Here is a 144,179-nt window from a genome sequence, read left to right on the forward strand (position 1 = left end):
AATGCTGAAACTTTAGACACTTCATACTGATGACCATGCTGTTGTGTACTCCATATCAGATACCACCATTCTGAGTTTTGTTACTGCCCTACCAAAACAATTGTGTGTGTGTGTGAAATAAATAAATAAATAAGTAAATAAATATTGCACAATAAGGTTTCTAGCTATCAGTTTTCTCTGCTCATTAATCACAGAAGAAAGAAGCCCACAAGTTATGGAAATAGCTTTCATGGCTACTATTTGTTCTGTTTTTCCTTTAGTTGTGAAATCCTTGGGTCAGAATCAGCAGGAGTGGGGAGTATTCGGACAAACCACATATGAGTTTTGGCTTTTGTCAACATCTTTGAACAACATGGAATGACACAGAAGCAGCATTAGTGTCATTATTGATGAACGTTTTCTGTCATTCAAAAGTGTTGTGTTCTGTAGGAAACAGATGTTGCAGAAGCCTGTGTCCTTCTGCATATTAGTTCACAGGGATAAAAATATCATAGTCAAATTATGAATATTTTTTCCATACACTGTGTGTGTGTGTGTGTGTGTGTGTGTGTGTGTGTGTGTGTGTGTGTTTTCATCCATATTGATCTGAACTTCGGTCCTGCATTAACAAAGTAAAAAGCAGGAAATTGTTTCTGCTTTATGTATTATGATGGTTACTTTTATGGGTTCTACATTGGAAAACATATTATGTAGTGACTCTCCTGTTGTATCAGACATTTTAATGAATGCTGAGTGCCAGACATTTGAAGGCAAACCTACAGTGATGATATTTTACAGTTGGGAAAGAATTACATAAAGGAAAATGGAACCATCTACAGTAAAACAAATAAGATGCAGTATTAATTTGTGTTTCCGCTGAAACAGGAAAACTGAATTACACTGAAGAGCCAAAGAAACTGGTATAGCTGCCTAATATTGTGTAGGGCCCATGCGAGCACGCAGAAGTGCCACAACACAATGTGGCATGGACTCGACTAATATCTAAAGTAGTGCTGGATGGAATTGACACCATGAATCCTACAGGGCTGTCTATAAATTCTTAAGAGTATGAAGGGGTCGAGATCTCTTCTGAACAGCACTTTGCAAGGCATCCCAGATATGCTCACTAATGTTCGTGTCTGGGGAGTTTGGTGGCCAGCAAAAGTGTTTAAACTCAGAAGAGTGTTCCTGGAACCACTCTGTAGCAATTCTGGATGTTAGAGGTTCGCATTGCCCTGCTGGAATTGCCCAAGTCCATCGAAATGCACAATGGACACAAATGGATGCAGGTGATCAGACAGGATTCTTATGTACGTGTCACTGGTCAGATCATATCTAGATGTATCAGGGGTCCCATATCACTCCAACTGCACATGCCCCACGCCATTACAAAGCCTCCGCCAGCTTGAACAGTCCCCTGCTGACATGCAGGGTACATGGATTCATGAGGTTGTCTCCATACCCATACATGTCCATCCGCTCGATACAATTTGAAATGAGACTTGTCCAAGCAGGCAATGAAATCTGCAGCAATTTGTGGAAGGGTTGCACTTCTGTCACTTTGAACAATTCTCTTCAGTCGTCGTTGGTCCCGTTCCTGCAAGATCTTTTTCCAGCTGCAGCGATGTCAGAGATTTGATGTTTTACTGGATACATGATATTCACGGTACACTTGTGTAATGGTTCTATGGGAAAACCCTCACTTCATTGCTGAGAGATTTCAGATTTTCAAATCTCATCTGATGCACTCCCCAACAAACAGTCTCCCCTTCTCATCCCTTACGTAAGTCTCCCCTGACCCGCAGTTTTGGGTGACTTTCCAAAAATCTACCACTTTTTGAAGAAGGAGCCACTGGCTCTAAAAGCTTGCCCACAACAGTCTTTTATGTGTGTGTTCTGCCGCCACACGGTGAGTAGATTTTTTTAACTATCCGGTTATATAACTTTATCAAGAATTGATTGTTTTCATGATTATTAAATTTTGTACTTCTTGTAATGTGAAATCTCCAAGATCCTTATAGCTCACAAAACATGTAATTGTTCTGTCATGAGCTCAGTTGTTGTACATTAAGGAAGCCAAAGGTCACTTTATAGCAATATTTTGCCATGTTATATTCGACTTAAGCCTCAATTCTGATGTAGTACTGTTTTGAGAACTATTTCTTTAGTAGATAATTATCAAATATTTAAGATAAAAGGTCTTCAGTAATAATTCAATATAAAACCAAAGAATAGCGTTTAACACTTCCAGTGGTTTTTTCCTTCATTCACTATTTATATACCACAACCACATAATTTAATATTATGTCAGTTCACATAGATGTACAATCAGAAATGGTTAATTCGAGCTGAACAGAGCTGATAAAATATTTTTTAGATCTATCATTATTATTTCTTAATCCTAATCAATGGGGTCTTGACACAGCTGGAAGCATCTTTTTGCTGGCAAAGGCTGTCATGTTGATTAGATTAGATTAGATTAGATTTACTTTCATTCCAATTGATCCGTAGTGAGGAGGTCCTCCAGGATGTGGAACAGGTCAGAAAAACAACAATACATGACAAATATTTACAACTAAAACAAATAAGCTAATGTACCATTCCACAGGTCCCAAGTGGAACGATCGTCATTTTTTAATGAACACTAAAAGTCATTTTACAAATACTAATGCACTGAATTTAAAATAAAAAAGTTTTTTATTTATTTATAAGGTAATAAACATGTAATACAACTACTGTAATACTTATTTACAATGAACACATTACTGCACTGAAATGGTGCAGAAGTTAGATTATACTTACACACACACACACACACACACACACACACACACACACAAAAACACACACACACACACACACACACAAATTTTCAATGAACACATTACTGCACTGAAATTGTGCAGAAGTTATGTTGTACTTATATACAAATCAGTTGGTTTTACTAAGAAATTCATCAATTGAGTAGGAGGAGTTGGCCACCAATAAATCCTTTAGGCTTCTCTTGGCAAAAAGTTGGTCGACTACACTGATGTCTGTAAATCGCACCGGAAGATCTCTCCACTGATGCAAAGGCTCCATGTCGTACATGAAAGTGACACCAAACATACACAATTCGTAACAATTTACTTAATACACTAACAGTAACAAAATCTATTAAACATTCATTGAAGTAAATGGTGTAATGTAGTGTACCATATATTATGACAGCAGTGTAATTCATAATGGAACAGCGTCAAAAGCTGAAACATTACAGGCTTCATCAATGTGTTCTCTAATTTAGTTGTGGCATCTTGGATTTAGACAGAAATTACATCAGGGAGAACTTAAGAACTGTTGAAACTTCCTGGCAGGTTAAAACTGTGTACGGGACTAAAACATGGAGCCAAAATCCTGCTTTTCATGGGTGACACACTTAGGGAGTTGGCTGTCTAGGGATTACTCATGGCCTGCCCTCACAGCTAGCATTGCTCTCCAACTAGTACAACTGAAGCTTTGAGGACAGGTTGCAAGTAGTGTCTAGTTTGCTCAATCTGTAAAAGCATCACCCATGAAAGAAATGTTACTGTAGCCAGAGTAGACACAGTTACATGTGCTATTCAGGATCCTGTGTCCTAGCCACTTGGTTATGGCGAAACTATTGAAAGTGTAATTTGTGAGAAACCTGAGTGAAAAAACAGTTTCTCATTCACTCTCAGTGAAGTCAGCAACTGCAGTACTCCAGCTGTCCCACTGTGTCCTCTTACAGGGAGGGGCAGCCCCATGGCAGCAACAGCAGAGCAGAGCAAAGCATCCCAACACTGTGTGGTCTGGTGTGGCCGAGTCTGGTCCGACATGACACTCCCACCATCTTGTACACTTTCAGATGCATTCTCCCCTCCAGAGTTACAGTAGATGTTTCTGTATCTTCCTTGGTCCTTTACTGTGTCAGTTTACAATAATTTCTACATTGAAGTTTGTTATGAATAACAATACGTGCAACATCTGTTTCTAGTGGTTGGAATCTTTTAAACCGCCAAGCAATATTTCATTTTACAAGGCAATAAAACAAAACAAAACAAGCAGCCCTATTTCTGGACATAGGGTGATATCATCCCTTCCAGGGAGGTGTTGTGCCAGAGAAATTGTGCAGTATTTTTCTCACCAACTTGTATCATCTGCCTGGGGGCTTCAGAAAAGATTGCAGCAAGCTGAACTTGTCCTCAAATTGGCTGTTTTAGCCCTTTGTTTTCTTGATCTGTTCTACCATACTGCAAAAAGAGGATCAGTTGATATAATTTATGGACAGTTTTCCCTCTACCACACGGTGCCCTGCTCATCACTATTGATGCCACCTCCCTGTACACTAACATTCCTAATGCCCATGGCCTTACTGCTGTCAAACACTACTTTTCCAGATGCCCTATAGATTCCAAACCACCAACCTCCTTCCTAGTCTCCATGATCAACTATATCCTCACCCACAATTACTTCTCCTTTGAAGGCATTACCTACAAACAAATCCACAGTAGGGCTATGGCACCCGCATGGCACCATCCTATGCTAACCTATTCATGGACCATCTAGAGGAATCCTTCCTAAAAACCCAGAATCCTAAACCCCTCACCTGGTTGATTCATTGATGACACATTTGCTATCTGAATTGAAGGTGAGGACACCTTATTCATATTCCTCCAGAACCTCAACAACTTCTCCCCCATTTGCTTCACCTGGTCTTACTCAAACCAACAAACCACCTTCCTAGATGTTGACCTTCACCTCAGAGATGGCTACATCAGTACCTCCGTCCAGTCCATATCAAACCTACTAACCACCAGCAATACCTCCACTTCGACAGCTGCTACCCATTCCATACCGAGAAGTCCCTTTTGTACAGCCTAGCCACCCGTGGTCGTCGCATCTGCAGTGATGAGCAGTCCCTCTCAAAATACACCGAGGGTCTCACTGAAGCCTTCACTGACCGTAATTATCCTCCCATCCTTGTACAAAAACAAATCTCCCGTGCCTTATATTTCCAGTCTCCCACCAACTCCCAAAGTGCCACAGTCCAGCACAGAGGAGCATTCCCCTCGTAACTCAGTACCATCCAGGGCTGGAGCAACTGAATTACATTCTCCACCAGGGTTTTGATTACCTCTCATCATGTCCTGAAATGAGAAATGTTCTGCCCACTATCCAGCCCACCCCTCCTACCGTGGTATTCCGCCATCCACCGAACCTACACAGTATACTCGTCCATCCTTACATAACCCCTGCTCCCAATCCCTTACCTCATGGCTCATATCCCTGTAATAGACCTAGATGCAAGACCTGTCCCATACATCCTCCTACCACCACCTACTCCAGTCCGGTCACTAACATCACCTATCACATCAAAGGCAGGGCTACCTGTGAAACCAGTCATGTGATCTACAAGCTAAGCTGCAGCCGCTGTGCTGCATTCTATGTAGGCATGACAACCAACAAGCTGTCTGTCTGCATGAACAGCCACCGACAAACTGTGGTCAAGAAACAAGTGGACCACCCTGTTGCTGAACACGCTGCCAAGCATGATATCCCTCATCTTAAAGACTGCTTCACAGCCTGTGCCATATGGATCCTTCCCACCAACACCAGTTTTTCTGAATTGTGCAGGTGGGAACTTTCCCTGCAATACATCCTGCATTCCCGTAACCCTCCTGGCCTCAACCTTCGTTAGTCACTGTCCTCCCACATCCATCCCCCTCCCTGTTCCCACTCCAGCACTACACAGCCTTCACTACACTCCACACCCAGTCTTTTATTTTCTCTCCTTTCCGTTACTTGCCCCCTCCCCCCACCGCACCTTCTCTCCTGGCCTCTGTCTAAACTGCAACACTTGACTGTCCGCCACTCCCACCATACTATCCTTCCCCCTCCCTGCCACAGCCGCCCAGTCACCCCACCCAGTCGCCACTCCCATCATGCACTGGTGCTGCTGTTTGCAGTCTGGTCTCAGCTCTCTGAGACTGCAGATGTGTGTGCAAGTTGCATTTATGTGAGTGCATGTGTGTGTGTGTGTGTGTGTGTGTGTGTGTGTGTGTGTGTGTGTGTGTGTGTGTGTACTGCTGACAAAGGCATTAATGGCCAAAAGCTTTAATTGTGTGAATCTTTTTATTGTGCCTATCGCGACTCAGCATCTCCACTATATGGTGGGTAGCAACTTCCCTTCTCTGGTATTGTCACATTCAATCCTGGATTTTCCATTGTTTAATTAATTCATTAATTTTATTTCTCAGTCCTCGAATATTTTGATGCAAAAAAGATAGATGACATTTCACATTGACTGAGTTAAAATTGGGTAGAGTTGAAATTTCTGCTGATTGTTGAAAATTCTTAACCAATAGCTGTTTATGCTGATGTAATAAGCTAGAATTATGTTCTTTGGTTTCTTTCTCAAACTGAAGGTTTGTCTCAGTTCTAACCTCTCTTAAAATTTTGTTTCTTTCTGTCCTCCCTACCCTAAAAAAGGGTTTTTTCTGGACCCTATAACCACTGGTATTTTATCACTCATGACAGTGCCTCCCCCTTTAACTTTTGTGCTATTTTCCCAGCCAGTTTACCCTTCCCTTTCCTGTTGAGGTGAAGGCCATGCCTAGTATAATCCCACCTATTGAGAGAATCACCAGGAACCACACCAACATGTGACCCTGCACCGACATAAGCAGCTGTTCCAACTACAAATTAACTCTCTTGATAGAAGAGTTCAAATAAGGATGGTCGTGGCGCCCAAGAACAGATACAAACTCAAAATTAGTATGCTTCGATGCTGATGCAATCTTTTCCCTGGTCATACTTTATACTGTACCCAGGATCTCTGTCAATACTATTACCTGGCCCACCCACTATAACCACGGTGTCTTCCTTAGCGAAATCTTTGCAAAGTGATCCTAAGTCCTCTGTCACGTGCTCCAGACCACCACTAGGTTTAAAAAAATCGGTGACCTTGTATTCTGATCCTAGTTCATCCTGCAAAAGTTGGCCAACACCTCTTCCATGGGAACTACCTAACAACAACTCTTTCTTTCTCTTTACTGATTTCCCTACAATATTACTTTTCAATTTTCTGCTGAAAGTTTGTTGTGCCCTGTCTACACTTGCAACTGCTTGAGGCTCACCAGCTTCTAACTGAAGCAACAGGTCAAATCTATTTTTCACATTAACCACGAAGCTGTCAGACAAAGTTCTAGGCCTGTTCCTCCTGTTGCCTGTTGCCACTTCCCACCTCTCGTTACCCTTCTCCCTCCTTAACCTGTCAAGATCTCCCCTGGCCTTGTCTAACTCAGCCTGAAGGGCGGCAATTTTCCCCTCCTGTTCTAGTATCTTCCTATCTCTACTACAAATCCTACAAAACCACTGATGAGTCTCATTTACTTCCCCTATTCCCACGCCACTACAGTCACCCACATGGAAAAAACGACAACACCCATCACACCAAAGCCCCAACCTAACAATTCTATGGCAAGTCGAGCACTTTTCACTCATGATAAACGTAACAGTTTATTAAGAATAAGTCAGTTAAATTACAGATAAACACGAAAATATGCCTCCACAAATTTGGCCTATACACTACTGTATGTAAACAAAATCAACAGTGCAAAGTTTCTGAAACAACAACTTAAACTTTACGCTACTTTCCAGAAATGTGAGTTAAATAATGAAGAGGTATGCTACAGTTAAATTGCCGGAGAGGGCAAAGAACAATTAAATGAAATTCTATAGATTTGCTGCTGCAAAACATAAAAAGAAAATGCGACTGTAACCCGACTGTACGATCTTTTTCACGTTTTCTGCTATATTACATACATAAAAATCGAACCTTTAATGGTATGCTTAAAAAGCACACTAATACACCTATTTACCGTGTAATCAGTACTAAACTAAATGTTTTTATAATCTAAAATGGCCTACCTTTACGAGAACACCAAAACTCGCGCTAGTCGCCTGGCTGCAGGGCTGCTGTCCAAGAATTCTTAGAGGTTTTGTTATACTTTGTCAAATTTAGAAAAGACTGAGGTCTTTTCTTACTAGGGAGGCTATTTGCTCCAAACGCCATGTGACCTTATTTAAAGTGTCATACGAGGATCAGTGGGAGCCAAATGATCTAGTAATTTCTTCTATGGACCTGCAATTATGATTTCTGAAATAAATTTTTTCACAGTTTTATATTTAAGTTGTCTTCTGGTGGTAATCATTGTAATCTTGGCCAATGGGACAATTTATCAGTGTTAAAAATGAGGAAAGGAAAAGCAAATGGTGCGTTGGGATACATAATGTGTCAAAATAAAAAAAAAAGCAGAACTTACTACAATGAATCTGCTTCTGTACAGCTTATTTCACAGTTAGTTGTATTCACGATCCATGGTACATAATTTCAATCTTTTCTATGATGTGGAGCGTGTTAGTTAGTTTATAAATGTATAAAATTGTTGAGGCTTTCATGACAAGTTATTGACAAATAGTCTTTTGGCTTCTCTGGTTCTTTGGCCAACATTTGAAGATTTTTCTGACATTCACCAGCACAAGTGGCTGGCATTGTCAAAGCTTCACAGTCCATTGCTGGTGATGGACTGGAGTCGAGCTTGTGGTGACAGATTGTATGTACCAGGTGCGCCAATGTCCGAGGCCATTTCTGTCTTTCACCCATTGCTCCCTGCAATGGTCATTCACTGGAGCATGAAAATCCACGATCTGTTCACCATGAGGCTTTCATCTTTCTTGTTGAGGGGAGAACTGCAGCGAAAATGACCACAGAAAAGCCACTGGATGTTGGCGTGCCAGGTACATATAATTTGCAGCTGCAAGCTCAACTCCAGTCCACCACCAAGCAATGGAGAGTGAAGTTAGACGATGCCAGCCACTCTTGCTGGTGAAACGTTGGAAAAATCATCAAACAAATGTCAGCCAAATAACCCAAGACAGAAGCCAACATTCTGTTTGTCAGTTTGTAAATGTATTAATCTTTATAAGTAAAGAATATAGTAACATGCTCATGGTTCCAGAATGAGATTTTCACTCTGCAGCGGAGTGTGCGCTGATATGAAAATTCCTGGCAGATTAAAACTGTGTGCCAGGCCGAGACTCGAACTCGGGACCTTTGCCTGTCGCGGGCAAGTGCTCTACCAACTGAGCTACCCAAGCACGACTCATGCCCCATCCTCACAGCTTTACTTCTGACAGTACCTCGCCTCCTACCTTCCAAACTTTACAGAAGCTCTCCTGCGAACCTTGCAGAGCACTTGCCTGCCAAAGGCAAAGGTCCCGAGTTCAAGTCTCGGCCTGGCACACAGTTTTAATCTGCCAGGAAGTTTCATGCTCATGGTTGTCTTTAACATTACCCTTAAGCTATTTTTATTTTTTATTTTTTTCTGATCAGAAGTACCCAAACATATATTAGTGGCCATTAATGTGGGGAATGTCCACTGTGTAGTGTATGAAGTCTGTGATTTGGAGTGATGAATTGTGCTGTACTCTGTGACAATCTAATGGAATCCTCAAGACCCAAAACAAGGGAAGGTGGTGATAGTGGACACTGGAGTCTGGAACAAAGTTAGTGTTCTGACTCATCCCAAAGGTCTTTCATTGATTTCAGGTCCAGTCTCTTGGCAGGCCAGTCTGTTTCAGGGATGTTATTATCCACAAACCATTGCCTCACAGATGGTTGGTTGGTTGGTTGTTTGGGGAAGGAGACCAGACAGCGTGGTCATCGGTCTCATCGAATTAGGGAAGGATGGGGAAGGAAGTCGGCCGTGCCCTTTCAGAGGAACCATCCCGGCATTTGCCTGGAGTGATTTAGGGAAATCACGGAAAACCTAAATCAGGATGGCCGGACGCGGGATTGAACCGTCGCCCTCCCGAATGCGAGTCCAGTGTCTAACCACTGCGCCACCTCGCTCGGTGCCTCACAGATGCTGCTTTATGAGAGGATGCATCATCATGCTGATACAGTCATCATCTCTGAACTGTTCTTCTGTTGTACACAGTGCACAATGGTGTAAAATACGTTCATGTCCTTCCCCATTTATTATTGTGTTACGCACAGTCGGCCGGAGTGGCCGAGTGGTTCTAGGCGCTACAGCCTGGAACCGCGTGACCGCTACGGTCGCAGGTTTGAATCCTGCCTCGGGCGTGGATGTGTGTGTTGTCCTTAGGTTAGTTAGATTTAAGTAGTTCTAAGTTCTAGGGGACTGATGACCTCAGAAGTTAAGTCCCATAGTGCTCAGAACCATTTGAACCATTTGTTAAGCACAATAAGGAGACCACACCCTAACAACAAAAGACAGCCCCATACCATAACACTACCTCCTCTGCACTTCACTGTGGGCACAATACATGATGGCAGCTAATGTTCTACTCACATTCGCAAAACTCATTCCCTTCCATTGGATTGCTACAGGGAACAGCATGATTCATCACTGCATGTCACTCATTTACAGTGACCCACTGTCCAGTGGTGTCACTCTTTACACAACCTCAATTGTCACTTAGCATTGACTACAGAAGTGTGTATTGTACCTCATTCTTTTTAACTCCCTACACATAGTCACTGTGCTCGCTGTACTGCTAATAGCACTTTCGAACTCATAACTAATTCCTTATACTGATTTCATGAGATTTTTTGCAACCACACTCCACAATGCACAACTGTCCCTGTCCGTCAGTATACAACTTCTGTCTGGTCTTTCAACTGTGGATGTTTTTTTTTCAAATTTCCACTTCACAATCACATCACAGTCGCTTCACCAACAATCATCTTGGGCAGTTTTAGAAGGGTTGAACTGTCCCTGATGGATTTGTTACTCAGGCGACAACCAACAACCAGCCCACATTTGAAGTCACTGAGCTCTTCTGACCAACTCTGCTCTGCTGTAATGAGTTATGAATATTGTGGTTGTTTTTGAACTGTGGTTGATTGTTCACAGTTTTTTTTTTATTTTTGTGTAATAGTGTTTAGTACAGTTTCATAACAAGTTATTGAAATTAGAATAGTGCAACATACGGCCCGTCTTCACGCAATCAGTCTTTTGGACAATGACATGGCCTGACGTACGTACAGACTGAATGGATTCTTTCGTATGTTTATCTCACTGATATTGGAAGTTCTTCTGTATCTTATCTGTGTTAAGTGGCTAGTGATAAACACGTGACACTTTATCGTGGCACAGTCAACAGAAAAAGGTTTCAGGTATGAGATACAACTATTTACTTAGTATACTTCTTTATGACAGCCAAGAATTTCTTTCATAATGGTCATGTTGCACATATAGTGATGTACAAGTTTTATTGCAAGGCCCAAGAAAAGAATAGCCTGACTCATAATTGTCTTCATAAACTTATTAAGTTTCATTAGATGTGATCTGTCACTTTTTCTTCTCTTCTGTATACTTTATCTTGTAGTTCATAGCTTTATTTTTTAAAATTCATGTACATAATACAAAAACTGTGCATTTCCCCACAACATATATTATGCCCCATTTCTGTAGGACTATTCAGGTCATGTGTTACTTCTGTAAATATGCTTCCAATGAAAATAACTATGTGAATCTTAGTCACAGAATGAATTATTAATGAGATTAACAAATTTCGATTTCTTGTAACTTGTCTAATCACTATGGTTACTTTAATTTTGCTTTTCCAACCATTGCCTTTTATAATGCTTTGAACTGCAGTTACAGCTGTTGTCCAGAACCGTTTTATTTAATTCAGTTGTTTTTTGATGTTAATTTTGGTGTGCTGTGGTTACTTAATTGCTGTTGCTTGTTGCTTGCTTTTTTTTCATTTCCTTGCTGTGACAAGACAACTGCCAGAACATGCACTCTTCACATATGTCACAAATAATATCATTAGCTTATTTTAGGCAGGTGGAAAGCATACACTTCCCATTCAGTGAAACAGCTGGATCATGCCAACAGTAATACAATTGATGAGGCTCACATGTAAATAACAATCCATATACACCACCCTACCATTCTTTCATGCAAAATGTCACACATAGTCTTTCCTTGCATGCTTAACAAAGACTAAATGATCAGTTTAAAGATGGATACAGTTAACATATGCATATTCTTTACTGTTACATGAAATACACCTAAAATATAGCATACATGTTGCTTACTGTTAAAATATAAATCTTAATTTATAAATAATAATTGAATAATTATGAACTTTGCACAAATGGAGGATTTTCCATAGCCCTAAATACTCAAATTGTATTACATTAGCAATGTTATGCATACAATTGAGGTTTTACAAAGAGAATTCTATGGGATTGGCCCATTACTGAGCCTGCATTTATTGCGATTCTCTCATCCAATGCAAAGTCCCAAGCAACTGGAAAAAAAGTGTAGGTGACTCTTGTATATAAGAAGGGTAAAAGAACACGCCTGCAAAATTACAGGCCAATGTCCCTAACACTGGTTTGTTGCAGAATTCTTGAACATATATCGGTTTCAGTGTAATAAAATTTTCTTGAGACCAAGAAGCTTATGTCCACGAATCAGCACAGTTTCAGAAAAAATTAATTATGTGAAACTCAGATTTCCCTTTCCTCACGTGATATGCTGTAAATGATTTATGAAGGGCAACAGGCAGATTCCATATTTCTAGTTTTTGAGAAAGCATTTGACACAGTGCCCCACTGCAGACTGTTAATGAATATACAAGTGAACTGAGGTGCTAAAATATTATGAGCACTGCCCATCGCAAGATTGGGTGCCTTCTGGTGGTGTTGTGGGCACATGAGACAGTAAGGAAAGAATGTAAGCAGAAGAGAGACGAATGGATGGTCTTTATATCGTAGATATGGGCTGCAAATGTGGAAATCCACTGGTATAAGCTGTTCTGACAAAGGACCCATTGCTGTGGCACTGTGGCTGAAAATGAGAATCTGTAAAACAGTGAAGCCTGTCGCCTGTTGGTGTACTACTGTTGTGAGCACCTATGGAAAGTGGTTGAAGGATGGTGGAATAATGAGTAGGCCATATGGTGTTGGATGGCCACGTCTCATCACAAAACGTAGTGGTTGGAGGATCTCCCTCAGTGTAATCCAGAATTAGCAGTAATCTGTGGCGAATCTGTTGACAGAGAATACAGCTGGTACAGGCATAGGTGTTTTGGAACTCATGGGCTCAGCATCACTGAATTTTCACTGTGGACCAATAGATATGTGTTGCTTGTCGAATGAATTGCATTTCTTGCTACACAAGGTCGATGGTTGCAACCATATAATCTGTCATCTAGACAAATGGCTGCACAAAACATGCACTGCACCACAGATGCAAGCTAATGAGGGCAGAATTATATTATGGAGTACATAGAGTTGGGATTCCATGGTATCTATGGTGGTAATCAAAGACATCATGACAACAGTAAACTACGTGAGCGTTACTGTGGACCACCTGCCTCAATTCATGCTTGAAGTCTCCCCCTACAGTGATGAATGTTCCAGCAGGATAGCTGTCCATGCTGCAATGACATAATCATGCTACAGTGGTTCGAGATGCATTATAATGCACACTATTAAACAGGTAGTCATAATGTTTTGGCTCATTGGTGTATATGGAATAGGTTCTCAGATATGTGAGTGTCTCAAAGATTTCTTAAGTAATAATACTCATTATGCTGACCTTGATGGCAAGTTTTCATCAGAGATAAGGGTATCTTCAGGACTACCCCAGGGAAGTGTGATAGGACCGCTATTGTTTTCTAGATACATAACCTATGTGGCAAACATGGTGGGTAGCATTCTGCAGTTGTTTGCTGGTGATGCTGTGGTGTACAGAAAGGTGTTGAAGTTGAGTAACTTAGGAGGTTACAAGATAAGTTACACCAAGATGAATGACAGCTAGCTCTAATGTAGAAAAAGGTAAGATAATGCGGATGAGTAGGAACAATGAACCATAATGTTCCGGATATAGAATTAGTATGTCCTGCTTGACACAGTCATGTCATTTAAAGATCTGGGCATAATGGTGCAAAGTGATATGAAATGGAATGAACATGTGGGGATTGTGGTAGGGAAGGTGAATGGTCAACTTCGGTTTGTTGGGAGAATTTTAGGAAAGTGTGATTCATCTGTAAAGGAGATTATATAGAAGACACTAGTGCAACTTATCCTTGGTGCTGCTTGACTGTTTAGGATCTGTACCGAGTCAGATTAAAGGATGGCATTGAAGCAGTTCAGAGGCAGGCTGCCAGATTTGTTACTGGTACATTTGAACAACACACAAGTTGATGGAGATGCTTCAGGAACTGAAATGGGAAACCATGCGGAGAAGGCAATATTTTCTTTGACTAACACTACTGAGAAAATTTAGAGAAGTGGCATCTGAAGCTGAATGCAGAATTATTCTACTGCCACCGACAGCCATTTCATGTAAGGCAACAAAAATAAGACGTAGGGCTGATACGGAGGTGTGTAGACAGTCATTTTTCCTGTGCTCTATTTGCAAGTGGAACATGAAAGGAAATGACTAGTAGTGCTAAGGGGTACCCTCTGCCAACCACCGCATGGTGACTTCTGGAAGCAGACGTATATATAGATGCAGATGTGATTTGCAAAGTCATGAGCACATCAGATATAAATCAAAGTTAGTAAACTGGTTATATTAATGAAATATTATTGATATTTATAGTTGAGAATTTCATTTATGTTAAATTCTATATTTTTAAAATTTATTTTTTGTAAATGATTTCAGAAATACATAAAAGCTCCCCACAACAGTATAAAATGCGCACATTTGTAAATATTACTACTGGTACTCTGCTGTTCATTGTACTGGCAGTTCTGCTTTGTATCTGTGAGGGACAGACGAATATTGAATCTAGAACAGTCAAGCTAATGGCTGGTTCAGATACGACAGTCACTACAATTGAAACAACTTCTGAGCCGACTACCGTCGACAGCACAACAAGTGATGTGACTACCATAGACAGCACAACAAGTGACACAACTACAGCTTCAGGGACATCTGGATCAACACCACGGTCAGAGAATACCTTACTCATTCATTTCATTAGCGATCTGCAGTACAATATACTTCCTGTTGATAGTGAAATGGACCTATGCCAGGTTACAACAGGAGTTATATCTGAAGGTAAGCACTAATTTACACTTATATGAATAACATGTGTGTTGGTTGGTTGTTATTACTTCTCTTTATAATCATTCAACATGCACTGTATATATATATATATATATATATATATATATATATATATATACAATAGAGGGAAACATTCCACGTAACGTGGAATGTTTCCCTCTATTATATTCATATCATTAATTTGAAGCCAACAATCACGTTTGTTATTGTTATCGTTATTGTTATTGTCACTGTTACATTTCGAAGTCTTTTCTGTCGTCTTATTTCCTCCTTCTGTTTTTGCCATCACTTTCTATTCACCTTCTCCTTTTTTACCGTAATCCAGTATACAATTTTATCCCGTCGATATACACTCAATAATACGTAATAATACGTAAATCACTTCCAAACCATAACCAAAAAAAATTTTTTTTCCGCTTTGCTGCTATAAAATCCACCGTTTCCAGTCCACAAACAGTTCCTTTCAGCTATTAAACAACCCTTTCGGCAGTTTTAATAACTTTTGCTTTATTTCCATTTCCGTTTTTCTCACATCACCGATCATTTTTAGCCGCTTCCCACAGGTTTTAACGTCATTATTTCTTCATCAAACAATTGTTAGCTTCATTTCCATAATCTGCCACCACCAAACCACTCCTTTTAATACATTCTCACGTAGTTTTTTCGAAATTTTCCCGAATTTCTCCACCCTTTAACGTGTTTTGGCGGCAACACAACCACCTAACCTTTATGCACATCATTATCTACCTACACAAGTTCACCACAGGATCAACATAGCCCAGCCCTAACCAACCCTTTTTCGCCTTTTTTCACACCAGATCTCCATTTGCTTTCTAATTTTACCTTTATCTCTCCCCATATATTTTTTCATATTTATTCTCATTTTCATTTCAGCCTCGTGTTCCACTTTCCACCTTCTAGTACCATGTCACCCTCACAACACCTTCACAACGACCCCATTAAGTTTTATTTACATTCCCTCCGCAAACATGCCTTCGCCCTAGCCAGATTACACTCCCATATTTTATTTTCTCAGGCTTGTCTGACATTTGGCATCACCCCCAAAGGCCTCACACTTAAAGTTCCCATCTCTGGCTGCAACCCTTCTTTCCATCAGTCCCTATACCAGTTCCAAACCAAACAATCCATTGCCCTCACCCACCTAATCCTTCACCTACACATCCACTCAGCCAATCAACACGCCCATCAACTCCTATCCTTTATAAAAATCCTCAATCTTTCCTCTCCCACATCCACACCTGTTGTTCAGAGCATCCTCCTACAGGCCAACCGCAAATTAGAGCAGCATGCCACCCTCCACCTTAAAAAACTATCCAATCTCCTGGTTTCCCACCTCCGGAAAGGCAACTCACTCACCCTTCACAACCTTTCCAGCAAACCTCAACCTCCTCTCATTGCACACAAACCCAGTCTCTCCCATCTACTCAATCTCCCACTTCCAGCTCCACTCCCTCCAAAACCTCAAAATTCCAATCAACGCAATCTGGAACCACAACACCCCAATTCAGTAGTTAACCTTTCCTCCAAACCTCTCTCCCAATCCGAAACCTCTGTCCTATCCAAAGGCCTCACCTTCAGCCCCACTCCCAGATTTAACCAAACAGCCCTCGTCAAAGATTTACTGTCCTACACCCGTACTCTCTGCTGGAAATATCACTTTGCCACAAAGAAAAATGATCCTAATCCTACTCCTAAGGATCCAACTCCCCAAGACACTATCCAAATTGAACCATGCCTGGAACAGTTCCGTCCTCCGTCACAGCGGGACCCACCTCCTCTTCCTCAAAATCACCCTCTCCTAACCTTCCAGGAATTTCTGACTTCCAGCCTTGCCTCTCAATCCTTTTTAAAAAACCTTAATCCTACTCCCAACATCACCACTGCTGAAGCCCAGGCTATCCGTGATCTGAAGGCTGACTGATCCATCGTCATTCTTCCGGCGGACAAGGGTTCCACAACTGTGGTACTTGATCGTCGGGAGTATGTGGCTGAGGGACTGCGTCAGCTTTCAGACAACACTACTTACAAAGTTTGCCAAGGCAATCCCATTCCTGATGTCCAGGCGGAGCTTCAAGGAATCCTCAGAACCGTAGGCCCCCTACAAAACCTTTCACCCGACTCCATCAACCTCCTGACCCCACCAACACCCCGCACCCCTACCTTCTACCTTCTTCCCAAAATTCACAAACCCAATCATCCCGGCCGTCCCATTGTAGCTGGTTACCAAGCCCCCACCGAACGCATCTCTGCCTACGTAGATCAACACCTTCAACCCATTACATGCAGTCTCCCATCCTTCATCAAAGACACCAACCACTTTCTCAAACGCCTGGAATCCCTACCCAGTCTGTTACCCCCGGAAACCATCCTTGTAACCATTGATGCCACTTCCTTATACACAAATATTCCGCATGTCCAGGGCCTCGCTGCGATGGAGCACTTCCTTTCACGCCGATCACCTGCCGCCCTACCTAAAACCTCTTTCCTCATTACCTTAGCCAGCTTCATCCTGACCCACAACTTCTTCACTTTTGAAGGCCAGACATACCAACAATTAAAGGGAACAGCCATGGGTACCAGGATGGCCCCCTCGTATGCCAACCTATTCGTGGGTCGCTTAGAGGAAGCCTTCCTGGTTACCCAGGCCTGCCAACCCGAAGTTTGGTACAGATTTATTGATGACATTTTCGTGATCTGGACTCACAGTGAAGAAGAACTCCAGAATTTCCTCTCCAACCTCAACTCCTTTGGTTCCATCAGATTCACCTGGTCCTACTCCAAATCCCATGCCACTTTCCTTGACGTTGACCTCCACCTGTCCAATGGCCAGCTTCACACGTCCGTCCACATTAAACCCACCAACAAGCAACAGTACCTCCATTATGACAGCTGCCACCCATTCCACATCAAACGGTCCCTTCCCTACAGCCTAGGTCTTCGTGGCAAACGAATCTGCTCCAGTCCGGAATCCTTGAACCATTACACCAACAACCTGAAAACAGCTTTTGCATCCCGTAACTACCCTCCCGACCTGGTACAGAAGCAAATAACCAGAGCCACATCCTCATCTCCTCAAACCCGGAACCTTCCACAGAAGAACCCCAAAAGTGCCCCACTTGTGACAGGATACTTTCCGGGACTGGATCAGATTCTGAATGTGGCTCTCCAGCAGGGATACGACTTCCTCAAATCCTGCCCTGAAATGAGATCCATCCTTCATGAAATCCTCCCCACTCCACCAAGAGTGTCTTTCCGCTGTCCACCTAACCTTCGCAACCTCTTAGTTCATCCCTATGAAATCCCCAAACCACCTTCCCTACCCTCTGGCTCCTACCCCTGTAACCGCCCCCTGTGTAAAACCTGTCCCATGCACCCTCCCACCACCACCTATTCCAGTCCTGTAACCCGGAAGGTGTACACGATCAAAGGCAGAGCCACGTGTGAAAGCACCCACGTGATTTACCAACTGACCTGCCTACACTGTGAAGCGTTCTATGTGGGAATGACCAGCAACAAACTGTCCATTCGCATGAATGGACACAGGCAGACAGTGTTTGTTGGTAATGAGGATCACCCTGTGGCTAAACATGCCTTGGTGCACGGCCAGCACATCTTGGCACAGTGTTACACCATCCGGGTTATCTGGATACTTCCCACTAACACCAACCTGTCAGAACTCCGGAGATGGGAACTTGCCCTTCAGCATATCCTTTCTTCTCGCTATCTGCCAGGCCTCAATCTCCGCTAATTTCTAATTTCAATTTGCCGCCGCTCATACCTCACCTGTCTTTCAACTTCATCTTTGCCTCTGTACATCCGCCCCGACTGACATCTCTGCCCAAAAAATGCCCTACTCTTTGCCTTTACAAATGTCTGCTTGTGTCTGTGTATGTGTGGATGGATATGTGTGTGTGTGCGAGTGTATACCTGTCCTTTTTTCCCCCTAAGGTAAGTCTTTCCGCTCCCGGGATTGGAATGACTCCTTACCCTCTCCCTTAAAACCCATATCCTTTTGTCTTTCCTTCTCCTTCCCTCTTTCCTGACGAGGCAACCATTGGTTGCGAAAGCTAGAATTTTGTGTGTATGTTTGTGTTTGTTTGTGTGTCTATCGTTCAAATTAATTGGTTTGGTTCTCCAGTTTTCATACCCTGCACTGATTTCTTCACCTTTGAATTTACAATACCCTCAGAATTATCAATACATGATGTTAAATGTAATGATCTGTCTTACACTTCACCCCCTGGTGTTTTGGATTTCTTTGCATCTGTACCACCGCTTGCTTGTTTTTTAATCCCTCATTCTTTTTACAACTCATTTTCTTCTCATTGAGTGATGTTTAACATCTTTAACACCACATTTCAAACATTTTTTTCTTTCATACACTGTCCTCTTTAGGTCTCATTATCAAAAATGACCTTCAGAGATACGGAATGAGAACTTTCACAGGACACCAACAGTACTCAATAGTGCAAAAAAGAGAACTCAACAGAGAATGGATAAAATGTACAATGTTAATAAATTCACTGACAATATAATAAAATTTATAAAATATAAACTAGAAAATGGCTTTATCTGTTTGGATATCTTCATGAAACAGGAGCACGTTCATTATTAAAGAAAAATCTGCAGTTAGCTTTTTTGCAGTATTTCAAAGAAACTGTAGGAAAAACGCTGAGATATGTACATTTCTTTCTCTTCTGACATCCACAGAGAGGATTAAATTTGATGTCTATTCATTGTAACTGGAAAAAAAGGTGAACAATCATTGGTATGCACAGTAGTTACTAGCTTTTTGCTGGACTAAATCTTCTAATTGTAGGTTGGATACAACTTAGTATTGTGTCAACACATGGATCCTTATCATCCTGTGGTATGAGTAAACTAGCACTCCTTTCTAACTTCCCCCAAGCTATCCATCTTTTTTGTTCAGAGAAGGGAACTAAGAGCTCTGAAAACCAGGAATAGCATTTTCCTTAGTTTTCTTCCTATTTGTTGGTGGCACACGAAATTTCACATCCTGAAGGCAAATACTAGCCAGCCATTCTGCATGTCTGTAATTTTACAGTTTTCTCATGTGAAGTCTCTTTTTGATACAATCAGTCCATTAAAGAAAGGGATCACTTGATGGAAAATACATCCACGGTAGAGGCAGGCGACCATTCAGATTTGACACAACTCTGAAATATAGAAAGATCTTGATTGCACAATTCTTTATATGACTTGTTTGATCAAGACCTTTCTATATTTTAAAGTTGTGCCAAAGAAAGTAGTAATGCTGGAGTAGGTCTAACAATGAATTAAAAAAAATTAAGTATGTGAGTGAGCTATTACAAACAGGTAACTCCTACATCAAAAGTGGAAGTTTATATTCCTCCTAGCCTGACAGATCATGAAGAGACTGAAAGTATGTATAATTATATGAAAGAAATTATTCAGATCGCAAAGAGAGGTGAAAATTTAATTGTGATGAGGGGCTGAAATTTGACAATACGTAATGGAAGAGAAGGTGAAATAGTAGAACACGAGCTGGGGGAAAGAATGAAAGGAGAAGCCAGCCGGCAGAATTTTGAACTGTACATACTTTAATCATTGTTAACAGTCGGTTTAAGAATCATGAAAGAAGGTTGTATACATGGAAGAGGCCTGTTGGCACAGATTTTAAACTGTAAAATTTCTTGGGGAGCAGATGTGGACTTGGACCATAATTTATTGTTTACAAACTGCGGATTAAATGTGAAGAAATTGTAGAAAGGCAGGCAATTGTGTGTTTACATGGAAACTAGATAAACTGAAAGAACCAAAGGTCACTGAGAGGTTTTTGTTTCTCTCTCTCTCTCTCTCTCTCTCTCTCTCTCTCTCTCTCTCTCTCTCTCTTTCTCTCTCCTTTTTTTATAGTGAAGGCAGCAGGTGATAAAATAGGTGAAACGATGAGGTCTAGTAGAAATCCTTGATTAACACACCAAGAACTGAATTTAACAACAATGTCCAGCTGATTCCAAACTTATGACATCCTTCCTACTCACCTTAATCAACTTTATACTTACCAACAACTACTTCATCTTTGAGGAGCAGACATACAGGCACAAACAGAGCAGAGGCACAGCCATGGGAACGAGGATGGCTCCTTCCTATGCTAACCTTTTCATGGGTTGTTTAGAGGGGACATTTCTGGGATGCATAAGTCTTCAGTCCCTGGTTTGATTTAGATACATTGATGACATCTTTATCATATGGACTCATGGTGAGGCTGACTTTCTCCCAATTAAATTTCACATGGCCCTCTTCTGAATCCCTTGCCACTTTCCTAGATGTTGATCTCATCCTCATCAAAGGCCAGCTACACACTTCTGTCCACATTAAACCTACTAACAAACAACAGTACTTACATTCTGATGGTTGCCATCCTTTCCATGTCAAACGTTCCCTCCCATATAGCCTTTGCATTTGAGGCAAACGTATTTGGATGCAGACTCTTTACAGCAAAACACCACCACTCTCACGCCAGCCCTTGCATTGGACGTAACTATCCCAACTGCCTGGTTCAAAAGCAGATTTCCTGGGCCATCACAGCCAATCCTGGTACTGCTGATCCCTCCAAAAAACAACTTCAGGGCACACCACTTGTCACTCAGTATTATCCTGGTCTTGAATGTTTTAATCAGCTACTTTGATAAGGCCATGGCTTCCTAAAACCATGCTCTGAAATGATACCCATTCTGTCTGAGATTTTGCCCACAATACGTAGAATAGCTTTTTGTTGCCCTCCCAATCTCTGCAATATTCTTGTCAGACCCTATGCTCCTCCTGCACCTACACTATGTGATCAAAAGTATCCGGACAACCCCAAAAATATAAGTTTTTCATATTAGGTGCATTATGCTGCCACCTACTGCCAGGTGCTCCATATCAGTGACATCAGTAGTCAGACATCGTGAGAGAGCAGAGTGGGGTGCTCCGTGGAACTTACGGACTTCAAACGTGGCCAGGTGATTGGATGTCACTTGTGTCATATGTCTGTACGCAAGATTTCCACATTCCTAAACATCACTAGGTCCACTGTTTCTGACGTGGTAGTGAAGTGGAAACATGAAGGGACACATACAGCATAAGTGTACAGGCCGACCTTGTCTGTTGACTGACAGAGACCGTGGACAGTTGAAGAGGGTCATAATGTGTAATGGGCAGACATCTATCCAGACAATCACACAGGAATTCCAAACTGTATCAGGATACACTGCAAGTACTATGACAGTTAGGTGTGAGTTGAGAAAACTGGGATTTCATGGTCGAGCGGCTCTGTTAAGCCACACATCACACCAGTAAATGGCAAACGTTGCCTTGCTTGGTGTAAGGAGCGTAAACATTGGATTATTGAACAGTGGAAAAACATTGTGTGGAGTGACAAATCATGGTACACAATGTGGTGATCCGATGGCAGGGTGTGGGAATGGTGACTGCCTGGTGAACGTCATCTGCCAGCATGTGTAGTGCCAACAATAAAATTTTGCATGGCACTATCACAGCACAGGCCTAAATTGATGTTTTAAGCACCTTCTTGCTTCCCACTGTTGAAGAGCAATTCGGGGATGGTGATTGCATTTTTCAACAGGATCGAGCACCTGTTCTTAATGCACAGCCTGAGTTGGGGTGGTTACATGACAATAACATCCCTGTAATGGACTGGCCTGCACAAAGTGATAACCTGCATCCTATAGAACACCTTTGGGATGTTTTGGAATGCCATCGATACCTCTCCTCAGTGCAGCACTCTGTGAAGAATGGGCTGCCATTCCCCAAGAAACCTTCCAGCACCTGATTGAATGTATGCCTTTGAGAGTGGAAGGTGCCATCAAAGCTAAGGGTGGGCCAACACCATGTTGAATTCCAGCATTACCAATGGAGGGAGCCTCAAACTTGTAAGTCATTTTCAGCCAGGTGTCCGGAAACTTTTGATCACATAGTGTATGACCCTCCCCTAAGGCTGCTATCCCTGTAACCATCCCCACTGCACGACTTGCACTATGCACCCTCCTACCACCACCTATTTCAGCCCTGTAACTGGTAAAACATCTACTATGGAAGGGAGAGCTACCTGTGAAATGGCACATGTTGTACACCAGTTATGTAAACACTGTTACGGCCTTTTACATAGCATGACTACCATCCAGTTATGAGTCAGGATGAATGGGCATAGGCAGAGGGTGTATGCGGGCAAAACACAATATCCTGTTGCAGAGCATCCTCTACAACATGACAGTCATGACATACAACATTACCTGGGTGCCTGTTTCACCACATGCACCTTCTGGATCCTTCCCCCAGACACCAGTTTCTCAGAACTCTGCTGGTGGGAACTAGCCCTACAACTTTTTGGTGGCTCTCACCACTCACTTGGCCTTAATTTACATTAATTCCTTCTGTCTCATCATTTCGTCACAGTATCTACTACTTCCTTCACTCAGTTTTAGTTTTGTATGTGTTTCAGTTTCTTATCTGTCTATTTTTTGATGTCTCGCTCCCACCTCTGTTATGTACAATGCATTTAGCTTTTCGCTTTTATTAACTAGTACATGATGTTTTAGCAGTAATCTCTGTCTTGTATATTACCCTGTCTTCCACCTTCAAGCTCTCAGGTTTTCAAATCTCGTCTGGTGCAGTCTCTGACAATCGGTCTTTCCTTCTCATCCTGTCCAGTAAGTCTCCCATGAACCATAGTCCTGGGTGCTTTTCAACTCCACTCTCTTTTCTAGATCTCTGCAGTTCTTTTCCTTCACCCCTCTTCCTTCCACTTCAACTCGTCTGCCTGAAGAAGGAGCCACTGGCTCCAAAAGCTTGCCTAATTACGAGGGTTGGAACTTAAATAGTGGCAAAAAAGAGGTACATGTTTGCACCTGTTACTGTCCTTCAAAGTAGTCACCAGCGTTGTGTAGAACCCATTGCCAGTGATATGGAAGGTGTAGTATACCATTAGCAGAGGCTGTTCTGTTGATAGTGCGAATGGAGTGGTCTATTGCCTGTCGAATCTCTGGAACAGTTCTGAAGTGAGTGCCACGAAGTGGTTCCTTCATCTTCAGAATCAAATCAAAGTCACAAGGACTTAAGTCTGGGGAGTATGGTGGATGGTACAGTACTTCCCAGTCCCATCGACCAAACAGAGCAGCAACAGCTTGTGCTGTATGCACCCGCGCATTGTCGTGCAAAATGATGGGTGGATTGTGCAGAAAGTGTCGCTACTTCTTTCGCAAAGCTGGTCACAAGTGATGCTCCAGAAATGAACAGTAATACTATGCAGATGGTCTGCCAGGGAGGAACTTAATGCATTAGGATAACACCATCACAGTCGTACACGAGAATCACTATAACTTTAGACCGCTCCATTCGCACCATCAACAGAACAGGCTCTGCTAACGGTATACTATGCCTTCGACATCACTGGCAACGGGTTCTACACAACACTGGTGACTACTTTGAAGAACAGTAACAGGTGCAAATATGTAACTCTTTTGTATCGGATGTGAATAAATAGTTGCCACTATTTAACTTCCAACCCTCGTATAATTTTCTTTTATGTGTGTGTTTTGCCACCACTTGGTGAGAGATTTTTTATCAACCCCATTACAAATATCGAAATTAATTGAGAAAAGGAGAAAATATAGCAATGCAGCAAATGAAGCATGCAAAAGGGAATACAGACATCTAAAAAATTGGACTGACATAAACCTCAAAATGGTGAAACAGCAATGGCTAGAGTTAAAATATAAAGATGCAGAAGTGTGCATAGCTATGGAAAAGGTACATGCTGTGTACAGAAAAATTAAAGAAACCATCCGAGAAAAGAGAAGGGACTGCATGAATGTTGAACACCCAGATGGCAAGCTAGTATTAAGGAAAGAAGGGAAGGCTGAAAAGTGGAAGGAATATTCAGGGTTATTTGTATGTACCTTAGGGGCTTCAGGTGACAGCTGTGCAAAGACTACAGAAAGTAGGCACATGTCAGTGGGCAGAGCATCTCTCTAAGTTTGTTACTCACATTACAGCTGCTCAATATGGCCACTGCTTGTGACTTGGTAAATGTCAATATGTTATAAGTCTTTCCATATACACCCCAACACACCATAATTGATATTAGCGATCGTGTGACAATTTACCTTCGCAGACACATGAGATGTGTCTTCATCACTGGAAACCAGCTTCTGTGGAAAACTATCTTCCTCCAGTAGCCATTGCAAGTCATTTGGAAGGTCAGAACAGTCCATCACCAGAAGTAGCCAGCACATATGATCTTTACTACAATTCTTGATGGAAGTTAGTATGTACCGTCATCCCTGATGTGATTTCAGTACTACCAACTCCACAGTGATTAATAAAAAAATTGCACAATTTACTTATCTTTGTTCTTGATGCTCTTGTAGAATCGAATCTGGGTAGTTGTTACCTTTAGGTTTGTTGTCTCAGTTTGCGGAAAATGTTATAATGTATTCAGTTTCCACTAATAAAAAGCTAGCCAATAGTCTCAATGATCTTCATAATTTATTCAGGTTCTTTGTTCCAAATGTAACTCAAAACCATGAACATTGCAACATAAGTGCTAAAGTTGTGGAGTATCATAAGGAGTGTGTACATGGAAGTTTGTTCCTAACAGATCTTGTCAGTATCTGTCTCACCTGGATTTCAATCCTAAATATAGCGCACTTGATCCAGAATCAACACAATATTTACATCCTAACCTCTTACTGAAGGCCACTAATAATCATTCGAAGTTATGTTTAACTTTAAATAGATATTGCCAATTTTGATTTAATATCTCTACTTCTCAGACATGATCATATTGTATAAAATTATAATTTAACATTACTGTTTTAAATGGATCACAAAACTTTATCTTCTTAGTTGTGATACTTATAAAACCAAAATTGTGATTTAATGTTGACTTTTCTCTGAATGTAGCTTTTCAGGTTTTATATATTCTTTCATTGTTACAGTATTGGTAGTTGTGAGGATTAAGTATATTTTAGAACTTCACTTAGATAGACGATTTATGTTTTTAATACTTGGATTTTACCCCAACACAATGGTTTTGACATAATTTAAATGCATTGTGTTTACTCCTTTGTCCAAGCTTTCCAGTGAGCTATAAGTTGTTAAGAGGTATTGAGTTTTTTACAAATATGTAAATTTTGAAGCTAACTCTTTCATTAGATGATGTATCAATTTCTGTACTTTAATAGTTTGGCTGGTTTTTCATTTTGTTTAGCCAAGATGTGGTCATTGTCAAAGTAAATCAAGTATTATCCACAGTTAAATTGTTCTTCAAGATACTATCTTTAGATACTTAATTGTCACAAATATCATTATAACTATTGTTCATCAGAAACCTTCCTTTTCTTTATTAATCCATGGGAATATAAACTGAACATTATAAAATTATGTAAGCATAAATGTCTAAAATTGTATTCTGATGTGCATTCCTTCATCTACAGGAGTTACTCACTGATATTTGAGCATGCAAACTTCTAGTGTAGTACCCAACACATGGCAACTGGTACAGTAGTATCCATACATGGTCTAAAATATTATAACATGTAACAACTTAAGCTGATATAGTTTACATGTTTGTGTAGAATGCAGCAGACTACTGACTGTGGTTCCTGCAGCTCCTGAGACTATAGATACTATCTGTGGTCTAAATACAGTTCTGTGCTCACACTTCTCTTCAATTTCTTGAGATTCCTGGTGAATGATTCCCACACATGCTTCACCTTCTCAGTTAATGGTCCTGGGCAACCTGTTTTCTTTGCACCACATAAGCAGCTGGTCTCACAATATATGTTGTATTGTACCACCCATGAATTGTTTTGTCTGTTGGAGCTTTCACTTCACATTTAGTATGAATTCATCACCAAACCATCACAACTGACGTTTAACAAATTCAAGAAAATAAAATGTACACATCACTGCATTATATGTCATGTTCTGATATGTCGGTCCCATAGTGTTGTGTTCTGCAACTATCCCATAGCACATATTACAAACAGATGCTCTGTCCACTGATCATGTCACTTTTCTGTATGTCTTGTAGTTTTCACACAGTTGCCTCCTGAAATCGTTGAGGTACTGATGAATAATGCTATTTAGAAGGACAATCCAGCATTGAATAATGACACTGTTATGAAAAGGAGTTACAGACAAGGATATCCTTTTTATAATATTATAAATCATAATAATTAAAATATAGTAAATTACAATAATGATTTCAAAAAGGTACTCACAATATTATGAAAAGGAATAGGTTGCTACTCTATCAATAGAGGAGATGTTGCAGATAGACATATCCTTTTTGTAACACTGCCTGTGTATACAGCATCTGCCATCAAGATCCCACCTCTGTGATTCAAACTGATCTGCAGTCCCTTCTAAAAACCTCAGGCTCCTCAGAAGGACTTACACCTCAATCCATAGAACTTGTTACCCCTCCAAAGCCATGTACCCCCACCTTTTACCTTCTTCCTGAGATCCACAAACCCAATCATCCTGACCGTCCTATAGTTGCTGGCTTCAAAGCATCTACCAAATGTATATCTGCCTTACTTGATCAACACCTGCAACCCATAGTATAAGGACTTCCCTACTATATTAAAGATATCAACCATTTCCTAGGTCGACTGAAATCCGTCCCTGTGCCACTCCCGCCACACACTTTGCTTGCCACCATTGATGCCATCTCCCTCTATACCAATTTCCCCCACATACATGGTCTGTCTATTGCTGAACATTTCCTCAATCAACAGCCACCTGATTCGAAACCTGTCACATCCTTCTTGCTCACCTTAATCAACTTTATACTTACCAAAGATTACTTCACCTGTGAGGGGCACACATACAAACAGATCAGGGGTACGCCCATGGGAACTAGGATGGCTCCTTCTTATACCAGCCTTTTCATGGGTCACTTAGAGGGGGCTTTCCTGGGATCCATAAGCCTTCAGGCCCTGGTTTGGTTTAGATACGTTGATAACATCTTTGACATATTGTGAGGCTGAGATCCTGGGATCTCTAAATACCTTCTCCCAACTAAATTTCACATGGTCCCCTTCTGAATCTCATACCACTTTCCTTGATGTTGATCTCATCCTCACTGAAGACCAGCTACACACTTCTGGCCACATTAAACCTACTAACAAACAACAGTACTTACATTTTGACAGTTGCCATCCTTTCCATGTCAAACGTTCCCTGCCATATGGCCTTGGCATTTGAGGCAAACATATTTGTTTGAATGCAGACTCTATACAGCAATACACCACCACTCTCACCTCAGCCTTCACTGGATGTAATTATCCCAGCAGCTTAGTTCAAAAGCAGATTTCCCAGGCCATCGCAGCCAATCTTGGTACTGCTGATTCCTCCAAAAAACTACTACGGAGCACACTACTTGTCTTTCAGTACTATTCTAGTCTTGAATGAATGAATCAGCTACTTTGACAAGACCATCACTTCCTAAAAGCATGCCCTGAAATGAGATCCATTCTGTCTGAGTTTTTGCTCACCACACCTAGAATAGTTTCTCATAGCCCTCGCAATCTCCTCGGTATCCTTGTTAGACCCTATGCTCCTTCTGCACTCATCTCCCTACCCTACGGCTTCTACCCCTGTGACTGTTCCCACCGCAAGACTTGCCCTATGCACCATCCTGCCACCACCTATTCCAGCCCTGTAACTGGCAACGGGAGAGCCACCCGTGAAGTGACACATGTCATATATCTGCTGTTAATAAACACTGTTCGGCCTTTTACATTGGCATGACTACACACCGGTTATCAGTCAGGTGAATGGGTAGAGGCAGAGGGTGTAATACAAGCGACACACAATATCCTGCTGCCAAGCATGCGCTACTACGTGACAGTCATGACCTACAACATTACCTTGGTGCCTGTTTCACCTCATACACCATTTGGATTCTTCCCCCAGACACCAGTTTCTCAGAACACCACAGGTGGGAACTAGCGATACAACAAGTCCTTGGTTCTCGCCAGCCACGTGGCCTTAATTTACATTAATTCCTTCCATCTCAGCATTTCTTCACAGTAACTATTCCTTTCTAACCTCCATTTTAGTTTTCTTCATCTTTAATTTCCTGACCTGTCTATTTTTTGTTGTCTCCTCCTCGAACCTCTGTTATATATGATGACTTAGTTTTCCTTTCTTGTTAACTTATGCATGACGTTTTAGTAGTAATCTCTGTCTTGCATATTACTCTGTCTTCCACCTTTAAGCTCCCAGGTTTACGAATCTCATCCAGTGCACTCCCCAACAATCAGTCTTTCCTTCTTATCCCATCCAGTAAGTCTCCCCTGACCTGGGCTTCTGGGTGACTTTTCTGAACTGTACCCCTTTCCCTAAATCTCTCCAGTCCTTTTCCTTCGCCCCTCTTTCTTCCCCTTCAGCTCTTCTGCCAGAAGAAGGAACCACTGGCTCTGAAAGTTTTAAAAGTTAAATCTTTTTCTGTGTGTATTCTCCTGTCATCACTTGGTGAGCAGATTTTTTATCTGTCCACTTACATTATATTGCCTATGTATAGGACTAGACAAATGAATTAACTTGAAGGCAATGTTATGGTAATAGAAGGAGGAAGTAGATGTAGATTAAATGAAAAATGTATCACATTAAGTCGAAAGAAGGCACATTCTCTCAGAATTATTAAGATCTTAGGCACATACTCTGATAAAATTAATTCACCTGGTATGCAAGATACATGAGAAATACCTACAGACTTCAAGAAAAATATAACAATTCCAGTTCCAAAGGAGACAGCTGCTAAAGGTGTGAAAACTTCAGAACCAGCAGCTTGACAAATATTGGTTGCAAAATGCTGTCACAAACTTTTACAGAAAAGTGGAAAGACTTGCAGAAGTTGCCCTCAGCAAAATGCTGTCACAAACTTTTACAGGAAAGTGGAAAGACTTGCAGAAGTTGCCCTCAGCAAAGACCAGTTTAGCTTCTGGATAAATGTAGGAATATATGAGCCAATACTGACCCTGCAAGTTATCTTAAAAGATGGGCTAAAGAAAAGCAAACCTATTGTACCACACTCTATGTGGGCACAACAACTAATGAGCTGTCTGTCCGTACATGTTGCCACTGCCAAAATGTGGCTCATTCATGCCTGCGGTCACCCTGGCCAGTACCCTGAGCCTTTGTTAGACCCTGTCCTCCTGCTGCCTATCACCATCCCTGCTCCCACTCCAGCCCTCCATATTCATTATAACCCACCAAAGCCCCTGCATAATCCTTTTCCCTTGTCTATCCCACCACCCAGCACAGCCTCCCAATGCTGCACAAGGCAGCCCTATCCTCTCCTCATCACATCCCTGAACACTCCCCACATGGCCCCGCCATAACCATACTATTTCAACCTCTCCCCACACCTCTACCTTACCCCCACTACATACCGCAGTTAGACTGTTGGCCAAGTTAGACACAGTTACAGTTGCACCTCAGTGCCTTGAGACAGTGGCAATGAATGTGAGAGTTGTCCTTGTGTGAATGTATGTGCGTTTTCTGCTTTCGAAGAATGAGTTTGTTAGAAAGCTGAAATATTTCTGGTATTCATTTTCATTGTGCCTATCTCTGACTCAGTGCCTCGTCTGTATAGGGAGTAGCAATCTGTCTCTCCCATGGTGTTGTTAAATCTATATTTATAGCATCTGTGGATTCAAGAAAGCTTTTGACAATGTTAACTTGAATATTCTCTTCGAATTTCTGAAATTAGCAGCAGGTTGAAGTGGCAGTAGGTTATGCAAAGGTGAAGAGACTTGCAGAAGATAGACTAGGACGGAGAACTGTATCATACCACAACAGGAGCAGCAGCAGAAGCAGCAGCAACAACAACAACAACAACATATTTTACAGTTATGAGAAGCATACAGTAGAACTGCTGCAACACTTAGACATATCTTTGTTTGCAATGTAGATGTTGTCATTTCTTTTGTTGTTACACTTTATTTATTCCTTATCCATGAACATCTAAAATTTAATATAGTTACAGGCCTTTTCTTATTATTACAAAGTTATGAGCAAGTAACTAGTTTCTGTTCCTAATTGTTAATTTAAATTTTGATGTGCACCACTGAAGATTGCTTTGGAGGCTATGGCCGGCTCGCTACATACATGAGTGACAAGAAAGCGGACACAGACATCTGGTTGAATGCTGGCAATATGTTGCAAGGCAGCCTGTTCAGTATACTGAAGTTTGACCCCATAGTTGAAGCTATGAATAGTCTTCAATTTGATGCTGTGGTAAGTAAAAACTCTGTTTTGTAACTTCTCCCATGAGGAGTATGAACTAAGAAAACATTGCATGTAATGAGGAACTGATATTTTTGTGGTTATTTGCTGCATAAGAAAGTGCAGCTTGTACAAAAACCTGAAAATTAAAGGAGAGCTAAGCACACTCATTTGAAGAATAAAAGCTGTGACCTCTGTAGGAGACACTGTAATAAATTTTCTTAGACACCTCAGACACCATAGACAGCTTAGACAGCTCAGCAGCATTGCACTTACATAATTTAATTTCTATCACAAATTAAAGCTTTATTGATTCTTAAGACATGATATTGATTTGCAAGACTTGTCCTGATTAAACTTACTACCATGAGTTGGTGAACTTACAAAATATTATACTGAGAAACACAGATATGATGGTCACATTAAATTTGCCACTATGTCCTGAAAATCACAGCCGATTCTGAACATGACCTATGAAACATTTATAGAAACTTTCCCTGAAAATTACCTAGATCAGCTGTTTCATCATCCTACCTATAATGAAAAAACAATAGACTTGTTGGTGAAAAAAGACCTGGCCTCCTTGAGGATATTCACATATAAACCGGCATCAGTGACCACAGGGCAATTCTAGCAAGCAGTGAGCACTAACACACAAACAGTTAGGACAGTAAGCACATGTAAGTCTACATTTTGAGTACAATTGATAAGCAGAAACATGTAAGACATGGGGAAGGCTGCTGTGTCAAATGGCAGGGAGGAGCAAGTACAGATTAGATTAGATTCAGTTTTCATTCCATAGACCCAAAAAATGAGATAATTCTCATGGGTGTGGAACATGTCAGAAAGTATGACACAAAAACATAAAACATTTGAATATAATACTTACTACCCTGACCATTTGTGAGGAGATAGACAAAAATAAGCTAATACAATGCAGTAAACTGGGACAGCTAATATTAAAGAACTAACACACTGTCAGAATGAAACACTGTTTTCCACTATTAATGAATTTATCATACACAAAATACCTAATCTTGACTGTTGTGACCAAGTGTTGTCAAAACTGAAATCCAACAGATATTTTTATTAAGCTGACTTAACAGTCTCTGTTAAGATAATCATCTATGAAGTAGGAGGAGTTGCCTATCAAAAAGTCTTTCAAACTCTGTTTAAACTGTGCTTTATCTAAAACCAAGTTTTTAATGGTTGCTGGCAATTTATTAAAAATGTGTGTTCCTGAATATTGGACCCCTTTTTGGACCAAGGCAAGTGATTTTAGGCCTTTGTGTAGATTCTTCTTATTCCTAGTATTGATACTGTGTACTGAGCTATTGGTTGTAAATAGAGATGTATTACTTGCAACAAATTTCATTAAGGAGTAAATATACTGAGCAGCAGTGGTTAGCATACAAAGTTTCTTGAAAAGGTTTCTACAAGATGTTCTTGAATTTACACCACAAACGATTCTTATCACACACTTTTGCACCCAAAAAACTTTTGCTCGGTTTGATGAGTTGCACCAGAAAATGATCCCATACAATGAAATAGAATGAAAGTAAGCAAAGTATGCAAGTTTTTTTATATTTATATCTCCTACATCTGACATCATTCTCACGGCAAATACAGACTTGTTTAGGCGCTTAAGCAATTGTGTGGTATACACTTCCCAACTGAATTTATTATCGAGTTGTAATCCCAGAAATTTAACACTGTCAACCTCTTTGATCTGCATGTCTTCATATGTTATACTCATGCTGGAAGGAAATCTCTAAAAGGTTCTGAACTGCATATAGTGGGTTTTCTCAAAGTTTAATGACAAAGAATTAGCTTTAAACCACTTATTAATGTCAGTGAAAATTTGATTAGCAGCTATTTCTAAATCTGTACTTGACTTGCTACTCATCGCAATGTTTGTATCATCTGCAAGCAAACTTAGCATCTGGCAATGTAACAGATGAGAGGTCATTAATATAAACAAGAAAAATGGATCCAAAATGGAACCCTGAGGAACACCACATGTAGTTAATTCCCAGTCAGATGAAGACTGACTGCTTACTGCACAGGTATTTCGCAATGGCACCCTTTGTTTCCTGTTAAATTGATAAGACTCAAGCCATTTCGCAGCATTGCCAGTGACACCATAATACTCTAATTTACTTAGGAGAATGCTGTGGTTCACAGAGTCAAAGGCTTTTGATAGGTCACAGAAAATGCCAGTAGCCCCTAATTTAGTATATAATGAATTAAGTACATTCCCACTGTAAGTGTAAATAGCTTTCTCTATATCAGAACCCTACAGAAATCCAAAGTGTGACTTGGACAATGCATAACTTGCAGTCAGATGCTTAAGGAGACGCTTGAACACAACCTTTTCAAATATTTTTGAGAAAGCCAGCAAAAGTAAAATCAGTCAATAGTTTGATGGTATCTCTTTATCCCCCTTCTTGTAATGAGGTTAGGTTCAGCATATTTTAGCCAGTCTGGAAATGTTCCGCTGACAAGAGATGAATACACAATTAACTTAAAATAGAACTTAACTCGCATGAGCACTCTTTGATTAACTTTGTTGATATGTTATCATACCCACTGGAATACTTGGATTTTAAGGATTTTATGATGGATCCCACTTCTTTGGGAGAAGTGAGTGTCATTTCCATTTTACTGAAGTTATTTTTAAAGATTGGTCTCAGATACTCCATTGTACTGTTCACCGAACCTGGTAACCCCAAGCTGTCAGTAACAGAAATGAAGTAGTTGTTTAAGAGGTTTGCAACACTAACTGTCCTTGTTACCAAAGTTTCATTTATTTTTACAGCTACCTGTTCCTCTTCCTTTTTGATCCCACCTATCTCCGTCTTCACAATATCCCACACAATTTTTATTTTGTTACCTGATGTAATTATCTTTTTCTCATAATAAAGTTGCTTTGATTTCTGGATTACTTGCTTCAATATTTTGCAGTATTCTTTGTAATGCGTTACAGTTCTAACCTCACAGCTGTTCCTAGATAGTAGATATCTTTATTCCTTGTGTAATCCACGGTTTATTTTTTGACTTGTGTGTGAGTTGAGTTACCTTTAGGGGAAAACAATTCTCAAAAGTGGAGGCAACTTTATTAATGAATGCTTTGTATTTTCCATTTGAGTCAGATGTATTGATTCAAATTGCCCAGTTGGCTGTGCAGTCTAATGCACAGCTTTCCTGGCGATGCGACGGATTTTTTTTTTTTTTTTTTTTTTTTTTTATACATGCGTGCGTGCGTGCAATGCACCAATTGCTACGGATTATACATCACTGCTGCAATGCAATTTCTTTTATAATTTTTGTTCACCTACCTCTTTACAGCGGTAGATCTTCGCATGTAAACTCCTGACTGCAGCTACTTACGAGATCACAGAAAAGCAGTGTTGAGGAAACTGTAACCTCATAGCTACACGCCGGAGGCCACTATAAGTAAAATTTGCTGAAAATTGTCTATGTACTTTAAAGAAATTATTCGGAAAGGGGATGTCACTTATGCTTTAAACATGAAGTTCAAATTTAAACCTGCAATAGATCTTTATTGCCATTAAGCAAGATCATCAGCCCACATTTATGAAAATTACTAAAGTTTCTGCTCACAGTTATCACCATACCTAAAACAGCCAGAACTTTTACCTTCCCAAGTTCCGAAACCAATTACTTGTAACACAGTCAATGATTGGCCAATTACTTCTGCACATGATATTCAGTGGTTGTCTTTAGTAAAAGTTTATGCTCGCCATAAAATACTCAGTAAGAATATACTCAATATCACCACGCTATATAATTCAAAGTTCACTTGCGATTTTCGTCAGAACGAATTATCATAACACTCTAAAGTTTTCATAAACAGTTTCTGGTCACTACCAGATACCATTAACACTGGACGATAATGCGGAAGTCATTCCAAGACTTCATCTTACACATAATGCGAAAAGTCACATCCAGCATAACCGCCTCCAATCAAAGCTAGCTCGTGACTCCTCTCTCACTCTCCCACCACTCAAAACTATATTTTCTCACTAGGTGGCCAACCGTCTCACTTCTCATTGGCTGTCAACACTTACGACCAATGAGAACTCACTTCTAGGGCGCGGCTCGCGCCAAAATCTAACAAGCACCAACCACTTCTCTAGGCTCATTGACGTCATCAAATTAAGTAACACAAAACTCTCTAATTAAATAAACAAACCAAAATGAACTATAAGCTTTGCTCTATATCTGGAAATTTATTATGTAGTCGCGAATGTTCTGGCTGTCTTATACATAAGCATACATACTTGGACATCCGACATTCACTAGTAGGGGAACCACTAGTGGACTCGTTTCCACATTACAGAGTTGGAACACTTGCCAGTTCCTGTAGAGAATTACATGAATGATTTTTAATGATGCCGAATGTCTCACATACTCTCATGCACGCATTCTCATTCACACGCACCCTAACACACAATACACATATTTACTTAGAATTCTTGAAACTATTATTATAGAAAAGTCACAGAGGTTTTCTGAAACTAAAAACATTCCAAATTTATATATGAACACTGAAAGTGTCATCAGATCATTGTACATAGTCACTGAAGGTGAACTATTACATCACTGTATTTATTTAAATTCTTGACTGTTGGAAAATTACATTTTTTTATGGAATTTTACTAATTTCCAAAATACAACTATTTTGGATCTCAGACTTTGAAATATTGTTTGTTTTCACGACAGAAGGATGTACATCAAATATGATGTTCCTCAGGTTATTCCTTTATTAGTTATTAATATTTTTAGTTTCGTATATTGTAAGTGGCCTGCCAGCACTACTCCACTGCTTCCACACGCGCTGCTGCAACAGATGGTCATGACGTCAATCTGCAGGACACAACTCGTCCATTACTGACCGTATAATACTCTACCGGCTTACATTGCAGCCCACATACATTCTGAAGTAAAGCTTTTAATAGACAAATGGGTGATCACGCACTAGTTGCAACACCACAGCGGGAAGGAGCGTTGGTCCCCAGCACGAATCCACCCAGCGGATTTGTGTTGAGGTCCGGTGAGCCAACCAGTCTGTGGATGGTTATTAGGCGGTTTTCCATCTGCCTCGGCAAATGCAGGCTGGTTTCCCTTATTCCGCCTCAGCTACAATATGTTGGCAATTTCTGCACAAACAAGTTCTCCACGTATGCATATGGGGGTGGGTGGGGGTGGAAGTTCAACAATGGCTACTGTAAATGATGTAACCGACAGTTCCACAGTTGCGTTTCACAGTTCTTTACTTTCACTGTTCACAGCCCCCCAATATTACACAATTATATGGCCAGTTCACTAATGGTATTTATTTGGTTCTATTCGAAAATGTATTAGCAAAGCCGGCTCTTAACTTATTCCAAAATAATTACCAGGTTAGTCAAAAGTATTGCTGAAGGAACTGTTGAAAAGAAGGAATTTTTTTATGTATTTAGTTAATTGAATGAGTTATGTTTTAATTGTAATTTCTGTAACTTAATCATTGAACTATGTATAGTTTCAGTGCCTATTATTGTGAGGATACACAAAGGACTGATTTTTGGTCTTGAGACAGTCAGTCCATGGCCGATTTTCAGACATGAAACATGTATCCGTTAGATTAACAACACTGTGTCAACTTAACACTGGAATAAGTGTAACACAAATAGGCCATGTGTTAGAACAATTAATGGCAATGTCTGTTTAATTCATTTGAAAAATAGTGTCACACATACCGTATTATTCTGCAAGAACTGTGAACTGTGTGGTTAGGTTTTTACTGCTCATAGATGTTCAACAGCAAACTGTTGTAGCAGTATGCTGATGTTTTCTGCAACCTATTAATGAGGCTTATCAACAATTACCAGTAGTGAACTGGCCATATAATTGTGTAATATTGGGAGGTTGTGAACAGTGAAAGTAAATAACTGTGAAACGCAACTGTGCAACTGTCGGCTACATCATTTACAGTAGCCATTGTTGAACTTCCATCCCCACCCACCCCCGTATTTCAGCCAGTATAACAGTGCAGTACATCAACACTGCTGAGGACTATCAACAAAGAAATAAATCAGGCAAATGTCACAATTTCACTTCACGATACAAATCAATATAACACAAATAGCTTGTACTGTGTCCTCGCACTTCAAAACTTGTCCAGCCAACTCACTGCACAAAAAACAAAGATTTACCTCTAACATGTATCATATATTGATCTATTTAGGCAAAATCATCTTTGAAACAAGCATTACATAAATAAAATAAAATAATTGCCTATCAATTTTGAGAAGTCCATAATCATCATTGTAATTACATTAAGGGTTTATAAAAGTTGACATTTAAACGTTTTCACTTAGCTATTTAGTGGTGGGTATTTGGTTTTTATGTTTTCGATATGGTATTGGTCATTTTATATGATCCAAGATCGATTAGTACATTTATCTCACCATAACCTGTTTTAATCTGCAACGGGAAACATAGTTCAACATAGTATTCACATTTCCCTTTCAGAAAATCCCAGATGGTTACACCATATTCTGACCATCAACACCCTCTTGTTTCCCAAAGTTGATTCATTAATTTTTGAAGTAAGTTACTAATGTGGGTGGCTGGTCACATTTTCACAGCACTTGCCATGCTGAGATAGTGACAGACTGCAGCGAAAGATAGTGACAGCAAGGGAAAACTACAGCTGTAATTTTTCCCAAGGGCATGCAGCTCTACTGTATGGTTAAATGATGACGACATCCTCTTGGGTAAAATATTTTGGAGGTAAAATAGTCTCCCATTCATATCTCCAGTCAGGGACTACGTAGGAGGATATTATTATCGGGAGAAACAAAACTAGCTTTCTATGGATCAGAGCATGGAATGTCAGATCCCTTAACTGGTCAGGTAGATTAGAAAATTTAAAAAGGGAAATGGACAGGTTAAAACTAGCTAAAGTGTGAATTAGTGATGTTCGGTGACAGGAGGAACAAGGCTTCTGGTCAGGTGAATACAGGGTTATAAATACAAAATCAAATAGTGATAATGCAGGAGTACTTTTAATGATGAATAACAAAACAGGAACACGGGTAATCTACTGTGAACAGCATAGTGAACCTATTATTGTAGCCAAGATAGACACGAAGCTTGCATGCATCACAGTAGTACAAGTCAGTAAGCCAGCTAATTGCACAGATGAGGAGGAGATTGAGGAAACATATGATGAGATAAATGAAATTACTCAGATAGTTAAGGGGGACAAAAATTTAATAGTTGTGGGGGACTGGAATTCAATAGTAGAAAAAGGAAGAGAGGGAAAAGTAGTAGATGAATATGGAATGGGGTAAGGAATGAAAGAGAAAGCTGTCTGGTAGAATTTTGTACAGAGCATAATTTAATCATAGGTAACACTTGGTTTAAGAATCATGAAAAAGGGTTGTATAAGTGGAAGAGACCTGGACACTTGGAAGATTTCAGGTTGATTATATAATGGTAAGACAGAGATTTTGGAACCAGGTTTTAAATTGTAAGACATTTCCTAGGGAAAATGTCGACACAAACCACAATTTATTGGTCATTAACTGTAGATTAAAACTGAAGAAACTGAAAAAAGGCAGTAATTTAAGGAGATAGGACCTCAATAAACTGAAAGAACCAGAGTTATAGAAAGTTTCAGTGGGAGCATTAGGGAATAACTGACAACAAAAGGGGAAAGGAATACAGTTGAGGAAGAATAGGTAGCTTTGAGAGACAAAATAGGGAAGGCAACAGACAACCAAGTATGTAAAAAGATGAGGGCTAGTAGAAATCCTTGGCTAACACAAGAGATATTGAATTTAATCAATGAAAGGAGAAAATATAAAAATGAAATAATTGAGGTATGTGAAAGGGAATACAAACATCTAAAAATTGAGATTGACAGGAAGTGCAAAATTGCTAAGCAGAAATGGCTAGAGGAGCATACATCACTAGTGGTAAGATAGATGCTGCATACAAGAAAATTAAAGAGATTTTTGAAGGAAAGAGAACTACCTGTATGAACATCAAGAGTTGAGATGGAAAATCAGTCCTAAGCAAAGAATGGAAAGCAGAAAGGTGGAAGAAATACGTAGAAGTCTAAACAAAGGAGATGTACTTAAGTACAGTATTATGGAAATGGAAGAGGGCATAGATGAAGATGAGAAGGAATATACAATACTGCGTGAAGAATGTGACAAAGCACTGAAAGACTTAAGTCAAAACTAGGACCAGGAATAGACAGAATTCTGTTATAGCTACTGATAGCATTGGGAGAGCAAGCCATGACAAAACTCTTCCATATGGTGAGCAAGATGTATGACACATGTGAAATACCCACAGACTTCAAGAAGGATTACGAAGAAAGCAGGTGCTGACACGTGTGAAAATTACTGAACTATCAGTTTAATATGTCACAGGTGCAAAATACTAACACAAATCCTTTGCAAAAGAATGGAACAACTGGTAGATGCTCACTTCAGGAAAGATCAGTTTGGATTCTGAAGAAATGTAGGCAATACTGACCGTATGATTTATCTTAGAAGATATATTAAGGAAAGATAAACCTACATCTATCGCACTTGAAGACTTAGAGAAAGCTTTTGACAATTTATTTATTTATTTGTTTATTTATTTATTTACTCATTCATCTGTGGAACAATAAATATTGTGTGGATGTCATCAGTTTACAACACATGAGCACACATTTACATTTACAGTGAAACAGGTTTCTCATATTTTGTGTAGTTTTTATAACTAGTCATAATAGAGGGAAACATTCCACGTAGGAAAAATATATCTAAAAACAAAGATGATGTGACTTACCAAATGAAAGTGCTGGCAGGTCGACAGACACACAAACAAACACAAACATACACACAAAATTCAAGCTTTCACAACAAACTGTTGCCTCATCAGGAAAGAGGGAAGGAGAGGGAAAGACGAAAGGAAGTGGGTTTTAAGGGAGAGGGTAAGGAGTCATTCAAATCCCGGGAGCGGAAAGACTTACCTTAGGGGGAAAAAAGGACGGGTATACACTCGCGCGCGCACACACACACGTATCCATCCACACATATACAGACACAAGCAGACATCTATTATAACCATCTTTGTTTTTAGATATATTTTATAACTAGTCATACGCACATTTATAATTACATAATATTTTGGTGATAATGTCATATGTTGCTAATAATCTACATCTATGTTAAATATTCTTTTACAGTATAACAACTTTTACTTACTAAGAAAGTTTTAAGCTTTTGTCTGAAAGTGAGGGGCTCATTTATTTCTGTAATTTCCTGTGGTTATTTGTTATACAGTTTTATCCCATTATAAAATATACTTTTTTGCATTTTTGCCTTGTTCTTTCTATCTAGATGGAGGTGGTGACAAGCTCTTGTTTCATGGTCATGTATTAGGCTGTTTGTGTTGTACATGTTGAGATTTTTCTTAATGAACATAATGTTCTGAAAGATATACGCACAAGAAACAGTTAGAATGCCTAGCTTTCTAAATAATTCTAGACAGTGGGCCCTGTTGTTGCTGTTTGTTATTATCCTTATGTATCTTTTTTGTACTTTGAACACAGTTTGTATGTTGCTGGCACTTGTTCCCCAAAACATGATCCCATAGCTGAGGACTGAGTGTAGATATCCGTAATATGTTATTTTAAGACAGGTATTATTGCATACCGGTGCGAGGATTCTAAGAGCATAGCATGCTGTGGATAATTTCTTTGCCAAAATGTTGACATGGTTTGTCCATTTCAATTGGCTGTCTACATTCATCCCTAAGAATTTGGCACTTGTTACACACTCTAATTCATTATTATTAACTTTTATTCTAGTGGCATTGTGTTTTTTGGTCAATTGGAAGTTAATATAGTTAGTTTTCTTTACATTTAGGGTTACTTTATTTTTTAATGACCAGTTGTGGACATCATTGAGAGCCTCGTTTGCTCTTTCTGACAGTTGGATTTTCACCTGTTATTACTATGTTGCTGTCATCAGCCAAAAGTATTTTTTCTCCATGTCTGATACTTTGTGGGAAGTCATTAATGTATATAAGAAACAATATTGGGCCTAATAAACTTCCCTGTGGGACGCCTATATTCACATTTTTCTGTGTCAGACAGGTGTTTTATAATGGAATTGTTGACTGGAATACTCTCTTTCAAATTCTAAAGGTGGCAGAGGAAAAATATCGGGAGCAAAAGGCTATTTACAATTTATACAGAAACTAGATGGATTATAAGAGTTGAGGGGCATGAAAGGGAAGCAGTGGTTGAGAAGGGAGTGAGACAGGGTTATAGCCTATCCCCAATATTATTCAATTGCTGTATTGAGCAAGCAGTAATAGAAACAAAACAAAATTGGAGTAGGAAATAAAGTCCAGGGAGAAGAAATAAAAACTTTAAGGTTTGCTGATGACATTGTAATTCTTTCAGAGATAGAAAAGATCTTGGCAGAGCTGTTAAATGGAATGGGCAGTGTCTTGAAAGGTGGATATGAGATTAACATCAACAAAAGCAAAATGAAAATAATGGAATGCAGTCAAATCAAATCAGGTGGTGCTTATGGAATTAGCTTAGGAAATGAGACACTTAAAGTAGTAGATGAGTTTTGCTATTTGGGACAAAAATTAACTGATGATGGCTGAAGTACAGAGGATATAAAATGCATACTGGCAATGACAAGAAAAGTATTTTTGAAGAAGAGAAATTTGTTAACATCAAGCATAGATTTAAGTGTCAGGAAGTCTTTTCTGAAAGTATTTGTATGGAGTGTAGCCATGTATGGAAATGAAACATGAATGATAAACAGTTTAGACAAGAAGAGAATATAAGCTATTGAGATGTGATGCTACAGAAGAATGCTGAAGATTAAATGGGTAGATCATGTAACTAATGAGGAGGTACTGAATAGAATTGAGGAGAAGAAAAAATTTGTGCTACAACCTGACTAGAAGAAGGGATAAGGCATCAAGGGATCATCAATTCAGTGCTAGAGGGAAGTGTGAAGGGTAAAAATTGCACAGGGAGACCGAGAGATTAAAATAGTAAGCAGATTTAGAAGGATGTAGGTTGCAATAGTTACTTGGAGATGAAGAGGTTTGCACAGGATAGAGTAGCATGGAGAGCTCCAGCAAACCAGTCTTTGGACTGAACAAGTAGTTTTATTACACTGTCCAGTCAACACCTGAAACCCCTTGTCTGGTTCAAATTCACTGAAAGAATTTTTATGATCTGGTTGCATGGCAGGGACAACATTTGCTCTTTCCTCCATCCTCAACATCTACTCTCAAATCCACTTCACCTAGTCCTTCTGAAGTCAATAAGCCAGCTTCCTATATGTTGTACCTTTATGTCCATCTTCTGAGTGGCTTGACCTCTTGAAACTATAGCATGCATGTCATCCTTTAAACCTGAGTTTCAGAAATCCATTGTGGCAGCTGCAGGTACTCATATCTCTGGGTTCTTTGCTGGGAGGCTACAAAGTTTGAATTAACTTCTTGTAACTGACTCAGGATCATAATCGATGATGTGGGGTCCAAAACATCTTGAGACAATGTTCAATGAAAGTGGTATTATAGGGTGTTCCTTGAGAGCTAATCAAAACGCCTGGATTCAATGATTTGCCCGCTGAAACTGCTATTGGGATTCATTAAATCCTTTGTCAGGAGAATTTTGATAGATTGTTTCCCACTTGAGTCTGCAAAAGACGAGGTTGATGCAACAGTTTTGACACTGTCATACCACGCAGAATGTCCTGTATCAATGCACTGCTGTGCTACAGCCAATTTATCAGGCTCTAAGAGCCATGTGTATCATCAATGTTTGATGACTCTCATGAGTTGTTCACATCGTCTGCCCATTGTAAGGCAGCCAACAACTGCAGAGGAACTTCCTGGCAGATTAAAACTGTGTACCGGATCAAGACTCAAACTCGGGACCTTTACCTTTGACGGATCCTGTTATTTCCAGCCTTATGAAGTATCAATTCATTTTTTATGGAAGCACAAAGTTATCATGAACGGAGGTGGAAATTCTCTCTGATTTTATGCTTTGTGAGGATCTGGCATACTGTTGATTAAAGAGTTCCTGTTTCATCTTCCTCATTCTATAGCTCCACCCTAGGTTGTATCCTTAATGTCCTGTGAATCAATTTTGACTGTTATTCAGCTATTGAAAGTAGTCAATTTCGTACATGGGGAAAACTACTTTTTTCAAGATAATTGTAGCAGCTGTGAAGCAAAGAATAAGAAAGACTGTTGGTATTCATTTGCCTCACAAACTCTTTTTAAGTGTGCATGCATATCTTACAGGTTTTCCTTGAGAGCAGTTCTGTACAGCCTATGCACTAGAGTACTATGGACATCCACAGACTTTTATCTTTTTTGGTATGTTTCCTTATCTCTGTATATTAGAAGTAATTTTTTTTACAGGCAGCTGAACCTGGTATGTTCAGATATGGTACAGATGCAGCAGAGCAGATTTATAAGGAAGGTCTAAAAGATGTACTGGTCCCCTTTAATTACAAAGAGCAATCTACAAAACAGATACAAAAAAGTGGATGCAAAATTGCATTTGTTGGATTTATTGATAAGGAAAAGGCAGTAAGTAAAAATCAATCTAATGATATTTATGAAGTAGTGTTTTGCTTAAAGATTATCCTACACATGTGTGGTCAGGAGGAAACTGGATGGGTGAGGGTGGGGGATGGGGTCAAAGCCATTTGCTTGTTGTCACTGCCACTGGCAGACTGTTGAAAAAAAATCTACTTGCCAAAGCTAATCAGATATGACATGACTCTAGCCCCCCTTATAATGGATACAAACTCGCTATAAATTTTAAATAAATCTGGTAGAACTGCAAAATTAAATGCATGAGCTCACTGTTCCAAAATCCCAAAATATTATATCTCCAGGCCAGCACTAATTGTGATAAACACAAGGCCATCCAACACTCGACAAAATTATGCTAAGTGCCAAGTGCTGTGAAAATTCAAAGTCCACATTGAAGCGTGAAAATTTTCTAAGTTTTTGAATAGAAAAACTTCTAAGTTCATGAAATTGTACAGCTAAATTGGTACTCAGAGTAGCATCTTATCAGAGCGATGATGGTGCCCAACTTTTATAAGATTGGTTCCACTAACCTTGCGATTTCCACAAATTTACGTCAGTCAGTGAGTGAGAAAAACCACCAGTCTGAATTACAACTTTTGATACAGAAATGTGATCTTAAAGCTAGAGGTGTCAGTTGAAGAGCACTGAAATGCTGATTAAAATGATGTATTACAATGAAATATATATTTAGTGGTTCACCCACAGTCTTAATTAGAATGATTTCACATTTCAAATGATGAGATTATATTCAGTTCTTGTTGACTGTGCCTTCAATAGTTGCAACACATACATAAATAGCCGTTAAGTTTTGTAGGAAATGAGCCTGCTGTTTCCATTGATGCTATACAAATTTATGTATCTGTAATAGAATTTAAATTATGGGCAACACTATGGAAAATTTTGATTAATTAATTAAAATCAGTACTTAAACACAGAAGAATTATTATTTAAGTGATTTTATAATGTGTGACTGCATTTACCAACACATACAGCTATGATGTTCATTTAGCTGTCTTGTGTAATTTAATTAAACATCTGATTCAGTCACTTCTCACTGCCTAATTAAATTGGTAAATAAATGTGTAGTTAGCTCACTCGGTGCATTTTGATGAGCATTTTTATAAGGCAGATCAAACTATTTTGTAGTTACATTACTGCAGTTGTTAATAAAGTTGTTGTGAGAGTTCATTACAAATGAATGAATCAGTGAATGCTCTAACCACAACAACTGTCAGCATTAATTCTGTGAAGCACATCAGTAATATTAAATTAAAGATTACAATAGATATTACAAGAACTTTTGTCTTTTTAAAGGATGCAATGGGCGTCAATGATGTAACATTACAAGATGAAATGGAGTACATTAAAAAAGAAGTGGCAGCACTGGTGACAGGAGACAATGACATTATAATTTTAATGGGCAAGTATAGTGACTTTTTGTAACTAACTATTATGATGTAGTTTTCTGTAAGATCAAGCAAGTTGACTCCTACAATTGCATATGGAAATAATAAACGTAAGAGCAGATGTGAACAGTTTAAACTGACTGTAATGGTTAAATACTGGGGATGGATGAGAGAGTGAGGGAGGGATTGAGGGGGGGGGGGAGGGAGAGAGAGGGAGGGAGAGAGAGAGAGAGAGAGAGAGAGAGAGAGAGAGAGAGAGAGAGAGAGCAAGAGCGAAAGAGAGAGAGAGAGAGAGAGAGAGAGAAAGAGAGCAAGAGTGAGAGAGAGAGAGAGAGAGAGAGAGAGAGAGAGAGAGAGAGAGAGAGAGAGAGAGAGAGAGATCAAACTTCTGTGTGGGATTTAATGCTTGTGACAGCTTCTAGTATGGAGAAAAGTTTGAAAAATAACAGTTTATATTGAAAGAAGAATCAATCAAGAAAACTAATAAATATGAGACACCTGCTGGCAACCACTTACCTTTAGGAGTCAAAATGTGTAGGACTGCCAAAAGACACATGTAAAAGTGAGACTATTAGTTCCTTTGTTAGGAACAAGAGAAAGAGAAATAAGAGTGAGGAAGGTTGAAAAAGAAAGTCATATCACTGAGACCCCAGAATTGTAAGAAACATGCTATTGGGAATGAGGGTACACAAGGATGACAGTGAAGGATGTAGTGCCTCCTGCTCCATCATTGTCTGTTGTCTACCCGTGTCCTTGCTACAGCCTGATTCCTCTCATTCTGGGGTCTCAGTGGCATATTTTTCTTATTCAACCTTTACCACTCTCTCTCCCTCTCTCTCTCTCTCTCTCTCTCTCTCTCTCTTCCTCTTCCTCTTCCTCTTCCTCTCTCTCTATGTCTCTTCCTCCACCCTCCTTAAGGAAGGAACTGAGATAAAGTCATCACAAAAATAACAACATATTGAGCATCTTTGGTCAGAATTTAAAGGTATTGTCCACTGTGTGCTAGAGAAGTATGTGCCTAGCTAAAGTATAGGGGAGGGAAAGGATGCACCTTGGTACAAAAAACATATTAGGAAGTTGCTGAGAAAGCAGAGAATTTTGCACAGTCATTTTAAGCATAGTTACTGCCCTGCTGACAAACAGAAATTATGCAAAATGAAAGCAGCTGTCAGAAAGACAATGTGAGAGATTCTTTTAACGAATTTGAAAGCAATATTTTATATGCAGATTCTAAAAATAGCCCCAAAAAATTTTGGTTGTACGTAAAATCTATGAATGCTGCAAATAATTCAGTGTGGGTAATATAACTGATGTAGATAAGCAGAAGGCTGAAATTCTAAACCTAGCTTTCAAAAACTTGTTTACAATAGAGGACTGCAGCACCATTCCCCCTTTCAATTATCAAACAAACGAAAGGATGGCTGACACAGTGTTTAGTGTATCTGGGATTGTATAACAGTTAAGATCCTTAGACGCCAGGAAGGCATCTGGCCCAGACGGTATCCCCGTAAGATTTTATGTTGACCATGCTACAAATGTAGCACCATTCTTATCCGTCATCTATCAGAGGAATGGCAGAAAGTTCCATGGGCCTGGGAGAAGGCCCAGGTCATAGCAATCTATAAAAAGGGTAGAAAATCAGATGCACATAATTACCGGCCAATTTCACTGACATCGATTTGTTGTAGAATCATGGGACATATTTTGTGTTCAAACATAATGACCTTTCTAGACTCTGAGAAGCTCATTTGGAGAAACCAGCATGGTTTTAGGAAAAGTGGTCATGCGAGACACAGCTGGCCCTCTTTGTTGATGCCATATTTCTCAACTTTCGAAAGACGTTCGTCTCAGTTCCACACTGTCGCTTGCTACAGAAAGTGCGCGCTTATGGTCTGTCCAATGATATATGTGGTTGGATAGAAAGTTTTCTAACAGACTGGGACCAGTATGTCATCCTGAATGGGATGACTTCAACAGAAACAAGCTTAACTTCAGGCGTGCCCCAGGGCAGCGTAATAGGTCCTGTGCTTTTTACGATTTACATAAACGATCTGGTTGATGGTATTGACAGCGACCTTAGACAGGAAAGTAGTATGACTTTGATGCGAATTGTGCCCTTCGCCACACACCGCTTGGTGGCTAACGAAGTATATATGTAGATGTAGATGTAGAACAATTTTTGTGCTGTACTTGTAAGTCCCCATAAAACTGGGTTGTGGTGCACTCTATAACTGCTGATTTTTTATTCTAGATTTCCACTATAATTATCTTACTTAGTTGAATATATAATAATCTTTCTAGCTTTCAGACTCTATATCTTGGATAGTTGTATCCAGGAGAGATTTCCACATCCCTTTTCCATAGGCCAATCTGGAAAGTCTTGGGTTCAATTTAAATAATGCAAGGAGCAAAGGTAGTTAATAATCACTCATACTATAGTAGAGTTGTTGATAGATTGAGAGACACATAAACAAGATTGAAAACACCGCTGAACTTTCAAAAAATGTCTTTCTTTGGAGATAATTAATGCTAAAAAACACACACACACATGGATATATATTTATGTTATAATTCATTTTCCACTGGACAGCCTTAGATTTTTTTTTTGGAAAGCTAGTATTATATAGGCCAATGGCTATGCTGCAGTGGTAACACCCGTACCCGTCAGATCACTGAAATTAAGTGCTGTTGGGCTGGGCTAGCACTTGGATGGGTGACCATCTGGTCTGCCAGGCACTGTTGGCAAGTGGGGTGCACTAAGCCCTTGTGAGGCAAACTGAGGAGATACTTGATTGAGAAGTAACAGCTCCGGTCTCGGAAACTGACATATGACTGGGAGAGTGGTGTGCTGACCACATGCTCCTCCATATCCACGTCCAGTGATACCTGTGGGCTGAGGATGACACAGCAGCCGGTTGGGCCTTCATGGCCTGTTCGGGAGGAGTTTAGTTTAGTTTTAGTATTATACAGACAATCATGCAGGTTTTTGGGTTTTTAGACAAACTTCTTAGTAACTCCATATCTAGATACTGAGGTACATTTTCAGATACTGTCAGTTGGTGTGGTATGCTTCACTTCTCATTCTGCCTCTGTGTATTGTAGATGTGTACACTAGCATTTGTAATCCGCTCTGGACTATCTTGTGTCAAATGTATTACTGTTTGATATGTGTACAAAGATATAAAAGTGAAGATCCCCAGATTTTTTAAGTAGTTACTGCATGTTTCAGAAATCCTCCTCCATAAAATGATCCTAATTGCCTTTTTCTGTAATGTGAGTATTTTTTTGTCAACTGAATGTTTGAGTTTTCTCACACTGTCATGCCATAGAGCATATATGGTTCAAAGAATGCATGGTATACTGTGCACAGAAGACGTTTATCTGCTTATTGTGATAGCTGTTTTATTATGAATATGGTAGAGCTAAGTTTTCACAAAATTAATATGCTGTTTCCATTTCAGCTCATTATCCACTGTGATACCTAAGAATCTAATGGATGCTACTTCTTCCAGCTTTCTGTCATCCACCTCTAAATTCTTATGTACTTTGTTTCTGAACGTTGTGTACATCTACTTGGGGGTGTTGTCATGACTGGAAAGCTTGTAATTAATATATGGCACTCATGTTCAGAAAGAGAAACACTGTTGTTTTATTTGCTCTTTGCCAGAGGGTGAAAGAAGATAGCTCCAGCCCAGATCCATCTCAGATTAGAACGAAAATGTGAAGGTAAAGAAGACTAATCCATTTAGCATCTGCTTTGGTGGCAGCTTGGAAGAAAAGAGAGGGATGCATTTTGGCTGTGATTCCAAGAGTTCTCTGTCTCACAAGTCAGGTGATCCTGTGGTGTGACAGCAACTTTGCTGACAATTCAGCCTATTCTAGCATGAGCCAGTTGATTGTCGCTATATCAGCAGAAAGGTGACAGACAAAAAAGGTGACCTCTTTGTAAAATTTAAATGATAAAAAGTTTATTGTGTTTGGAGCTTGGGGCACCTTGTAAATATGCTCCCCACTCCCTGAAAGAATTCACCATGAGTGAATTCAACAACCTCCATGGGGTTTTAAATCTAGGTGAAACAATATTTTATTTTCATCTAGCAATCAAGATCTTGATATATGAGTACAGTTTTATGTCACTGTGCAGTGACCTCAGTTGGTGATATAGGACTGTGATGGTGATGGTACCATGAAGGTAGCTGAAGCTGGTTTCAGAGAATCTGAAGGAGTAAAATCAACTGAAACACTTGTATGACAATGATTAGAACATAATGTGAAGGTATCAGTACATGTTTACAGGTTTTCTTTCTAAAATTAATTAATGAAGGAAGTGAATAATTGACTTCTAACATTACTAGAGGATGTTTCAACCTGGTGTGTTTCATAATACAATGGGAGCCGTATGACACTGAAAGAGCTCGTCACACTGCAGTCAGTCTTTTTTAAATGACATGGGCATACAGTGTTCAGCATCCTTACAGTGGCCAGGTAACCACCAGGGTGGCACCATTTGATTGCCAATCGAAATTGCAGAACAGAATTTTGAAACACAACAGTTTGTTTTAACTGTGATCATGGAGGACCAAAGTATTGCAAACAAAATTTATTTCAAGTTCATTAGCACCACTGATTAGATCCTCCAGATAATGTTGTAACTGTTTAAATGACCAAAGAAAAGTTGCAAAACTGAAAACATATTACTGTGAGGAAGGCACAAGTCAATCACTTGATTAAATCTTTCTCAGTGTTAACCAGAATGACGTATGAAACTAAATTGATTCAACTAACAAACGTATGAAAATGACAACAGCAAAATATGATGATGCTTCTCATTGTGATAATGTGCAACTTGAACAAATAACAATGCATCGAAGAACCTGACTGCTGTGAACGAGTTAACCCATCGTGCTCCACTGCTACCCAGGTGCTATGGATGCATTTAAGGGTGGCCACTGAGTTTTCCTTAAGTGCCATTGACATGTTTATGCATTCTATTCTGCTGGTCCTCTCACTGCTGTGGATGAGTTTAAGCACCTGGGCCACAGGTACCTGCATACTCTAGACATGTTAACTTGCAGAGCTGAATTTCTACACAATTCTTCCACATATTTTTAGAGTTCCCACTGCATAGTTTGAGTGTGCACCTATGTTGCTGCATTTTTCCACTTCACCTTCTGTGTTTTTGTCAGTATTGTCTTTGCACTCTTCTATTGTACGAGAGAAATGTCACATCACTTTGGTTGTGCAAATGGAGAGATCCTGGAGATACTCACTACAAGTGATGGTGAGAGACAGTGATGAGTTTCAACAGAATCTTGAAGTAGTAGTTTTCAGCCCTGAACATCAGCTGGTATAGCAGACTAGTTTTACATTTCTTCAAGGGGTTTAGTCAGCAGATGTTCAGAATCTGCAGAATCAGAAAATTGTAGCAAAACAGTTTGGAAAGGAGCACACCTTAGTGACACTTTTGATTGGAAAAATTGATTTTCAGCCATTAAGGCATGCAATGATGAATCAGCGTCAGGGCACAAATGTCAGTTCATTAATTACTGAACCACTCTGTCATTTTTTATGATATTCCTGCCTGAAGACCTATTTCATTTTATGCCAGATGAAACAAATCAGTTTTACATTTACATCAAGGTAAATATGGAATGATACTGTATTTGAAGAACTTTATGGTTTTGTTGCCATTTGCCTTCTAATGGCTCAAGAAAAAAGTTGAAAGTAAGTGATTATTGGTCGATACAGACACTCAAACAGTCCCATGGCTGTACTATTGGTCCATAGTGTCCAATGGGCACAATATTTTGGCAATTAGACATCTTGCCATCGTCAGGTGTGCTGACAAACTGAGCTCCTGATGGCGGGTGGCTGTCTTAAATCGCCTCCCCCTGCAAGGTGTTCTCTCTGTGGTCTGCTCAAGTGGCCACATGTCGGTGGTCGCTGAGACACTGGCGTCGGCATCTGTGGTGGCATCGGTGTAATTGCCTCGTCCACCTTGGTTGCCTGTTTGTTTTCTTTGCTGAGCATCTTTCTAATTAGACTCAATGCTGGTTCCCATGCCTTGCTGAGGTTATAGCCACAATCGCAGTTGATGAATCTGTCCCTGGTACGAATTTTGATAGCCTCTCTAATGACGCTGCCCCAGTATTTAGATGTCTGTGCCAAGACCCTGGTATGTTGGTAGTCCATTTCGTGATTTTCAGACAAGCAGTGCTCTGCAACCGCCGACTGTGGGGATACCTAAGTTGAGTGTACCTCTGATGTTCTCGGCAAAGATCTTCGATGGTGCACACTGTCTGTCCAATTAAGTATTCCCACACTGACACCGAATCTGGTATATGCCGGCCTTCCGCAAACCGTGATTGCCTTTGACACTTCCCAATAATGCTTGTGTTTTATTGGGTGGGCAAAAGACAGTTCCTACTCAGTGTTTCCTCAATATTCGTCCTATTTTTCCCAATAGTGTGCCAGTACACGGTACATAGGCAGTGGCTATCTTTTCCTCCGTGACTTCTTCCATCTCCACATGCTGTACTGTAGAGTTGGGGCGGAGAGCGAACCTGATCTGCCATTCTGAGTACTCGTTTTTTTTTTTTTTTTTTTTTTTTTTTTTTTAATACAGTTTTGAGGTGTTCCAGCTCATGGATGATGTGATGAATGGCCTCAGCTGGTGGGTGTGACAGATGTTCAAGAATAGTAGCTTTAGCAGCAGAGTTTATAATGAGTGGATTGTGGGAGGTCGGTCTTGTAAGCGACTGATGAGGCAAATGAACCATGAATTGTCACCTATTATGCTGTGGATTGCTAAAGCAAACCAAGTCTTTGGGTTGTCTTTCAGGTATCTGCCAGTCAGAATCTGCTCATAAACATCGACCAGGCCAGGAGCCTGAACGACCTGGGTAGTGATGAGGAGCTGTGGTCAGCAAAATCTTGATCGAGCACTACATATGGAGGTAGATGTTGCAGAGCTGCGTCACTCCAGGTTGCCATGGATGAGGAGGGGGGGGGGGGTCAGGAGGTTTTGAGGTGATGTTCAATGTTCACTCGATGTGGCGTTTGCGAGGGTGTGGTCGACTGACGTGGCAGAGATGACCGTGGTCATCAGTGCAATACTGGTATGCATTTGGAAGGTGAGAGAGCATGATGTGCTGCATTGCTTGAGGTCTCTGCAGGGGATCGAGTAGACACAGTGCGGAAGGTGCGGGAGCACAGTTGACTGGCGTGGGTGATACAGACATGGTTGTGAAAAATGGTAGCAGTAGATGTATAGAAAACAAATCTGGTGATGCTACAGTACACTGAGGTGCATTGTGAAAGCAGTAGTTCACTGTTTGATGATTACCAAACACTAGTGGTGGTGTTTGTTGCATATTCACACACTGGGCAGTAATATTGCATTTGAAATGCGTATGTTCCTGCAACTGTGCAGCTTGTGGAAATATAAGGTCAGTAGATGGTGATTCTGCCATTCTGAACCTGGATAGTTAGGGAGATCACATGTTTTTCATGTGGAAGTAAATGTTCCTGATCCATTTTAACTGTGGCATGTACTGGCAGAAATGCTTAAGATTCACAGTTTGGAGCAGAGACGTGAAGAGGAAACATGGGATTTGGTAAGCTTTACAGTTAATGGTTCATTCACACGTACCACACAGTAAACAGACATCAGAATAAAGTGCAGAGAAACAAAAATGAGCTTGGTGTCTCTAATGTGGTGTGTCCCCTTGCAGTAGATGATGTAACACAAACACACATTAACTTATTGAACACAGTTTCATTCCCGAAAAAGAATCCACAAGAACACACTTTTCACACCAGCCAGCATGCAAAAACAAAAGTGAAATAATACCAAAGAGTCTGTCTAGTCAAAGCACAAAGCACTGTTATGGTGGTCAATAGTCACCACACATTTATAAATCAATAATATTTGTCTCAAAATATAGTTCAAAGTGAATAACAAATGCAGGTATTCGCACCCACAATACATGGAGGAAGAACCAGTTATGAATCATATATCGCTGGCTGAGAATCATTGATAATGAACACCAGTATTCGTGTATCAAGTCTGTAAGAAGTCTGCCCAGAAAGAAAGGTATGATGATGGTAACTTTGCACAGAATATCAAAAACTATCCAGTGGAAAAGGAATATTACAGTGTTAAATAATGTTATACATATTCATTGTTGTTAGAAAGCCTAATAAAAATTTCTGCTCTTTAAGATAGATGTGATTTTGAAGGTTTATACTATTGACCTATCTTATATTACATGTATACTCAATTACACAATGTAATCCTAAAGGATCAAATGAAAGTAAATAAAATAAGATTTTCTAGATTGTGAGCTTGAAATACATTTTGTAGGATAGCACACCTTATGTAAAACTACCATAACAGCAAATACTCTCTCCCAAATGGCCATTTACAAATACAACATTAAAGATCTAGCTCTACAGGGGTATGACATTCAGTTATCCTCTCTGAATGAAAGTAATTTTTTCTATACATGGCCTCTCTTTTTGAAATATATAACTTGTAAATTTTTCTATACTTCCTGAATGAGATTTTCTCTCTGCAGCGGAGTGTGCGCTGATATGAAACTTCCTGGCAGATTAAAACTGTGTGCCCGACTGAGACTCGAACTCGGGACCTTTGCCTTTCACGGGCAAGTGCTCTACCAACTGAGCTACCGAAGCACGACTCACGACCCGTCCTCACAGCTTTACTTCTGCCAGTATCTCGCTTCGGTAGCTCAGATGGTAGAGCACTTGCCCGCGAAAGGCAAAGGTCCCGAGTTCGAGTCTCGGTCGGGCACACAGTTTTAATCTGCCAGGAAGTTTTCTATACTTAATGTAATAAATGCACTACAAAAATATATGACTATTATATTTCTTATTGTATTCTAGGGACTACATCCAATGGCAAGGCGTTGGAGATGGCTAGTATTGAAGGAGTAAATTTGGTGATATACAGTGGTGCTGAGGCAGCAGGTAAGAGTTGTTTAGTTGTTTACTTACATAATTAATAACTTTTAATTCATCTGGACCTTTGTGTGTCATGTAATTTTAATTCAGTTGGACCTCTTTGTCAATGACAAATGTCACACAATAATACACTCCAACGTATTACTAAACTAAGAAATGTCAAACTACACTGACTGAAAAAAAAATGGCAACACCAAAAAATAATTAATGTAGAGTAATGAAATTTCAAGAATACATTTGTCTAGGTAACAAACATAAGTCATTAACATAGCAAGATCACACATTAATGTAAGTGTAAGATAAGCCATTGCAAATGAGATATGCTGGTACATTAACAACCAGTGTAACGGTATGATGTGCCAGAGCTATACGAATTGGAATAACATTGCTATGGGCGGAGCTGGTGTAGTACGCATTTCTGCCACTAGGTGTGTATAGTTCAACTCATTGCCAGTTCAGTGCCACCTGTGTTGCCAACCTGGCCCGTTCCGTTGATCTGCAGCGATTGTTTTTGCTATCGCGGTTTTGTTCTTGTTTCATTTTTTATTGTGGCAAGTTTAAGTAAACAATTTGCAGCTGTGAAGTTTTGTTTTCTGCTTGGTAAAAATGCTGCCGAAATGGTTTTAATGTGGAAATCAGTTTACCAATATGACAATATGGGAAAAACTCAAGTGAACAAGTGGTTGCTTGATTTAAAAAAGGCAACATTTTGACTGATGACAAACCTCGTTCTGGATGTCCAACTGCCTGAATTGATGAAAATATTGAAAAAATTCAAGAGCTTGTACTCACAGATGGTTGACAGACAACTGATCATCTGTTAGGGATTAGTGGGGTATCTTGGAGCTCGATTCAGTTAATTTGTGGCAGACAGGAGGCTGGTTCTTCCACTGCAACAACACACCTGCACACACAGCCAGCTGTATTAGACACCTTTTGGCTAAAAATGGTATGGTCCCACTGCCCCGTGCACCTTACTCACTTGACCTGGCTCTGTGTGACTTTTTCTTATTTCCACATGTGAGAAGGGCATGAAAGGACACCAATTTGACAACTCTGAAGAAGTCAATAAAAAAAAAAAAAAAAAAAAAATGAGGGAGGGGTGTCAACTGTTTCTAAAGATGACAACAAAAAATGTTTCAAAGAGTGGAAGCATCAGTGGGGCAAAAGTACTGGCTATAGTGGAGAGTATTTTGAAGGGGATAAGGTTGTTTTGTAAACAATTTGAAAATATGTAGCTTTTAAAAAGTAATTCCAATTTCTTTTTGGGTACCCCCTCATACATTCTCTTGACCACCTCTGCCAGCAGTCATGTACAGTGGCTACATTCCTGCCAAGTCTTTCTGCAAAATCACAAAGCAACATCCATCTTCTAATAGCCCTATTACGTGAACTTTTTCAAACTCAGTGAGGTGCTGATAAGGGTGTCTTTGTTGGCTTAAAGGCATTCTTGACTACCATCAACTCACCACTTTCAATCTCAAAGATAACTAATGCTCACGATTTTTGCTATTGAAAGCAAAACTGATTTGCATCCTCATGGTGGTGCTACTGTGCCACTCTTATGTAACTGGTATGAAATTTTCATAGAAATCACCTTTGTGATGTAGAAACATGTTTTACAACTTTCATTTATGTTGCAAAACTCCTTCTTGGTGTTGTGATTTTTCTTCAATCAGTGTAATAACAATGAAAACATTAATGAATCTTTGAGTTATCAAATTTATGTTATTGGGTTTTGTATTTATGTCTTGTATGCATTGAAATTATGAACATCAGTGAAAAGCACATTCAAAGAAGTCCTCTCAACCTGATTGTGAATTGTGTTTTATTCATCTCATAATGTACATTTGCAATCCATTTGGTTTGCATATAGGAGACATGTCAAAAATTTATAAAACAATTACAATGATTTTTACATTAATAAATAATAGCACTATAATAAATAATGACCCTATATGGATAACACATTGCACCCAGCTCAAATTTCCAGTATGTCCCGCATGAATTCATCCACTGAGTAATAACATTTCAGTGTCAGTACCTCATATAGCTTTCTTTTAAGTGAACCTAAATTCATCTGCATCAACTTGTTCCCTTTTATTTTATTACAAAATTTCATTACCGTGTATTGAGATCCCTGGGCATACGGTCTGAGGTAGTGGGTGGGGAGCATAAAATTTTCTTTATTTCTGGTATCATGTGAATGGACAAAATGGTTTCCCTCAATAATTCATGCCTGGTGTACAAGACTATGATGATCTCATATATGTATAAGGATGCAGAGTTAATGTTTTAAGTTTTCTAAATAATGGTCAACATGGTTCTTTGTGATTTGCAGTGCACATATTTCGTATGATTTTTTTTCTGTATTTTTAGTATCCGCACTATGTTTGTTGAGTTACCTCAAAAACCAATACCATACATTATAATGGATTCAAAGTAGCTTGTACATGCTACTTTTCATGTGTCCATGTCAGTTGCAGTTGACAATATTTGCATTGCAAATGCAAAGCTGCTCAGTTTGTTTGCCAGGTGTTCAATGTATGCCTGCCAGCTCAAATTTTTAGCTACATTTAAACCTAAGAATTTGACTGAGTCAACTTCTTCTATACCTTGGTAGTTGTGTACAATCTTAAGCTACTCACATTTTGACTGTTTGGTTCTGAACTGCATCACGTGAGTCTTACATATGTTTAGATTCAACCCATTTAGCTGAAACCAAGTTTCTAAGGTACTGAAGGTACTGATATCAGATTTGGGAATTTTTTGCGAGTCCTGATCTTCAACTAAGACAGAAGTATCGTCTGCGAACAGAACTGATGGGGAGCTGATATGTAATGGTAAGTCATTAACCTTAAAAAAAGGACTGGGCCTAATATGGAGCCTTGTGGAACACCCTGAGATTTTTTTTTCCAGTCAGAAAAATAATATGTACCATTTTAAGAAATGCTAACTCTTTACTTTCTGTTGGATAAGTAGGATTTAAGCCATTGTAGGGCACTGCCGCTAATGCCATACTTTTCAAGTTTGCAAGCAAGCAATGCATGGTTTACAGAATCAAACGCCTCTGTGAGGTCACAGAAAATTCCTGCCACCTTATTTCTCTTGTCTAATGATGTAATTATTTTCTCAATGAAACTGGTTACTGCATCGAATGGTGTTTTTACCTTGCTGAAATCAAACTGATTGTTTAGAATAACAGAATATTTTGCAATGAAGTCTTTGATTTGTGCAACAGCAAGTTTTTCATATATTTTAAATAGGACTGGGAGAATCGAGATAGGGTGATAATTTCTTATGATCTCTCTTGATCCCTTCTTGAAGATTGGTTTGACTTCAGCATATTTCAGTACCTCTGGGAAACAGCCCTCTTAAAAACATTGATTTATTATCTGAGCTAGTGGGTTTGCAATTCTATTGTGTACCACTTTAATAACTTTGCTGGGTATTCCATCCCAACCTGCAGATTTTTTGTTTCTTAATGTTAGAATAGCATTTTCTACATCCTCCATAGAAACATTTAGGAATGTGATTAAACCATTAAACGATGTTGTGAGTGAGACTCTGTCTCACTCACATCTCTTATCCAGATAAAATCAAGCATACACAGTAATTCATTATTTGTATTAATAAAGTCAGTTGGCCAACACTGATCTTCAGAAAGTGCACATCCTAGAGCAGTTGAGAGCAACACACATATACAAATACAATAGCATGCCTAGCTTTTGGTACTAGAGGTTCTTTTTCAGGGGAGAAATGAGTAAAGCAAGTAGAGGCATTATAAATGTGGCACATCACGCAAAATCCAAGTTTTGAGGGCACTATTATGAGTGGGGTGGTGGGAGGGAGGATGTGAGTGTGAGGGGGGAGAGGGTAAAGTGGAAAATATCACGTGAAAGTTCCAGTTATTTATAGTACAGCTTACAGTTCACAAATTGGCCTCTTATTTGCTAGGCTGGACAAGCATTCACTACTAAAATTTTCTGAGCTGTGACTGTTTTTAGGGTAATCCCTGACACAGCTTGAGCTTTTTTTTTATAACTTCTGCACTTCTTGTTTCTACAACCTTTTTTGCCTTCCCTACCCTCTCAGTGTAAACTGTGAACTACTTTCTGATATAAGTCTTCTATTTCAGATTTCTCACCTGATAGTAACTATCTCTGGAATGATACTCAAAAAAGTAATGGTGAAAAGGTTTACATTGCAAGCCTGAAAATTGATGCTACAAAACCAGAATCTTTCTTCACAGTGGGAGAAATATCTCTGACAGTCACTGATGACTGCACAGTGTCTGATGCAATATTTAATAATGTTTCAGACTATGGGCAAGTGAATATCAGTAAGTTCCTTTGCTTGTAAGAAATTTACTGTAATATTTATTTATTTATTTATTTTCTTAAATTAAGCTGTAGTCACGCAACTATAAACAAAGATATACTCATGCTACATTTTGATCTCTCTGTCTCTCCTGATGATTTGAATGCAAGTTCTTTGACTGAGTATCACTTTTAAACATGGCTGCTGCAGCACAGAACTCAATGCTCTGCATGTACATGTTAATACCCACGTCATTTAGCTACTCACAAGTGCCATAGCAGAAACACTTACCCATGTTCATGTTTTTTGTTCTCATTTAAAATGACTTACTGAATTAAAGGTACTACAATGTGTGAAATACATGCACTGATTTATTTTATGAATGCCATAAATGGAAAATCCTCAAAATTCCTCAGTAGATGAGTTAAATTTATGGAGAAAACACTATGAGCAACAGCTGGCAAGGGAATGGATGAGAGTATTTGATGATGACCACGCTAATGCCCATTATTAATTGTGAAGTAGGTGACTATCCATCATCACTGAAGACATAATGCAGAAAGTTGATGCAAAGTTTGATAGACACTTTACAAATTTGTCCTTCTCGTATGAGTTTTCATAATTTTTGTGAATTGTTCTGTATGAGATTCATGCAGAATGCTTTAACTGCTGTCAATAGTGCTCCTGCTGGGTACTGAAAGTGCTGACTGATTTGAACAAAACCAATTAAGTAGCCAACACTTTGAATTTTCTTGAGTGATACAGTAATGATGAATTTTAAGCTGAATTATCACTGGAGATGAAACTTGGGTGGCTTGTGTTACATCAGAATCAAAACAAGATTCCTTGGAAAGGAAACATTTGACATTGCCTCAGAATGTGATTATCATGAAAACATTTTCAGTTTGAAAAAATGTGCACTGTGTTTTGGGATTGACGAGAATGTTGCGTGTGGATTTTTTTGCTTCAGTGAAACTCATTCAGTTCTGAGATATTGTGGGATCTTTAACAAGCACTTCTGGACAAAGGCATGGGAAGCTCAGTAGAGAGACTGAGGTTTATTACACGAACATCCCTGTCCACATATGGCTCAACAAATAAATTGACTCATCATTTCATAAGACCGGGAACAACCTGATTTGGCACAGTATAGTCCCAATTTAGGGCCCAGTGATTACTAATTGTTCCTGCACTTGAAAAATCATTTAGGCAATCAGTGCCATTATGGTAACAATGATGTCACATTGGCCTTTCTGCAATGTTGACAAATTACATGGAAGACTGTTATAAGAATGGGATCTAGAAATTGATTGTGAGAAGTGCCACAGTATTTCAGAAAATTATGATGAAAAGTAGATTAACATAATTGGAATTCACATAATAATAATTCATATGTGTTTATTTAATAAAAAAATAACACATTCTTAAAAAGCACACCTCATTTTAAGTATTCAGTTTTCCAATTAAGTGAACCAATCAGAAATGTGCATTGTTATTGACAAGTGTCAGTCTCATCATCTTTGCTGGAAGTCACTTATGAGGTACATCATATCATTTGTTAGTGAACTGATGAAGTTACCATAATTAGCCCACGAGTGCTGCATTAATCACATCATTACTGCTTCTTTCACTAACTTTATAAGAATGCCTTTCTGTTTATGTGCTGCTAAATGAAAGGTATTAGTAGTAGAAAGTAGTTGGTAAGCTGAATTGCTAATTACAAGAAGAAAAAGAACAAGAAGAAGAAGAAGTAGATTAAGCATGTGGGTGTTTGGGTCCTTATCATTATAAATAATAACCAATTGATCCACTTGTTAAAACAATGAGCACATTTACTGTCACACTTCAGATATACATCATTACACATCGAAAGTATCAGATAGACAGAACATAATGGCCGCCTTGGCCCAAAGAGTTTTGCACGCCGAGATGTTATGGCATGTCAGCGTTGCCACAGAGAGAGGAAGAGAGGACCCCCCCCCCCCCCCTTCCCCCTACAGTGCGGAGCACAAGGCTCTGGCTGTTGTGGGGTGAGGGAGCAGGTGTCACGCCATCTTCGTCCGGAGGGGGAACTGGGCGGGGCGGAGCCGGGGTTCTCTGGTATGATTTTTTTTTTTTTCTTTTCTTAGTAATTTAATTGAAAGCTTTGTTGCTTTGGTAAAAATAAAATTGGTTCTTTTTGTCGTGACAGAATAAATTACTATTAATCACACCAGATTTGTCGGAGAACAGCAGCAACATGTGTAATTGATCCAGCTTTAAGAAACTCTATTACCTTTTAGCGGAAAATTCGTGCGGTACTCTCCGACATTAGAAAAGTCGTAGTGTTCCGTTCGGAGCAGGAGGCGGCTGTCTTTTCTCCTTCGCGATATCGAAAATTACTAAAGAAAATGAACAGAAATTTTTTTTTCGGAGGAAGATCGCGCGGAGAAAACAGACGGAAGTTACATGAAAGAAACCTAAGGGACCAACTGATTGGATTTGTACGAACATATAAACGGAACTGAAAGAACTTGGAATAAATACTATAGCGATGTCGTCACGACAGCCTCCTGTTCCGACAGAACACACGCTGGATCATAAGCTGCATAAATCTTTTAAACAGGAAGGATTATCGTAAGTATAATTAATGAAAATAAGGTTGAGAGATTTTCTTTGAAATTAAATAAACTTCAAGGCTTCAAGTATTATAATATGAAACGGAAACTTACATTAACATGGCCACCCATTGTGGCGGTGGAGCGAATTTTTCACGATATACATTCTCGCTTGTTTGTGGCTACATATATTTTTAATCACTTAAACTCTTAACTTTACAATAAAAATGATTATATCAGATGGAGCACAATACTTTTGCGTCCGACTCGCAACACATTCACAGAAGAGCTAGCCAGCGACGCGGCTCCCTGCAGAAGTAAAAAACTGGCAATTGTTATTTTGAAACATAGGTGCATCGGTTTTTTTTTTTTTTTTTTACTGATCGATAGCAGCGTATAACAGTTTATAGCTATCGTGATATTCTGCACTTTTCAGGAGCGCGGCAAAGATATCTGGTTACAACATTCATTGGTATATGTTAGAAGTTCGCACATACTGACGCAAATACAGAAAAAAAAAAAACTTTTACATGTTAAAAATCGCAGTGATAAAGGCTGTAATGTCACAGTTCGAGCCCTTTTGGATGGAAAAATGTAATCACGGTGCCACACCAGTGGGAGTATGTGGCGACCGGTTCCTGAGGTGACAGAGGGGGTGGGGGGAATAGACGGAATAGATGGAGACACGGGGTTCAACACGTACAGTGTCCCCGTGGCGTCAATGAAAAATTGAATGAGGGAAGGATCTAAGGAATTGGGGAACGGTGAGGAGTGGAGAACGGAAAGTTGGAAGGTGTCATCGTCATCGTTGGCGGAGCGGGGGGGAGTGTGGATGACTAAGAGAGACTCATTTGTGGTAGTTATACAGAAGTCAGATGGTGAAAAGTGTGAGAATTCGATGGAGATGGTAGTGGGTTGTTGAATGTCGGGTGAGAAGTGTGTGACGGGCGTAGAGGGGGAGGGTGGGGAGAAGGGTGTGGATCCCAGACTCTGCCCAGTGAGGGTTCCCGGTGTTGTGGAAGGGGGCATGGCCGGCGTGTCGTCCCTTGAGGAGGTGGCGGTGCGGAGGTCGTCGTCCGTCGCGGTCGGTGGCATCGGGTCGCTGGAGGTGTTGTCGTCTGCAGTGACCCACGTAGTTGCGCGAATGCTCGGGTGGGCGAGACTGTGCAGTGCATCAAACACCGAGCGACGCAAAGAGGAGGGGCCGAGGGGGTGTGGCACGCCAGTGGAAGTGTCACACCGTAGCTCCGAGCGTGTGCCAGGGATCGTCTTGCGCGCCAGGTGCAGAGAGTGATTATTGTCAGATAAAAGTCTCGCCAAGGAGTCATCATTTGTTTGCACTCGAGCAAGAGCGTCGAAGTTGATTGAGGAAGATATGCCCAATATCCGGGAGAAATAATTAGCAGCTATGTTGTCGGATCCTCGAGTGTATTGTACATTAGTTGTGTATTGTGAAATGAGTTCGAAATAATGGAACCTCCTAGGAGGTGGGTCGGCTGGAGGGTTTGTGAGTGCTTGGGCGAGAAGTTTGTGGTCTGTAAAGATTGTGTGGGGGCATCCCTCAACGTCTTCACGGAAATAACTAATGGCTTCATAGACAGCTAAGAGCTCTCTGTCGAAAGCGAACCATTTGCACTGAGAAGGAGAAAGAACTTAAGAGGTTGCACCACCGCTCCTCTGTGTTGTTGAAGTACTGCGCCGATAGATATTTCGTTAGTGTCCGTGATGAGCAAAAGTGTTGTATCCGGGTGTGGATGGGGAAGCGTGATGGCTTCCGCGATTGCGGTTTTGAGTTTTTTGAAAGACGCACGCGTGACCTCTGTCCACGGCAGCTGTTTGATAATTTCTATTTTCTGTTGTGTCGGCCAGATACCATCGGCTGAAACTATGTGTCCCAGAAAAAACAACAGAATCCTGTCTCTGTTTGCATTTGTCTTTGTTGACAATCACACTGTGGGATTGTAATGTGTCAAACGGCGTCTGGATGTGAAGTTCGTGTTCCTCCCGAGAGGAAGAAAAGATAAAAATGTTGTCCAGGTACACGTAGCAGAAAGGTAAGGGTCGTAACACTGTATCTAAGGACCTCTGCCAGGTTTGGGTGGTGTTTTTCAATCCGTAAGGCATGTAAACGTATTCGAAGAGGCCGAAGGGTGTGGTGATGGCCGTTTTAGGGATATCTTGTTCATACATTGGTATTTGGTGATATGCTTTCTCACAGTCTACCACACTGAAAATTTTAGCGCCTTCCAACTGAGAAGCGAAGTCCTGAATGTTCGGTACTGGATAATTATCCACGATTGTGCGGTCATTGAGACGTCTATAGTCTTCACAGAGTCTGTAGGAACCATCCTTCTTCGGTGTGAGATGAATCGGTGATGACCAGTCACTGGAGGATGGGTGTACAATGCCTGCTTTTAATAGGTCCGAGATGATTGCTTTTGCCGCTTCGAGTTTGTGTGGATTCAAGCATCGTGGTCGGTGTCTGACCGGAGGGCCCTCAGTCGTATTGAGTTTGTGACATGCGCCACCCGTGATTGATAACATGCTACGCATGAGGGATGTGACATAAGCGTTCGAACACTCGTGCAATGAGTCAATGATTTGAGTGCACGCCGGTTTGTGCGAAGAGCGAATACCTCAAAGTGAGGCGAGTTCGAATTTCGTGCTCTGTAATGTCTGTTCAGTATGCTCGATAAGGGAGGTGAGCTTGGCCTCTGTTTGCTTGAGTTCACTGATTTCTTGCCGTTGTAGTAGCACGTCGCAACTTTTACTAGTTAACTTGGCCGCAAGAAGAGCACATTCGGTCTGCAATAGTGAAATGTCAATGTTTGTTGACCGAATGGGTGATACAGATGCAGTGGCCATAAGGGCGATAGTCTTTTGCGAAGGTTGGTGGACTAATGTACTTCGCGGAATGTCTAGCGAAAATTTGTGGTGTCGCAGAAAGTCAATGCCTAAGACCGGACAAGTCACCTGTGCCACATGAAAAGTCCACGAAAACTTCAAGTCTTTTGACAGTTTGAGCATTAAAGGCGCCGTACCTAACACTTCGATATGAGAGTCATTAGCCGCGTGTAACAGTCTGGGCGAGGAAGTTAACATGGTAGGTGCGAGAGCTGGGGGTATTACACTAATATCAGCACCACTGTCAACGAGGAATTTAGTTCCTGAGACCAGGTCAAGAGTGAATAGACAACTGTCAGCGCTTACCGTGTTAGATGCTGTTGTTGCTGTAAGGTGTCTTTTTTCCTGTGTGGCCTATGGCACCTCGCAAGATGCGTCTCCCGCCACGCAAGGGCTGCGACATTTCCTGGCTGCGTCACTGAAGTTGGCGTGGAACCAAAACAGTGTCCAGGCTGCGTTAGGCGGGGGTGATGAAGAGCTCCTGGTGTTGGCTGTGTCCGTTGTGGAGTGCTGCAGTGTGGTGTCAGTTGTCATGGCGGATGTCGTGGAAGCTGTATTTGGTTCCCCGCGATGGCGGGCAGATGTCACCACTGTTGTAGAGTGAGCACTGAGGAAGCGTGCTCGCCTGAATCCTGGAGTGGGAAAGGGGGGGGGGGTGGCATGCCATTGAGATCATTACCCCCCACTCTTCATGCTGTGTGCTCGCCTGTTAATAATCCTGAAAGCTCGATCCGTGACCAAAAGCTTCTCGTCCAAGATGCTGTTGGTGGGCGGCAGGAGCTGTAGTTGTAATGCTTGCGGCATTTTGACGAGCCACATCGACCATAACACTGTATCGGGTAGCTAATCCACAGGTGCGAGGGTGCGGAGTTGTCACCATAGTCCCAATGGGGTGACATTGTGCAGGTGGTTCTCGTGAATGATATGATGAATAATCTCGTCCGGAGCTCGAGAAAGTCTTTCACAAATGAGTCTTCTCGCGTTTGTATATTTCAGTGAAGGCGGCGGGCTGATCACAATGTCGCTAATCAGATCCAAATGGTCACACAAATGTCCCACCAAACACACAAAGTGTGATTATTCTGAGTCAATGCCTGTGGCGGCGAAAATAGAGTCGACTAACGTGAACCATGTGTTGGGCTGCGTTTTTGCAAAATTCGGCAGTTTAGGTAACTTAGGTGGTTTGGAATCCACAACCACTGGGTGTCTAAGAGCCGCAGGTGTGTGAGCAGTCAACATGGCATCTGCCAGGGGGAGGGGGGGAGGAGGGTAGCCTTGGGGGCCCGTAAACTGTTACACCCCTTGGATCAGTCGTTATCGCTGTCTGATGTCTAGCAAAAGTGGGCGAGGTACTAGGAGAGGTCACATTCACTATACACTGTTCAGTTCGATCAGAAAATTGAGGATGTGCGTAGCCAGGCACAGAACCAATTCGTGGCATGGATGATGTAGCAGCTGTGTAGTGGCACTGCTCCGAAAGTTGGTGCAAAGTTCTGAGGGGGGTTGTGCATCCCTGAACGTGTGACGTTAGCGCTGGAATGTCCGGATCTCTTTTCACACTTTGTCCTGTATGTTCGAAAGAACGATATTGAAGCAAGATGGCGGGCGGTACGTACGCGTTGTCTGTGAGTGTTGTGGTACTGCAGTCCACTTGCAGGTCGGAGGGCCTCGAAATGTTCGATGCATAGAGTCCATACATAGTGCAGATGGGTGGCATGGTCGGATTCTGACCATAGAAATTTTACGGCGGTACACCTCGTTGCTTAGGCCACATGATGACACAGGCGATTCACTCGTAAATACACGATTGTTATTGTTATTGAACTCGGGTAGAACACAAGAAGAGCATCACAAACTGTCGTCGGGGTCACCAATGTGGGAGTTTGGGTCCTTATCGTTATAAATAATAACCCATTGATACACTTGTTAAAACAATGAGCACATTTATTGTCACACTTCAGAGATACGTCATTACACATCGAAAGTATCACATAGACAGAACATAATAGCCGCCTTGGCCCAAAGAGTTTTTGCGCACCAGAGATGTTATGGCACGTCAGTGTTGCCACAAGCACTTTGTACTGAACTGAGATACAAGCTTTGGGCTACATTTTAGATTAGTTGAGATCTACTTTCATTCCAATGTCTAATTCATTCCTCTGGGATGTGGAAAATGTCAGAAAACAAGAGTACATAATAAATACTAACAAAATAAGAAAGAGATATGGTAATGTACCTTGCACAGTTCCCAAATGAAATTAATCTTGTAGATGTGGGGGATGGAAATGTGTACCATTCTGAATATAAAAAAGTTAATTATGGGTTGCCCCAGGGCTTGGTATTGGGACCATTGTTATTCTTGCTTTTTATTAATGACCTACCTCAACAGTTGTCAACAGCCGATACCATATTGTTTGCTGATGATACCAGCTTCATTATAAAAGGGAAGAATGATTATGAGATGCAGCAAAAAATCGACAAAACAGCAGAAGTGGCAGAAAAATGGTTTAAAGATAACTGTGTAGTTGTCAGTGACAAGGAACAAAAATAGCGCCAATGTAAAATTTATGTTATCGAATAGCCAAATTCACCAAAAGAATCACATAAATGTGTTAGGATTATGGGTGGATGAGCATCTAGGGTGGGAAAAACATGTAGAAATGCTCAACAAAAAATTAAGCAAGTACTGTTACATATTAAGAGTGCTTAAAGATTGTTGCAGTACCAAAACAGTGTTAAGTGCTTATTATGCATACATTATGCAACAGCTTCTACAGCATTAATGAATACCTGGAATTTTGCTCAAATCTGTAGATCTAATTCATAACTCTCCAAACAAAAATTCATAATTAACAACCATACCTAGATAAAACCAAAATTCTTTCATCCATGTGTGTATGTAATTATGCACGTAGCTTATGTGTGGTATGTTTCTATGCCTAGTTAACTAATGTACGTGTATTTAATAGTTTTAGTAAAATCAACCAAGGGGTTTTGCAAGCTTTTCTTCTATCTGTATGTATGTATGTAAGCAGAATAATGCCAATGATAAGATTTTGTACATGATATAAATATGTAATATTTTATACTGTTCTGTACTTTGACAAGTCCAATATCATGAATGTGATAATACAGGCATTAAATAAAAATAAATAAATAAATAAATAAATGTTATTAATAAAAATGTTGTCTTTCTCATTAATGCTATGAGCATTGTACACATATCTCCAGATGTCTTTGAGGTGTTTCCTAAAACAATCAAGTTTTGGCTTACTAACAACCCTCTTGAACACAGACTTAGTAAATCTTATATGCTGATCAGTATTAACATTTAGTAAAAGGAACTGCATGTCATGGTCTGAGAGGCTTATTATTGGTTTTATAATATAATTTTGTTCATTAGACATTTCTATAAAGCTATTATCAGTGGCCATCTTTGAGCCTTTCTATTTAGAAAGTTAACAGAATTGATTAAGTTGAATGAGAATGCTATCCTCTGTAATAAGTTCTTCCTGGAAGAGTTTTCACAAAAATGTACATTAAAAACACCAGAAACCACTAATTCTATATTTTTTATTTTTTAATAGGCCAATACAGCTCTTCAAAGTGATTTATGAACAGATTAAAATTACCTGCTGATACTGAGTACCCACTTATTATTATGAATGATTTATTATGGAATTCTGCTTCTGTCACACATGCTTCCATTCGCTGCTCTAGGCAAATTTTATGAATGCCTATGTTATTAAATTTATGGTAAAAATTCTTGATAAATGTGAAAACTCCTCCATCCTCCATTGTGGCCCTACAAAAGTGAGAAGCTAACCTACATCCTGCAACACTTTACACATCTATACCAGTGATTATATAACTCTCCTATCATTTGAATAATTTATTCAATGGAAAATCCTGGATGGAATGTAACATTATTATGAAAAGGAAAGTTGCCACTCACCATACAGCGGAGATGCTGACAGTCTTTTTGTTGTGCCTATCTGTGATTCAGAATCTCCACTACATGGTGAGTGGCAGCTTTCCTTTTTGTAATATTGGTACAAATAATTTATTCATTCATTTTAAGTGATAATCAGTTTACAAGTCATAAATATCATCCATGTAGTGCACAGACTACGCTTTCGATAAGTACAAAACAGAAACTACACAGTCTTTCTATGCATGAGCATAACCTATACACCATTTGCTGTACAGACTGTATTAAGTAATGAAAAATACAGGGGATAGGCAAAATAATGTAAACACCTGTACTTACTTGGGAATGGTTTATTAATAAGGGGTTGGACCCCATTTGCCCATAATACATCTGTGATTCTTCTTGGAATACTGGCATATAATGGTTGTATAGTCTCCAGTGGAATGTTATGCTACTGTTCGATCAGAACCTCTTCTAATTCTTGTAGTAATGAGGGAGGTGGATATCTGCTCCAGAGGTGGCATTGCAATGCTGCCCACAAGGGTTCAATAATGTTCAAGTTCGGGAGCTGTGCTGGCCAGGGAAGACACTGCAGTTCAGTTGCATGCTCCTGGCTGTGTGTATGGGTGCATTATTCTCCTGAAATATGGCATCATTGTTGGGGAACAACATTTGAATCATGGGGTATATCTGATCACTTAAAATGTTCATGTAATCATTGGCTGTAACACAGCCTTTGAGAGTAATGATGGGATCAGTAGAATACCATGATATGGTTGCCCACGTCATCACACTTCCACCTCCATGCTTAACTATTGGAATCAAGCAAAACAGGATTGTAGGTTTCTCTTGGTGTTCTCCCTATGTAAGCCCAGCTCAATGTTGGAAATAATGAAAATGTTGACTCATCAGACCGTATGACCTGTTTCCACTGATCAGCCGTGCAGGCTTTATGCTCCTGACACCATGTTTTACATTTATTTGCATTGGTTGTCATCACTAATGGTTTTGGTACAGCAGCTCATCCATGAATCTTTATGGAGTTCTTGGCAGACATTGTTGACAGATACGGGGGTCTTGAAGATGGCAATTGAGTTCTGCTGCCACTCTAGTCACCGTAGTTTTGTGTTGTTTTGACACAGCTTGTGTTAGCGTATGACAATCTCTGTCATTTAGTTTTGATTTTTGCCCATTATTGTGTTTACACAATGATGTCTTTTCATGTTTTGTGTAGGCTGTCATGACTCTCGAAGCAAGTGCTCTTGAAATATTCAATAAATTTGCTGTCTTGGTTACTGATGCCACCAAAATCTGCTCTCTTTGGAACTCCATTACATCTTTCATTGCACAGCAACCTTGGCCTCTGAATGAAAATACGTAGTGTGCACTACTCATTAACAACCTGCACTGATGACTTTTCCGTAATGAACATTCACAGTCCAGTGTGACACGTGCCTTACCCGCGTTGTTGACCATCAAATGCAACCATCCCATTACTACCACTGTTCACATTATTTTGCCTATACCCTGTATGTATAGCATCCAGTGTTGTGATGGCTCAATTGATGTTTGTACTTAATTATGCTGTATATGGAAGTTCATAAATCAACTCATTTGGTGAAACATCCTGGCAGATTAAAACTGTGCCGGACTGAGACTCAAACTCGGGACCTTTGCCTTTCGCAGGCAAGTGCTCTACCATCTGAGCTACCCAAGCACAACTCATGCCTCGTCCTCACTACTTTACTTTTGCCAGTACCTCGTCTCCTACCTTCCAAACTTTACAGCAGGGGGATGTTTCCAGAATGAAATTTTCATTCTGCAGTGGACTGTGTGCTTATATGAAACTTCCTGGCAGATTAAAACTGTGTGATGGTCCGAGACTTGAATGCAGGACCTTTGCCTTTCACGGGTAAGTGCACTACCATCTGAGCTACCTAAGCACGACTCATGTCCCATCCTCACAGCTTTACTTCCGCCAGTACCTCATGTGGCTAAGCCGTGTCTCCGCAATATCCTTTCTTCCAGAAGTGCTAGTCTTGCAAGGTTCGCAGGAGAGCTTCTGTGAAGTTTGGAAGGTAGGTACTGGTGGAAGTAAAGCTGTGAGAATGGGGTGTGAGTCATGCTTGGGTAGCTCAGATGGTAGAACACTTACCCCAGAAAGGAAAAGGTCCCGAGTTCGAGTCTTGGTCTGGCACACAGTTTTAATCTGCCAGGAAGTTTCATATCAGTGCACACTCTGCTGCAGAGGGAAAATTTCATTCTGGACACATCCCCCAGGCTGCGTCAAGGCCATGTCTCCACAATATGTATCACTTAATACAAAACAGCTTTTGCTATGAAATTACCTTTTTCTCATCACTCTTCTTCTGCTGCTCTGTTGCTGTTGTTGTGATTGTCATATTGATCCATCATCTACACAGCCGCAGCAAGTTGTAAGCTCTCGGCAAGGCATCTTGTTTACCTGTGGTCAGCTGCATCCACCTGTGTGCTGATTGGCTGCTCCTGTGCTCAGTGGCTGCTTCCATAGAACCTGCTTGCTGATTGGCTGCTGTCATACTGTGGCCATGAAACCCGTGTGTTGATTGGCTGTTACACCACTATACTGTAAACAGCTGTCACATTCACGGCTCAAAATTTGCAAGTACTTGTTTATTGTGGCTATGTACAATATTCCTCATCTGGGGCACCACATGTAGAGGATTGCCTACTTTGTTTCTTCGTTTGTTGTCCTCGGTGTCGACGTACTGGCTGAAAAAATAGGGGGTGGACGTGCGGTACTATATACTGTAAATGATGTATCTGACAGATGCACAGTTGTGTTTCACAGCCTTTTACTTTCACTTTTCACAACCACCCAATAATACACAGTTATATATATATACTCCAACTACCATTCCAAGTTCAGAGTCCATTAATTCCCATAGTCCGGCCATAATCGTGCCGGAAACCTTCTCACATGAACCACCTGAGTACAAATCGCAGCTCCACCAATGTTCTGCCCTTTTGTACTTAAGTAAGCAATACTACCACTATCTGTATATGTATGTGCTCATCACTATCCCATGACTTCCGTCACCTTAGTATATATAATTTAATACGTTTCAGGTGACTCATTGTATGACCAAACAGTCACCCTCCTGGAAGGTATGCAGACAGCAGTTGCCAAAACGTCTGTCCCACTGACTGGAACTGACAATGTATGTCAGCTGGGAGAATGTCTGCTGGGCAACTTGGTGGCTGATGCAGTGATGTCAGCAGTTTCAACAGCGGAAGAGATCCCGGTAATATTTTCTGTTTTTCCGACATGGACACTGTTCACAAATGTTTCTTTAACAGGTATGCAACTTACAGATTATTATAAATTCCATGTGTGTTTGTACACTGCTGGCCATTAAAATTGCTACACCACGAAGACGATGTGCTACAGATGCAAAATTTAACCAACAGGAAGAAGATGTTATGATATGCAAATGATTAGCTTTTCAGAGCATTCACACAAGGTTGGCACCGGTGGCGATGCCTACAATGTGCTGACATGAAGAAAGTTTTCAACCAATTTCTCATACACAAACAGCAGTTGACCAGCGTTGCCTGGTGAAATGTTGTTGTGATGCCTCATGTAAGGAGGAGGAACGCATACCATCACGTTTCCGACTTTGGTAAAGGTCGGATTGTAGCCTATCGCCATTGCGGTTTATTGTATCGCAACATTGCTGCTCCCGTTGGTCGAGATCCAATAACTGTTAGCAGAATATGGAATCGGTGGGTTCCGGCGGGTAATACGGAACGTCTTGCTGGATTCCAACGGCCTCATATCACTAGCAGTCGAGATGACAGGCATCTTATCTGCATGGCTGTAACGGAACGGGCAGCCACGTCTCGATCCCTGAGTCACCAGATAGGGATGTTTGAAAGACAACAACCATCTGCACGAATAGTTAGATGATGTTTGCAGCAGCATGGACTATCAGCTCGGAGACCATGGCTGCAGCAGTTACCCTTGATGCTGCATCACAGACAGGAGTGCCTGTGATGGTGTACTCAACGATGAACCTGGGTGCACGAATGGCAAAACGTCATTTTTTCTGATGAATCCAGGTTCTGTTTACAGCATCATGGTGTTCACATCATTGTTTGGGGACATCGTGGTGAACACACGTTGGAAGCGTGTATTTGTCATCCTCATACTGGCGTATCACCCGGCGTGATGGTATGGGGTGCCATTGGTTACACCTCTCAGTCACCTCTTGTTCGCATTGACGGCACTTTGAACAGTGGACATTACATTTCAGATGTGTTATGAGCTGTGGCTCTACCCTTCATTCGATCCCTGCAAAACCCTACATTTCAGCAAGATAATGCACGACCGCATGTTGCAGGTCCTGTACGGGCCTTTCTGGATACAGAAAAATGTTCGACTGCTGCACTGGCCAGCACATTCTCCAGATCTCTCACCAATTGAAAATGTCTGGTCAATGGTGGCCGTGCAACTGGCTCGTCACAATACGCCAGTCACTACTCTTGATGAACTGTGGAATCATGTTGAAGCTACATGGGCAGCTGTACCTGTACACACCATCCAAGCTCTGTTTGACTCAATGCCCAGGCATATCAAGGCCATTGTTACGGCCACAGGTGGTTGTTCTGGGTACTGATTTCTCAGGATCTATGCACCCAAATTGCGTGAAAATGTAATCACATGTCAGTTCTAGTATAATATATTTGTCCAATGAATACCCGTTTATCATCTGCATTTCTTCTTGGTGTAGCAATTTTAATGGCCATCAGTGTATATTACATGTAAAAACATTTTATTCTCTTATATCACTAATAGGTCTAACAGTTTAGTCCTATGAATTACATAGATTAGAATTGTTCTTAAAATACATCCTTCAATTCTGGCATTCTCCTGGCCTCAGTTTCCACTACAATACATACTTATGGAAAAGTGGCCTCGCATAGACAGTCAGCAATAGTGAAGCATGAAGGGAATGATGTTTACTTGTAGGTGGTATCAAAGAGTGAGGAAGGTACCATCCAAGTTGCCACACCTTGGGGCTGTGGACAAAGAAAAAACAAAAGTTGTAAGTGATTTTGATCAGTTTGTCATTAGACCATTTTCTTGTTAGCGAAAATCATCCTTTGTACCTTGCTATAGCATGAGATTCATCTCTCTGTGCCTGACAAGAGAGGTAGACTGGCTGATGCAGCTTTTCGGAAGACTTTAATTACGATTTTTCTCAAGTAGATGATCATCTGCTGACACCATTATCAGAAACAGTTTCAAGCTACATCTTTTTAGTGTGATTTGGCGTGTATTATAAACAGATACAAGTACACAGTCACATATTTATAATAAATTGTCTGGAAGTCACATTTTACAGATCTTATTAATCATGTAAGCTCTGCAACTTTTCCGTTACAGACAATAACAGATTTGAGAGAGTTGCAGGCTTCTTGCAATTTGGATGCTTCCAGGCAATGTAAGATCAAATTTTTCTAATATTTCTTTTTGTTTATAATTCATTATATATTTTACTTACTGAAATCACATGATTCTGCTGTCAGTTCTTGTGTCTTCAAAAATGCCAACAATATGAGTCACACTTTCAAATTCACATCATAAAAAAGTTATAAACATTTAAAACTATCTCCCTTGCCTGCTTCTGATGCATTTCTCGTTTACTGCTGCCACCTAACATATTTATTTACAGATCATACTAGCACACTTACAGACAAACATTGACAGCTTCATAAATTACACTGTATCATCTCAAAGCAGGCCACACCAGACTGCAAAAGAGCAGTTACTGTCATCTGGTGTTAAGTCACAGCTACGTGCACAGAAAGAGGATAAATCTTAAGGTTTTCTGGTGATTACGCAGAGGGAATGTGCAGAAAAGCTGAAAATTGGGCCACCTACCAGCAAGGTGTGAGCTGTAGCTCCTGCCCCACTCTCATCTGTCCCCAAGCTTTCCACTTAACTCCATTAATCCCTACATTCACAGTACAGTCTCTCTCTTTCTTTGTTCTACCTCCCACACCTCTCCCAAACCACTCTTTCACCTCATTGTTCTTCTCAACGAATCGACTCCACAAGACACAACACATCCCAGTCAAGTTGCAGCACTGCTGAGGGACAATGAAGGGACAATGTGTGAGTGAGGCTTGGCTATAGTAGAAAATTGAGAAAATGCAGATAAGGAGTAGAAAAATATAAGAAATGAAAAAATATGTTCCTGGAAGCAAAAATATCTGTGGCACACATTGCCTGGAAAAATATCAGAGAAGACAGAAAAAATTGTGCTGCCAGTACTTTTTTGTCAACACAGCTACACAGGTAGGCATCAGCAACTATTAACTCTTTCATTTTAAATATATCTTTTTATTCCTGTTCAATAAATTTTGCATCACTCTTTAGATAGAATTCCAGAGGAGCTATTCTCTCCTGTTGTGTCTCTCATATTATTTCCTTCCAGCTATATTTACAATTTGTGCTTTAAGTTTTGGCAAACAGGTCTTCTACATGTATGTACATACTCCACAAACCACCATACAGTGCATGGTGGAGGGCATCTTGCACTACTGCTACTCATTCCATTTCCTGTACTACTCACAGATGGAGCATGAGCCCTAATTTATTTTATCTTGTCTTTAAGGTGAGTTGATGGCAGTAGGATCATTCTGCAGTCTGTCACAAATGCTAGTTCTCTAAACTTTTTCAATAGTGTTTTGTGTAAAGAACATCTTCTTCCATTCAGGAATACCCAGTGGAGTTGACTGAGCATTTCCATAATACTAGTGTGTTGATCAAATCTGCCAGTAACAAATCTGTTAGCACGAATCTGAATTTCTTCAACGTTTTCCTTTAATATGGCCTGGTAGGGCGCCCAAAAACTCAAGTGGTTCCCAGGAGCGGGTCGCACAAATGTTCTGTACGCAGTCTCCTGTATCAAATTGTCCCAATAAACTGACATTGATCATTTGTCTTCCCTACAACTGACCTTACTTGCTTGTTCCATTTAATAATACTGTGCAACATTACACCTAGATTTTTAGTCAGTGTGACTGTGTCAAGCAGCACACCACTAATACTGTATTCAAACATTATACCCTTGATTTTCCTACTCGTCTGCATCAGTTTACATTTTTCCACATTTATAATGAGCTATCATTTATCACACCAAACATAAATTCTGTCCAAATTGTCCTGCATCCTCTTAAAGACACTTAAAAGATGACACTGTCCCATACACTACAGTGTCATCAGCAAAGATTTGCAGACTGATACTCATCCTATCTGTCATAAGTGAAGAAATTGTGTAAGCCATCTTTAAATGTTTCATATACTTTTCAGTGTGTACAGTTCTCTCTTTAGGTTTGTTGTATTCATGATCTGTCATATTTTACTACTATGTCCAGGGGAATTAACTGCATACTTTTTGATTTTTCTGAAATCAAAATAATGTGCTTAGGCAGTGGAGTAATTTCAGAAAATTCTGGTAGGGTCCTAGGTTATAATTTTGTCTGCAACTTCATTCAGTCATTCACACATGTTGTTCTGTAAATCCTACCATCAAGGTGAGGGGTGTGGAACAAGTCAAGTTATAAATTAGGAGATAGAAGCAGGCTTCACAGATTCCATCTGTCACTACACTAACAACAAATTATTGTTCAGCTGCAATCTCAAAATCTCTTCGAACAACAAATTGTTGACTGTTGTTACTGTACACACATAGTTAATTATGAGAATTATACAAGGACTCAAAAATCTAAGTACCATTTTTAACTCAATTAATATTTATGAATGTGTCCCTGCATTTCTGAGCTCAGAAATGTGTTGGAAGGACATAAAACTAATCAGTTCATATGTAAAATGATCGCGTGATCAAAATTTCATGTAGCTGCTTTTTACAGACAAAGAATGTTGGTCACAAAATGTGTGCTTCAGAAACACTGTATATCCTCCAGACTTGGCTGGATGGTGGATATGGTGGATATTTCTCACAGAAAAGATGCGATTTTTTTGATACGTATCCTCTGCATATTGTAAACAGGAACCATGAAGTCTCCTGCAAGGTCACTTGTTTTGACATCCATGTGTTGGTGCCTTATTCTGGCCACAGGAAGTTTTTGAAGTTACTTCCTCTAAACAAAAATTTTAATATTAATTACTGGCTAAACTGTTTGCCATGTAAAGAAATGGAAGAGGTATTTTCCTTTGCAAGTTACATACATCTTCTGTGGGGGACATTTCTGTATACATCAAAAAGTAACCACATACAAGAGTTGTTCAAAAAATAAGGTGACTTTTCAAACTGTGCAGGCAACGTACATTTTATTATCAATCTTTTGCTTTTTGTTATGTTGGAACACATGTTCTCAAAACATGTTCACAGTTCCAAGTGTACAGCATACTTCATTTGTTTTTGACAGATAGAAAGGTTAGATGTGTTTTAGTGTGCTCAGCAATTATCGATTATAACTAAAAAAAATGTTTATGAGTGATACAAGCTCTTCAAGACGGGCAAGAAGATGCCAATGATGAACCTTACTTTGGACACCCTAGCACTTCAACAACAGATGATAAAGTCAATGCTCTCAAGGAAATTGTTTTAGAAAATCATTGAATTACCGTAAGAGAAGTCACTGAGGTTATTGACAAATTGGGTGGCTCATGTCAAGCAATTTTTTCAGATGTTTTGGGCATTAGATGTGTGTCAGCGAAGTTTGTTCCAAAACCTCTCAATTTTGAGCAGAAGAACCTTCGCATGAGAATTGCTCAGGAGCACTTGAATGACATCAATGATGATCCCAATTTGCTCACAAGGGTCATAACTGATGACAAAACATGGGTTTATGGTTATGATGTCAAAAGCAAAGCCCAATCGTCCCAATGGAAGCATTCTGGAGAGCCAAGACTGGAAAAGAACACCAAGTTTGATCAAATGTCAAAGTTTTGCTCTCTGTTTTTTTCAATTACCGTGGTGTAGTGCATCATGAATCTTTGCCTCAAGGTTGTACAGTCAATAAGGAGTATTACCTTGACATTATGTGCCATTTGCGAGAAGCAATAAGCAGAAAACATCCGGAATTGTGGAAAAACAATTCATGGCTTTTGCATTATGACAATGCACCTGCTCATTCATCATTGCTTGTGAGAGATGTTTTGGCCAAAAACAATATGACAATCATGCCTCAGCCACCGTATTCACCAGATTTGGCCCCCTGCAACTTTTTCCTGCTCCCAAAACTGATGAGACCTATGAGAGGATGAAGATTTTCAATGATTGAGGAAATAAAAACTGCTCACTGGAAGTACTCAAGACTGTACCAAAGAGTGGTTATGAGAAGTGCTTCGAGGATTGGAAGAAGTGTTGGCACAAGTGCATTGTAACTGAGGGGGACTACTTTGAAGGGGACAATATGAATGTTGATGAATAAATAAATATTTTTCCATAAAAATATAAAGTCGCCTTATGTTTTGAGCACAGCTCATATATTCTCTGCCTGTCAGAAAAAGTGAAGCATCCAGAAGACATTGTTTGATGTTATACATATGTGTGCACATACACACCATCAACAGGTATGTAAATTATTGTAGTTGCAATACTCTGTGACAGATAGAATGGCCAAGGGGTCTGAACAGCATTAGATGTTGAGTGGCCACTGTGAAGGACAAGGAGATCATGTGCATTCATGTGAGGCAGCCTTTTCAGAATCTGACAGAGTTTGAAACAGATCTCATTGTGGGCCTCTATTTGGCCAGCTAGTCAAATCATGTAATATCTAGATTTTTTGGGTATTTTGATGTGATAGTGGCCCATAGTGGACTGTATGGGAATGTGAAGGCAGTGCATCATTGCTCAGTAACTAGCAGCAACCAGACAAGGAAATTAACATCCCATGCATAGGCCTGCCATTAACACCACAACATAAACATCTGCATTTGGAATTGTTCTGTGACTGGGAAGTATGGACTACTGATGAGTAGCATCTCATTGAGTTCCTCCTCTAATGTTTTGGAGACATAAAGCAGTGTTACCCTTGGCATCACACTGTGGGAGCCATTGGGCAGAACTTCAGGTCATGGCTGGTATTGATTGAGGGAGCTCTGATGGTATAATGGTATGTCAAGGAAAACCTGTATCCTCAATGTGTCAATATTCATATGGCAGAATCAGGGTGCCATTTTTCAACAGAACAATGCTCATCCACATATGGCCCATTTCTCCTCGAACTGTCTGTGTAATGTTGAGGTAATCCCATGGCCAGTGAGAGCCCCACATCTGTCCTCATTAGAACACGTGTTGGTCCAGCTCGGACACCAACTCTGTCCCACCACCAGTATCCACGGTATCACGGACCAGTTACAACAGTTGGCCAGCTTGCCTCGGGAAAGGATACAATGACCTTATGACATCCTTCCCAACTAAAACAGTGCAAGCATCCAGGCCACAGGGGAGTGTAACATCATGCCGACACATGGGCTAATATTGACAAGGTCTTTGGAAAACTGACTTGATTTTGTAAAGCCTGAATTAACATCACATACCCTCTCAACCCATTAAGTTTCATTTAATTTCCTCCTCTCTTTCTGGGTGCTTCACTGCTTTTGTCAGGCAGTGTATATACTGTGTTGTCTCCACCTGAAAAGTTACAGTAATGTTAGATACATGCGATAGCTATCATGTCCACACACCATCCTCAATCTGTACAAATAGCTTTTGCCTGTACTGAAAGTACTGGATATAAGCTTGAGGTGGATGCTTGGGTCAGTTACTCCAAACAACACCTTATTATCAGTAGTTCATTTATTCACCTCTTTACGCAAGCAAGGCTTACAAAGAACTGGATGGTGGAACTGCACAAAGATAATGTTTAGCTTAGTTTGAAGACGATACTCAGTTCGATACTGGTGACGACCTCATCGGCACCACAGTCTCCACCCCCCCCCCTCCCCACCCCCTGCCGTACGGAGTACTCTTGAGAGGCCGGGGGGAGGGGTTGACTATGGCTTTGGCATGGGTGGTTCGCAGGAGCCGGACCACAGTCAGCTCGACAGCGTCGTCGGGGAGCCAAGTGGGTAGATGTCGTGAAGGAAGGTCCGGCCACCGAACCTGGAAGTTGTTGAAGCGCACCAGGCCTCATACTGGGCATGCTGGTTGAGTGGCGACAGGTAGGCAGGCAGTTTGTGGGAGGAACGGAGCGACGACGATGATGTCTACAGTGGGCGTGGCCAAAATATGAAGCATGTCCAAGTCGACGTCGGGCGAGAGGGGAACACATTTCACCAGGTGGCAGGGAATGGCGGAGGTTGTGTCATGAGCACCAGATGATGGGAAACACACAACGAACAGTGTATCATCACGTAGTATTATGGAAATGTCATGGATTATGTCTGAGGGAACAGGCACAAACACCTCGAGCGAGGGCACATTCAAGATGGGGGGGCGTGAGAAACCTCGACAGGGCGAGGCAGGCGAAGGGACCGACGAAGGGCCAGGGGGCGAGGGCAAGATCATAGGTAAGCTCGACATGGGGAGCATGGGGTCACTCGACGGAGTGCGTGAGACCGCAGCAGGGAGCGAGGTTGGAGGAGAGCTCGACGAATGAAGCTGGAGGTCACTCGATTGAGTGTGTAAGTCTGACCTGGAGGGAGTGGTCAGAGCATCGTGAGCAACGACAGTGAGTGGCTGGTCGTAGCCTGAAGGGGGGTAGAAGAAGGCTTGACATGAGCAGGCTTACCTCTGTTGATAGAGACTGTGACAGCTGAATCTTTTATCTGGATGTCATAGGTGTTGGCTGAGCGCTGGAGAACTCGGTACGGGCCAGTATATGGAGGTTGGAGGGGAGCACGGACAGTGTCATCTCGGAGCATGACATATTCGCAATTGTCCAGAGATTTCAGGATGTGAACCTTAGGGTGGGAGTGGCTGGCAGGCAGAGGGATATGGAGGTTGATGAAGTCGCGTCTGACACAGTCCGCGAAGGAAGGTAAGTCAGACTGAGGGAGAGAAGCGGAAGGGTCACAAGTTCGCCAGGGAGAACAGTGTTCTGGCCGTATACGAACTCGGCTATTGTGCCCTTGAGGTCTTCCTTATAGATCGCACGAATGCCGAGTAGCACAAGGGGAAGGGCTTCCGTCCATAGAGAGTCGTGGCATCGAAGAGCCGTCTTGAAAGTGTGGTGCCAGTGCTCAACTAGCCCGTTACTTTGCGGGTGATATGCTGTGGTATCGATGCGCCAGATGCCGCAGATGTTACAAATCTCATTGAACAGGACTGACTCAAATTGTCTGCCCTGGTCAGTCGTGATGATAGCTGGACATCCAAAACGCGATACCCATGACTCGACGAAAGCTCGAGCAACAGTTTCTGCCGTAATATTGGGGAGGGGGCCAGCCTCGACCCAGCGAGTTGTTCGATCGATAGACGAGAGAACATAATGAGACCTGTTAGAGGAGGGGAGAGGGCCGACAATGTCAATATGAATATACTGGAAACGTCCAGGAGGGATCGAAAAGGCGCCGAGGGGGGGTGAAGTGTGCTTGTGTACTTGGCAGCATTGGCACACGACGCAGGAGCGTGCCCATTGCTGGCAGTCCTTGTTGACATTTCTCCCACAAAGCGCTCCGCAACGAGGTGGGCGGATGCAGGAACACCAGGGTGGGCTAAATTATGCAGTGCGTTGAAGACAGCTCGACGGAGCTTGGTTGGGATGAGGGGGCATAACGTGCCCGTACTGTCGTCACACCAGATCTCACCAGAAATGCCAGGGAAGGTGGTGTGGACGAAGTGTAGTGAAGAGGTGGAGTCTGAAATCAAGTCCTGTGTGTCCTCATCGGCGGGTTGGAGGTTAGGCAGTTCAGAGAGGTCTAACAACGAATGAACGGGGTTGACTCGTGAAAGGAAATCAGTGACTATATTGTCATCACCCATTATGTGTCTGACATCAGTGGTGAACTGAGATATGAAGTCCACGTATCTGAAGCGGCGAGAAGGTGGGTCCGCTGGTGGGTTTGTAATGGCCGCAGCCAGGGGTTTGTGGTCCGTTAAAACATAGAAAGGGTGTCCCCCAATGTCAGTCTTAAAATGGTTGATCGCTTCGTAGACCGCGAGCAACTCCCTGTCAAATGCGGAATATTTCCGTTGTGCGTTGGTGAGGTTGCGCGAGAAGAACTGCAGAGGTGAAGTCTGGCCGTCGATTTCTGGCTAAGGACAGTGCCGATGGCGGTATCGCTCGCATTTGTCGTGATGAAAAGCTGGGCATTGGGATGAGGATGCACGATGGTGCATACCTCGGCAAGAACACTTGAGGGCAGTGAAAGAGTCAGTCATAGCAGGGGTCCATGGAACAGTCTGAGATCCAGAAGTGTGGGTGCCTGCCAAGGCATCCATCAGTGGAGCCTGAATCTCTGCAGCCCGAGGTAGATGTCGGCGATAATAATTAACCATCCCCAGAAAGTGCCAGAGCTCTTTGAATGACGCAGGTCTGGGTAGGTTTAGTATTGTTTGTACCTTCTCAGGGGGTGGTGAAATGCCGTCGGCAGAGACCCGAAAACCAAGAAAAGTGACAGCGGGTTGATGTAGCTGCAATTTGTCCTGGTTGGTCTCGATGCCTGCTGCTGCAAAAGTGTTCATAACAGTTTGCACATGTCGAATGTTGTCCTCGATGGAGGAGCTGAACACAAGAATGTCATCAAGGTATGCAAAGCAGAATTTTAGGTTGAATAGCGCTTCGTTGATGAAGCATTGCCAGGTCTGGGTTGCGTTATTCAGACCGAAGGGCATGAATCGAAACTGAAATAACCCAATTGGGGTGGTGATTGCTGTCTTCTCGATGTCTTCAGGTGCCATGGGGATCTGGTGGTAGGCCCGTTTGCAATGACCGAGAACGTGGTCGCACCTGCGAGGGAATTGGTAAAGTCGGCAACATTGGGTATGGGGTAGGTGTCCATTATTGTTCATGCATTTAGTCGACGGTAGTCTCCGCACATGCATCATGACCTGTCTTTCTTGGGTGTCATATGAATGGGCGTAGACCAGCTACTGCCAGAGGGTTCAATGACGCCGGATCTTAGAAGTTCAAAAATCTGCTTTTTAAGGTCGGAGAGGCACTCGGGTCAAAGTTGACGTGGTTTACTGGAGATCGGAGGGCCTGGCGTGAGGCGAAGCTTGTGAACCGTGCCATTGGTGATGACAGAAATGTTGCCGGCGCCATGGTAGGAGGCTTGTTTACAATGTGTGGCAGGTGGGGCAGACGAAGCATGGTCGTGGTGTTCGGAGCCACTCGGTGGATCCGACAGGAGCCGAGGCGGTGAAGTGTCCCAGGAGTCAATGTGACAAGATGGCCACCTGCCCGAAGCAGTGGTACCATGGTCACGTGAGCTCAGTAGAGCTCGTGAAGCATTAGTGAGTCCATTGTCCGAGGGCATGGCCTGTGGCAGCACGGTCGCAGGCGAAGCAGTAGGTGCGAGTGCACTGTTTTTGTTGTGAGTGGCGGTTGCACAGCGGCACGCAGGATCCGAAGTTGCATAGTTTGAGGTGCTGTCCGTGAGGAAAGGGGTAGGAGCTGTCAGTTCGGGAACACGTGATGCTGGTTGCGCATGCGCACTCGTGTCTGGCCGAGTGTCAAATGCTGCTGTGTTAGGGGGGTGTGGTCCTGTGGAACTGTCAGTACATATTATGGTAGATTTGATAGCACAGTTGCGAGGGGCAGTGGGAGGTAAGCACATGGAGGCTCGATTGCTGGGACTACAAGCAGATTCGGCGCACTTACTGACCTTGCTGCAGTGTCTGTAATTCCTTTGCTGCACCGGAGAGCTGGAGCTGAGTTGCGTGGAGCCGGAGGGAGAGCTCAAAGTTTTCCTTGCGTATGCGAGTGACATTTTCCAGCTCGACAAGGCACTTGTGCGTTGTTCCTTGTAACATCGTCGACAGAGACGAGCCTGTACGGATGAGATGAGCCCGGACCGACGTGTGAGATGGGGGTTTGTTGGACGGAGCACAGGGGAAGTGAGTTTTGGACGGGTGATGAAACACAGTGTTTTGCACTAGGTTCAGTGAAAGTTTGTGGTGTCGCAAGAAGTCAATGCCTAGAATAGGTTCCTCAATGTTGCACACTAAAAAAGTCCACTCGAGTTTGCAGTTTGTGGAGAGTGAGACAACGTGTGAGGTGGAACCCGAGCATTGTAGTTTAGTTGAATTCACAGCTTGCAGTGAAGTATGATGAGGGCGGATGTTCAACGACACTAAGGATGTAGGCAGCAGCGAAACATTGGCGCCTGTGTCCACTAGGAGAAAGTATCCCGCTGAAATGTCTTTAATATAAAGTCGTCCGTAATTATCCAATTGTTCCCAGACAGAATGGAGCACTGGGAGGTGCCTGTCATGTTGTGCGCAGGAGGTGGCACCCGGACCTACCTGCGATTGGCATTTGGGAAGCAGCAGGGTGGTCTGCAGTTCCATGCCGCTTCACCAAACTGTGTGTGGAAGTAACAGTAAGGGTAGTGTGGTTGCATTTCCTGCGGAACGTTCGTTGCCAGTGGCGGTGGCCAAGGTTCAGTGGCGCAGCAGGTTTGGTTGCAGGAGGGGGCGTGACCGAGTGCGGAGTCGGTGATGTCCCAGCTGCTTGTTTACTGCTTGCTGGAGCGAGCGGAACAGTCAGTACAGTACGGCCTCTGCCATGGGACAAAGAGCCTGAACCTGAGACTTGCCAGGTAGGCAGTGGCTGGCGAAATAGAGCAATGATGCATTATGTAGTTTGTCAGCAATTGTCATTCATTGCTCGACAGGTTCGGGAGACCTCTGAGCCAGAGCAAAGCGGATGTGAGGAGATAGTTTATCTGACCAGATGGCGAGGAGAGCTGTGTGGGAGAGTAGATCGTCACTGACCAGGGCCAGAAGACGTCTCCAGAGTTGGGAAGATTTGTCATTGCCTAGTTGCTCGATGTGGAGCACTTGCCGTATTGCTGTCTCAGTTGAGTGCACAAGCCTACGTAGAGCTGTCTTTTTGGCTAGAGTGTACCGGGTAGCTGAGTCTGGGGCATCGACCAGGTCAGCAATCAAGTCCTCCTGGTCGTACAAGTGGGTAATAAGGCACAGAAATCTGGTTGATTCCTCGAGTTTGAAATGGTCGAACACTTTGTCCACAATTCTGAACCAGGTTGTTGCCCTGTCGGGATTGAACAGCGGCAGCGTCAGGAAGCGTTGTAGAATGTTCGGAAGAACAGGTTGAGTTGAATTCGTCGGGGCACTGCCTGAAACGAGCTGCTGTTGCTGCAGTATTCCAGGAGAGTTTGTCTCCAGGGTATATGGTGATGAAGGTTGGTCGGGTGGCAGCGTGAAGGTGATACGTTGTGGTTGAGTGCGATCTGTCACGACATGGAAGGGCGATGCGGGTGAGACACCATAATGTGTCAATTGCAGTTGCGGAGGTTCAACACGTTGCGGGTCTGTTCGGATTGACGTTTCATGGAAGACCAATGCGGATGAGGCACCGAGATGTGCTGAGAATGGGAGCGGAAGCTCGACTGGAGCCGGCACGGGGGTGACAGGTGAGAAAAAGTTCAAAGTTTGAAAACGCGTGTCAGTCCGCGGAAAACTCGACGTGCAATCAGAGTCGGAGCCACCTGTGTTGCAGGGAGGCTATGGAGGTGCGGGCTGTCCAGAAGCACAGTGAGGAAAATGAGTGGCACGTCAGCCGGAATGTGTGAATGTTCACTGTTCATAGCCACTCCATTCAAAACGGTGTGTGGATAAGGTGAATGTCGTGGCACAAAACACTGAGGCATAGCAGTAGGACGGAGATGGAGGTCAGGCACAGATAACAAGCTATTGTTCCTGTTGCATGCCAAGGTACTGAAGCAAGAATGCATGTGCTGATGCTGAACGAGGCAGGCACGGGTGTGGTCGGATGCTGAAGAGGTTGACCTGTGAACAAAGCAGTTCTGGCCACGTGGCAGGAATCTGCACGGTACTGCATGGATTGCGGCGTGGCAAATCATTGTCCTGCTGGTGGTAGGTTGTCCAACGAAGCATTTGCAGAAATCGGCATTGGTCCCCCACTGCACGGAGATCCATAAGAGGTAACTGCACCGTCGATGAGGGAGGGCACATGTGGTGGGAACAAAGGCGACTGATAGCAGGAGTCATGCACACTCCTAACCTCACTTATTGTTGCAGGCTCAAAAAGGTCCGGCGAAATCAGCGTAATCGTCGAGTGAGAGGCATCGTGTGGCAATTGTGGCGGGTGTACATTGCCCGCAACACGATGCATGTCGATCTCAAAATCCGGCGTTAGGCCAAAGCCATTGTTTGAATGTTGTTTTGATGTAATACACACGAAAAAAACTGATGCGGAGGCCGCAGACACAGTAAAATGGCGAAAACGGAAGATGTTACAACTAGGGGTCACCAGTGAGATGGATGCTCAGGTCAGTTAGTCCAAACAACACCTTATTGTCAGGAGCTTATTTATTCACCTCTTTACACAAGCAAGACTTACAAAGAACTGGCCGACAGAACTGCAAAAAGATAATGTTTGGCTTAGCTCAAAGACGATACTCAGATCGATACCTCATCGGTGCCACAAGCTCACATCAGTACAAAATCTTAATATTCATGGAGGAACACTTCCATTTCAACCAGAGCCTCCTCTCTCTCTCTCTCTCTCTCTCTCTCTCTCTCTCTCTCTCTCTCTCTCTCTCTCTCTCTCTCTCTCTCTCTCTGTCTCTCCCCCCTTCCCCCTCCCTCTCCCCTTCTGTCCTTCCTTCTCTCTCTCCTCTCCATCCCCCCCTCACACACATAGTCCCCCCCACAAATACACACACGACGATTAGAATTTCATCGTTATGCAAACTTATTTTTGGTACAGAGAGAAGCCGTTTCTACAAATGAAGAACATTCATGTGCCTAACATTACTGGAACTTTTCAGGTGGAGATTGCAACACAGCACACTCAAACTTTGAGAAAGAGGGACATGAGAGAAACACCTAAAGATGGCACAGACATTTGGCTATAGAATAATGACTACAGAATGAGTGGTGATGAGGTGGTATCAGGAAAACATTGTGGCAAAAAGAGTAGGCACAAGGTCTTCCAGAAGAACTACAACTTGACAAGACTTTAGGATTGTGCTACTGGCTCTGAAGAAGGGACAGGTGGTGGAAGCAGAAATCTTGGCAGATTTTAGATACGGAGTGTCACCACAAACCCTCTAGAACAGATTACTGGAAGCCTGATTGAGATTTTGAGCTGTCGTATGTCACTGACTGCTACACTATGCTACAAACAACAAAGGCTCGCATAATTTAGAGCCAGGACCAACTAGGATATTGAGTGGCATTCTGTGGTGTTCAGCAACACCACCCATTGAGCTCATCTGGTGTGCAAAGCTAAGATGTATACTTCCATACCAGCCTCCTACCAGCAGTCTTCATGAAATGACACAGGAGGTGTTTCAGCCATTGCAAAAAATTTCTCAAGATGGAATTCAGAGCCTGTTTGGTTCCATACCTCAGTGAATATAAGGGTATAATCATGCCTTGGGGGGGGGGGGGGGGGTCACACCTCCTACTGATCAATCGATACATCTCTTTAGAATTGCAAGAAAGTTTAATATTTGAATGCCCATTATGTGATGAATGTCTCCACATGTTTGGACTGATCCACCATTCAGTAACACTTTCCAACCCAGTAGGTCATTACCTATATTCCTACACCAAACATGCTCTTGCTTTAGCCAAATAACAATACCACAAACTTATCCTGCTTAACAATAAGTACTGCTCCTACAGGCCTCACATTAAATTTTCGCAACTCTGGTTGCACCCCTCTTTCTACCAGTCCTCAGATTCCAGAATGTTCAGTCCTTAGCTCGTATCCTCCTTGTCCTTGACCAACAGATTACATCTGCCAACCACCAATCCCAACAACTGCGTTCTCAATGTAATTCTTCTTGAAGCCATCCACAAATCTGAACAAAATTACTCACATTAGCTAAGTAAGCATCATAGCCTGCTAACCAAATTTAAAATATCTCAAAAGCCGTATCCCTCTCCCACAACTACCATCCACATCACCACCACCACCACCACCACCACCACCACCAGCAGCAGTAGCAATACACAACCAAAGATCCCTCTCCAAACCTGAGACATCTGTTCTTTTCTTCAGTGCCACACCAAATTCAGTCACACTACACTAGTCAAGGACTTCTTCCCATTCACCTCAAATGCTAATTGGAAATACCACTTCAACATTCAACCCCAACCTACGACCAACAGAATGAACTTCAAACGCTGCCTAAATCAGTTCCAAGTCCAGTTCCAAAAGTCCGCCTTCTCTTCTGCAGAACCACCCTCTTTGGACATTCCAAGAATTCCTAACTTCCAGCATTGTCACACAGCGTCCCTCAGAAACATCATCAAAACCTTGAACTTTACTCAAACCAAATACTAAGCTGTCCCTGACCTGAAGACAGACCACTCTATTATCATCCTCCCCTGTGGAAAAAGGCCCCACCACTGTGATATTTTACCACGAGAAGTAATTGACAGACGGGCTTTGACAACTCTTCGATGTCTCAGCATACAAAACTGTTCCTGACAACTCCATTCCTTCCATCCACACTGAGATGCAGAAAATCTTGAAAACCCTAGGCCCTTCATAAGGACTCACCACTATTTCTATATAATTCCTTATCCGTTCTGAAACATTCACCCTCATCTTCTACTTACTTTTGAAAACACACAAATAAAACCATCCTGGCCGTAACATAATAGCTGGCTTCAGCATTATCACTGAAATTGTGTCTGCCCTGTTACATGATAATCTCCAACATATCACACAGAGCCTCTCACCCTATATAAAAGACACCAACTGCTTTCTGGAATGTCACAAACCCATGCCCATCCTTCTCCCAGCTGGAACCTCTCTTCGTCACTATCCGTGTGACATCTGCACAGACGTCCCACACCGCAGATTGCATGTGGATAATGGCTGAAAAGCTACCCTGTAGAGCCTCCCACTGATAATGAAACAGGGCCAGTGGGGCTTTCCTTGTTGCTCGTGTTGCAGTCTCTCTTCTGTTGTGGTCAGGGCACTCACAGAGCAGAGTGAAGGGGTTGTTGGTGGTAATCAGTTTGCATGTTCCAAATATGCACCTGCTGTGTATCCCGGGAGGAGCCACACAGGGAGCAACTGACAGCACAAGTTGCAGTCAGCTCTAGATATTCACCCATGTTAGCATCAATGATGGTTGTTGCCTGAGTTCTGAGGCCCTTCTAAGTTATTTCCAGAGATTGACGGGTATGCTGAAGACAGCTAGCTTCTCTTGTGAGATCTTACACAGGTGTCAATTTATAGCATCATTCTGAAGACAGATTAGGGTCCTTGGATCTGCAGGCAGTGGAGCATTTAAACCAAAGGCTTAATTGGTTCTGTGATGAGCTCGGCTGTAGATATATACCTTGATGTAGCTACAGAGTGGAGAACTTTAAAGTTGCCCGTAGCAAATATGGAGCATAAGAATCACAGAATATTAGTTGTTAACAGCCAAAGTATTCACAGTAAGCTCTCAGAGCTCACATATCTCTTAGACAGCAGCTGGCCCACATAATATTAGGAATGAAAGTTGGTTGAAACCTGACATAGAAATAGGGAAATATTTGAGACGATATGGAATGTTTATTGGGAAGACATGTTAGACTCTACAAGAGAAGTATCTAGAGCAACAGGCAGAAGCATTAGGTCTAGTGATGTCAAACATGGAGCCAACTGAAAACTAACATGCACACGAGTAGTGTGGGTCAGTGGACTAATACTGGGATCTTTCTACCAGTTATCAGATTATCACAACGATCACAAAGGCATTCAAAGTTAGCATAAACCTAATAGCACAGAAATATCTTGAGCATATAATAATAGTAAGTATTGATTCTAATCTGTCCAGTATCGATTAGGAAAACTATGCGAACATATGATGGTAAGGACAAAAAGTCTTGAAAAGCAATACTGAATCCATTGTCTGACAACTGACTAGAATAGTTGGTTATACAGCTCACATGCAAAAGAAATATTTTAGACCTCCAGGCTATAAGCAGAAAGACTGAACTCAGGAAGAACTACTTGTGTGAAAAACAGCTCTATCTCTATTAATACATGACATCTTGCAAACAGCAGAGGCAGGTGGATAGAAGATTCCATCTTCCTAGATTTCCACAAGAATTTTGGCACTCTACCACATAACCAATTATTAGTCAGTATGTGGTCATAAGGAATCTCTTTGCAGATCTGTCATTAGCTGCATCAGTATTTGGCTAATAGACTGCTGTATGTTATACTGTTATGTTATTCAATCTTTATATTGAGCAAGTAGCAAAGGAAACAAAGGAAAAATTTGAAGTAGGAATTAAAATCCATGGAGAAAAAATAAAAACTTTGAGGTTCGCTGATGACATTGTAATTCTGTCAGAGACAGCAAAGGACCTGGAAGAGCAGCTGAGCGGAATGGACAGTGTGTTGAAAGGAGGATACAAGATGAACATCAACAAAAGCAAAATGCTGATAATGGAATGTAGTCGAATTAAATCAGATGAGGTTGAGGGAATTAAATTAGGAAATGAGATGCTTATAGTAGTAATGAGTTTTGCTATTTGGGGAGCAAAATAGCTGATGATGTGGTTGAAGTAGAGAGGATATAAAATGTAGACTGGCAATGATAAGGGGAGCGTTTCTGAAGAAGAGAAATTTGTTAACATCGAGTATAGATTTAAGTGTCAGGAAGTCATTTCTGAAAGTATTTGTATGGAAGTGAAATGTGGATGATAAATAGTTTAGATGAGAAGAGAATAGAAGCTTTTGAAATGTTGTGCTATAGAAGAATGCTGAAGATTAGATGGGTAGATCACGTAAGTAGTGAGGAAGTATTGAATAGGATTGGGGAGAAGAGAAATTTGTGGTACAACTTGACTAGAAGAAGGGATCGCTTGGTAGGACATATTCTGAGGCATCAAGGGATCACCAATTTAGTATCGGAGGGTAGCGTGGAAGGTAAAAATCGTAGAGGGAGACCAAGAGATGAATACACTAAGCAGATTCAGAAGGATGTAGGTTGCAGTAGGTACTGGGGGATGAAGAAGCTTGCACAGGATAGAGCAGCATGGAGAGCTGCATCAAACCAGTCTCTGGACTGAAGACCACAACAACAACAACAACAATATGTTATACTGAATGGAAAATTTTCGACAATACTGAAAGCAACACAGGGTGTGATACAAGGAAATGTGGTAGGACCTCTAATGTTCTCAACATGCATAAACCATTTGTCAAACGGGTTCAGTAACACTCACAGATTATTCGCTGACAGTGCTCTTACCTACAGGAGGGTTCACCTGCACCTGTATTCATACTCTTCAAATCACTGTGAAGTGCATGGTAGTGCTTGCTGTAGTTACCGTATTTACTCGAATCTAAGCTGCACTCGAATCTAAGCCGCATCTGAAAAATGAGACTCGAAATCAAGGAAAAAATATTTTCCCGAATCTAAGCCGCACCTGAAATTTTAGACTCGAAATTCAAGGGGAGAGAAAAATTATAGGCCGCATCTCCAAATCGAAACAAAGTTGGTCCATTGTAATATGAGACACAATTTAGGTCGAATGAATGACGATACAGCGACAGTAGTTTGGTTCGAGTCGTAAGCTCAGCAGTTAAGCTTTACCAGGTAGCCATTGCTATGCGTCAGGCACTCCGTCCGTATTTATACTGGTACCCTTCCTTTTCTACGTGCTTCGTCTGGTTTGAATTGATAGCTTATTTTTCTTTGATCTGATAAGCGCAGTTTTCTTTGTTAAAGGTGTTTACGTCACTCTAAGCTGAAAATGTGTTACTGTACTGTGTCATGCATTGTTTGCCGCATTCTGATAGTGCGTGTTTACGGCCTGTTGCAGCTTGCGGCATGGCTTGCTTTCGTGCGCGCTACCGCCGCTTTTTTTTTAAAAAAAAAAAAAAAAAAAAAAAAAAAAAAAAAAAAAAAAAAAAAAAAAAAAAAAAAAAAAAAAAAAAAAGAGGAGGAATTGTCTCATTAGCGAAACAATGGCAAGAAACTGCTATTTGTTGTTACTTACACTGCTGCTTTCTTTGATAATGATCAACAAGAACCAAATAATAGACTGCGTATGATAGAAGATGTTCTGAATGAGAGTTTAGCGAAAATTTTTCTCCGTTTGAAAAGCTTTGCAGGCGCCTCTTTAGTACACAGAAATTAGAGTCATCTTAGATTTAAAAATCTAGTCAATTGCCGCGCTTCATTTCTGACTGTATCACTATTAAGCATAAGAATAATACGAATATAAACATGACATGATATTTATATTCTTCCGCGTTTGCTGTTGTCTCACTCTAGTTTCGTAGTTTATTAGGCAGACCGGATTTAAATGAGATAGCAGCAAACATGAAACAATACATGGCAAAACGTTTATATGCGTATTATTCTTATGGTGACGAGAATACTGCATGTGATGCATAATTTATAAAAGTTCCATCTCTTCTCACAGATAGGAAAAAAATTCAGAACGTAGAGTTGGCCATATTGATAAACATCCCAAACAGTCTTGCCAGCCGGATTTTTGTAGTACATTGAAAATAGCTCGTCTTCCACCTTTTTTTTTTAAATTTATTTACTGACGCAGAGGTTTTGGCGCCAGTATTTATCTTTGTGCCTACAAAGCATGCCTGTGTAGCGCTACATATATTCGACGGCAGAAGTAAGTAGTGGCGGCACCCACCAACTTTTTTCAGAATTTCCACTGGCTTTGCACTCGATTCTAAGCCGCAGGTGGTTTTTTGGATTACAAAAACCGGAAAAAAAGTGCGGCTTAGATTCGAGTAAATATGGTAGTCAAACCCTGTCCTCGTGGTCCCTATTGGAGTGACTCTTTGAGAGGTGAAGAGTATCTCTAAATTCTTCACTTAATAACATTTCTTGAATATTTTTAAATAGGCTTTCACAGGCAGTTAGTGTCAATCTTCAAGTGCCAGTTTAGATTTTTCAACATTTCTGTGATGGTTTCTGTGGAGTAAGTCCCAACACTACCTGTCACCTGGAACTGATTCCATGTCTGCAGCACATCAGTTTCACTTCAGTGCACACAATCAATATCATTGGTTGACAAACATGACGATGCAGACCTTATCATTTGTCATGACTGTCCTTCGTGACATGATGGATATTTACTGTACTGTTCCACAGACGTTTCTAATGCAACCCTACTGGTGCATTACTTTCAGCTCAAATTCTGTACTCCATTTTAGTGTGGTAGCACTCGTGGCAACTTTGTGTCTATTTACAACTAGCATCAGAGGTGAACCTTCAATTGCTACAGGAACAGTCACAATAGAAACATGTCTGCATGACATATCCGAGTGATACAAAACTTTTGTTGATGTGTGTACATTATGCATCCCTACCTAGGTTCAGAATTGTTTTATACTCTGGTGCAAAAGTTTATAACAGAGATCAGGGAGAAACTTGAAAATGACCAGATATTCAAAATCAAAATAAAAGAATTAGCTCATTAGTCACTCCTATAATTCATCAGAATATTTGGTCTCAGGGATGTAAATTCTGTGTTACTCTAATGTTTGTTATAAACAGGTGTTGACTTTTACAGTACTTAGACAGCTGATAGTGATCTGTGTGTTACTTTATTTGAAGTAGTAGATAAAAACAGTAGCTGAGTAACATAAGAGGAGGAGCAATGGCTTTTTATTTGATGTAGCTATTTTTCTACTCATATACATAAACATGATAAAGTAGTTTAAAAGTAATTCCCATAATTATCAATGTGAGTGGGTTATCTCTAGTTACTATTTGTTGCTAGTGTTTTTTCCAGAAGCAGGTAGGCAGTGGATCCCTCTACCTATGAATGTATAACTTGACATGTTACACATCCCAGACTGCTCTCTTTTATACAAGATTTATGCAACATGATGTGTGAATGAATGAAAAGCTACTCTGGGGTATACCCATATGAAGTCTAAGGAGGGCAGGTGATCCTCCTCCAACCTTCCATGTCCAACTCCAGCCCCAGAAAATTGTGGTCTGTGCAAGCAAAACTTGCATCCCACAGATATACAAGGCCATTCAGCATCAGTTTGAGGAAAGCCAAATTTAAAATTGATATCAACTACATGTTAGTATACCCAGAGCCATTTCTCATGAAATCTGAAAATTATTTTGTTATCCATTGCTACTCTCCTTGCAACTGAAAATGCCAGGTGGCTCTGGGTTCTAAAAAGTTGAGGTAAGAAAGCCACATAAATTATGGTACATATCCTTTAAATGTACTGAATTAACTTTTATTCATCAATAAACACATAAAATAAAATTTAGTAAAGGGTAACGTGATAAACATTGAACTTACAAGGTTACAGCAAAGATGAAACTGGATTGGTTGTGGCTTGAGGTGTGGGTGAGGTGTGTGGGACAGTTGAGGGTAAAATCCGAGACACTTTGACACATTTGACAGAGACTTTCAAGGCTGTGCAATTGCATAGAATTTCTATCATGTGATCCTCTCTACACAACAGTGGGAAAGGACCAGGGTATGGCAGCTGTAAGGGTGATCTGCCTGAGTCAGTATGCAGCATTATGTGTACGTAGCTGTGCAAGTCTTTGTGCACAAACGCGTGATAGTCACCATGGTGAGAAGATGGCAGGCTGTGGATATTGGTTCAGCAGTACTTTAACAGCAGAAGCTCTGCCATGGCAGGCAGTGGTGCTAGCACTAAGTAGTCCACTGGAAAGTATGGACACTCGGCATATACCGTGTTGGCCGTAAATGCATCAATGTCACATTTGAACACTGTTTGGAGGCCTAAGAGAACTGAGGGAGGTGGGCCGGTCCAGTTTTCTTGGTGACACTTTAGTGATGCCTTTAAGGTGCTGTGCCACTACTGTATCTACATCTACGTCTACATCCATACTCCACAAGCCACCTGACAGTGTGTGGCGGAGGGTACCCTGAGTACCTCTATCAGTTCTCCCTTCTATTCCAGTCTCGTATTGTTTGTGGAAAGAAGGATTGTCGGTATGCTTCTGTGTGGGCTCTAATCTCTCTGATTTTATCCTCATTGTCTCTTCGCGAGATATACATAGGAGGGAGCAATATACTGCTTGACTCTTCGGTGAAGGTATGTTCTTGAAACTTTAACAAAAGCCCGTACCTAGCTACTGAGTGTCTCTCCTGCAGAGTCTTCCACTGGAGTTTATCTATCATCTCCATAACGCTTTTGCGATTACTAAATGATCCTATAACGAAGCACACTGCTCTCTGTTGGATCTTCCCTATCTCTTCTATCAACCCTATATGGTACGGATCCCACACTGCTGAGCAGTATTCAAGCAGTGGGCGAACAAGCGTACTGTAACCTACTTCATAACATTACTAGTGGGGTGATAGCTAGTTGTGTGGTGTTATTGAAAGATGCATAGTTTGACTAGCTCCTGGAATATGATGGAATGAAACTGGCAACCTTGATTGGTTGTAGTTGGGAGCAATCACTCAAAACACACAATCCACATACAAGTAAATGTTTTGCACTAGTTTTAGCTGAGGTAAAATGTCAGTAATAGAGTTGCCTCCATCAATCTTGTATGTTTGTCCATGGCAGTGGACAAGTACCTGTGTCAATCTGACAGTGGAAGAGTGCCGACCAGTTTGATGTGAACATAGGTGCATCTAGCTGGTGCACCCTATAATTTAGTGATGCCAATGTGTACTTGATGCTTTACTCTGTTGTCATGGGACGCAGGGATATGCCCACAAACGTGTGTCCTTCTTTACAGAGGGCCACACAAAGCAGTCTGTAAGCAACCTGATTGTAGTCTTGTCCCCTGGTTGAGATAGTCTGTGGATGCTATTGAAGGCTGTCTCGCATAATTTCTGAAAAATGCATGGGTGTGGTTCATTCTGGGAGAGCTCATGCCACAGCTTTAACTTTGAGCTTGTCACAGGAATCTGACTGAGGTGTAGCCCTGTGGAGAAATCCTTAACAGTGATTGCAGCTATGGATCTGTGCCCTTCTCTGCACTGAGTTCACTCTAGTCTATAGTCTTCCATTGTGCCACAGTTACGAGGGAAGCTGTCCGCAAAAAAATTGTTGGCACCTTTTCATTGCAGATGTCAGTTGTAAGTTGATTTCCCTAAATCGTTTCAGGCAAATGCCGGGATGGTTCCTTTGAAAGGGCACGGCCGATTTCCTTCCCAATCCTTCCCTAACCCGAGCTTGCGCTCCGTCTCTAATGACCTCGTTGTCGACGGGACGTTAAACACTAACCACCACCACCACCTGTAAGTTGATTTATGAACCCAGTATGTTGGAACTGTCTAGGTGAGCACTTCTCATTAACATTCTTGAACATGAAGGTAACTATTTTCTGGTCTGATAAAAATAAACATTTGTCGAGCTTTGATTTGAGATCAAAAGTATCTGACTGTGTCGTGAACTGTGAACAGCTCTCTATCATGTGCACTTCCAGGCTGCTTGCATCATTTTTGAGAAAAGTTATGTTGGTCAACCTGTTGGTGGAGTGCTGTGCCAGTTCCTAACTGAATCACACTGATAATCATAGTCAGGTGAATGTGAGACACAGGACAAATGAGAAGCACTGCTAATTTATGCTCACCTGGAGACTGCAGAATGCCTTTTCCATCTGGGTGTCCACTTAACAGGTCACCATCATATGGTGTCACAGCCTGTGAGCACATCCATGAGACGTGCCTGTACAGCTGCCATTACCTGAAAGTACCTCTGTTGCTGATAATCTGTTGGTTTTGAGCAGGATTTTTAGTGTTGCAGTCTTCTCTTTCAATGGCATGTCATTGGCCAAAATGGTTTGGCAAAGGAAAGTGACTTGAGCGTTTCCAGTGATGCATTTGTCCTCATTCACAATTATTCCATGGTCAAAAACTACCACATTTCACACACATTAAAAGAATTTTTGGTGGCCAGCTCCTTCTATTCCCTCCATGAGTTTCTCAACAAGTGCAGTATACCATTTTAATGAAAATTTATTATACATTAATTTTTGACAATACTTGGTTTTAACAGCCAAGTAACTACCTACTGTGTGAATGATGGATGTATGGAAAGCAGATGTACGTCTCAAGTCTGTAAATAGTGGAAGTTTAATTTTAAATCTTGTACATAATCTGACTGTTCTTAACTGAGGATCATTGAAATGAATAATTTACCTTAATTTTTGACAATACATGGTTGTAATAGCCAAGAAACTAGCAAATGTCTGAATGATGGATTGAATGAAAGCAGATGTAAGTATTAAACCTTTAAATATTAGAAGTTTAAATTTAATTCATGTACATAATTGTACTGTTTATTGACTGAGGATCATTAAAATTAATGAATCTCAAGTTTTTCTAATTACATTTTTGTAATGTGTTTATCTGACGTTTTCCACACCCAGGAGGATTCCCTCTTTTATGGGTCTAAGGAATGAATAATTAATCTAATCTAAAAATTTAATCTCATGCTGTTCATGTACTTTATTGTCAATAGAGAACACCAAAATGTCACCCAAGTAAGCAAAAGAAAATGGAAGTCCTTTCAATACGTCATCCTGTTGATGCAGTATTTTTAAGGGCTAAAAGCATGAATAAAAATTCAAATAAACAAATGATGTGATCACCACAGCCTTCTGGATGCCTCTCACCACTAATGGTATTTGGTTATCTGCTTTTCAATTGACAAGGGTGCTGAAAACCTTTGCACCACCTAAGGTGCACATGAAGTTCTGTACATTGGGCACCAGGCTCCCGTCTGCAATTGCTCTTGTATTTAAAGAATAGTAATTGCAACATGGCCCCCATGATCTGCCTTCCTTGCAGAAGAGATGTAGGTGGTTGATGACCACGGGCTGTCAGACCCACAGATGATCCCAAGCTGAAACATCTCCTCAAAAGTTTCCATTGTTTCAATATGCTGTTGAAGTGCAGTTCTGCATGCACGTAATGAGATGGGTTATCTTGCTGTGGTGCAGGTGTGATGCACTGTATTATGCTTGATGCCACTGTAGTGAGCCTGCATCTGTAACTTGCTTGATGATTTTATTCCACAGCTCTCAGGTGTCCTCTTTGTAGGAGCATTTCCGCATTTCAAATAGGCAATTACAGTCTTGGCCATACTAACTCGGTTTCCATGTCAGATAATTTTGCTTTCATGTCCTGGTTTTCATTGCAAATATCTTCTTTGTGTTGTATTACATGATCACACCTTGCTGTCGCAACACGTGGCTCAGCTTGTAAATCAAAGCACTCGATTGTCAGTTGTGTGGGGTTTTTAATATTGCATGCTGAAGAAGCTGTGATGTGCTTGTCAGAGGCATAGACATGTCAACCCTCTGTAATGCACTGTAAGCAGGGAGACTTCTGGCCCCTTATACTGCACTGTTCTCACTTCTGTCCAGCAAGTATGTTCTCTGCAGATCACTGTTAGTGCAAAGTGTGTGACAAAGTCAGCGGCCAAAATAAGCAACATCAGCAACTACAAATGATCAACTGGAAGGGTTGGAGAGACCGACATTGAAGGTGAGCACTTTGTGGCCATAGGTGCTGATTGCAGAATTGTCAACTGCTTTAAACCATGCCTGAATATGTTTGTTGCCTGGTGCATAGCTGGCAGGCAGTGTACCAAAGTCAGAGTACATCTCTCGTGCCTGTATGCCTGTCTGATACATAAAGACCTTTAGATGCATTAGTATGTAAATGTGGAGATAGCTTGTTGAGGGTAGTGTGTACATGCTGAACTGCTACAGTGTACATGCTGGTTATTGTGGTTCAGACTGTCTCTGAATGTTTATTGACATTCTATGCATATGTTATTGTACTGTTGGCACTTTCTGTCGGATGTGCAGACTGTCGTGCCTAGTTCAGATTGCAGTTGCCATTTGGACAACAGCATGGTGAGGTACACTTTACAGCATTTTGGCAGAAATGTTTGTGGCACCAGCTACCCCCTGGATGTTGTTCCCCTGTCACCGTAGTCCTTGTGATGGTGACACCAGGTTACACTGGGCCTGTGGTTGACTGTTGGTACCCCACTGTTACTGCTGCATCTGCACCTGTGCTGCCAACACTACTATTGTGGTTCATAATCTCCATATTTCCTCAGAAGCACTTGCGGGTGTAATGACAGCCCGGGTTCGGTCAGGCAGTCCGCCAATGCTGCCGCAGCCACTGTTGCAGGAAACTATGAGGATTATACAGAACCTATCAATGACCTATAGCCATTTGTTGGGTGATTTATTGTCATATTCTGCTACTGCTGTGCCAGTAGTAGTTGCTGCCAAACGTGTAGCAACACAATGTTGGACACTGTGGAGCTGTTTACTGAATTACATATATGTTGCGGGAACTCTGATGGGGTTCTTTCATCACTTTTCCTTGTTGTATCACCTGCCTGATTTTGAGGTCGGTGGATTCTGTATAGCAAACAATCAACATACTTTTAGCTTTTTGTAAGCTCAGTCTCGTGGAGCATGCACAATAATGTCCAAACCCAATGCTGTAGTTTGGTGTTCCAAATTATTAATCATCAGAGCAAATGTTTTGTTGTTGTTGGTCATTACTGTAGACAAAATATGTTTTCCATTACTGCAGTCCAAGTTTGTGGTTGGATGGGCATAAATGATGGAGCCTGTAATTGAAGGAGTGGTGCAGACGAACTGGGGAGCAGAGCCTGTAATTGCAGGCATGTTCCAGATGAAATGGATCCATTGGATGAATAGTTTGTTGCTCCAAGCTGTGGTCACACATGGACGATGTCACCAGTACCATTAAAGTTCTTGAGGCTGATGTAACCACATGCTCAATTTTTGCAGGAAAATTCACTGCACCACGGTTTGGAACTGACCAGGTCACCTGCATCTGTGGTTCCATTATAGAGTTTATCATTACATGTGGTCATGACATGGAAGAATTTACATGGACCAACAGAGTTTTTAAGTTCGATTTTACATTGCCTTCCACTTTAGCAGTAGCATTCACTGCACTGTGGTATGGAGCTGGCCATGTTGCCTGCATTTCTGGGGTCTTTACAGAACTAGTGCTGTTTTCATTACACTGCACAGGGTTCATATTCTGTGGTGAGTTCCAAAACTTGTATGTCATTGCAGAGTTGATTGATGTTGTCAACGGTGGTGAGGGATAGCTTGTTGTCATCCGCCATCATTTGAGTATGTATTTCACTGTCTGTCAAGGACACTAGTCACAGAAAGATATGAACATTATTAAGGGCCAGCAATTATGTAGTGAAATAGCCAACACAAATAAATTATGGTATGTACCCCTTAAGGGTGCAGAATTAACTTTTATTCATCAATGAAAGCTTACAATAACATTCAGTAAAGAATAAAGCGAACTGCACTGAATTTACGAGACCACAGCAAACATCAGAAATGCATGTCATGTGTGCATATCAATAGTCTCACGGCACACAAACACAAAATACATTACTGCTGAAAGCATTCCGTTGTGCTTTACTCTCAGTTCAGTATGTTTTTTCTTGTGTTGCCCACCAATATAAAAAACAACTAAAATTGTGAATACAGAAACCACAGCATGAATTGGACAGATTGCTATTCACCATACAGAGAAGGCACTGATTGGCAGACAAGCACATTTAAAAGTAGACTGTTGAAAAATATTAGCTTTCAAAGTCTTTATTAGATGACAGACAAACACATATGCCCAACTCACACACATGCATGACCACTGTCATCTTTGGGTGTTGTGACCTGCAACATAATTAGTTGCTCCAGCGCTTCCATGACAATGATTCTGTCAGCTTTACTACACTTAAAATTCTTATGAATACCTTTTATTCATTTTCATGGAGATGGGAGATTGATTAGTGGAAGAGAGAGGGCATCTAAGGCCAAATAATGTACCAGACATACAACGTTTATCTTTCATGTATTTTTTGAGACACATACCATTCTAACACTCCATTAAGTACATGGTCCAGTCGCATCAATATGATCACATTTATGTTTGCCATCAACGTTCAATAACCACTCACAGGTGGCAACACTGGCAGTGGAGGGTATATAAGCATGTCAGAGGGATGCAGCAAACAGTGCAGTCTCTGCTGTAATGCAGAAACTCTAACATAGCCACCTTGTGATTAATTAATTAAACTCCATGATTATAGAAACTGATTAACTTAATAACAAGTTGCTGTCAATTTAAGTGAACTTTAGAAGGCTGACTGCTTAGATCTTATAACAGAAATCTCCAGCATGTTGTAGAAACTGTACATTGGGGTGCTTAATCCATTTCCAGATAGTCCTGAGAACTCAACATGTGATGCTCTGATGTTTTAAATAAAAGTAAACTCCAGCGAACCTTCCTTTTGACAGCCTATATTTTCTCAAACAATGTAATTACACAGACCTCCCATTACAGATCAACGACAACCCATAACTTGTTTTTTATTTAACATGCAGCACTGCTTATATACTTGCTTGACAGTACATGCTCTTTTGGTGTTATTGTTTACAAAATAGATCTATCAAATTACAGTTAGCAGTTTAGAAGGCTACAAAATATTCTGTTATCACAATTCTGAAGTAAACAAATGTTTGCTTATAATGAATATAGTTTCAAGTATTGGATTTTAGGTTTTGAGACAAAAATAAAATGATGAAATGTGGTTAACAATGCTTGACACAAAATTACAGTTACCTTATTAATTACTGAATAACCTTTTGTGCTAACGTAAATAGAAGAACTTTACAGACTGTGGAATTAGATTACAAGCTTCACATGTTATACAAAAACTTTGTTTTGTCAGAATCTCCAAAACGTCATTTATTTATGTCTGAAAGTTCTAGAAGGTGTAATTACAAAATTAATTACAGGAATTCTGAGTCTGGCATCTTTAATAACATGATTCTCTAAGATCCTACATGAATTTGATCACATCTGATGTCATGAAACATTTTGAATTGTTAATTTGGCCTTACATGAAATAATCAAATTTTAGTGATTAATTTGCTAATTAGTTACAAGCTGGAATTTGATACTGACATTATCATGAGATCTTCACTTATTGTTTTCAAAAGTTACATAATTAGTTTTCTCATACCCATTATCAAATTGCTGATTCAGAAATAATGCATTACTGATAATTACAGATTATGGCTAATTACTTTTACCTTGTAGGCTGATAAGCTAAATTGATATGCTACATCATGTACATAATGTATGTATTAGCATATGAAGATAAATTATGAAGCAAAAGATATTTCATTACATAATGAATGTAATGTGGATTGGGTGGAACACTGAGGAACTGTCTTGTGTTGTACTGAACAGTTCATAAACAGTCCCTCACTAAGTCCTATTACAAAACTGAGTGATTGATCTGATGCCCAAAAGGGCCTGATCATTGCCTTTCAGCCCAAGGGTAGAAGCAGTTCCAAAACGGCTAAGTTTGTTAAGTGTTCATGTGCCTCTAAGGTTAAAGTATACCGTCTAAGGCAAAATGGCACTATCCAAAACCAGCAGCACGGCGACTGCGAGAAACTGACTGCCCAGATGTGTCAAGGGGCTACCACAGTGTCTCCTCAATGACCGTGCAGTGAATGTTATTGCTTATGGGCCTCCACAGCAGCTACCTAGTTCATGCATCCATGCTGACTGCTGTTCATCAGTGATATGCTCCATCAGACCGATGGCTGTTGGCAGGCGTGGCATGAAATGTCTGAAAGCAAATGCCCTGCTCATGTTATGGCCTGGGAAATGTTCTCATGGCATTCCCTGCGTGATCTCATCATTCTGTAAGGCACAGTGGATCAACACAAGTATGCACCTGTCCTTGGGAACTATGTACACCCCAAAATTCAGTTTGTTTTCCCTTGGCCGGATGGCACCTACGAGCAGGACAATGCAATGTGTTACACAGCTCACAGTTTATGTGTGTGGTTTGAAGAGCACAAGGGTGAGTTTACAGTACACCCCTGGCCACCAAACTCCCTGGATTTAAACCCAATTGAGAATCTGTGGGACAACTTCGACGGGGCTGTTCGTGCCGTGGATCCTCAGCCGAGAAACCTAGCACAGCTGGCCGTGGCAATGGGGTCCGCATGGCTCCACATCCCTGTTGTCTTTAAGTGTTCTGTGCTGCAAAAGCTGGATATTCAGGCTTCCGACATGTGGTCACCATTAATGTAACTGGACAGTGTAAATATCTGTTACATATTCTTACATGGACCGAATATTATTGGATCAAGTATATTTATCTCATCAACATCTTTAATGTTTACAATGATATCTTTTAATAGTGATAAACATTTGCATGATTTCAGGTAATATCAGTGTGGCTGATATATATGGGATCTTTGAGAATGATTCTTACATTTATTCTGTAACGCTGAGTGGGCAACAACTGAAAGAAATGTTTGAAGAGGCAGTGTCTGACTATAGGTCACCCTCTGAACCGATGAAAAATTTCCTGCAAGTATCTAGTAAGTAATATTCCCAGGTAATTCATACTGAAAAATTTTTCAAATCTGTAACAGGGTCACTTTAACTAACTAGAATTAAATACTGATACAGGCATAAGGCAGACATATTTGTGATTCATACATGTATTACTTTTTAAGTGGCTCTTCTATTTTATAATGTAGACTGTTTCCTGCAAAACAGCCGGCTGGGGTGGCCAAGTGGTTCTAGGTGCTACAGTCTGGAACCGCGCGACCGCTACGGTCGCAGGTTCGAATCCTGCCTCGGGCATGGATGTGTGTGAAGTCCTTAGGTTAGTTAGGTTTAAGGAGTTCTAGGTTCTAGGGGACTGATGACCTCAGAAGTTAAGTCCCATAGTGCTCAGAGCCATTTGAACCTGCAAAACACTATACGTAAGATTACAGTTTACTATGATGCCCTTACTTTGGGCCTAATTAATTTTGCCTTTTATTTTAATCATTGCATTAATGCATTATTAGCACAGTAATTAATTCTCCTTCTTGTTAATATTTCAGATTATCTTCATGCAACTTACAACCTGGAAAATAAAGCAGGGGAAAGAGTGAAACAAATACAAATATTTAATATTAGTGACCCTAGAGGATTCAACACTGTGAATTTTAATGATGCAACAATTAGTTATAATGTAGCACTTCCAAAATTTGTTCTGGAAGGAAATAACTTCTCATTTGTTAAGAGTGAATCTTTGAATCCTAAATTTTATAGTGAGTATCAATTCTGATTTTAGTATGAAACATTTGAAGAGTACTTTAGTATTGAAAACTGTATTTCATTAGTTAAATACACAACTTCTCTGCAGAGTTTACATTCCTGGATAGTTTGACTGACTACATTTCATGGAAAGGTTCACTTCAAAGCAGTGCTATACCTGTTATTCCAACAGTTGGTGAGAGAATTAAATTTTATAAAGGAACAAGCAATTCTGGAGAAACCTGCTATAACAATACAGGAGAGGTTGTAATAAGTAAGTAATTCTGTTAAGTTTTCATTCAACTTTTATTTAGTTAATTCATATGTGAAATTATATAGTTATAGAAAAAGAAGGAAGGAAGGAAGATCAGGGTTTAATATAATGTTGATGAGTCAGAGAGGATGTCAGAGATTTAGCATGAGATTGGATTGAGGAAAATATGGGGAACGAAATTGGTTGAATCCTCCTCAAAAGATCCATGATGGCATTTGTCTTAAACAAGATGGAAACTATGGGAAACCTAAATCTGAATGGATAAGATGTAATTTGAACCACCATTATCTGGAATGTGAGAGGCAAATAAGTCATAATGAAGTACTTGATAGCAGTAATAATTTTTTGGTAATCATATTTGATATTCTCTTATTCTGAGGTCAGTTTTATTTTTAATGGGATGCATTTATAGTTCAATTCTTTTATCTTGGCGGCTCGCGCATGCCCGCCCAGACGCGGGAGATTGCTGCGTTGCCAGTTGCACACATCGCACGCGCCAATAGAAGCAGCGCCATAGTATAGCATAGTTCGCAAGCTTACGTTTAGGGGTGAGCGCGCAGTTCATGAAGTAAAGCCACCACGGCCGCATTAACCCTTTCGCTGCTACAGAGACGTGCACCCCGGATTCTGCGCTGTGGGCGATTTTGTCACTGCACTGCTCGCCTGTGCAGACACACGGTGTTCCGACTGCTTTGACACTCTTTATCATTCGATTCCACAAAAACTATTTGGCTCAAAAATTAGATTTTTACCTATCTTCTTGACTGATACCTTCCCCGCATAAATGACTTAATTTTGTTTCGATGTTCAACGCAGTTATTATGCAGCATTAAATATAGTAAACCATTGCACGAAATTTTGAAGAGTTTGCAGAGGTAAAGTCCATAGAGTATACTTTCCGTATGGTCGATTTTAGTTGCCACAATGTTGAGAATGAAATGTGGACAAGATACCTATATATTTCATTTAATTTAAGTACCACATAAGTGTCGTATGTAATATTGAGAAATATTCCACCTTTCGCGACTGTAACAAAAGTTTTACTTACACTGGGCACGTTTGGCTTTATTTTAAAGCACTTCAATCAATCAAAAGGAAGTAGACAAAATACATTAAACAAAACTGCGGACTTACAAAAACATTAGGACTTGAATATACCGTCTGTCAGTGAAGTGCTCAGAGCTATGTCAAATATAATTTTGTGTGTGGCACACACAAACAGTATTTATTTGCTAAAACACTGATCAGCCGACACAAACGTTGAATATTGTGTTACCGCAGCACAAAACTATGAAAGATGACTTGGCAATGGAGGAGACAAAATACTGTCCACTGAAGATGCTTCAAAAGAGAAAAACGTGTCTGGTCTAAATAAGTCGCTTATTACAGTTGCAGAAGAGGAACATATTTCAATACCATAGGTAAAACTGTGACTGTGGAACAAAAACAAGAAAGAGAACACGAGTACCACTGTGTATGTACCATACCTTTCAGTGATTGAAGTGCTTTAAAACAAAGCCAAAAGCGCCTGGTGTAAATAAAACTTTTATTACAGTCGCGAAAGATGGAATATTTCTCAATATTACAGACGACACCTATGTGGTACTTAAACTAAATGAGATATTGTTATACAGTAAATTTTATATGAATTTTCTCAACATTGTGGCAACTAAAATCGACCATACGGAAAGTATACGCTATGGACTTTTACCTCTGCAAACTCTTCAAAATTCCGTGCAATGGTTTACTTCATTTAATGCTGCACAATAACTGCACAATAAATTTAGTCATTTATGGGGGGAAGGCATCAGTCAAGATGATGTGTAAAAATCAAATTTTTGGGCCAAATAGTTTTTGTGAAATCGAATGATAAAGTGTGTCAAAGCAGTCGGAACACCGTGTGTCTGCACAGGCAAGCAGTGCAGTGATGACAAAATCGCGCACAGCGCGGAATGCGGGGAACACATGTCTGCAGCAGCCAAAGGGTTAATGAAGAGACAAAGCACTAGAAATTTCAAAAAACTCCATTTAAACGAATAAAATTCTTGAAGTAAGACACTTCGATATTATTTTTAAATAAAGAAAAATTTATGCACCACACAAGGTTTGACCTTTTCGCTTAGTATCTCAGCACTTTAACCATTACGCTAACGCAGCTCGTTTGGCAGTAATACTCCATAAGGATTCTAATATGTCAAGCAAAATACTGACAAACACTATTGGTATGACTATGAATTACTCATGCTTCGTCTAAGTACAATAGGAAATAAACAATTACCGCTGTTCTTTATTGCGAAAAAGCGGTTCGTGAGATTGATACAAACACCTTCCCTTGTTATCGCCTGAATTAGGAGTCTTATTGCTTGTTTGGTTTAATTAATAATATAATATGAAGCAATTGGTATAAAGAACACTTTTTCCAAACTTTCTATAAAACAAAGTCTGCTATCAAGACATGGCTTTTGTTCTATTACTTTATTTATGACTGAACGATTCTAAAACTGAAGACACTCGTCCGTGCTCTGCACTGCAGCGAGATCTGGCAACATCGTTCTCTGTTCATTGGCTGACTGTGTTTTGTGACGTCAGATGCGCAGAACGAACCTAAACTCGGCCGCCAAGATATATGACGCGCACTTTAGTAGCTTCCACCTACTGGGATAAAACTTCAGTGTTGTATACCGCATTCCGTTTTTGCTGTAGCTCCTGATATTTATATGGGTAATTCAAGATAGTACCACCGCCACAGATTATGTATTCATACAATGTGATGTTAAGTGATGCAATAGAAAACTCAACATCGGTGCAAATTAAGCATATTTTAAGTTCTAATTTTACTTTTATCATAAAAGAATCATGCTATTTATTTAAAACTGTGAACATCTTGAAGGACCATGTTCTCATTTTCCAGTTACTCTGGTAATAATTGTGGTAATAGCTGGTGCAGGATTTGCTGGCTGGAAGTTCCTGTACCCTAAATATAGAGCAAGGCGAGGATCAAGGATAGCACTGATTATGTGATCCTGGAAAAAAATTACAGTGTGGCTATAATGAAGACAAAAGACTGTTATGACCATATACAAAAGAAAGTACCTGATGGTTTTTAATGGTTTTAAAGATATAAAGCAGAGCATTGGTTAGATTATACTAATATCACTTTATTGGAATATAAAACATTGTTTAAATTTATGTTTACATTTATCAGTTATAGCAAAGATAGCTTTATCACAAAACTATGTGAAAACTATACATTTTGTTGGACAAATATGAAGATACACACACACACACACACACACACACACACACACACACACACACACACACACACACACACGAGAGAGAGAGATCGTTTGACTTAAGGAACACACACACACACACACGAGAGAGAGAGAGAGAGAGATCGTTTGACTTAAGGAATATTAGATTTTTTTCAGCAAGCTAGTACGTCCTCACTTTGAGACTGCCTTGTGAATAAATTTATAAAACCAAACAAATGCATACTGATAGCAATCCTTTTGCATCTACCTGTTTGAGAAGTAACTCAATATGCCACACATGTTTTCAAGTGTTATGCTGTTGACTGATTATTTTGTCTGTCTAGTAGTATGTCGAATGTACCTCTATTGTCTGTTGACATGTATCTCTATTCACAAACATATTTATTCCACAGACAAAATGCAGTTGCAAAATCAAGAAACTTTTGCCAATATTACTTTGCCAGTATCTAACAAAAAATGTTGTTATTGTGAACTGTTATCTCAGTTATTGTAAATAATCCTGTATTTCATTCAATACACTTTTTACACTGCTGTTGTATTCTGATCTTGGATTCTCATTTACTTGTAATAAGTTGCTCTTCAAATGACAGTATTTCTGCCCAGAGCTGTATGTTTTTATGTGGAAACTAACCCACTGGTTTATTTATCACTGTTATGATGTATATGACAGATATTATTATTATTATTTTTAATTTATTTCATGTTCCATAGATCTTGTATTGTGAGCACATCACATGAGATGTGGAACGAGTCAAACATACAAAACAACAAACATACAAAAAGATATATAAGATTTTCTACATAACTGCATATAGTTAATACAAAGTTTAGAGGAAAAACAGATATTGTACATATAACAGCAGATTTCTTTGAGTGTTAATACAAAATTTCATGTTTTAATTTGGAGAAAAATTGCAAGCACATTTCTTTGTTAACAAGATGGATAATTCTATCTAAATGCTATTTCCCTTTTTGCATCATAAAACTCTTCTAATGTATAAACAGACATATTTAACAAATATTCTTTTAGTTTTGCTTTAAAAAGAGTTTCATTTTCTCTTAAACATTTTATCTGGTCAGGGAGATGGTTAAAAATTTTTGTTCCTGACCACTTGACACCTCTCTGAGCAACTGTCAGGTTCTTAAGTTCACAATGAGGATTTTCTTTCCCTCTTGTATTATATTTGTGATAGTTCTTATTTGATGGAAATTGTGCAGGGTTCTTAATTACAAAACACATCAGCGAATATATGTACTGGGATACAGCGGTCATTATTTGCAGCTTTTTGAAAAGGTTATGGCATGATGTCCTAGGGGGTACTCTGCACATAATTCTAATAGCTCTTTTCTGGGCCACAAAAATTTTCTTTGCCAAAGCTAAATTTCCCCACGAGATAATTCAGTAACACATAATGGAGTGAAAATACCCATAGTATGCGGACTTCATAGTGGTTAAATCTCAATGGAAGACATCATTCTGATAGCATACATAGCCAAGCTAAATTTTTTTGGGGTCTGTTGTATATGGAAGGTCCAGTTCATTTTGCTATCAATATGTACTCCAAGAAATTTAGACACATCCATTCTTTCTATGTTACATTTATTTCTCTCACTTTTTTTGTTTTTGTATGGAACTGGATAAAATTTATTTTACTTGAGTTTAGAGAGAGACCATTAACACTGAACCAGTTAATCACTTCAGAGAGTATGTTGTTAACTGACTCCTCGAAATTAACATCTGATTTTCCACTCATGAAGATGGTGGTATCATCAGCAAAAAGAGTAAATTTGTAAGGCAGGCTTGCACACAATGGTAAATCATTTATAAACATAAAAAAAACAACAGTGGTTCCAGAATTGAGCCTTGAGGCACACCACAACTAATAGAAGTCCATTCAGACTGAGCGGAGGTATCCCTTGACTCATCTGAGCTGTTTAAAATACAGTGCCTTACAACAGTCCACACACCATTCTGATTCTCCAATCACAATAAGATGAAAAAACAGTCTTTCACATCAAACAGCATGATTCTTAACCTTATAAAGACACATATTATGCAATTACAAACTAATAAAAATGACTTAAAAGTACCTCAAGTATAGATTAGTAGACACATACTGGATGAGGCTCCATATGTGAAGATCCTGGACATCCAGATGCATAATAAACTGAGGTGGCACCAGCATATGCATAAGTTAACCAAACACTCCGTTCTACCTACTTTGCACTTCTCACTCACTGTGTTGACTTGCCTACAGAACTTGTGCAATACTTTGCTTTCTTTCACTCAGCACTATGGCATAATGTTCTGGGACAATAATAATAATAATAATAATAATAATAATAATAATAATAATCTTACTGTCGTTCAGCTGATTACAGCAATAGACAAAGTCAAGAGCATATATTTCTACATAAACTACTATATCGAAGAGAATTGGTTTACATAAAATAGGCACACATTAGAATACAGTATTTTCATCTTCAAAGAATTCATCAATGGAGTAAAACGGATTGTTCATTAGTAGCTTGTATAATTTAGCTTTAAAGATATTTACAGGCAGTTCTTTAAAGTCAGCACTTAGTCTATTAAACATCCTTAGTCCAAGAATTAGGTAAGAGTTATGCGATTTTGATAATCTATGATATGGTACATCTACAGATGTTCTGTTTCTAGTATTATGGCTATGAATATCACTTCTCAACACAAAACTAGACACATTGTTTCTAATGTACATTAAAACATTGTAGATGAATATGTTTACTACTGTAAGACACTGCAATTTAATAAACAGAGGTTTACAATGTTATGTTTTATCAGAATCCGTTATTATTCTTATTACTTTCTTCTGTAAAAGTAAAATGTCATTTACATGACAGCTACTACCCCACAGTAAAATTCCATAAGAGATGATGCTTTGGAAGAAGGCAAAATATGCTGATCTCACGTAGTCATTGGGAACATGTCTTTTTAAATTTCTAATTAGATAAATCACTCTTGAAAACCTAGCCAATATATTTTTAATTTGTGGTTCCCACATCAATTTATTGTCAATAGTAACACCTAAAAATTTAACAGTTTCTAATTCCTGGTAGTTAGGAATCTCTCTGAGGCTAAAGTAAAGTGTCTGGGTTTTGTTTTCATTTAGCAAGAAGCCATTAGCTTTGAACCGTAATGAGGACTGAGCAAGGGTATTTTCGGTCAGTGTTTTCAGTGTACCTAGATCAGAGCTTTTATGTAGAAAAGTTGTGTCATCAGCATACAAAATTGTATGAGATTTTATGAATAAGGGCAGGTCATTAATCATTAGTATAAACAGTAAAGGTCCAAGCACTGACCCTTGAGGCACTCCGTACCTAACATTAACCAAATTTGATTTCTCCCTACCAATGCACACAACTTGTTGACGGTTCTCTAGAAAAGACCTGAACATATTTATACTGTTGTCATCAAAACCATAGTAAACTAGCTTATTCAGCACAATGTCATGCTCTACACAGTCAAAGGCTCTGCTCAGGTCACAAAATGTAGCCTGGGCATAGTCCCTAGCCTCGAACACATATAGGACTAATTTTACGACAGAGTCCATTGCATCTGTTGTGGATTTACCTTTCCTAAATCGAAACTGTTTATCACTAATTATATTTAGTTTACCCAAGTAGTCACTAACTTGCTCATACATAATCGTTTCTAAAATTTTTGAAAAAACTGGGGTCATGGATATAGGTCTGTAGCTAGCGGGACAGTTCTTTTCCCCTTTTTTGTATATGGGCGCAACTCTAGAAATTTTTAGTATGTCGGGGAACTTACTTTCAACTAGGCATTTGTTAACACAAAAGGTTAAAGGATAAATCACACAATCAATAACATCTTTCAACAAATTACATGACATATCATAGCAATCAACACTAACTGAAGGTTTGAAATTTTTCACTATTTTTAGGATATTATTTGGACTCACTTCTGTGAAAGTGAAGGTGATTTTCAAAGCAGCTGTCCATAATACTAAGTGCATTTTCAGGTGATTTGATTATTGAACTACTAATTTCTTCAATGGACTGAATGCAATATTTATTAAAATCTTCTGGGGTAATGGCAATTTCCTCTTTGTGTTTAGTGTGTGCAATGGAGTTTATTACACTCCAGGCCTTCTTGCATTTATTGTTAGATTTTTCAATGTTTACTATGTTATGCAGTTTCTTTGCTTCATTTATTGCCTTCCTGTACTTGCATTTAGCTTTAGCATACAGGTCTTTATACAGTTCTGATTTACTGGTCTTGTACAGACTAGAATACAGCATAACAGTATTTTTCAGTTGCCCTCACTGTGGAGTATACCATTCCTTCGTTTTCCTTTTCTTGTAATTACTACTAATATTCACTGTACATTTTTTCAGAGGGATGCTATTTTCAAATACATTTAAAAAGATGGAGAAAAACTTTGTGAATACAATATCGGCTGAACAGTGTTGAAGCCTAATAAGACATATGTCCCAACGGAAATAAGTGAGGGCATGTCTAAACTTATCCATCCTCTCTCTGCTCACTGGTCTAGTAATCACAGTTTTAGATTCTGGTTTGGTGCAGTCTGAAGTTACATTATTAAGACTAAGATATACTGCATCATGGTCTGAGAAAGGGAAACTAATTACATCAGTGGACATACAAGTTCTCTTAATATTTGTAAATATATTGTCTAGACAGGATGAGCCTCTGGTAGGTTTGCAGTTAACATAGTACATGTTAAATTGTCGAAGCACATTTTTGAGCTCTGTCACAGTTTTTCTGTCCTGCAGGACATCAAAACTTGAATTGATATCCCCTCCAATGACAACATTGTATTTTTTCCATTTCGGTATACATAAGTACATTAAGAGTTCCTCAAGTTTCTCCAGAAAGATATGGGGGTCACCACTAGGTGGCCTGTACACTACTACTACCATTAGCTTAAGGCTCTCAATTACTAGACCTGACATTTCAAAATGCATTTCATCACAAAGGGTATTGAGATCTAGCCTGCCACAGTTTGGTGCAAGAGGTGTTTTTGCATATATTGCTACCCCACTACGTAAGTGCTGTTTTCTGCAATAGCAACTAAGTAGTGTGTAATCATCCAATTCTTTGTTCCCAAGCTCATCCTCTTTACATCAATGTTCACTTAAACATAGAATATCTATCACGTTTTCATTTGAAAATTCGTTGACAATTAAGTTTTTATCTGCCATGCCCTGAATATTGAGGTAGCATATTTTAAACTCTACTTTAGGCATTTCTTTTTTTGCGTATTCTCTTAGTTGACATGACCTACTGTTACTGCATGAAAGTTGACCAGGTTGTGTCCTTATGTTACTAGAACACCCAACCTGGTCTATGCATACAAGTTTTTTGTCATCTCAGTTGAAACATAATCCAAACACATGCAGCTAAGGCAAAAAAAGTATTTATTCTTATTAGTTATTTATTTATCAAGAAGGTAAATAGATTAATCTGTACACTGTGGATGCTCACCTGGAACTTACTGACCAACTATTCTGCTGTGCACACATATATATGACGCATATTCAAAAAGATACTGAACTTCCACTGAGACACGTTTACTGCTTATTGTACAACATTTCCAGCACTGCCACTCTCAAATCCAATCTATTCACAATACACGTTACCAGTGTTTCTTCCACTATTGGAAAGCCTCCTGGAATGCATTTGCTGGAATGGCGTGCAGGTCTCTTGTTGCATTGTCCTCAATTTCCTCTGTGGTTTGTAAGGCTGTCCTTTCAACATAGTTTTAGGTCTGGGAAACAAAGTAGGTCCAGAGATTATGGTGGATGGTGCACAACAGGAATGTGATGTTTTGCTAGATAAGTACAGACAAGGAGTGATACATGAGTAGGCAAATTTTGTACTAACTCGTTGCTTCTCAATTCTGTTACTCAAAATTTGATGGCATAATCCTATGCTGATGCTCACTTCAGCAGCAACTTCTTGCACAGTTAAACAATGATTTCCTCGGATTGCAGAATGAAATCTGTCGACATGGTCATCATCCGCTGATGTGGAAGGTTGTCCAGGCTTGGGTTCATCACCAACTGACATTCTACAATGTTGAAAACACTTAAACCACTCATTGCACTGCATGTGACTCACACAGACCTCCCCATATACTCAGCTAAACAATTGCAATATCTCTGTTAAAATTTTACCATGTTCATCTACATCTACCTCTACATGGATACGCTGCAAATCACACATAAATTCCTGGCAGAGAGTTTGCTGAACCACCTTCACAAAAATTCTCTATTATTTCACTCTTGAACAGTTCATAGAAAAAACAAACATGTATATTTTCTGTGCAAGTTCTGATTTCTCTTCTTTTATTATGATGATCGTTTTTCCTTATACAGGTCAGTGTCAACAAAATATTTTTGCAGCTTTGTTGAGTTGGTGATTGAAATTTTGTGAGGAGATCCCAACTCAATGAGAAATTCCTTTGTTTTAATGATGTCCACCACAAATTCTGCATCACGTCTGTGACACTCCCTCCCCTACTTCCCAATAATATAAAATGTGCTGCTCTTCCTTGAACTTTCTCAATGTACTCTGTTAATTCTGTGTGGTAAGGATCACACACCACACAGTAGTACTTCTAAAGAGGACAGACAAGCATAGTGTAGGCATAGTAGGTCTGTTGCATCATCTGAGTGTTCTGCCAATAAAATGCAGTCTTCGGTTTGCCTTCTCTACAAAATTTTCTATGCATTCTTTCCAATTCAAATTGTTCATAATTGTAATTCCTAGACATTTAGTTGAATTTATGGCCTTTAAATATGATTGATTTATCGTGTAACTGAAGATTAATGGATTCCTTTTAGCACTCATGTGGATGATCTTACACTTTTCGTTATTTAGGGTCAATTGCAAATTTTTGCACTATACAGATATCTTTGCTAAATCATATTGCAATTTGTTTTGAACTTCTGATGACTTTACTAGGCAATAAATGATAGCATCATCTGCAAAAGACGTAATAGGGCTCCTCAGATTGGCCCCTAAATCGTTTATATAATTACGTTACAGTAGAGGGCCTGTAACACTACCTTGGGGAGTGCGAGAAATCATTTCTGTTTTACTCGATGACTTTCTGTCAGTTACTATGAACCGTGACCTCTCTGTCAGGAAATCATGAGTGCAATCACATAACTAATATGATATTCCAGAACCACACAATTTAATTACAAGCCGCTTGTGAGGTACAGAGTCAAAAGCCTTCCGAAAATCTAGAAACACACAATCAACTTGAAATCCCTTGTTAATAGCACTCAACCTTTTGTGTGAGTAAAGAGCTAATTGTGTTTCACAAGAATGATGTTTTCTGTCTATTTTAACTGTGTGTCAACAGACCATTCTCTTCAAGGTAATTCATAGTGTTTGAACACAATATATGTTACAAAATCCTGCTGCACATCGACATTAATGATATGGGCCTGCAATTTAATGGAATACTACTATTGCTTTTCTTGAATATTGGTGTGACCTATGCAACTTTCCAGTCTTTGGGTATGGATCTTTTGCTGAATGAATAGTAGCAAAATATCACATATGTGTATTTTTCTTCAAGCTCTTTCATTGTCACTTTGGCACTAATCCAAAAGGTAGCTTGTCCACATGTTCATTTCAATGGCTTTAGCTTGCTTCATATACATCTATATCTACTTGATTCCTTTGCAAATCACAGTTAAGTGCCTGGCAGAGGGTTCATCGAACAACTTTCACAATAATTCTCTATTATTCCACTCTTGAAGAGCACGCTGAACAACCAAATACTTATATCTTTCTGTGTGGGCTCTGATTTCCCTATTTTATTGTGATGATTGTTTCTATGTATGTAGGTTGGCATCATCAAAATATGTTTTCATTCTGGGGACAAAAATGGTGATTGGAATTTCATGAAGAGATTCTGCCACATTGAGAAATGTCTTTGGTTTAATGATGTCCACCCCAAATCCTGTATCATGTCCATGACAATCATTCCCCTATTTCCTGATAATACAAAACAAGCTGTCCTTCTTTGAACTTTCTTGATATATTCTGTTAATCCTGTCCAGTAAAGATCCCACACCACACAGCAGTACTCCAAAAGTGGAGGAACAAGCGTAGTATAAGCAGTCTCTTTGGCAGATCTGTTGCATTTTCTAAATGTTCTGCCAATAAAACACTCTTTGGTTCACCTTCCCCACAACATTTTCTTTGTGTTCTTTCCAATTTAATTTGTTCATAATTGTAATTCCTATGCTTACTAACAATCAGATCGAAATGTGGAAAATGGCACTTTGTTGTTTAAATCTGCCACTAAGTGCACTTAATAGCCACTGACCGCTGCCTTTGGTGGTTGCCATGCTATTTCAAAAGTTTGGTTTCCTTTTTAACACAACTTCTGTACTAAACAGGCAGTGCCACATGCACAACAATTCTGGAACACTCATTGCTAGGAACCTTACAGATGTTTTTGACATTCTCAGTGCAAATGTACTACATACCAACAATTCTACAAAAATGTCATAAGAATGATGTGTTATGTTGATAACCAAACACCTTGCAAATGCCTCGTCAGAGACCTTGTGATTATTGCATTTTCATGTTAATATGTTTATTTTGTAATAGTATTTGTGGTAAACAACAAAAGTGATGTAGGATTAATTGTGCAATTCGCAATGACAATACTGAAAATAAAAATAATTTCTACACAAATTAGTCATCACTATCCAGAGTTCAGAATGGAGTTTTATGTTATGGTGAAAAAGTTTGTAACAGGAAGCCAGCATAAATCTGACAGGATATTAAAAATCATCAAATATGCAAAATTAAATTAAAGGGTACTTTTTTAGTCATGCTTTCTGTAATTTATCAGAACAGTTGGACTTTTTGATGTAAATTCTGGTTAAATATCATATTCACATCAAATATGCTTTAACTTGAACATTATGTACGTGGAAATTACATAAATTTCTAGTATGTAGTAACAGATAAAAACAGTAACTGAGCAGAATAAGAGTAGTAATGGGAGCTTTTCTCTAAATACAGTAATTATGTTTCTTTTGGAACAATCAGTTCCTGCTTGTGGAGGTGAGAGACTTGGCTTGGGGTAAGTTTTAAAAAAAAGAGCATGTCAGACACACCCTGTGTAAGTGATACCCAGTGTAGGTGTGTGGGAAAGGTTCCCATCATTTTGAGGTCTGTCTGACCTGTTCTTCTTTTTTAACCTGCCCCAAGCCATCCCTTTCTCCTCCAGAAGGAAAGAGCCAATTGTTCTGTGATCTATGGTAGGGTCATGTATTTTTATACATGAAAAATATTTCTCCCTTGTTTCTATGTCAAGAAATGATAGTGCAACTGAATTTCATAAATTCAATAATTTGAAAGCAACTTTTGAGCAATCTTGTACTCATGCAGATTGGAAGACATTTGCAGCAAGGGAGCGCGATTTGTGTGCATTGTACAAGAAGTATATGCTAGCTGCTCTACCCATCACTATCAGCAATGTGTGGTTCACTAGATCTTCTACAATTGCTTGTACCTACAAAAGGATTTTTTTCTTATTATTCCCCAGTGCTGGCTGTTACAGACCAAGTTTTAATGTGTCATATAATGCATCTTTGGGAGAATAATATGTTCAGATCTTGAGTTTCTTCAGTGTCTTGTTAAATAGTTAACTTTTTTTCTTTATTCTGTAAAAAATAATTCCAGGATAGAGAAAAAATAACAGCAGATGATGTACAAATAATAATAATTGCCAGACAACAAGCTGAAAATGTAGTTCCTTAATCCATGTAAAAGACATGCATAGTGACTCCAGAATATGACAAAATTCATAAAGAGAGACTCTAGGCATGGTTGCAACCAACAAAATTGAAGGAAGTGAGATCAACTACAAAAAAATTAAGCAAGTACTGTTATATATTCCAAATGCGTAAAGATTGCTGTAATACCAAAACAGTATTAAGTGCTTATTAGACATACTTGCATAGTCTACTGAACTATGGTATAGTATTCTGGGGAAATACCTCTTTTACAAAGCAGTCTTTTAAGCTGCAAAAGAAAAGTTTTAAGATTAACAAGTGATGTTGCTTACAGATCATCATGTAAAGGTATCTTTAAGGAATTAAAAATCCTGACCTTACCATCTATATTTATATTTGAAGTATCTGCTTAATTAAAAACCATTGAGTTTCAGCTTTGAATAGTGAGATCCACAAGTACTGAACAAGGATCAGGGATGACTATCGTAGGGATGTGTACAGAAAATCAATATATAAGGACATTGCTGTTTACAAACCAAAAATTCTTTACAGTGCATTGCCAGATAACATTAAAAAAACCAAACATTAATATATTTAAAAAATAATTTAAAAAATCCACTTACAATGAATACCTCAAATTTTGCTCAAATCTGTAGGACTGCTTCATAACTCTATACACAAAAATTCGTAATTATCAAACCATACCTAGATAAAACTAAACTTCTTTTATCCATGAATGAATCTAATTATGCACTTAACTTTTGTGCCATATGTTACTATACCTATTTAACTAAAGTACTGGTATTTAATAGTTTTGGTAAAATCAACCAAGCTGATTTGCTAGCTTTTATTTAACCTGTATGTATGTATATAATTTTATAATTTAATTAAACAGAATAATGTTTTTGTCATAAAGATGTTTTGATATGAATGATAAGATTTTGTACATATGTAAATATGTAATATTTTATAATTTTTGTACTTTGACAAGTTTAGTATCAAGAATGTGATAAATAAATTAACATATGTAAGTGAAACCATTTAGCTTTTTTGCAGAACATTGGGGAAGTGGTTCCTATTTAATATTGCTGCCATGTTCTGCCAAGCAACTATAGAAAATTCAGTTAATGAAAGAGTGGAAAACAGCCAACACTGCAGAAATAGAAAGTTGAAGATAGGAAGAAGAATAATCACAGGGTTCATACACAGAAAAACACACACACACACACACACACACACACACACACACACACACCAAGAGAAAGAGACAGAGAGAGAACCAGATACTGGATGCTACCTTGAAATGAATATAGAACTGACAACGAGCATGATCAGGAATGGGCATTTCATCCTTTGGGCTCCTAACCATGACACTAGAAAACATAATTGTCTAGAGAAATTATGGAAGAGTAAGAGCAACATTAAATGGATTTCAGAAACTGAAGAAGATATGAGGATACTATAACTACAACAGAGATCTAGAAAACAATGCAGATAAAATCAAGAAAGAAAGAGATAAACCAGACTTCAGACAAATATAAACAAACAAGGAAAAAGTTACATCAGACAAAGAAAGAAAGTTGAGATCTGAGAGCATGAAGAGCAAATAGATATACACGTGATATACAAAAATGATACCAATAACCTTCATATGGTTGTAGAGCATGTGTTGAAGACCAAACTTAGGATAGGAAGCTATGTCCTGAACTGTCATCCAATGATGCTACAGAGTGTTGAAGGTATAGGTGTAAGATCTGCCACTATAATAGTCCTGTGGTAGTCAATGTAAGACTATACATTGACAGAGAGCAAGTAATACTAACCATAATAGACCTGACAGTGTCCACGATGTTAGACTGCACTTGTCACAACATTTTTTCAGCATTCAAACTTATAATTGCTGCTGAACAGTGACCTAGCAGCACTCTTTGTTCCCTATAACTTGACACTACGTGAGTCATTGGTTGACATTCCCAGACATGGGTTTGTAACGCTTATATTAAATTGGTGTTGAGTGAATCACAATACTAGTAAATCACAATATGGTGCAATAGGTTAAAAGACCTACTGTGTGGGCAGAAGACAGAAGTGGCACCTGGAAACGGCATCGTCACTTAGCTACTGGCTTACCAAAGCTCGATCATTTCACGCAGTACAGATTTTCTGGGGTTGTGACTAATTGAAATACTAGAGACAGAAACTCTCTTGCAGTGGCAGAGGACTCAGCCTTGGTCCACTGCCAAGTGCAGTTATGTAGAAATATTGTTGTTGTTGTTGTTGTTTTGGTCCTCAGTCCTGAGAATGGTTTGATGCAGCTCTCCATGCTACTCTATCCTGTGCAAGCTTCTTCATCTCCCAGTACCTACTGCAACCTACATCCTTCTGAATTTGATTAGTGTATTCATCTCGTGGTCTCCCTCTACGAGTTTCACCCTCCATGCTACCCTCCAATACTAAATTGGTGATCCCTTGATGCCTCAGAACATGTCCTACCAACCGATCCCTTCTTCTGGTCAAGTTGTGCCACAAAATCCTCTTCTCCCCAATTCTATTCAGTACCTCCTCATTAGAAATATTAATATTATAAAACTGGGTTAATAATGGAAGAAGAAAGTAAAATTAGGGTTAATAATAATAATAATAATAATAATAATAATAATAATACCCCCGTGGAGGCCCGGGAAAAGAATAGGCCTCCGGTATGTTCTGCCAGTCGTAAAAGGTGACGAAAAGAACAAACCTCTAATAGGGCTAACCCCCCTTTTAGTGTGATTACTTGGTTCAGGACAGAACTAAAGAAGCCTCGGACAAGCGCCGTCATGGTCGGGGACGACGCTTGAACCCTATGCCCGCCCACAATGGTAATGACACTGCTAGCCAACTGGAAAATGATTTAAATCCAAATAGAGGTGTTTTGCAGGATATGCTTCCTGCAACCACCCTAGAAGGAAAACAAAGACAGAGGATGAGATGGTCAGATGAAGTCAATCGACACCTCATGTTCTGTTATTACCAAGCAACAAACCTAGGAACCAACACAACTGGATACAGATCACAAGTATACACAACATTTATTACCAGATACCCAGAATTAAAATTTTTAACAGAACAACGTCTAGCTGATCAGATTCGTGTAATAATAAAAAATAACAGGATACCCCAGTCAGAATTAGAAAACATCAAACAACAAGTACAACAAATACTGGAACAAAATAATGTGCAATTAGAAGAAGAAGAAAATACAGTAATTGACTCAAACATCCCAGAGCAAACAAACAAAGAACAACACGCATCAATTAAACAATCAGAGGAAAACGAAATCTTAAGACAGTCACCAACACAAGCACAAATAGAACATGAAGTGACACACATGTTAGATATAGAAGAAAAATTTCAGTTGACATAAATAGAATACAAAGACACAAATACAGACATTAGATCATTCTTGCATAGACCACCAAATAGCCCACAAGTCGAAACAACAATAAAAACTATCAACACAATCATACACAACAAAATAAATGAATACACAACTATGGAAGAGTTACAATTACTGGTTTATGTAGGAGCACTCACTACACTAAATATACACACTAGGCAGAGATCAGAACCAACCAACACACAGAAGAAACCCACAAAACCAGCATGGCAACACAGGCTACAGATCAGAATAGAAAAACTGAGAAAAGACATCGGACAGCTAACACAATTTATAAGAAATGAAATCTCGGAAAAAAAACGAAAAAGGTTAGGTAAAATCTCACAACAAGAAGCGACAGAGCAATTAGACGAAAAGAAGCAGAAATTACAAGCATTCGCCAAACGACTCAGAAGATACAAAAAAAGTGAAAATAGAAGGAAACAAAACCAAACATTCAACACAAACCAAAAGAAATTTTACCAGACAATAGATAACACACACATTGAAATAAACAATCCACCAAACATAACAGACATGGAACACTTCTGGAGCAACATATGGTCAAACCCGGTACAACATAACAGGCATGCACGGTGGATACAAGCAGAAACAGACACATACAAGATGATACAACAAATGCCTGAAGTGACAATTTTGCAACATGAAGTCACCCAAGCAATTAATTCTACTCACAATTGGAAAGCCCCTGGAAATGATAAAATAGCAAATTTCTGGTTAAAGAAGTTCACCGCAACACATTCACATCTAACTAAATTATTTAACAGTTACATTGCAGACCCATATACATTCCCTGATACACTTACACATGGAATAACTTATCTGAAACCTAAAGATCAAGCAGACACAGCGAACCCAGCTAAATATCGCCCCATAACATGCCTACCAACAATATACAAAATATTAACTTCAGTCATTAAACAGAAACTAGTGACACATACAACACAGAACAAAATTATAAATGAAGAACAAAAAGGCTGTTGCAAAGGAGCACGAGGATGTAAAGAGCAACTGATAATAGATGCAGAGGTGACATATCAAGCTAAAACTAAACAAAGGTCGCTACACTACGCATACATCGATTACCAAAAAGCTTTTGATAGTGTACCCCACTCATGGTTACTACAAATATTGGAAATATATAAAGTAGATCCTAAATTGATACAGTTCCTAAACATAGTAATGAAAAACTGGAAAACCACACTTAATATCCAAACAAATTCAAATAATATCACATCACAGCCAATACAGATTAAGCGTGGAATATACCAAGGAGATTCATTAAGTCCTTTCTGGTTCTGCCTTGCTCTGAACCCACTATCCAACATGCTAAATAATACAAATTATGGTTACAATATTACTGGAACATACCCACACAAAATCACACATTTGCTATACATGGATGATCTAAAACTACTGGCAGCAACAAATCAACAACTCAACCAATTACTAAAGATAACAGAAGTATTTAGCAATGATATAAATATGGCTTTTGGAACAGACAAATGTAAGAAAAATAGCATAGTCAAGGGAAAACACACTAAACAAGAAGATTACATATTGGATAACCACAGCGACTGCGTAGAAGCGATGGAAAAAATAGATGCCTATAAATATCTAGGATACAGACAAAAAATAGGAATAGATGATAGAAATATTAAGGAAGAGCTAAAAGAAAAATATAGACAAAGACTAACAAAAATACTGAAAACAGAATTGACAGCAAGAAACAAGACAAAAGCTATAAATACCTATGCTATACCAATATTGACCTACTCATTTGGAGTAGTGAAATGGAGTAACACAGACCTAGAAGCACTCAATACACTTACACGATCACAATGCCACAAATATAGAATACATCACATACATTCAGCAACAGAAAGATTCACATTAAGCAGAAAGGAAGGAGGAAGGGGATTTATCGACATAAAAAACCTACATTATGGACAGGTAGACAATTTAAGAAAATTCTTTATAGAACGAGCAGAAACTAGCAAAATACACAAAGCAATCACCCACATAAATACATCGGCTACACCACTAAAATTTCATAACCACCTCTACAACCCTTTAGATCACATAACATCAACAGATACAAAGAAAGTAAATTGGAAAAAGAAAACACTACATGGCAAGCACCCGTATCATCTAACACAGCCACACATCGATCAAGACGCATCCAACACATGGCTAAAAAGAGGCAATATATACAGTGAGACAGAAGGATTCATGATTGCAATACAGGATCAAACAATAAACACCAGATATTACAGCAAGCATATTATTAAAGATCCCAATACCACAACAGATAAATGCAGACTTTGCAAACAACAAATAGAAACAGTAGATCACATCACAAGCGGATGTACAGTACTAGCAAATACAGAATACCCCAGAAGACATGACAACGTCGCAAAAATAATACATCAACAGCTTGCCTTACAACATAAACTTTTAAAACAACACGTTCCTACATACAAGTATACACCACAAAATGTACTGGAGAATGATGAATACAAATTATACTGGAACAGAACCATTATAACAGATAAAACAACGGCACATAACAAACCTGACATCATACTCACCAATAAAAAGAAGAAATTAACACAACTAATTGAAATATCCATACCCAATACAGCAAATATACAGAAGAAAACAGGAGAAAAAATTGAAAAATACATCCAACTGGCTGAGGAAGTCAAGGACATGTGGCATCAGGATAAAGTTGACATTATACCAATTATACTTTCAACTACAGGAGTCATACCACGCAATATCCACCAGTACATCAATGCAATACAGCTACATCCAAACTTATATATACAACTTCAGAAATCCGTAATTATTGATACATGTTCAATTACCCGAAAGTTCCTAAACGCAATGTAGCATATACCGTACAGTTAAAACGAAGTGACGCTTGATCAAGGTCCGCGTCACTTTCATTCCGAACCAGACCTAAGGTCTGAGAAACGAAACATCATAATAATAATAGCTTTATTCAACATCGAATGGTACACTGCACATGTACAAAGAAACAGTAATGATTCAAGTTATTTGTACAATACACAAGACACATTCTTCGGAATACGTCAATAATTTACAACAAAATTACAATAAGGTGTTTACTTATTTCTATTCACATAATTTCACAAAGCATTTGTTGTTCTTCATATAAGTATGGTATTCTTCTAATGTGTAGAAAGGGTGTTTTACTAAAAATTTCTTAAGCTGATGTTCAGTTTAATTGTAGGAAGAGCCGTGACTGCTCTAGGCAGTGCATTAGCTAATTTTATACCTGCATACTGAGGCCCCTTTTCGTAAAGTGCTGCTCTGTGGCTGCCAATGTAAAATCTTTAATGGAAAATCTCATATGAGATGTGAAACAAATACTAACAAAGAGATAGAGGGGCTGGCCAGTACTTACCTCAGCTCAGTACAGCCGATAGATACACATAAAACAGAACCGAAAATTTACGTTCCTAGCTTTCAGAACAAATGTTCCTTCATCGGGGAGGAGAGAGGGGAAAGAAAGGGAAGAAGGGAAAGGAGATTCAGTTACTCACAACCCAGGTTATGAAGCAACAGGGAAAGGAAAATAGGGATGGTAGCAAGGATGGAGGCATGGTTGTCAGAGGGAAGCCAAAGATATTCTACTGTAAGTACTGTGCCAGCTTCAAACCAAAGAGGATGCATACAGAAGTAAAGAGGTATATAGTATAAAGATAAACACAACTATGTAGGATGAAAAGATGCATGAATGGCTATAGAGGAAAGGGAAAGAGGAGAAGACTGAAGAGTAAATGGGATTGAGGTTGTTTAACGTAGGTTCAGTCCAGGGGGATGACGGGATGAAAGGATGTGTTGGAGTGCAAGTTTCCATCTCCGCAGTTCAGAGGGACTGGTGTTGGGTGGGAGAAGCCAAATGGCACATACGGTGTAGCAGGTTCCTAGGTCCCTAGAATTATGCTGGAGGGCATGCTCCGCTACTGGGTATTGGGCATCTCCTAGGCGGACAGTTCGTCTGTGTCCGTTCATGCGCTCAGCCAGTTTAGTTGTTGTCATGCCGATGTAAAAGGCTGTGCAGTGCAGGCATGTCAGTTGATAAATGACATGTGTAGTTTCACACGTGGCCCTGCCTTGAATTGTGTATGTTTTACCAGTAGCGGGGCTGGAGTAGGTGGTTGTGGGGGGATGCATGGGGCAGGTTTTGCAGCGGGGTCGGTTACAGGGGTAGGAACCGCTGGGTAGAGAAGGTAGTCTGGGAATATTGTAGGGTTTAACAAGGATGTTACGGAGGTTAGGGGGGCGACGAAAGGCAACTCTGGGTGGTGTGGGGAGAATTTTGTCAAGGGATGATCTCATTTTAGGGGTTGACTTGAGAAAGTCATATCCCTGGCGAAGTAATTTGTTGATGTTTTCGAGGCCAGGATAATATTGGGTGACAAGGGGGATGCTTCTGTGTGGTGTGGGGGTAGGAACATTGTTGTTGGATGGGGAGGAATGTATTGCTCGGGAAATCTGTTTGTGGACAAGGTCTGCGGGATAGTTGCGGGAGAAGAAAGCATTGGTCAGGTTATTGGTGTAATTGTTGAGGGATTCGTCACTGGAGCAGATACGTTTGCCACAAATACCTAGGCTGTAGGGAAGGGAGCGTTTGATGTGGAAAGGATGGCAGATATCAAAGTGAAGGTACTGTTGTTTGTTTGTGGGTTTGATATGGACAGAGGTGTGGATGTGAGCTTCAACAAGATGAAGGTCAACATCCAGGAAGGTGGCTTGGGTTTTGGAGAAGGACCAGGTGAAATTCAGATTCGAAAAGGAGTTGAGGTTATGGAGGAAATTAAGGAGTGTTTCTTCACCATGAGTCGAGACCACAAAGATGTCATCTACAAACCTATACCAGGCCAGGGGAAGCAGCTGTTGGGTCTTCAGGAAAGCCTCCTCCATGCGGCCCATAAAGAGGTTGGCATAGGATGGAGCCATCCTGGTTCCCATTGCCGTTCCCCTGATTTGTTTGTAGGTCTGGCCTTCGAAAGTGAAGTAACCATGGGTGAGGATGAAGTTGGTAAGTGTGATAAGGAACGAGGTTTTTGGAAGATCTTCGGGTGGGCGTTGGGAGAGGTAGTGCTCAAGGGCAGAGAGACCATGGGTATGTGGGATGTTTGTGTAAAGGGATGTAGCATCTATGGTGACAAGAAAGGTTTCAGGTGGGAGAGGAGTGGGAATGGATTTGAGGCATTCTAGGAAGTGGTTTGTGTCTGTGATGTAGGATGGGCGTCTGCGGGTGATAGGTTGGAGGTGCTGGTCTACCAGAGCTGAGATACGTTCGGTTGGGGCTTTGAAGCCTGCTACAATGGGAAGGACAGGATGGTTCTCTTTGTGGATTTTGGGTAATAGGTAGAAGGTAGGGGTACGTGGCTCAGGTGGAGTGAGTAAGTCTATGGAAGCCATTGTGAGGCCTTGTGAGGGACCTTGGATTTTTAGGATTTTTTGCAGCTCAGTCTGGATGGAGGGAATGGGATCCTGGGTAACAGCTTTGTAGGTTGAGGTGTCGGAGAGTTGACGCAGTCCTTCTGCCACATACTCCACACGGTCAAGTACGACAGTTGTGGAACCTTTATCCGCCGGGAGGATGACAATAGAGCGGTCTATTTTCAGCTCCTTAATCGCACGGGATTCAGCTGGGGTGATGTTGGGGGTTGTCGGGATGTTCTTCAAGAAGGACTGGGAGGCAACACTGGATGTGAGGAATTCCTGAAATGTCTGCAAGGGATGGTTTTGGGGGACGGGAGGAGGATCCCTTTGAGAAGGCAGTCGGAACTGTTCTAGACAGGGTTCAACACTGGGTCTAGTATTTGGGGGCTGGGTTTGGGTAGTGAAGTGATATTTCCAGTTGAGGTTCCGGGTGAATGAGAGGAGATCTTTAACCAGGGCAGTGTGGTTGAATTTAGGCGTGGGGCTAAAGGTTAAGCCTTTTGATAGAACAGATGTCTCTGGAGGAGAGAGGGATCTGGATGAGAGGTTTAAGACTGAATTGGGACTGGTGATATGTGGCATTTGACTGTGGTTATAGTTGAGATTTGGTCTGTGTGGGGTATGTGCTGGGATGGGGAGATTGAGTAGGGTGGCTAGGCTAGGTTTGTTGGCTATGAGGGGGTTTGTTGAAGGTTCTGTTGTGGTTGGTGTTTGTGAGGGATAGGGAGAGGGACCCCACTTCTTAGGTGTTGCACTAGCACTGTGGATAGTTTTTTCAGGTGGTGTGTGGCATGGAACTCAAGTTTGCAGCTGGCTTCTAGGATGATGTTCCTCAGTGTGTTCTCCAAGCAAGGGTTTGAGAGGTGGAGGACTTTGAAGAGAGATAGGAGCTGTTGGGAGTGGTGGTTACATGACGTAGTGTAGAGATTCAGGACAAGTTGGGTAAGGGCTAAGGATTGAAGGTTCTGGAAGTCCAGGAGAGACTGGTGGAAGGAGGAATTGCACCCGGAGATGGGAACTTTTAAGGTAAGCCCTTTAGGGGTAATTCCAATGGTTAAGCAGGACCGGAGGAAAAGTATGTGGGATTGTAGTTTGGCTACGGTGAATGCATGTTTCCGGAATGAATGTAAATAATGTGGTATAGGATTAGGGTACATAGTGGGTAACTGGTGGGTAGGGAAATTAAATAACTAAAGTTGAAATAGTAGTCATAAGAAGGAATAAAACGCGGAGGGAAGGACGAGAAGGAAAGAAATTTTGTTGGTAACGTTCAATACCAAATTAAGACCACTAAGTAAGAAAAATACAGAAAAAGTTGACCAGACCAAGCAAGTATGTCCAGATCAGGGGAAAAGAACACACGTTGCTTAAAAACAGAGATAGCGAGTGGCGAATAAAAGATCCCGCGTGTCGCTAAAGAGATCGCGCGTGCCGCAAAAAAGATCGCCCGTGCCGTAAAAAAGATCGCGCGTGCCGCAAAAAAGATCGCGAGTGGCGCAGAAATGTCCAAAAAAATTTCTTGTGGCAGAGAAAGATAGCCAATGGCACAAAAATATTGGCAGCAACAAGAAATCGACGGAAATGGATGATACTGGTAGGTGTGGAAGAGATTGTTGGCAGTGATTGTTGGCTGGAAAACAGCGGATAACGAACGTTAAAACTATGGAATGTTGAATAAATAAATCAATAAATAAAAAAGAGAAAAGGACTATAAACGGAACAAAATAATACGAGGAAGATGAAACTAGGACAGTTGGTGACGAAAATCTTTATTTATGTAAATATAAGACACTGAAGAAGAGAAAGTGTTAAGATGACAGACGTAAGTGATAGCTAACAAAAGGGACAAAACAATGAAGGATGTGGACCATATAGGTGATCTAAATGATTAATGGAAAATCTAATATGAGATGTGAAACAAATACTAACAAAGAGATAGAGGGGCTGGCCAGTACTTACCTCAGCTCAGTACAGCCGACAGATACACATAAAACAGAACCGAAAATTTGCGTTCCTAGCTTTCGGAACAAATGTTCCTTCATCGGGGAGGAGAGAGGGGAAAGAAAGGGAAGAACGGAAAGGAGATTCAGTTACTCACAACCCGGGTTATGAAGCAATAGGGAAAGGAAAATAGGGAGGGTAGCAAGGATGGAGGCATGGTTGTCAGAGGGAAGCCAAAGATATTCTACTGTAAGTACTGTGCCAGCTTCAAACCAAAGAGGATGCATACAGAAGTAAAGAGGTATATAGTATAAAGATAAACACAACTATGTAGGATGAAAAGATGCATGAATGGCTATAGAGGAAAGGGAAAGAGGAGAAGACTGAAGAGTAAATGGGATTGAGGTTGTTTAACGTAGGTTCAGTCCAGGGGGATGACGGGATGAAAGGATGTGTTGGAGTGCAAGTTTCCATCTTCGCAGTTCAGAGGGACTGGTGTTGGGTGGGAGAAGCCAAATGGCACATACGGTGTAGCAGGTTCCTAGGTCCCTAGAATTATGCTGGAGGGCATGCTCCGCTACTGGGTATTGGGCATCTCCTAGGCGGACAGTTCGTCTGTGTCCGTTCATGCGCTCAGCCAGTTTAGTTGTTGTCATGCCGATGTAAAAGGCTGTGCAGTGCAGGCATGTCAGTTGATAAATGACACCTTCCTGGATGTTGACCTTCATCTTGTTGAAGCTCACATCCACATCTCTGTCCATATCAAACCCACAAACAAACAACAGTACCTTCACTTTGATAGCTGCCATCCTTTCCACATCAAACGCTCCCTTCCCTACAGCCTAGGTATTCGTGGCAAACGTATCTGCTCCAGTGACGAATCCCTCAACAATTACACCAATAACCTGACCAATGCTTTCCTCTCCCGCAACTATCCCGCAGACCTTGTCCACAAACAGATTTCCCGAGCAATACATTCCTCCCCATCCAACAACAATGTTCCTACCCCCACACCACACAGAAGCATCCCCCTTGTCACCCAATATTATCCTGGCCTCGAAAACATCAACAAATTACTCCGCCAGGGATATGACTTTCTCAAGTCAACCCCTAAAATGAGATCATCCCTTGACAAAATTCTCCCCACACCACCCAGAGTTGCCTTTCGTGGCCCCCCCTAACCTCCGTAACATCCTTGTTAAACCCTACAATGTTCCCAGACTACCTTCTCCACCCAGCGGTTCCTACCCCTGTAACCGACCCCGCTGCAAAACCTGCCCCATGCATCCCCCCACAACCAACTACTCCAGCCCCGCTACTGGTAAAACATACACAATTCAAGGCAGGGCCACATGTGAAACTACACATGTCATTTATCAACTGACATGCCTGCACTGCACAGCCTTTTACATCGGCATGACAACAACTAAACTGGCTGAGCGCATGAACGGACACAGACGAACTGTCCGCCTAGGAGATGCCCAATACCCAGTAGCGGAGCATGCCCTCCAGCATAATTCTAGGGACCTAGGAACCTGCTACACCGTATGTGCCATTTGGCTTCTCCCACCCAACACCAGTCCCTCTGAACTGCGAAGATGGAAACTTGCACTCCAACACATCCTTTCATCCCGTCATCCCCCTGGACTGAACCTACGTTAAACAACCTCAATCCCATTTACTCTTCAGTCTTCTCCTCTTTCCCTTTCCTCTTTAGCCATTCACACATCTTTTCATCCTACATAGTTGTGTTTATCTTTATACTATATACCTCTTTACTTCTGTACGCATCCTCTTTGGTTTGAAGCTGGCACAGTACTTACAGTAGAATATCTTTGGCTTCCCTCTGACAACCATGCCTCCATCCTTGCTACCCTCCCTATTTTCCTTTCCCTGTTGCTTCATAACCTGGGTTGTGAGTAACTGAATCTCCTTTCCCTTCTTCCCTTTCTTTCCCCTCTCTCCCCCCCGATGAAGGAACATTTGTTCCGAAAGCTAGGAACGTAAATTTTCGGTTCTGTTTTATGTGTATCTATCGGCTGTACTGTGCTGAGGTAAGTACTGGCCAGCCCCTCTATCTCTTTGAATGTAAAATCTTTCTTTATTTCTAGTATTGTACTGGTGGAAATCTGAATAAGTGTTTGGGTGCAGTCTTTTCACAAGCAATATGGCTTTTAGAATGTATGTGTTTATAACAGTTAACACCTCTGTTTTTGGAAACAAGTTGTGACAGGATTCCATATATTTTGCTCCACAGATTATATTCACACCCCTTTTTTGACGAATGAGTAGCTTATCTAGATTAGCTTTGGTTGTTGCCCCCCAAATTTCAATACTGTAGTTCAAGTGAGAGGAGAAAAGAGCGTGGTATGCAGTCTTTAGGACTACGGTGTCTCTACAGAACTTGCTAATAGTACTGATTGCAAATATATTTTTTGACAACTTAGTTGCTAGAGAGTCAATATGTGTGTCCCATTTCAGGTTGCTTTGGATTGTTATGCCAAGGAATTTTACACTAGACTCTTTCTTTACCAATTCATTGCCCATGTATAATTTAATTTCATTATTCAAACTACTTTTGTTAAACTCCATCAAACATGTTTTACTGGAGCTTACATTTAAGTGGCTTTCATTAAAAAACTGAACAATTTCTTTTGTCACATTATTACACTCGGCCTCTAGTTCATTACATGATTCCTTTTTACATACAATGGACGTGTCATCAGCGTACAGAACAATTTTGGAATTTATAGTACAGTATTTAATATCATTTACATAGATCAAGAACAGAAGAGGGCACCCCATATTTTATGCAAGTGATCTCTGATTTGTAGACACCACTTTCCGTTTTAAGTAGAACAAACTGCTTTCTATTGCCCATATAACACGTTATTAGGTCAGAAGCAGCGCCTCTAATGCCCATGTTCCACAGCTTGTCTAATAGGATGTCAACGTTCACACAATCAAAGGCTTTTTCCAGGTCTAGGTATACACCTGCCACATGTTCCTTGCTTTCAATACCCCCTAACACCTCTTCAATTAGTTGAGCAGCTGCAGTGCTAGTTGATTTATCTTTTACGAATCCATTTTGATTTTTGAACATCAGGTTGTGTTTGTTAAGAAAGTTTATAATCCTGTTGTATATAACTTTCTCAACTATTTTGGAAAAGACAGGAAGGATTGAGACTGGTCTGTAGTTTTCTATTTTGTTGTTGTCACCTTTCTTAAAAATGGGTGTTACCTGTGCTATTTTTAGTCTGTCTGGAAAGGTGCCTGATTCTATTATATTGTTGACTGATGGAGACAGAGGTACAGAGACATTTTGGCTACAAGCTTTTAAAACATTAGTATTTAGGCCATCATGCCCAGCTGAATTAGAGGGTTTTAGAGAGCTAATGATGCCCATTATTTCTGCACAGTTTGTGGGGGCTAGATATATACTATGGTCACATGTATTACCTTTAAAACTGTAGTGCATGTTTTTATGTTTGTCATTTATGGCTTCCCCTACAGAAGAAAAATATTCATTAAAAATATTTGCAATTTCCAGTTGGTCTTTTATGAGCATGCCATTGTGGTTAATAGTAAAGTCCATACAGGATTTGTCATTGCAGGTTCTAAAACTGTTTATGACTGCCCAGATACCAGTACATACGTTGTGTGAGTTTTGAAGCTTATTTGCAACATAGTTGCTCCTGGTCTGTGTAAGTAAGTCCTTATAGTGTGCTTGATATATTTTGAAGGCTTCCTTTAGCTCAGGAATCTCTCTATTATTCAACATTGCACTGTGGAGTAGTTTTAATTTTTCCCTCGCTTCAGTGACATTACTGTTTACCCAAATATTTTTGTTTATATTTTTTGTTTGTTTCATTTTTGTGATTACAACTGGGCATGTGGTATCAAAGCAGTAATAGAAGTCAGCAGCAAAGTTATCATATGAAAAGCTATTATTTTCAAACCATTTTATTTGTGCTAGCATCCAGTTTAGTCTATTTATGTTGTCATTATACATTATTCTTTTAGTTACAAACTGTTGCTTTGTGGTGACAGTGGGGGCCTCATGGCGTTCCAATTTAAGCTGTACTGCATGGTGATCTGAGATGGCTAGTTTGAAAACCGATGCACTGTGGGGTAGGTGAGTCATGTTTGTTATTATATTGTCAAGACATGTTTTACTATTGCCAATTTCTCTAGTGGGTTCCCGAATGAGTGGGATCAGGTTAAATTCATCACACAGATGATGTAACTTTTTGGTGCTGACATCATTTGTTAATAAATCTATATTTATATCCCCTGTAACTATAATATTTACATGACCATTTGGCCCAGAAAATGTTGTGTTTAATTTCCTGTCAACATTGAGGCCACAGGACACAGCACAAGCTCGAGATGTTTCAAGGATGGGGAAGGAAATCAGCTAGGTCCATTCTAAGGAACCATCCCAGCATTTGCCTGAAGCAGTTTTCAGAAACCACAGAAAACTTAAATCTTGATGACCAGATGTAGATTTAAACTGCCATCCTCTAGTATGATAGTCGACTGTGGTAATTACTGCGCCACCTCACTCGGTAAATTTGGTTACTCTCTTATTAGAAAGTGCCACGCACAACCTGGAACTGAGTGTGGTCACAACTGATTAGCAAGAGTGTAAAACTGTATTGATCTACTTCTACTGCTACTGCTACTGCTGCCACTACTACTACTACTACTACTACTATTATTACTAGTGTCAAGTATTGATTTAGGATGATATGTTGTGTAATATCTCGTGTGTAACATTAACAGTGCCGTGTCAAGAAGAATAGCATTAGATAAAAGGGTATTTTATGCTGTGCACTAACAATAGATCACAACAGTTGCAGCACTACTTCATAGACGAAACCACGACTGAGTGTTATTTTCTGAAGTGAAAAGAACATCTTTAGAAGATGCTAGTCGAGAGTCATAGAAAAACTTTGAGGTGTATTGATACATTACATCTTCAACTACAGCCCTGATGCGTACAGTTAGCCTTTTACAACCAGTTGCTGGGACAAAGTGTTGTAGGTTCCTATGAATTTGTTCACCAAGTCCCATCTACAACACATGTAAATGAGTCAGTGTAATTTGGTTATACCACATACAGTACGAGATCTGTTCAAAAAATTCTGGAACATTCATAATTTCGTTCCAATGGTGTGCTGGGGCGAAATGCGGTTGGCATCCCTGCTCACGCCTGTGTTTAACGCGTAACTTTTGGAAGTTTCATAGTTATCGTTCAGTGCTGTGTTGAGTAGAACATTGTGTCACATAGTTTGCGAATTTCGTGACGGCAGAGTTAGAGGAACAACACATCTACATTAAATTTTGCGTTAAACTCAAGGAAACTTTTTCAGAGACACACCAAACGATGCAGAAAGCCTACGGTGAAGAGTGCTGAAGCCATACACGGTGTCACCAATGGTTAACACGGTTTAAAAATGGCCAGACGGAAGTTAAATATGACCCTAGTTCAGGGCGCCGACAATGCTCTGTCAGGAACGTCAAAAATATGCGGCCAAAAGACCTTTGCCTCACATTCTGTAAAGAGCTGTTGGATCGTGCAAATCAGGACGATATGTTTCTTAAGAAAATAAACTGATGACGAGACGCGGCTCTATGGTCATGACGTTGAGACAAAGGTTCCCCAAGACAGAAAAAAAGCTCGTCAGGCCAAATGTCAAAGCCATACTGATAGTTTTCTTTGACTCTGAAGGATTAATTCATCATGAATTCGTCCCACAAGGACAAACTGTTAATCGATGGTACTATTGGGAGGTGTTACGACGCCTGCGAGAAAATGTAAGAACGACACAGCCTGAAATGTGGCAAGACAATTCACGGCAGTTGCATCGATATAACCCACCTGCACATTCATCCCCTGCAGATTTTTTTTTTTTTTTTTTTAATTCCAAAGTTGAAAACCCTATTGAAAGGACGAAGATTTGCAACAATACACAAGATAAAACAAACTCACAGGTAGCACTTAGAGTGTGATCCAGCAAGAGGTGTACCAAGACAGCTTCCAGAAGTGGAAACGGCTTTGGGAATGATGTGGAGGAGAGTATTTCAAAGGAGACCACGCACAATACCAGGGTGAGTCAAATGAAAACCTTACATTTGTAACAACAAATCGAAATTATCGTGTAAGTTGGTAAGCATGCTATAAACAGCGTGCAGAATGGCCTGTAGGTGGCTGCATAGTGCAGATGCACACATACCGTCGCAGTATCAGAATAAAGATGGCCGCCCCACTTGCGATTTGCACCAGGGAAGAACAGTGTTCTGTTATTCGGGTTTTGCATAGAGAAGGTGTGAAACCTATTGAAATTCATCGACGAATGAGGGTTCAGTATGGTGATGCATGTTTGTCACAGCAGCAAGTCTACGAATAGAGTAGAAAGTTCGCAAATAGTGTGACTTCAGTGGAAGATGCTCCTCGTCCAGGTCAGGCACAATGAGTTGTGACTCCAGAGAACCAGGGCTGGCGCACGGCACATGCGAAACGTTTTTTTCTTTTTTTATTTATTTTTAGGACAAACTCAACATTCATGCCCAAGAGGAGATTCAAAACCAAACCTCGGAGGGAGCGGTTTCGGGAACTGTGGCATGGCGCTTCGACTACCTGCCGGCCGCCACTGTTGAACAAGGGGAGAGAGGTGGACAATTTCTTCCTCGCCACTGTGGGAGCACCATCGTGTTTACGCTGGAGGAACAGAGAGGGGGAAGCAGTCTGGCGTACACGTTAGTATTCTTACGAGTGGAGCACTGCCAGCCTGTTACTCGCCGTGCGTTTACTCAAGACTAATGTTGCAAAAGACGAATTCTAATTTGGAAATTCGAATGCAATGTTCGATACTGTGGTTACATGTTAAGCCTGAAGCAATTTTACTAAGCCCTTCAATGGCAGTTTCCGAGTGTTTTATTCTTCCCGCATTATGCAAAACAATGGTTGAACATTACTACAGTCAAACATGTCCAACACCTACAATGGCTAGAAGTATTCTGAATGGATAAATATGCTGCGAGTAATTACAAGGGATAACGACATTGCTAATAAGCCTGGCATAAGTTGGGTTTCGACGTATTTTTGAAAATTTTTGCTATCCGTTTCTGAGTGATAGTCGGACGTTTTGGATTTTGAGCCATGAAACACATGCCTCCGCCTGCATGAACAACAATTAAACTCTGACCGGCACTTTTGTTTGACAATACTTCCCGCACACCAGATGCAAGCACATATTAAAAGCGTTGAGACTGGCCACTCAGTGGCTGAAACCTAGGTAGATCTGAAAAGTAAAAAACAAAGAAGGGGGGGGGGGGGGGTGAATTTAGCAGCTCGCACGGGGCGGCACTTGGGCTTGCGCCGGCCCTGCACAGAACATTGCAGCAGTTGAAGCCATATTGAAGGAAAACCACCAAATGACACTGAATGACATTGCAGCATGTTTACAGTCAGCACACCACATTGTGCACGATGTGCTCCAGTTTCACAAAGTGTCTGCAAGATGGGTGCCATGGCAGCTGACTCCGGAAATGAGAGAACGACGTGTTGATGCTTGTGAAGAACTTCCTCGCCACTTTGAACGAAAAGGTGATGGCATCCTTGCAAGAATAGAATCGTTACTGGGAACGAAACCTGGGTGCACTTCCACCAACGGGAAAAGAAGAGAGCCAGCAAGGAAGGGCGCCGTTCCTCATCATCAAAACCAAAGAAGTTTCGAACAGAACCATCAGCAGGGAAGGTTATGCAGACTCTCTTTTGGGAAGAAAAAGGCGTCATTTTGGAGCATTGCATGCCTAGACGAACCACTGTCACCAGTGCATCATACACAGATCTCCTAAAAAATCATCTGCGGCCTGCTATCAAATCAAAGTGACATGGATTGCTGTCAGCAGGTGTCCTTTTGCAACATGACGATGCAAGGCCCCACACTGCCCGTACAACAGTTGCAACAATCACAGACCTGCATTTTGAGTGTCTTCCTCATCCACCATAGTCAGCAGACCTTGCCCCAAGTGATTTCCACATGTTTGGACCACTCAAAGACGCAATGGGAGGAAAGGAGTTCCATTCTGACGAAGAGGTACGCCACGCGGTGCATGAGTGGTTGCGCGGACTAACAAAAGAATTTTTTTCGAAAGGAATTTATGCACTTTGTAAGCGCTGGAGGACTTGCATTGAGCATGGTGGAGATTATGTTGAAAAGTGCTACAACTTTGTACCACTTCTGCACGATAAATAATATTTAAAAAAATATTTAAGGTATTCATTTGTCTCACCTTTGTAAGTAAAAGGTAAGCATAGAAAAATTTCGTGGACAAAGTTCCGGAATTTTTTGAACCGACCTCGTACACAGGGTTAGGCAGCTAAGGCAAGCAATCTCAAATACAGGGTGAGCACAAAAGAATTTTACGTGTAAAAAAAAAAAAAATTAAAGAATACAACTTATTCATTTCCCAGGGTTATTCAAAGCTACCATAGTCGCCCGGGGCTCTGAGCTGGGGAGGGGGGGGGGGGGGGAGGAGGCACCATAAGCCCTGTAAATATTTATTCTTACTTAATGAAGTCTAGTTTCATGTTAAAAGAAAGAAAATCTTCAAATTTAGAATGCTAACAGGCTCCATTCACGCTAGTCTTGCTGTCGAGAGCAGCTTCATTGTTGATTCTATTTTTCCGTAAGGTGGACAGCTTTGATGGATACCGTGGCAGTTGCCCTGGCAGTGAACTGACGAAAATAGGATTTTCCATTTCTGTCCCAGTCTGCCCTGGCCTGTGCTGAAACACAAGAAATGTTTCATGTCTCTGACCAGCGTGGTGCGCCTTGTCTGCTAGACAAAGTGCACCGTGTGGGTAAGCAAGCGGGTTGGGATTTCTATTGCTAATCCAAGGGTGGGCACGTTTGAGTGAAGGGCCCTAATGTTTCCATTATTTTGATTCAGCAACTCAGTCAGATGTGAACTTCGAAGGCAGTCTGCAGTCCGTGTCTGGTGCTGTCGGAACCTGTGGTTTGTTTTATGCTACACAGTGGAGTGGATTGTAAATACTTGCTGGACGCCAAAAAAGGAAAACATAGGTGTGACATCCCAAATGAGCAGCTATGGCAAAAGAGCTCATTAAATAAATTTTTAAACCAAATTGAATGTTTCAGTGAATGTACAGTATGATGTGAAAGAATGTAGCTTTACTAAAGCTTCATCAGTTGATAATGCTGAAGAATCATATGGAGAGACGTCTACAGACGTTAAGGTAACCTCTGTCGTGCCACAGGGGAGTGTTATGGGACCATTGCTTTTCACAATATATATAAATGACCTAGTAGATAGTGTCGGAAGTTCCATGCGGCTTTTCGCGGATGATGCTGTAGTACACAGAGAAGTTGCAGCATTAGAAAATTGTAGCGAAATGCAGGAAGATCTGCAGCGGATAGGCACTTCGTGCAGGGAGTGGCCACTGACCCTTAAAATAGATAAATGTACTGTATTGCGAATGCATAGAAAGGAGGATCCTTTATTGTATGATTATATGATAGCGGAACAAACACTGGTAGCAGTTACTTCTGTAAAATACCTGGGAGTATGCGTGCGGAACGATTTGAAGTGTAAAGATCACATAAAATTAATTGTTGGTAAGGCGGGTACCAGGTTGAGATTCATTGGGAGAGTCCTTAGAAAATGTAGTCCATCAACAAAGGAGGTGGCTTACAAAACACTCGTTCGACCTATACTTGAGTATTGCTCATCAGTGTGGGATCCGTACCAGGTCGGGTTGACGGAGGAGATAGAGAAGATCCAAAGAAGAGCGGCGCGTTTCGTCACAGGGTTATTTGGTACGCGTGATAGCGTTACGGAGATGTTTAGCAAACTCAAGTGGCAGACTCTGCAAGAGAGGCGCTCTGCATCGCGGTGTAGCTTGCTCGCCAGGTTTCGAGAGGGTGCGTTTCTGCCCAGATCACATAAGAAACAGATTGCCCGATCGCTTGGTCTAGCAGGCAACGCTTGTCAGGGAACGGCCACCAGGCGGCAACAGCGTCGCACTCTTACTTGTGGAATCAACCACTAGATGGCACTCCGTTTTGTGAAATATGTGGCAACATCGGCCGAACGCGTGCAACTTTCCACTATTTGGCGTCTGTGAAGTACAGCTGTTTCTGACATACCAGTGGTAGTGGATCGAGTCGTCATGCCGAGGACCTGCGAGTATATCAACTGTGGAAGGAGTAGACGAACAAATCGTGAATTAAAAATGTTCAGATTTCCCATCAAAGATAAAGAAAGGTTACGCGAGTGGATTTTAAATTCAGGTAAATCAATAAATTAGTTACGAGTAAGAATTAATGAAGAGCCCTAAGCATTCGATCCTATATACATTTTGTCGATCTTATATTCTGATATAATGTGGCAGCCCTTTCTGTACAAGAATCATATCATATAATTTTTAAATGAAATCTTTGCTGCGATTTGGACTTTTTTAAATGTTCAAAGACAAGTGTAGTAGAACTGTCTCAAAACTGAAAATTATAAAAAATATGTAGTTTATTCATATTGTATTTAAGTACCAAATAAAAATTCTCCGTTAGGCTGCACAAATAATTTTCGTTGCCTTTCCTTGATCACTCTACCACATTTAACTAGAAAGAAGTAATGTGTTAAATCTGAGCAAAACAGTACTGCATGTGACAATAGTAGATGTGCTGACTGCAAAGTTAAGATATTTACCATCACAGAATTTTTTTTTACTCACGATATTTAAAGTTTCACAATATTTATTTTTTTCGAAGATATCGTTGTTAAGTGCGTACATTAAATTATATTCGTTTACAACTAACAGTAAGCAAATGCAAAATGTGGTTATACTTAAGAATGCTTACAGAAATACTTAGAAAGGAAGCAAAATCTGTTTCTTAAACTTATTTACAGTCTCAATGTGAAAAATATCTTGTAGTTATAATTCACCTAATCCCTATACATACTTTATGCAAAATAAATAATTATGTCGGTAATGTCAGGACGCGAAACCCACTGCTCAGTGCAATATTTGTCAGTAAATTAACGGATTATATTTCAAAGACGTTGAGGTTTTGAAAACTTTCTAGTGTTAACCTGCACGTGGAGATCTTTTTTACCAACATAATCCGTATCAGAAGAGCTGTATAACAAAGAGGAAATAGACGGCATGGAAGGCGAGTGTAAAACCTATGCGACTGCAATACAGTCTGCATTTAAACAGTAAGTCACGAGAAATATTTGGGTGTTACTTTTCATATATTTAATTTCGCATATGATTGTGAGAAGTATCCCTATAGTAGAAATAAACCTGGTTTGTAGAATTACAGGAGCTAATCTACATTCTTCGATTGAAAACTCGGGAAAAACCTTAGCCGATCACGGTCTACAGTCAGCTGTGTGACGAATGCATTTCGCGCGCAGCGCTCTAGCCGAACACAAATCAGCGTCATTCACGTCACGGAAGATACAGCGTTGCCAATTCGGCGACGTGGATAGGTCAGTTAGCATTGTAGCGTCACCTGTGACATCTGTTGACCGACGGGAGAACTATTTTTACGGTTGCCTGTTCCGCCGTAAGAACGGTCAATCTGTTTCTTACGTGATCTGGGGTTTCTGGATGAGGTATCGAATATATTGCTTCCCCCTACTTATACCTCCCGAAGAGATCACGAATGTAAAATAGAGAGATTCGAGCACGCACGGAGGCTTTCAGACAGTCGTTCTTCCAGCGAACCATACGCGACTGGAACAGAAAAGGGAGGGAATGACAGGATCCCTCATCCCGCCTTATGCGGGTTTTCTCTGAGGACGCCCCCTCCATTGACCGTCTCCTGAAGGAGGGTGCCCTCCTCTTCCACCAGCGGTACAAGGTCGACCCTTCCCGTTCCCCTCCTCAATCCCTGCGCTGCCAGAGGTGTCTGCGCTATAATGCGCACCCCACAGCTGAGTGCCGCGAGGCCCCCACCTGCCCGCATTGTCGGCAGGCGCACTTCCTCCGGCAGTGCCCTAACCTCCAATCCCCTCCCTCCTGTAATACCTGCAATCTCCCTCATCCCACCTACTCCCAAAAGTGTAAAGCCCGACCCCCTCCAACCACTCCTGAACTCACCGTACCTGTCCGTCCTCTGGACGCCCCCACCCCTCCTGGCAATTCCCTTCGTCCCCCACCCACCGCTGAGGACATCATCAGGTTCCTCACCATTGTCCTCCAGAATGTTCATCCCTTTCAGCGCCCTCACACCCTCCAGCAGATCTCCCTTGCTGCCTGTTCCATCTTCCAACTCAAGATGTACGCCACCTACTCCAACAACCAGGCCCATTTCACCTTCTCCCGTCTTGACACCCTCGTTTAAATCCCAGTCATGGCGCGACAGCAACGTATCCTTTTCAACAACATACGCTCCCTTCCCGCCAACAAAAACCTGTTCCTGCACACCCTTGCCACCCACCGTGTGGATGCCTTCCTCCTCAATGAAACCTTCCTGCAACCCCACCACACAGTCCACACTTTGCCCTACCTCCTCCACCGCTCCGATAATCCCCTCCCGATTGCGCGTGGCGGAGTTGCCATTGGGCACCACCGCCAGATCCCCGTTCGGCTCCAACCTCTCCTTCCCGACCCCACCGAACACCTGATCCTTAGTGTCTTCTTCCCCGGCCTTACCATTACCTGCGCCACCATCTATGTTCGCCCCAACGCTCCTCTTCCCTTCGACTTCCTCTCCCACATTGACCGTACCTTCTCCTCCTACGTGATCGCCGCCGACCTCAACATCCATAGTCGTTCCGCCGCCCAGTTACGGCGGTGGCATCGGTTCCTCTCCTCCCTTCAAGGCGACCTCATTCCCATCCCCCAGCACACCCGTCCCGAATCCAACTCCACTCCTGATGTTGTCCTATCCTCCCCCAACCTCCTTGGCCGCATAACGGTGGATGTCCTGGAGCCTATTGGTAGCGACCATCTCCCTGTCCTCCTCACCATTTCAGACGGTCGTCGCCCTCGCCCCGACCCTCGTACTGCTCCTCCCCCTAAGTATGTCCACGACTATTCCCGAGCCGACTGGAATGCCTACCGGGATACCCTTTCCACCCAGGTCAATAGCCACCCTCTCACCTACCACCACCCTGACGATGTCACCCATGCCGCCTCCTTTCTCCAGCAGACCTTGTCTGAGGCCGTGGAGGCCCACGTTCCTACTGTCGCCATCCACCCCCACCGTCCTACCTTACCCCCACAGGCCGTTCTCCTCCTCCGTGAATCCCGTCGTCTCTACCGTGCCTTCCTCCGCACGCGTGACCCGGACACACTACGACGCCACCGGCAACTCCAGCGACACGTTCGTAATTTGCTCGCGGCTAAGAAACGCCGGGACTGGCGACAGACATGCACCCGTTTAAATGCAACCCTACCAATCAACTCGTCCAAGTTCTGGTCAGCCTTCCGTCGCCTTACCGGAACTAAACCCTCCCCCTACTATCCTCTTCTCCACGATGATCACCCCTTCCCTGACACCCTTAGTAAGGCCAATCACTTTGCCTCCTACCTCTCTGATGTTTTCTCCATCCCCGACGATCCCCAGTTCGATTACTCCCTCTTCCCGGATATCCGCGATCGAACTGACACCTCTGTCCCTCCCCTCGCTCCTGGTTTCCAGTACTTGGACAACATTACACACACGGAACTCAATACCCCTATCACTACACAGGATCTCATTGATACACTCCGCACCAAACGCAACACCGCTCCTGGTCACGATCGTGCCATCTACCGTCACCTTCGTGAAGCTCCTGTCTCTTTCCTCTCCACCCTGGCCAGGCTCTACAATGTAGTCCTGTCCACCGGTTACTACCCCGACCTGTGGAAAACCTCCCGTATCCTCATGTTCCTTAAACCTGGCAAACCGCCGTCCGCCGTCTCCTCCTACCGTCCCATCAGCCTTACCTCGGTCTTCAGCAAGGTCCTGGAATCTATCCTCACCCGCCGCATCCACCAGCATCTCCGCCAGCACCGCCTCCTTCCCATCACCCAGTGTGGCTTTCGGCCATCCTTCTCTTCCGACGATCTTCTCCTTCACCTCACTCATCTCCTTTCCGAACAGCTTAATTCCCGTCGCTCCGCAATCTTCCTCTCCCTTGACCTCGAACGCGCTTATGACCGCGTCTGGCATTCCGGTCTCCTCTTCAAGCTCCAAACCTTTGCCCTTCCCATTAACTACGTCCGTCTGATCGGTTCCTTTCTCTCCCGCCGTCCTTCCTATGTCACCATCCATAACACAGATTCCTACACCTTTTTCCCCTCCGCCGGTGTGCCCCAAGGCTCCGTCCTCTCCCCCCTTCTGTACCTTTTGTACACGGCGGACATGCCGCCGCCGTCGCCCCCCGTCCACCTACTCCAGTTTGCCGATGACACCGCCTTCCTCGCCCTTGCCCCCACCCTGCAACGCTCCCAACGCCTTCTCCAATCCCATCTTGACCGATTCACCGCTTGGTGTAACCTGTGGTTGCTCAAGGTCAATCCTTCGAAAACCCAGGCGATCATCGTAGGCAAAACCACCCCTTCCTTCCGCCTCCTTGATTTCTATCTCACCGTCTATGGCCGTCCCATCGCCCTCACTCCCACCCTTAAGTACCTTGGCGTCACCCTCGACCGTCGCCTCTCCTGGACTCCCCATCTCCATACAATCCAAGCCAAGGCACGTTCCCGCCTCCGTCTCCTCAAGCTCCTTTCCGGCCGTACGTGGGGTCTGGACCCTTCCACAATTCTCCACACCTATAAATCCCTCATCCGCCCTATCCTTTGTTATGCCCATCCAGCCTGGATCTCCGCCCCCCCTACCTTTTATAAATCCCTCCAAATCCTTGAACGCCATGCTCTCCGCCTCGCCTATCGCATCCGTCTCCCCTCCCCCACGCGGATCCTGTATGATCTCATCCCCTTCCCCCACCTCCTCCTTTTCCTTGAAAGGATACGGATCCTGTACACCTCCCGTAAACTCGATCCTCCTCACCCGCTCGTCTCCCCAATCCTCTCCCATCCCCGCCCGCTGCCGCGCCTGTATTCCCACGTCCCGCCCAGTCTCCATCTCTCCACCCTCCTTACTCTCTCCCAAGGTGGCTTCCGCCAGCTCCCCCTCCCTGATGATGTCCTCCTCCCCTCCATCTACCCCTCCTATCAACTTTGACCCTGCCCCACCACCCACTTCCGGTGTCCTTTCCTTTAGGCACCCTCCCTCCCTCCCTTCTCTTCCCTTCCCTCCCCTTCTCTTTCCTTTTCCCCCGTCCCCTCCCTCCACCACTCTTCCCCCCGGGCTTCCCCTCCCCCTTCCTCCCTCCCCCCTTTCTCCCCTGCCCGTGGCATCTCTGCTCTCTCCTCTCCCTCTCCCACTCCCCTTCCTCCTCCTCCTCTCTTGGCAGGTCCCCGGACTCGCACACGCATAGTGAACATTCGCGCGCCGGAGATCATCGCCGTCAGTGTCTAGTATGTGTGCTTCGTTTTGTGTTTCGTGCAGTTACAACTCCACTGTTCACATGTGCCGTCGCAGCTCTCCGTGTTTTGTGCGCCCTGTCAACAAGTGTTAGTGTTTTTTTCGTCCAACGTGAACGGCTTCTTGTTTTTTGTTTTTTGTAACTACTTTCTTTGCCCGCCATTTTTTGTATTTTCTGTGTCACCTATCTCATATTATTGTACCCCATACGGCTGAAGAGCGGCGTATTAAGCTGCTGCCAGCCCGCCTTGTATGAGGTGCTGAAAATTACAATAAAGGAAAAAAAAAAAAAAAAAAAAAAGGATCCCTCATATTCAATTATTGCAACAGTGCAGAGGCCATCCCAACTGCCTGGAAAACAAGCAAGAGGATCATGATCCCTAAACCAGACAAACTAAGAACAGACACACGATCCTACAGACCCATCTCTCTTTTAGACGTACTGGGAAAAACCTATGAAAGAATCATCACAGACAGACTCAAGACATACGTAGAACAGAAAGAACTCCTCCCCCTGATCCAAGCTGGCTTCCGCAGTAAGCACTCCACGAATGATCCACTGTTCAAACTCGTGAACGGAGTCACGCAGGGCTTTAACAAAGGACACTGCACCCTCGCAGTATTCCTGGATATTGAAAGGGTGTTCGACAAGCTATGGCATGACGGACTCCTCTACAAGCTGTGCGAGATAGGGATCCCTGCCAAAATGGTCCGGCTCATAAAGGCATACCTCACCGACCGAGTATGCAGGATACACGTACACAACACCTCCTCCCAACCTTTCACCCCACAAGCAGGAGTGCCGCAGGCCGGCATCCTGTCTCCGCTGCTGTACGCGCTGTACACAGCAGATATACCGACCACACAGTCCCCAGACGGAACAATAGCCCTATACGCAGACGACACAGCTTACTGGTGTACATCACTCAGGACAACAACTATACAGAGGAAGACGGACGCATACCTAAAACGACTCGAAGACT

The 144,179-nt window shown here is 41.0% G+C and overlaps 1 protein-coding gene across 1 annotated transcript; it reads left to right on the top strand.

Annotated features, from left to right (window-relative positions):
- Positions 1-14,836: 14,836 nt before the first annotated feature.
- LOC126456855 (protein 5NUC-like) lies at positions 14,837-106,768 on the top strand. The gene is made up of 11 exons (XM_050092672.1): positions 14,837-15,092; positions 31,255-31,418; positions 43,887-44,057; positions 45,381-45,486; positions 54,380-54,463; positions 58,596-58,799; positions 71,318-71,548; positions 102,606-102,764; positions 103,278-103,487; positions 103,583-103,747; positions 106,659-106,768. Exons 1-11 carry the CDS (start codon positions 14,837-14,839, stop codon positions 106,766-106,768), a joined length of 1,860 nt encoding a protein of 619 aa, XP_049948629.1.
- Positions 106,769-144,179: the final 37,411 nt, after the last annotated feature.

The sequence above is a fragment of the Schistocerca serialis genome, chromosome 1 (assembly GCF_023864345.2).
Source record: "Schistocerca serialis cubense isolate TAMUIC-IGC-003099 chromosome 1, iqSchSeri2.2, whole genome shotgun sequence".
NCBI lineage: Eukaryota > Metazoa > Arthropoda > Insecta > Orthoptera > Acrididae > Schistocerca > Schistocerca serialis.

Bases quoted from the DNA above. Each gene is read 5' to 3' on its own strand.
- LOC126456855 (XM_050092672.1), top strand. From the start codon at position 14,837: ATGGCTGGTTCAGATACGACAGTCACTACAATTGAAACAACTTCTGAG. The intron at 102,765-103,277 runs GTAAGTAATATT...TTAATATTTCAG, and splicing joins AAATTTCCTGCAAGTATCTA to ATTATCTTCATGCAACTTAC. The intron at 103,488-103,582 runs GTGAGTATCAAT...ACTTCTCTGCAG, and splicing joins TTTGAATCCTAAATTTTATA to AGTTTACATTCCTGGATAGT.